At 42.6% G+C, this 144,179-nt stretch overlaps 2 protein-coding genes and 2 long non-coding RNA genes across 5 annotated transcripts in view; 2 read left to right on the top strand and 2 right to left on the bottom strand.

Annotated features, from left to right (window-relative positions):
- The window catches only part of CCSAP (centriole, cilia and spindle associated protein), a 14,181-nt gene extending 4,945 nt beyond the window's left edge, over positions 1–9,236 (top strand). Inside the window, exons 2-3 of the mRNA XM_068185099.1 lie at positions 2,625–2,908; positions 5,160–9,236. Coding sequence (XP_068041200.1) covers positions 2,625–2,908; positions 5,160–5,333 — 458 coding nt within the window. The 3' untranslated portion in view covers positions 5,334–9,236. The remainder of the gene's footprint in view (positions 1–2,624; positions 2,909–5,159) is intronic.
- A 718-nt stretch (positions 9,237–9,954) lies between these two features.
- On the bottom strand, positions 9,955–28,029 carry RAB4A (RAB4A, member RAS oncogene family). Its single transcript, XM_068185100.1, has 8 exons — positions 27,883–28,029; positions 19,891–19,971; positions 18,655–18,769; positions 17,398–17,460; positions 16,108–16,262; positions 15,167–15,262; positions 13,426–13,586; positions 9,955–12,137 (listed from the first exon to the last, which is right to left on the bottom strand). Exons 1-7 carry the CDS (start codon positions 27,911–27,913, stop codon positions 13,471–13,473), a joined length of 657 nt encoding a protein of 218 aa, XP_068041201.1. The 5' UTR covers positions 27,914–28,029; the 3' UTR covers positions 9,955–12,137; positions 13,426–13,470.
- A 27,661-nt stretch (positions 28,030–55,690) lies between these two features.
- On the bottom strand, positions 55,691–57,649 carry LOC137469941 (uncharacterized). Its single transcript, XR_010996811.1, has 3 exons — positions 57,277–57,649; positions 56,615–57,005; positions 55,691–56,044 (listed from the first exon to the last, which is right to left on the bottom strand). It is a non-coding gene; the product is annotated as an uncharacterized lncRNA (long non-coding RNA).
- Positions 57,650–80,377: 22,728 nt separating this feature from the next.
- On the top strand, positions 80,378–135,536 carry LOC137469940 (uncharacterized). 2 transcript variants are annotated; one of them, XR_010996809.1, is made up of 6 exons: positions 80,378–80,612; positions 95,898–96,185; positions 100,190–100,248; positions 131,129–131,236; positions 131,910–132,028; positions 134,324–135,536. It is a non-coding gene; the product is annotated as an uncharacterized lncRNA (long non-coding RNA). The 2 variants fall into 2 exon arrangements; XR_010996810.1 differs by lacking the exon at positions 80,378–80,612 and adding an exon at positions 91,554–91,693.
- Positions 135,537–144,179: the final 8,643 nt, after the last annotated feature.

Raw genomic sequence — 144,179 nt, 5'->3', positions numbered from 1 at the left:
TGCTATTCTGACTTCATATGAAAAGTGTTGCCTAAGAAAATGGCTTGGGATATAAACCGTGGCCTTTTTAAATAAAAGGCTTAAATAACTGTTAGAGATCTTGTGCCTTCATCAACTGAGTTCTGTGTAAATGACACTGTGGCAGTGGGTTCATGGAAACCCCTGCTCTAATAGCAGGTACTCGTAAGTGCTACAGTACACTCTGGCATACAGCATTTACTGAAAGGCTGTGCACAGGACTCTGAGTGCCATTTACCCATATGCTTTTATTGCTATTTTGGGACAAGCTGGCTCAATCATTTCTGGACCAGCTGGAGCTATATCCTGGTAAGCAGCATCCCCAGGCATGGCTGTTGCCTTGTTTTTTAAAGCTGAACTATCCATGTAATTGCAGAGCCCCCACTTTCCTGTATTTTTAAGTCTCTAAATGCCACTTCTGCTGTTTATGAAGTCAGTGTTGCTCCATCCCCCTTTGAAGAGAAGGAAGATGACATTTTCCCTTGAATGGAGGATGGAACAGCTTTCCAAAAGGAAAAGCATTCTTGTTGCAGAATTGACAGCAGTATGTTCCTTTTCAGAGTTTAATTTTCTCAAAACAGTTCTGATAATGGACCTAGACAGTCCCTCCTTTGGAGTGGCTGTGTAGGGAGATGCTCAGATAATATTTTGTAAGGGGATAACTCTGTGCTGCCGGTTTGCAGCCATGATGAATGAGCTGCCTTGTTTCAGAGTGAAGCTGTGTCCCAGAGCACAGGGAAAACAAGCAAAACAAGTCTAATACCACACTGAGCTCACTGCTGCTGTCTTTTACCAGTCGTGTTTATAATAACTGAAACTACATCCAGCCAATATTTAGGTATGTAAAATTCATCTAGACATTTTTACTCTCAACATGCCACTACTTGACTAATTTTTTTGTTTGTTTTGTGATGTCATTCAACTGAACTCTCAACAAATACAGCTCTAAATACTTTAACATTGCTGGCCACCCTTTACCAAATACTCAGCTGCACTGCAGTATCACCTGTAGATGAATGCTACACCTGCACATCTTGGAAGATGGTTATAGGCAAGCCTGAACAGGGCCCAGCAGCAGGGCCTCTGTGCTGCTTGGCAGCATGTAGAAACCATGCTGGCCAGGCTAACAGCTAGCAAGAGAGCATAAGGCTTGCCTTAGGGGAATTCTGGGGCATGGAACAAGCCTTTGCATCTTTACCCTGCAAACATGAAGTGAGTGCTAGAGTAAATGGATTCATAATTAGTGTGCCAGACAGGTAACTTCTATTTCATCAGAACTAGATGGATATGGAACTGAGATTAAAGCAGTGTTGGATTGGGCATGCACATCATTGAAATCACAGCAATTATCAGGAATGGTTGCTATTATGTCACAGGATTGGCAAGCCTTCTGCTTTTAATGATGAAAACACCTGAGTAAAAACTGCACTACTTGTCCTTGGTCAACCTGTCAATATGTAAGCAAGCTCTAAACCAGAAAAACTCCCTATGACAGTGAAGGAATTCCTTCTGTCCTTTCTAGTGTATGCCAGTGGTGGCTGAATGTGCTGAGACTTGGAACAGAGGTGGCATGAAGCTGGTCCCCACCAGAAGCAGAAATGGATGGTGTGGTAGAAAACTTGCAAGTTTGGTGTGTTTATGTCAGCAGAGTTTGAGTGATCACTGTGTGAGTCTAGCAGAAGACAGAATCTAATGATCAGACTTGAAAGGAAATGGTTACTAGTGGACTCCTATACTCTTAGGTGAATAAAAGGCACACATCTTGTAGGTGATCACACACTGAAGGGCAAGAAGACTGGCTCTTATGGAACAGTTGTTTCTCTGTGTTTTTATTAATTAATATTTTATATAATGCTGGTTCAGTCTTCAGTGATGATCTAAAACTGTAGTGATTCAGCCTTTAAATTCTCTCTCACAAACCCTATTCCCCATACCCAGTGCCTGGAGGACTATTGCTGACTCCTTGCTATGGAAGGCTTAAATGTGTGGGATAAATGAGCCTTGGAGAGTAATGCCTGCAGAGTGTGGTACTGTAAATACAATTCACTGATCAGGTAGCAAAGGTGATGTCTACTACTTTGTGGGTTTTTGCTTCACACTCTCCTCTCCTTCGTAAGCAGAAAACTGTAGAGATATGAGATATATGTATTTACAGGGAGTTTGAAAATGAATCACCTTTTTCAGCGGAAACTGATAATATGAGGGATTTCATATTGCACATAGTCTTACCAAACTTCATCTCTGACTGGCTAGCAGCATCTATGTGGCATTCAGCGCTCCATCTGTTTGCTGTCTGAGACATGCAGGGATGAAACAGTGAAGACAGAAGATCACTGGAAACAGTCTTTAAGTTCTGTCTGGGGCTGTTGGTTATCCGTAACCTCACCAGTGGAAGACGTTTTTAATTATGTGAAAGCTGTATTGTAGTCACTAAAGAAAGAATGAAGACATTTAAGCAAGGTATATGTCTGTTTCTAAGGGAGCAATGACTTCTTGAATTTCTAAAAAAAGCACAGCTTCAATGATGTATTCAGAGGCTGTGCAAATCGGACATTAATATGTTGTCATTCGGCGCTTAAAGCATAACTGTGTTTTTTTTTTCTCAGAGAAAGAAAAAGAAGATCAAGAAAAGCAGGAGAAGGAAGAGCAAGAGAAAACTGTAGAACATACTTCTGTAAAGGAAGCAGACAAAACCAGCCGTACAGGACGACGTCCAAGTCGAAGTGCCTTGTCCAGTCGTAATGATCGAAAATCAGCCAAAAGTCCCCAAAGGACAGATGCACCAAAGGAGAATAAACATCCATTTGCTCTGTATGGGTGGGGAGAAAGACAGACGGATACTGGGAGCCAGAAAACTCACAATGTCTGTGCTTCTGCTTCAGTGAATGAAGTAAGTAAGAGCTTCTGTTTCATTTAAAGGTAGTGACTACTTAGTACCTACAGATGTCTTAATAGCTAGGTAAAACTTCTCAGGGGTCCCTTTATTTGAATGTATGGAGATTTCAGCAGTAGATTCTAGCAATAAACCTGAAGAGTCTTGAGATGTCCAAATAAGAGCTCTTTACTGTTGGGTTGGAAGTTTCCCAGGTTTGACAAATACTTTTAAGTTCTAATTAAAACTGCCTGTTGTGTTTGTGGCTGTTACAGTGTTACCAGCAAAATTGGGTGTTATAAAAGTATTTCTGCATTCTGAACTTTATGAGAATAAGAGAAGAGCAGGCAGTTAGCACCAGGCACCCCTTAGCAGGCAGGCATACAAATACTGGGGAAGTGCTTGTGCTGTGAAAGAGTGACTTTTGCTGGAGCACTTCCTAGACTAGGAGCCTCACTGAGATGGTACAAGTGCTCTTCTACGAAGATGTCTTGTCTAGCAGCCTATTTTGGTGGCTTGCCAGTAGGAGATATGTGGCAGCACATTCTCTCTCTCAGGATTTTTCATAGAGGTGCACAGACAGAAAGAAAGAGAAAACAATTGCTATTTCTGCTCCTTGTTTTTCCTATGTGGAATGTGTTTGGAGAAGTGTTTACCAGGGGTGATTGCTTGATTGGATTCTGGTGAGAACTGTTTGAGCCTGACAGCCAGTCAGATCCACCTGTGACTGGACTCTCAGAACAGGGTCACGAGTTGTGAGTAGTTAGATATGGTAGTTAGAGAAAGTAGGTATGTAGTTTTAGTATCTTCCTTTATATAGTATATTAGTGTATTATAGCATAGTTATAATAAAGAAATCATTCAGCCTTCTGAACTGATGTTGGATATCATAATTTCTTCCCATTGGGTTTGCCTGCATTTTACAATGGAGATGTTGCTTGCAGCAGAATGGTCTATCAGATGGCTGATGGATTACAGGGCTGGTGTAAATGTTACCAAAATAACACAAATTAAATTCATGTGGCCACGGACAGCACCAGGATTCTGCTGTACTGGGGCTCTGTTTCCTAGCTTAGAAACAGCAAGGAAGTGTTTTAACAGATCCATTTCTTTCTTCTCTCTAACTCCTAGGCTGGTAAAACACAATCATTAATGCATCCCTGCCAGTGTCTTGTCCTTATCTTACTGCTAATGTAGAGTCTGAATCTGTGACACAAGATACCTGAGGATTGAGGTGGGAGTGGCTGTGCTGTGCAAGATGGAGCTGGCCTTTGATGGGCTGTTTTGGAAGGGATTTGAAGCCCAGGCTTTTCCTTCCTGGACAGCTCAAACCTTTGACCAAAAAGGAGGAATGTGGGCCTTATAGCTTTGGAAAGAAGCTGCTTTTCCTGATAATGGGCACTTAATGCTAAATTGATAACCTTTGGTCAGTGCACAAAATAGTTGAGTGGTGCTTTATGTTGAAGCCTAGAAGAGGCTGTAGCCTGACATGAGCAGAATTATTTATATTTTATCTTAGACATCTAATATTTCTTACACTAGCAACAGTAATGGAACACCTCAGCTCTGGTCCTGAGCTTGGACTGAACAGGCAGCACATTTCTGAAACACTCCCAATTATGTAGTGTTTTGTCACTGAGGATGTTCCTTTATGTAGGAACTGACTACTTACTGCCTGCTGAGGTTACTTTTTTCTTGCACATTTGAAAGGTGTTACTTACCCCTCATTGAGATGGGAGACAGGGTTTTCAGTCTGGAGACAGATGCAAATAAACATAGAAACTAGCTCTTCACATTAGATTTTGGTGGAAATATGATAACTTATTAATATAAAAATGTATGTAATTGTGTGCTCAGTACATTGTTCACAATTAAGTTCTTTAGTCTCTAAGGGATCTCTAGGGTTTGGTCTTGCCAATATGGCTTAAGTTTTAAGGGACGCTTAGGCATATTAAGGGTGTTTAAGGTTATCAATTATAGAGAATTGAAGTTTTTAGAATACATCTGTGTAAGACTGAAACATTCAAGATTTTTGCAATCATTATAGTTGGAAGTGTGAAATATAACGCAGAACAGAATTTGAAGCACTTTTCATGAAAAAAAGAAATCTGTGTTCAGTTAGTGGTACAAATTAGAGAAGAAAATATAACCTTGCTCACAATCCCTGTTCTTTCAGGATGGGGACTGGGACAAATAAAAAGTGATCCTCATCATTCCTGAGAGGTTCCTAGGCTGTTCTCCTTCCATAATACTAACTCTGGTCTTTTAGATTCACGAATCTGCCCTACGAGCAAAGAACAGGAGACAAGTGGAGAAAAGGAAGCTCTCTCAGAGGCGAGTGAGATCAGCAGAGGCAGAAAACACTTGGCGAACAAAGCCCTCCCCACCAGACAACCCCTGGATGACAGAGTACATGAGATGCTACTCAGCAAGAGCTCTCTGAACCTGGATTCCCTTAGGCATCCTCAGAAGAAGTTACGCATATCAGGACACTGGTGCAAGGAACCAAACCACTTATGCAAGGTTTTTATAGGGAGTTTCCAGCTGTTAAAATATTTGTTACAATGTTTTTATCTTGGCTACCTACCTCACAGTGGGGTGTATCCTTGGAGCCATAACATTTGAAGAGGCTTTTAGATATAACTACCCAAACTTTTAAACAATTCCCCTTTCGGGAATTTTTCTAATGCTTCGGTTAGTTTGTTTTGAGGGTGGGAGGGGGAACCTTACCATACAGGGAGTCAAAGTAAACACTTTTTTGATCATGGTTACAAATAATCTGTTTTCCCTTATTTGAAGTACAAGTCATGGGGAGATGGTATTGGGGAAAGACTTTAAATGAGCGATGGAGGTGCCTTTGTATTTATGAAACTATTTAACACTTTCATGAAAATAAGCATACGAAGACAGGCAACAGGAAGCCAGTATGTCTGGTAACTAGCACTAATAAATGTAGATGCTTTAGGCAGGCAAATACCAAGTATTGTCTGTACACAGAAACTTTAAAAACAACAACAAAAAAAAACACCAAACAAAACCAACCTTATTTGATTAGTGAATCTGCTGATACTCATTTTTATCACTGTTTCTAAGGTCATTAGAATAAACCACTCATTTTCAGGGCAAGAAACTGCTACAGGATCATTTTGCTGTAGCTGTTCCTGTTGTACCAAATAACTAATGTAGACAATCATTATCTGATAGCTGCCGCTCACTAAGGAGTTACTTGTTCTACAAATAGAGAGCTGTACCACTGTACGAACCTCATGGTCACACTTAGTCTGTACTTAATCATGTAAATGCATTTATTGAAGGAGAGGGCTGGCTCCTTTCTGGTGAGGTCTATTTTTAACACTTCAGAGTATCTATTCTCAGTGGGGGTCAGAGTGCAATATGCATTCCGCTTGGAGGTATTGTATAAGTATATTATTAAAGGGTTTAAACTTGAAAATTGTGTTGATAAAACTTGTAGATGACGTCCTGAGAAACTTGCTGCCTCTCGAAATTGGCGCAGAACCCCTCACTTATGGGGGGATGGGGAGGGGGTAGGGGCTAGGGAAAGGAGGGGTGTATCCTTTAGTAAACAAGAACATATAATGAAGTTTGAATATTTTTGTTTTGTAGGTCCTTCTTCTACATAGTAAGATAGTCATTGTGATATCCTTGGTGGTTTTGTTTCCTTCAGGTGGCTGTAAATTATCTTTTTTTTTTCAGTTTGCTAACTATGCTTTAGGCAGATGATTGCTGTAGTTGTGAGCTTCAAAGTTTTGTTCAGATGTGTTGTGTGTTGGTTATCTCAGTTCAGTTGTTTTGAAGCTTGTGTTTTACAGGCTGGACACGTTCCCACAGGAAGCATACTTGCACTTCTAGAGCAGAAATCTGCATTAGCTGTAGCTTCATTCCACAGTCTCAGTGAGTAAGGAGGACTCTAGAATTACTATTGCAACAGAGTACGCATGCTTAGTGAAAAGTCTGATGGCGTTCTTGAAGGAAGTAATTGTGCAAAGGGTCCAAGCACTGCTGCCTCCTAGTGTCTATTACATCACTAAAGGTTTCGTTACTCATAATTTTAATTTTGTTAAAATGTCCTAGAAGCCATGAAATTATAATCTGTTTTTTATTTAACCTGTCTTTTAAGCATAAAGCTATAAAAATACAGACCACTCTTGTTGGAGGCTACCTATTTAAGATCTTACAGCTTTTAAGTCTGGGAAAGCACAGCATGATTAAGAATGTTTTATATGCAGCAAAATCCCTGTAGGGGATTTTGACTGCTAAGTAAACCATAGGCTAGAACTTCCTGAAACTTTAGAACAGTGCCCAAAACTGGGGAAAACTACTCCAGAGAATGCCTTTATTCCATATGAGATTCTTTTGATTTCCTTTTATGCTGTGTTTTCCTCTTTAAATAACTGCTGTAAATATGCTTAGCTTGCTTCTGATGCTGTTGCAGTTCCAGAAGCCGCCCAAGCTTTGCACAACAGTGTCAAAGCACCAACTCAGTAGTGTTTAACAGCCTTATTCAATAAAATCTTGCCTGTTCCTGTTGCCCACACGCTTTGTAGGCTTTATGTAACCACAGCAGATGGATTGTGCCCTCAGTGCATTTTGTCATATTCAACAGTTTCCTTGACTGGGTAGGGCAGGACTCATCTTGCCATGCTTTTGAAGACAGCTTCTACAGTTCTCTCTTCCCACAGGGAATGGAGGAGCCAGGATGACTATGTGCCTGCCTTAAGTACCTGTGTTTGGATAGTATGTATCTCCCATCAGGTGTTTGTGTTTTCAATAATTATAGGAGGCCTAAGTGTCTTCTGCCTTGGATACTGGGAACTAAGCTCAAAAGATCTCCAACAGGCCTGTTCAAATGGTCTTCAAATGAGAATTTTCAACAGCATCAAGACTGCTGTATACTGAGGAAATTGTCTAGTCCTAATCCTTATCTGGTCAAGAGCTGTTCCCACAAAGACCACTTACTAAAAGACAAGAGATACACTAATAAGGTCTTGTGAGTCTTTGTTGTGCTTTTTCAAATGATCTGTAGCCAAAACAACTCTGGGTGCTATGTTGGTACTATCTGGGTTTAAGTAATACAATATCTGATATGAGGGGTAAATTATTGTGCAAATCAGGTAGCCTTCCTGCATTTGGGTATTAATTGACTATAAAGCTACTATTTTGCTTAGACTATATGAAATAGTATAGTTCTGATCACTGTAAGCTCTATGTGTGAAGTATTTGGTCTGGAAAACTGCTGGTGCTTTGACGTTAACAAATGAAAAGCCAATTGCATTGTAAAGCAGAACTTTCCAGATGTGAAAGCTTTAAGTGTATTCCATAGATTCCTAGAGGAGGTGGCCATTTGCTTCTAATTGGACTCACTGAAAAGTAGAAAACCTAGTGAATGTCTCCCTATCAATTAAGGAATTTCTAAACTTTGTCTTGCATGGACTCTTGAATTTAGCAAAGTGGCGAACACTTCTCACTCCTGTTTTAGAAGTAAAACATTTTGGTAAGAACACAGTAAATAGTCAATTGTCCAAAGTCTTAATTAAAATGACTGTTTATTCCTTTGTTTCTGGAAGTACTTAGATAAGTGAAGCAAGAGTTTTACCATGTGTAATGCTGCAGTTTAACTATAGTGTTGTGAAGACTAGTGTTTACAGTGTAAAATGTTACCATGAAAACTACATAAGAATGTCCTGTAAAATACAGTAGCATGCCTGTTCAGTCACTGCTGTCACATCTTTGCAACTATGAAATACAGACTTTTTCACAGGAAGCTGAGATAGTAGTCAAGGTGATAGCTAAACTTAGAGCCAACCTTAACAAAACTGAGGAACAGATTCTGGTAAGAATTTTATCCAGGTAGCACATGCAAATTTAAATTGAATTTTTAACACATAGGGGAGTGTGTCTGTTCTCTTTTTTTATGGCATAATGTAGTGCCACTGAACTATAAAGGCCTCTCTTTTTTTTTTTTTTTTTAACTTGTGATAGGGACCAAATGCTAGCAATCTGAGGGCCTAATGTATGGTAACCTGGATGTTCCAGTTTCTTTTTCAGCTCAGTTAGTGCACTCAGCAGCAAAGCCATAAATGGAGCCTGACTCAACACCTTGACAAGTAGCCCCATGAAATTAGGGGTACAAGTGAATGGGAAGTTGCCTCAGCTATTGTTAGCACTGAATTCACTTTAAAAATAATAGGGAAATACCATCTAAGCTTGAAGCAATATGTGTTTTTTAAAGTTTTTAAACAGTATTTGTTTTTAATGCCTCTGTATTGTCTATTTTAATAGTGTAGTGTCAACCTGTACATGTGAATAAAATGAGTGACACAAAGTGCCTGGACTGCTTGTACTGTGCTTTTTGGGATCTCAGATTTTTTTTTAACCCCCTTACAGGATACTTTAGTCCCTGCATGCAAACTGTAACTTTTGCTTGTCCCAGATAATCTCTCCTGGAATGTAAGTTACAGACTTCTGTAATGACTAAGATTGGGTATGAAGTTAGATTACAGTTACCATTCCAGCCTCTTATGTTCCTCCTGTAACTCTCCCAGAGATTCTTAACATCCTTTCCCAACCTGAGTCACTGTTTTTGCCCCTACTATGATAAGAAAAAACCTCAGCTGTACTATCTATCTTAAATGCTATGCCTTTGGAGGAAAAAGGATAACGGAGAAAACAGGAAGCTGTATCACTATGAACAGGTATACTCATGCAAACAGGAAAAAATAAGCTTTTAAAAGCTGGCCACACTGAAGTTCTCTATGCCATGGGTTCTTCAGTAAATGAATGAGACTATTTTTACTGAGGATTTACAATGTATTTCTTGAGATTTTTATAGTGTTAATTCTTCCAGCATATAAAATATAATGGAAATTAGGTGTACAGTCTAATCGGGGTTTTCTATGGCATTCGCTTTTTACGGGTCTTAAGGGAACACTTGAGCCATACTCATCTTATCTTGAGGATAAGATGAGGCAACTGTGAATTCTATGTGTCAGTCAGTCATGTTATTGACTTCACTTAACAGATAAAGCTTGTACAAGTACACAGGATTTGCTGGAAGAAAATCAAGGAAGATTCTTTATTTGGTGCTAGATACAAGCATTAAATGGAGTAGTGTAGGCCAACAGACTCATTAAAAGGCAAGACACAGGCTTTAATAAGACATTTAAATCTCTTAATGGGCTGAACAGCTAAAGCTCCACATCCAATGAAACCTCGTATATAGGTACCTGGTAGTATTTAATGTAAAACTCCCACCTATCTTGGTTTGGTAAAGTAAGAATTTTACCCTGAAAACATACATAGCCTATTTATGACTTACTGTTCAGGTGAGCTGGGAGTCAACTATAATGCCAAAGCTTGAAATATACTCCAGGGCTGATACTGGCATGATGTTTATTTTTAGAAATAAAACTCTCAGAGGAGCAATAGTAAACAATAGAGTTTGCACTGCTGAGAGCTATTGCTTCCAACAGTATTTTTCTAAGGAGTTACAATTTTAGAAAATTTTTTTTAGAATGTCAGCAAGATATGCAGCATAAAAGGTTGAGATACTACAAAACATGCACATTAACCTGGTTAATGTGCATACAGTGAGGAGTATACATTAAAAAATGGTAAAAACATGTCCAAACTCATTATAGTGACACTAGCCTTTCTTTCCAGGGAGGAAGGGGACAGCTTTAAGACAGTTAGTGAAAGAATAAAACTGCTTACTGCATTTTAAACCAGAGACACTTGACCAAAATGATCATAAGAACCAAGTATAAAAGAGGCCTTGTGTGTAAAAGGGACACAAAGAAGTAGAAGAAAATCCCTGTGAAACCCCTGAAATTTCTATTTATAAGCAACGGTTCTCTGCTCCTTTCAACTGCTACTGTAATAGGGGAAAGAGGTTTTGATCAATAGCCAACACCCCTTCCACCACTCTAACAGTGACAGGAGAGCAATCTTCAGCTCTGCTTGAGCCATGTCAGTGCTCAGCTCTAGTCAGTGTGCCAAGAAACCTGATTGGGTTGTGGAATGGCGTGTGGTGGAATAGACCACCCGGTACCTCATCTTTTCCCAGCATTCCAGAACTGTTTGGGGTTTTGGCACCAACACCCTCCTCAGCTCTGGTGGAAAATGCATCCCAATTAATAACTGGCTATTTGGACTGGTGGAGGAGACAGCTCCATCCAACTTCCTGCTTCAGAGGACTTGCTTTTGGTAAGTGTTTGCAGTTCTGAAAGCCAAACTGAACTGAGTGTGGGTAAGACAGGTAAGTTTCTTTGGAGTTCTCTGGTGTTCTTGAAAATACAGTTATGCTGCTTCAAAAAATACTTCACACTCTTACAAGGAAGAGAATACCATTGGGAATAATTGTTATTGGTTCTGTAACAAATCCAATCCTAAATACAATCAGAGGAGTGACACAACATGAAAGTTTTTGGACCCAACAGCCTTTCTAAACCTAAACCCAGGCTTTTCAAGTACAAAGCATGCTTAATTCCATTTAATTCAGAAACAAACTAAGGTGCATACTTTTCAGATAAGCATCTGTTTGAACCAAAAATGTCAGGACAAAGGGAATAAACAGAACTCTAATTTCATGAAAGATAGTATAGCTCAGTGTAGCATTCTTGCTCTGCTCTTGTGCTTTAACTTGCCTTTTCCAACTTGACGTATCAGGATACAGAAGTATGGGTCATAACCACACATTAAGAACTGATCCTGTCAACAGCTTGTTAGAAGGTGGCAAACCGAGTAGGAAAAAATAAACCAACAACCTCTCACTGACAGTTGCCAGTGGTTTTATAATTCAGGTTGTAAATACAAACTATTGTGCAACAAACAAACGTGACAAAGCCTATCTCAGTTAAATTTGTTTATATGATAAAAAAATAAAATATTAAACTGCTTATAGTGCAACATTCTAATAGCATACGTAAGTATACCATGCTTTGTAAATTTACTGTTACATTATTTACAGTACATTGCAATGCTTTAAACTAGAGGTGAAAGAACAAAAACAGGTAATGGGAAGCATTTACATACAGGTATTAGTCTTAATATTGTCCACCAAACCATCCAGTTCACTTTGCAGACTTGTGTGTTTGCACATACCTGCCCCCTACCACAGGATACCTTTCTGTCAGTGGTCTGCTCTGCTTGTAGATAGTGGAAAGATGTTTTTAAAAACTGCATAGCCTCCAAGCTTTTCTGTTTCTTCAAACACCATTTACAAGGACAGCTATAAAATACATAAGAACTCTATTAATTACCCATATCTGATCAATCTGAAAACTGACTCTTGAAATAAGATCAGTGAATTTTCATTTCTGTAGAGCCATACCAAAGCTGAACGAAATTAAAGCCTTTTTCGAGCAATCTTAGTTGAAGAATGGAATTTTAAAAGAGGAAAGCAGTTCAAGGATTCATTATTTAAAATTCTGGGCTTTAATTGGGAGCTAAGCTCCAAGAACACAAGAAAAAAAAATGAGAATGTAGAATTATGTGCTGCCTTATTTAATGTTCCATAAAGCTTCTGCTGTGTGCACTGCTCAAGCTGAAGAATAAATACAGTAAAAGTGATGCAGGAACTATGCCTGCAGTATTTACTTGATATCACTGTCCTAGTACTAGAGAAATAATGATTAATTATAGCAGAATAATTTACTACACAGGGAGAAAGGACTGTACTAAGAGCCACTGCATACTGCAAGGAGTTATGTAAAATCCAGTGACTACTGAGAAGTGTCCTAAGGACAACTGTCTTCTAAACATAAGAAAGACTAACCACAGAGCTGTTCTTAGGAGTTTATGTGACTTATGTCTCTTCTCCTAAAGGGAAAAATTCTTTCCTTACTTTCTCTGAACAACATCTTTGGAAGAACTTTAGAACACTGCACACCCGTTTCCTAGGCTGCAACAGCCCCAGATGAACTACTTTAGATGACAACACAGCTTAAGCAGCAAATAATTACTATTCTCTTGTTTACATTTCTGCTAATAGTAGACAGGTATCAGAAGAACTTCAGGCTGCTTTTAGGTAGGGGCAAAAGTCAGTGGAAGTTTGAAATTCAGTGTTTTCTTTAATTTTTGAGTCTCAGTGTTTAAACCTCATTTTCAGAAAAGACTTTATAATAGCTTAGGACAAGATACTGTACCATACATTCTGTGAATGCTTACTTCTACTACTGTTTGTTCCCAATGCAACAGAACTGATTCACTTTCTCTGCAGTGCATTAGGCAGCTATTAGGCCTATAATGCATTTCAGGAATAGAGCATTTTAAAATGTTTTCCCCAGCATTACTCAGATTAAGCCAAGATTTAGAAATACTTCAGTAAGAGCTCTAGTCTTCCCAGCAGATGACAGTAAAAAAACCAAAGTATAAAAACACCAATCCATTCCACTGTGCATTGTTTCAACAGATTCTCTGTAACTCACAGGCTAACTGTGAAAAAGCCAAGCACCCAATACAGCACATTTATGAAGTATGCTAGTTTGCCCACCACCCCAAGATTTCTGTAGCCTTACCTTCTGTATCTAAAGTAAGTATTTGGGATTTTGTGTTTCGTTTCTCTAACACCCACATTCTTGAGCACTTTGTGCTTGTGCTCTGCGTGGTGATCTCAGCTGTCTCAAGGCAGCATCTCCATACTGAATACCTGAGCCCATTCTTTCTGGATCCAATTCTCCTGATGAGAAACAAAATGGTCACAAGAACATAGATCATGTGCAAATAATACATTCTAAATTAACCATTAACATTAAAGAAAAAGCATAATTATATTCTAATCTATTTATGGAGAGATTATCTCAATTCTGTCTGCTTTTAGGCAATTTCAAACCTGAATCATTTTCTCCTCTAATTTAACCATATGCCCTTGACCATGATGACAAAGCCATCTGTCTCAGGCTGCAAAGAAATGCATTTGCACTACCTTGAGCAAAAGAAAGGTCTAAAATGTTTTCTGTGACTACAGTAAAAAACTTCTGGCTTTCAGAGGCTCATAGAAAAGAAAATAGTACTGCAGATACCAAGCCAAACAAAAATGGATCAATCTGATAGAAAGATTCCAAAAAGAACTGCTCCCCAGGGAAAATGATCAACCTTCCCAACTTCTGGTATCCACTTCTGCCTACTTCATACCCTGTGTCTTCAGAACTGTTCTTATGGCTGTATGGTGATCTGGCCAAGAGAGACCTCCATAAGATCCTTACAGTGTTCATTTTTGCACGATTCAATGGATGTGTGCTGACAGAAAAATGCCAGGAGCAGTTCACAGAAAATAAGACTTAATTCTGTGGTGGCAGTGCCTCTTTAAAGCAGTCATCAAACTACAGTATCGTGAAAAACTAGCTATACTTTCTTTTTTCATTTGAGTTTTGGGTTTGTTTAGGTTCTTTTTGTTTGTTTGTTTAAAATGAAAGCTGCTGTTTAGCATTGATTTGATGTAGTAATCAGAAAATTCCTCTGAACATATCATATTATTTTAATCTAAAAATATGCGTTTGGCATTGGAAACGTAATTAGAATCCGAGACAGACTTTTCAATATGGCCAGTACTTAAAACTTTAAAGATATCAAGCAGCTAGAAAAAAGAAAAACTGGAATGCAAAAGAGCTGTAATGATATCTAACACACAGGAGCCTGTCTCCAGCAGAAACCTGCCCACTTGTGTTGAGAAGGTTCTGGTATATTTCTAGATCTGCAAAAGTAAAAATTATTTCAACTGAGAGGCAGAGGTCGCTTCAGAGAAACAGTTGCTAGGAAACATCCCTGAAATTTTTAGTATTACCATTCACACTATCTTGACTGTAATTCCTGTTACATATGAGAAGCAGGATTTAAGTTATGGCTGCACTGATATTAGGTTTTTATTCTGTACTATAAAAACTATCTAATGTCAGGCTTGGTATTTGTAGGGATGCAGCAACTCACAGAACACAGAACCTACACTCAGACCTGACTTAAGTTAAAGAGGTCTAACCTACACTCAGACCTGATGTTAAGGTAAGCATCACCCACAATTCACACCACCCATTTTTGGATATGCAGATCTCACTTAGACATCCATTCCTTTTAAAGCATATGAGAAGCAGCTAGAAAACAAAGAGGTTATTTTAAACAAATAGGCTATTTTTTGCCAAAAAGAAACTTTTGGGTTTTTTGCTTTAATTCTATTAGAGGACTTTGAATGGTGATATTTCCATGTGCACTTTTATTCATTTTCAGATAAAATAAAAGATTTTATAAATATAAAGCTTAATTTACCTGATTCGATTTTATTGAGTATTTTCCTTGCACACTGTACAAAGGCCTCTTCAACATTTTCCCCCGTTAGAGCACTTGTTTCCAAGAACATCAGCTCTACATTTGACACCAAAAAAAAAATCCTCAAAACAAGTCTGGAATAGCAGGTATAGTAATTCAAAACATGAAAGCCAGGAGCAATAAACATATTTGTACAGAGATCTACAGTCAAAAAGCATGATCCAGAAAAACTTTTGATGGCAAAACCACAAAAAACTTCCTCTAAAATTTACTCCGGCACCCTAGAAAGCTGGAGTACAAAGATAACCTGGGCTGTGCATGCAAAGCTGTGCTTGAAACCAAACTTCATACAGTTTCCCATTAATGGAGGTTACATGCAAAAGCAAAGCCAGTAACCAGAGCTGGTAGAAAAGACTAATTGATTTATAAAAGCAAAACCAGATTTTGCTGATGGCAGGAGTGCAGCACAGAAGCTCAGAGCAAGACTGGCTTTAGCTGATATAGAATCGTGTCCTCAGACTGGAAATTCTGAATACTACAGACCAGGTAATTGCTGTCTGGATCCACGCCCTGCACTGAACTCAGTTTTCAATGAGTAAAACTCATTGCTTCAAACTGCAGCACACCCCATACAACTTTGTGTGTTATCTACAGCTGTTTGGCGACAAGGCAACACCTGAAGTTGTATTACGTTTCCTACAGAATATATCTCGACACAGAGGTACTCTTAAAGGAGCAGCTGTGAGTGGAAGAACCACTGGTAATGAGACTAAAGTAGTACATGTAGTTTTCACTGCAGGCACTGCCTCTCTGGGCCTCAGGTACTGACAGAACTCTTTTCTGTAGACAGGGTACAAAGTACAGCCTAACTGCACAAAAATGTAAATGATCTGAAGGACTATGCATCTTGGAATGCTACCTGAAGGTTTTGTACTACTTACCATTTTCCTGTGCAAACCGGGATGCTTCTAAAAAAGTGACTTCACGATCTGCATCAAGATCCTTTTTGTTTCCACACAGTATTATCACAATATTTTGACTTGCTAACATTCTTGCATCCGTCAACCAATTAGTAAGTGCATTGTAGGTTTCCCGGCTGTGCAGCAAATGAAATCCTTTATTAGGACACACTCATTTCTCATGAACAGATCACCGAAACAAAACAAATAGCAAATCTGTGTTTGTGGCAAATAAAATGCTGGTAGTCAGGCAAGGCACCTACACATCTCAGTGTGCCAGTGATGAACTGGGAAGAGTATCAAATTCCTTCATGAAACTATTGAAAAGTTTGAGTTTTTTAAAAATCAAAATGAAATTATTCACAATATATAAACACACAATTATAAAATACTGTGTTAATGTGAAAAGCTAAAATTTTAAGCTCTTACCTAATTTTAACCTTTTTTTAATGACACTTTGGTACAACAGAATGAGATATTATTCCACTTGGAGTTCAATGATACTTAAATTACCAGTGGGATTGTAAGAATATACGAGGCTTGCGTAGATGTGCATGCTTGAACTTTCACACAGGTGTCAGGACCTACACAGCAGGCAGTCACCCTGCACACACCACTTGCCATTGTAGCAGTGGTCAGGGAGAAAGCTTTCAAGCAGTAAGACTGACAGATGACTCCAGCTGACCTTAAGCAGAACAGAGATTTCAAAGCTTGCTGAGAGAACCCTTCACTCACAGAACAACAAGTAACAACCTAGTGAACCACCATTAACCAACCCCAAACTCATCTGACAAATATCAGTCAATGGAGGCAGGAAGAATGTGAACACATGTAATGGTAAGGAGTTTTACTGGCTACCTGTAATATTCAAATATTGAAAGATGCAGAGATGAACTACTGATCCATGATCAGCCGTTTCCACAAGAAAGGGTGCACCACCTTGGTTAAGGTGGCTGAAGTCCACGCTTGTTTCTGTGGCAGGGCTTGCTGAGCCAGTGGCTGCATGTAGTCCACCATTATTAGACCAGTGACTGGGGGGCTAATCCCCACAAATATGTGTAACTCTTTAGGATTGCTCACATCTGACATTTGCAATATCTCATGTAAGCAAGTTCCAAAGCTTAAATACACACTGAAACAGAAGTACTTCTTATACTTACTTTCTTTTCTTCCTGTCCAATCTCGATTAGAGCATTAGGTACTTGGGGAGGAATCATTGTGCATTAATTGGATCTGGCAGTCTATGAGCAAAGGAGATGCTGGCTTTCTTACCTGGTTATATCATAGACAAGCAAAGCACCTGCAGCCCCTCTGTAGTAACTCCTTGTTACAGACCTGAAATAGAATTACAAATACACATTTCTGTGGTGCCTTCACTGTTTAAAATCTGGGTTAATATAACACAATCTGTATTATGAAACAGAATTCTTATTTACATATTTAAAACAAAACATGTTTTTTACACAATGTTATCAGCTGTGCAGCAGCAGACTAATTACAACCAGGATTTTGATGAAGCACTTTGATTAAATATAGCTGTACGAGGATTCTCAGAGTCCATTATGACCCACGTGGTGCTGAAGGTACACAAATCACCATAATATATGACCAGATACAGAACTGGAGGCTGATATCTGGCCAACACACTGAAGAGACCTTATTAATGAAGACTATATATCACAGCCCAGCTTTATTTAGTCAGAAGTATATCCAAAGGACTTGTCTGATAGAAGACATTAACTGGATTGCTGCCCAAAACTCAGACTTCTACCATCACACTCACCTTTGTTAACCAACTCCTCTCCCAAAACAAAGAGACCTCAGACACACACTCAATCCCCCTCAAAATATATGAAAAAAAATTCATGTCCTATTTGATGGTGAATGTACCCAGGAATCCATTAGATTTTTACTATGCCTTTTTATTAGATTTTTATCTATGCCTCAGATGTAGAACACTTAAAATAGAGCATTAAAAGTACACTGATTGTTATAAGCTGACAAATTGATTGTTTTTTCTCTAAGAAACTTAAGATATCTTAGTCTTTCCAGAAATGTATTTACCCCAATGAATTTGACTGAATTTTTTATTCTCTAATAAAACTGTATATAATTATACTGTGCAATTGCTTTCATGAAGATTTTGAACAGCTTACAGCTTCCTGACATTTACTTATTCCAACCAACAGAAGGGCTCCTAAACATAGAGTTAAGTGCATAGTCTTAGTTGAAACAGTTAATTATAAATTTGGCTGGTGAGCAAGATTTTAACCACCTACTCCACTCATATACCTTAACAGAATATACCCTATGAAAGAAAGGGCAGAAACTCAGACCCTGCAAGGCAGCACTACTCAACCGAAATCAATGGATCTGTGTCACTGTTTCCAGGTTGGAAGTTTAATATGAAAGGAGACAAACAATCCCACTGACCAAAAAACTTTACCTGCTTACAAGCAGAGATAAATAACATCCACCACTCACAGCAGCAATTGCAATAACACTTAATAACATGGCTGAAAAGCATACCTGAACCGCTCTTGTCCTGCTGTATCCCATATCTGCAATTTTACATATTTACCACCAACATTTATGATCTTTGAACCGAATTCCACTCCTATAGTATGATTTGAGTCATCTTTGACTACAAAAAAAGAAAGAAAACAAAACTTATTTGAAGAATATTTAGAGTGAATAGGTTTTACATAAAACAATTTAGATATTATCAAAAACTCCTCAGTGTTCAAATTACAAACTTCCTGAACCATCACATTCAGTGCAGCTTGTAAGCTCACTGCCACCACACAGAAATGAATGTTCTTACAATTTTTGACAGTTTAGTCAATTCAAACTTACTACTAGAAAGGCCTGCTTTAAATAATTTCCAGTTCACTTCAGTAAGTGGCAAAATACTTCTTGTACACTTTTTTCCAATTGTGTTTTCTAATACTTTGATGCCATTTAAAATTAAAATTAATGAGAATGCACACAGTCTTGACCATGAATATGCAAGAGACAATTCTTCTTTAATGTACAAAGTTAAGATACTTCCTTCTATGTATGCTCTTGATATCACAGAATCTCAGCAATTTACAGATGCTCATACTAGAATCAAGGGCTTGTTTCAAGTTCACTCAGAATCAAGCCAAGTTACTGTTTGGTTGAGAAAGACAACAGTGACCTAAGATTTACAAACGTTTCTAAATGCACATTATTTTTGTTTAATCTTGATGCCAAATGTACAATCCAACAGGAATTTTTCTTTTATGCTGTTTATTTCTGAATAACATCCACAATTGAGTCTCTATCAGTATTTATCATAGATCACAGTCCTTGACTAAGAAAATAGAGTTACTATTTATTTTGAAAGATGCTGCAGGCTTTCTGAATCTACTCAAGCAATTCAACTTTTCTTTCATTATTTTTTTTAACAGATCCAAGTCTCTACTATATATCCAGGGAATCTTGCAGCTGCAAATTATACCTCTCACAGAAAGTAAGTCTGTACTTTCACCAACATCTTGTTATATTTATTTGAGAATAACAGAGAGTAATGCTCCATATTAGGCTTTAGATTGAAGACAAACAGTGAGCAATAAGAATTTACAGAACAGTTCTGAACATAATTCTTTACTATAATCCTCACCTACACAAATAAGAGAATTAGGGGAGCTTCCCTACCAATAATAGGTACTCATTTAGGCAGAACCTTTACCTTTGGTACAAGGCAGTGGAGAACTCTTACTGTCCTTCATATGTACTTACATTTCTTTTCAATAAATTGGTGTAGCAAACAGGATTTTCCAGTTCCAGCATTTCCTATGACCAAGAACTTAAACAGGAAATCTGCAGATTGAAAGAAAAAAAAAACAAAACAAAACTAAATTTTAGTATGGACTCACATTTCTGTGACAAGATCAAGTTCACAAGCCAGCTATTCTCTTGTAGCTGTTATTTCAAAGAGAAGGGAATAGATGACAAAATTAGCAAAATAGCAATAAATCTGAAGAATTATCCAGTGTCTGCAATAGTGATGTTACACAGCAAGAACTAAGAATTCTTCTTTATGGAGAGGCAAGAAAGACAAAACAAAGTAGAAATAGCTGAATCTGAGTTCAGTTAAAATAGGCTCAACCACAGCTAAATGGCTGGCTTGTATTCCAGTAATGTGTTTTAAGAGTGTGTAAGCAATTAACTATAGTCAACACAAATATACAATGATAACATTTCTCAAAATCTACAATTCCAGAGAGGAGTGGTTGTGATTTTTTTTGGTGTTTTTGTTTTTGGGGAGGGGATTAAAATATACATTAATTTGAACTTCTCTATTAACAGTTTAATACTCATAACTTTGTTTTTAATCCTTGTACAGCTGGGACAACCACAGTATTTCTCTGCAAAATTTAGAGGGAATAAATAATTTTTATTCTGGGATGCCTAGTTTCACATTTCTTCCTCATGTTAAATTAATATACATGTATTTCTGTTACCTATTTATGAGCCATTTATATCAATGTTCTTTGGTAATACACATTTTCAAGATTTATGGCCTATTTCTATTGTTTAAACAGTTACATAAAACGCTTTAATGCTACCACCGCAAATCTGCTTTCAGTTTTGCTAAAGACCGAAGAAAGCTTCCATGTCTTACAGCTCTCAAAAATGATAAACTGATTAAAAAGCTTACAACTGCTTCCCCTAATATACTGCCACCAAAGCAACCTTTACAGCTCATGCAAGATTCCCTATTTGTTTTTCTACTAGCAGCAGATTTTTTACTCTTTATTGCACAGTTTCTCTAAGAAACATAGCAGGTCTCCAGAAGACATCTGGTAAGCATGCAAGGAAATGACTTAGTTTGCAATATCAACAAAAATAAAAACATTAGTTTTGTTAAGTGTTCAAAGCTGTCGAGTGGGCTACATGGATATTGGCCCAGGGTATGGCAGAATAAAAAGAAAACTGTATTATGCTCAGTAAGTCAAAGAACTGAAAAAATCCTCTACCAGCACCTCATTTGAGTACTTAGTTTCAAAAATAGAATTTAAGATGCACACAGATCTATGTGCTCATTCCATTTCATGAAGGAGTTACTTGTTATGGTATATCATAAACAGTCCCTAGCAATGGCAAAAGGAACAAGCAAGTTTCTCAAAGGCTAAGATTCCCACTGTTAAAAAGACAAGGCTGTGAGTCCTGGAAATGAATACCGTTCTCCATCTTCACAGGTAATGCTTTACTAAGGATTTTTGGTTTTTTACATTCTGCCCTTCTTGTTTCAAATGCTGTAACATGCTCAGAATAGATTCTGAATTTTACCCTTCTCAGAAGACTGCTGTTTCTTGCTCACAAATATGACCATTTACATGCTCAAGACTTTCTGTTCCAAAATCCTTTCATTTGTCACGCCCCCACCCAGCTGCTCATGCTTTCTGGATTTAAAAAAAAAAAGTTACAAAAAGGATTTTCCTTCAGGTTGTGAAAAATTTTGTTAACTCCTGTAAAGAAAGGCCCTTCATGTCATCTCAACTGCAAAAGACGCTGAAGCTGAGAACCCATCACTCTATCAAGTCTTCACTGTTAGCATGAACTGTAGATATCATAAATAGCCCAAAGTGTGAGGATAACAAAAAAATCATCTCAAAGAAAGCCAAGTCTCAACTTTTATGGATCAAATATCACTGGTTAGCTGCCTTTCACACCATTTTATATATTTAAACTACTCTGTGTTTGTGTGTGCGTGTGTATAATCTCACTGTTTTTACCATTTTCAAAGTACCTCAAAATGAAAGATATTCTGAGACAAAGACACATTTCAAATAATCTGTTTCTGATTCTGTCATTTTTCCAAACATAAATCTGAAATCCAATTAAAACTGGATTAAAACTCTACTTTGTATCTGGTGAATGCTGTTTGTCAGATTTTCTCCTTAAAAACAATTATAAAATTCACGTTTACCTTCCTTTTTCTCCAACGGAAGACATGTGTTATTGACAGTAGTACAACAGCTACTGCAAACCTAAACCAGGGAAAGACTAAAACCAAAACTCTATTCCCCCACTCATTTGCACCGTAACTGCAAGCACTGGCTGTCAAATGTGGCTCAGGAAGGCGTATCTGTGCAACCCACAAGCCCACACTGAGCAGCAAATTTAACAGACTGCTCCCTTCTGCACAGGCTGCAGGCCAGTCAGGCCTTGGGACAGCCATGTCACTGCCAGGCACTGATCTGGAGGAGCATCAGAGCAGCAGTGTATTTTTCCCTGAGGTGTTTTAAGTTGAGGTGCTTTGTATGTTGCTCTGAAAGCAACAGTGCTATTTGGGGATTTTATATTAATGTCTTTAAATTGATAATATATTTTAGCAGCACTTCATAATACTCCTAATTTCTATCCAGATTCTACCGTGCCAGACAAATTGAAAAGAGACTCTCTCCTACAAATGAATCACTTAGATGCCTGTTCAAAGCCTGCTTACTTAGTAGACAAAAAAAAAAAAAAAAAAAAAAAAAAAAAAATTTCACCTGACAAAATAGCAAATGGGCTTTTTAAGATGAAACTTGAAACTAGTCACAATTCACTTTTTCCACAGTATGAAAATAAGAGAAATGTGTTTTATTCCACCAAACTAAGAGAAATGTGTTTTAGTCCACTTCGTAAAATGAAAATGTCAGCCTTCTAACAAAAAATTGAAAACCTTTCTGCACCAAAGGCAGCAATGTTTCCAAACACATGTAGACTTAAAGACACTATTACCTTCATAAATATAACCATACTTCTATCCTTTTAAACTCCAATTTTATGTAAATTATTCAAACTAACAAAAAGCTTTTAGACTTATGTTATCAGTTTATCCATGAGCACTGGATAACATGGTTCAGGAAATATGGAATACTCTGCATACTTAATCAACTGCAAAGAAGGACAAGAAAAAGGCTTTGCCAATACCAAATGTTAAAAATACCAAGGTTTGTTTTAAGTTCACAGCCTAGCCTATTAACGAATAAGGTAATACCAGGTAAGAACAAATAGAACATTTTTCATCTTGTTATTTATTCTGAAACTTCTTTCTTATAGTGTCATTCTGTATGATAACCAGTACCACATCAACTACATTTTTATTACTTATTTTAGCACATGATTTAGGACATGAAATGTTTTCTCTTTAAGCTGTACAGATGTAGGTAAAATTTAGCACAGCTTGGAAGCACTGTGAGATCAAATGAGACTGGGCAGACAGCTTCTTTTAGACCATCATTGTAGACTCAAACTTTATATATTCATTCTTAGCAACTTCAGCAAATACAACTCATATTCTAATGTTTGCACTACTGCTTAATTGCTCCAGTTTTTGTTTTTGGTGTCCTCTTCCCAGAGGAGTTAGTTCACTTCATTTCATAAATTTTTTTATCTCCTTTTTTTTCCAATTGACAAAGCAGCTCAGAGCTCCAGCATTCCAGTCAGCTGCCAATGCTGTCACCCTAGAGAAACTTTTCTTTTGAATTCTGTTGTTCCTCCTTCATAGAAAAGCTGAAAAGCAACATCATTCAGATGTTACAAATGCTTGCTGCCATGCTGGCTACTGAAAAGGTCTAGAGAAGTTAAAGCACTTCGCCTTTAAATAAGATCACCTTTATACAGAAGGGATTTAGGATCAAAACTGAACTCTGTGCTAAAGGAAAAAAAGGTTACAAAATACGCACTACAGAAATCATTAGGAGATGAATTGCAGCATAGCATGGCTGTTTAAGGAAATAAGGTATTAGAAAGAATCAGCTTACTCCCCTCTGAGAGCTACATACATCACCTGATCCCAAACAGGTAGGGGATACAGGAAATAAAACATTTTCTAGCACAGGCAAAAAGGTAAAATTGTGGCTTCATCCTAAAGATGCACCAGCAGAACAAGCTGTTAAACTACATAAATTACATCATGTCTTTTGTGTTTGCTTTTTCTTTTGGGGGCGGTGGTGCAGTGTGAGCTGAGGGGAAAGGAGAAGAGAGACAATTGTGGGCTTTGACTCAAGCACCAGCAAAAACAGATGGCTGATGTGGCAACCACCCCCAGACATCCAACCTCCTCCTTTGACTGAAGTCTGCTCCAGCAGAAGAAATAGTCAAACAGCTTCTGAGATGCTGTAGCTTAGTCCCTAAAATGCAATGAGAATTAAATTTCCTTCACACTGCTAATACAGTAGGGTAGGGAGGAGGCCAAATTATATCCCCAATCTCAGTTTGAAGTCCTCCCAACTCCTTGCTATAGAGTAGAATTTATATTCACTAATGGTGACCTTTCGGAAACTCTCTCATTCATGGCACAGGGCAGGAGGAAAGAGTGCTCTGATGCATTCCCACTGGCACATGCTGCCCCTAAATGAAAGGAGGAGCTATTCCCACTGCTTACTCCTTTCTCTAGCAGAAAGTTAACAAAGATAAACAGGTAGAACAGATCAACCTGGCTCTATTCCAATCTGCAAAAAGAATGCTTCACAGAGGGAAGTTCTGCTTTCTCACAAGCAAAAGAGCTATGTTCTCTAGGGAATAAAATCAGGTTTGAAACAACCTGAAGACCAGGGTGATAAATGCAAACATCATCAGGTAAATGGTGTGGGACAGGATGGCGAGAAAAGGACAAATTAAATTGTCCAGACCAAAAAATTATTTTCAAATAGATGGAAAGACTGGACAGTCTCTGCCAATGACAGAGATTGGTAAATTTATGTGACCAAACTGAGATTTGTAGATGCTGGTGGAAAAAACACAAGGAACTAAGAAGTGAAGAGATTTGACTTGAATCTTACACATTGCATTTATTCAATGCTTGTACAAATTCCATCCTTCTACCATTTAAAATCCAAAGGTTGCTTTGGATTTATTTATTAAGAATAAGTGACTTTCTGTCAGGCTGTCTTTACTACAAAAACATGTATATTTTGCACTGGGAAGCAAGCTAAAACATGCATGTTTTGCTATATGGCTATTATCTACAGAAAGGCCATTACATCTCAGAAAACTTGAGTTAAAAGAGTTTTCCTATGAATAAGAGATCTGTTTCCAATGTTAAATGTCAAACTTCTAAAAGAAAGACCTTTTCTCCCCAAAGCAGCAGGAAAATGTTCTTTCTAACCCCCGTCTCAAAAATCATGGAGTTATCTTGTATTCATGTTTGGTTTGGTTTTGGCCCTTTGTACGGGAAATAAATTGAACACATAAGAATTGAATAGATATTGAATTGAACACATAAATAATTGAACAGATAAGAAAGCTAAGAACAGAAGATGCACAACTGATGTAATAGATTTGCAGGAGTGAAAATATGAATTGCAAGTAAGTTTTACTGTCAAGACTGAGAAGCTGCAGAACTTTGTTTGAAAAGAGGGAAGAGACAAGAATCTCAACAATGGACAGAACGAGTTGTGAAAAGTGAGTGAACAGAAAACCTTCAAAGAAGACAGAATTTGACATGGAGGAAGAAACTAAGGAAGAAAAAAACCCAGGAGACATGAAATTAACAGCAGTGGCGAATAGAAAGGCTCTTTATTCCCTATGGATTGAGAAAAATATTGGGAAAAATAACTCCCCTTTCAACAGAAAGAGAAGTTGAAGCCTCACAGCAAAGTTAAAATCATATGAAAGACAGACAGCAAAATGACATTATGAAGAAAAACACCAACCCAACCACCAACCAGCTTCCTGAGCCTATCTGTATGGGACAAAAAGCTTGAGGTTACATAATTAGAATGGGTCATAATTCAGGTGACAAGAAAAATCTAATTCATTATTTAAGGATTTACAAGCTACAGGGATTCCAGGAGGGGGATACAGTGATCCTTAGTCTCAGTCACCAGGAGGAAACTGACCTAATACTTCTCCCATCGTCCATGGCCATTGTAACAGCTGGTCAGCAACAAACCACTCTTTGTTAGGACAGTGAGCACATTAAATCCAGAGTTTATCAAGCACAGAAGATCCATATTTAATCACATGGTACTGCTAACTTTGATCTGTCAATGGGGCTGCTACATATGTGGACAGGACACTGCAAAATTAGTTACTGACTACTGTTATGGTCAGAGATTGAAGAGCCATTAGATAAACCTTATGCTATAACTTAGCTTTTATTCTTCTGTGTTCTCTAGAACGTGACACTCTCCAGCCTTCTAGCTCAGAATTTTTTGTAGCCTACGTGTGCATAGGACAAACACGGAATTTCCAAAAGGTAATATATCAAACAAGAATTAAACAAATAACAGGACCAGCCCACAACTACAAAGCTTCCATTTCAAGGGCTTGTTTTCTCAGATACCAAAATAATATGAAAGTATCAACAGCTCCAGTGGGCTTACTATCCCTATTCTGCATCACTGGAACAATGCAAAAAATGCTTCAATGTTCTGGTTCAAGTTACCAATCATCTATTTGGCTTACCTAGTATTACAGTATGCAAGGAGGAGCACCACTGAAATGCTGTCATCTCTGGTTTTCTACCAACTCTTTTGCTCAGAAACCACCATAAAAATAGCCAAAGTGGTCCCAGTTCTAGATCACAGGAGTACAGAGCGTGAAGAACTTGTTTAAACTCAAATCTAGGTGGACAAAGCACACCCTTCTGGTTTCTACATGTAACTTTTACATGTTTCTAGAACAGATGGACAAAAGAAGCAGGGTTTGGGTATCCTAATGTTGGCACTTCAAGGGCTGCCCCACACTCTTGCCTCTTTTTGCCCCTTAGTTCTGTGCATTTTCTGTACACCAAAGCACTGACCAGTAGGACAGAACATCAAACACTGATGACTACAGCATTGAAAATGAAATTACTTACACAGTAGAAACAATCAGGTCACTTGGTCTACTCCTAATGGACATCCCAGCCTCCAAAACAGTTTCCAGAATTGTTGTGTCCAATTTTGCTTTGATTATTCAATTATTCCCCATTCAATTCTGATCCCACTCTCATGGACTATGAATGTGAACCTACCACATGGCTTTAGAATATGTTCATATGTACAACAGCATCTTTATACTGGAAAATATTACAGAACAGTATGGTGTGGAAAGGGTAGAAAAGAAATCTATTCAAAGCAGAGATTCAAGTAAAATTATAAAGAAAAGAAATTAATACTCTTCAGTTGCTTCTCATCTCCTCCACCTAGCCAGCAATACCAGCTCTGCTTGCCTCTTTGACTCCTCACTTCTTTGATGCTTCCCGGCGACGCACTGGACACACCCTGTCAGTGCTTGCACTCCGACTTACTCCACCGGATGTTTTGCTAACAGCAGCGGTCAGACACCCATGCCAACACAGGGACACACGAACATACCCACTGATCTTTTTACCCCCAACTCACTCTCACAGTCAACTCTTTCTGACGCCTGCACGTCTAAGACAACAGGACCGAAACCTTAACTTGACCGCAGAAGCACCCACCGTCTCCAAGTAAAGGAAGGGGCAGCTTCTCCCAGCGGACACGCACTGCGAGTTTCCCGCTGGACTCCCCGGACCCCAGCAAGCGGCGCCCAAGCCGCTCCCTGCTCACCCTGAGGGATATCTCGGAGCGCTCCTGCCGGGAGCCACGGGCGGGGCAGGCGCTGGGGGCTCCCGGCAGCGGCGGGCAGGGGGACCCGCCCGAGCCCGGGGAGCCCACACGTCACACCGGCTCCTTCCCCGCTCCTCAGCGGGCACTGCCCGGCCCCGGGCCCGCTCCCCCGGAGGGGAGGAGGGAGAGTGGGTCCCCTCACCCCGCCCCCGGATCCTACCGTAAGTCTCGGACATGGCACTCTGCGACATCCCGGGAGGGGTGACCCCCGCCGCCGCTGACTCGCTGCCCGCCCCGCCCGGGGTCGGCGCTGCCGGCGGAGGGAACCGAACAGGCCCCGCCGCCCGGGCCCGGCTCAGCCCAGCCCCGCCCCGCCCCGCCCCCCCTCCCGCGCCGCTGCCGCGCAGGCGCGCCCGGGCCCGCGCGCGCCCCGCCTCCCCGCGCGCGCGCGCGCGGCAGCTCGCGGCCGCGGCCCCGCCCCCAAAACAAGGCGCACGTGCCCGCGGTGCTCCCGCCCCGCTGCTCGCGCGCGGGGCCGGCGGCCTCTGGAATGCGCTCCCCGAGCCGGCGCGGGCTGGCCGCCCGTGCGCAGCGCCCAGGCGCGCACCGAGGCGCCGCTCCCGCGCTTCTCCGCGTTTCACTCCAGTTCGTGCCAAGCAGGGAGCCGGGCGGTGGCCCACGGAAGGCTGGCTCCCCTGTCACCGAAAAGTTACGGCAGTTAAGCGTTTTAACAAACAAAGGCGCCAGCCTTCCTTGGTTACAAGTTACATAACTTTTCTTTTAATTAGTTTTCAAACCCCGATTTGCTCGTCTTTCCTCTCCTTTCTCGTGGTATTTATTCCGCAGGCGCAGTTCTGCTCTCCTGCCGAGTCTGGGGTGGGTTTTGAGGAGGTGGTCAATGAGTCGGTGGCCGTGGTCTCCCACTGCCGGAATTACCTTTCCCCCAGGTACTGCTGAGTCCTCCTGACTGCACTCCTGGCGGCTGTCGTCCAGACAGCCCATTCATCCTGGCATTGGCTTGCCTTTTCCTCATTACAAAAGATAAGCCGAGCACACAATGTTCACAGTGCAATTGCTTAATCATAACTGTGCAGCTATAGCTACGGATAACAACAAAAAAAGTTGCAAAGTTTAGTCCAAATCTTCAGGGGCTCGATACCAGCAGTGCCTGGCCGGTATTGCTCTTTACCGGATGTCTTAACTCCCCTGGTTAGTCTGGCAGCAAAGAGCACCTCAGCTCCCACCGCAGCAGCCTTTCCATCTATGCCATTCCTAAATAATACTTCCTGTGTATCCTCCACGTTTTCCTTTCTTCCAGTCCTTAAAAAAATTCCTCTACTCTTATTTCCTCTTCTGTTATTTCTGGTTTGTTTTTTTTTTTTTTTTTTTTTTTTTTTTTTAATCTTCTTGCTCACAGCTTCCCATCCTTCCAATTCTCCTTCATCTCCTAAGCTGTAGGAAAAACTGCCTCTGCCTGTCCCAGCTACCTCTTTGCCAAGTCCTTAGCTGGTCAGAGGTCAGCTTTGAAGTTCCCATCTCTAATCAGTGCAACAACAAGTGCTGAGCCAGCACCAAGAGCCCCTCAGAGAATCTGCTGATTATTTTTGTTGTTGTGGGTCCAAACAGACAAAGAAACTCGCCACAGTTTTCAAAGAACCAACTCCTTAATGAGTTCATACTATTAACAGTAATTGGAGGTTGTATAAACAGGTCCCCAAAGTCAGCACAGCCCTGATGCACAGATGATATTGAGGCCGAAGATGTCACACGTGAACGTTTCTCTGGGGCATCTGCTCTCCAAAATACTGTGGAAAACTGAAGAGCCTTCACATGAGCTGCACAGACCCCAGTATGTCACAGATGTGAGCTTTGTGTCTGAAAGCTGTCCCCCAAAATGGTACTTTCTGAAGTTCAGATTGGGCTTTAAAGAAGTTTGGTCTAACATCAGCAAATCCCTGATAGATGTTGGTTATTTTTGCTCAACCTCCCCTGTCCCCACCCCCAGAAAACAAACCAAACAAATCAAAAAAAAACCCCACCAAACCCAAAAAACAAACTGAATGTCTTCACCAAAAAAAAAAAAACCCAAAGATACTGAAGTAAGCAGATTTTACTAGATTACCAAAAATGTAATGTTATATCCATGTTATATGCGAGAACCTCGCATATAACCTCGCATATAAAAGGAGATTTAGACCTCATGCACTGTATAAACTTTAGGTTAAGGGATAAATTAGTCTTGTTTTTTTATTCTGTGTATCTTGCAAGGTGACTTTTTTTATGGAGTTTATTTGATAAATGTGTCATTGTGTTAATACCTCAATCCTTTGCTTCCAGTCACTCCTGAGAAGTTTATATGCACCTATCAATACAATACATCAAAATTGTAAAGGTTTCCAAAAATCTATTAGTTTAATATTGAAGAGGAAAGTGGAGGTTGGGAGAATGCTAAAGCAAAGACAGGAGAACATGAGAGATGAATAGAATTTGGTGTTTTAGAAATTTTGCCTTGAAGAATAAATTAGAACAAATAGTAAAATTCAGAAATAATAAAGACTGCATTAGGCTAGAAAATATATAGCTGACACCTCAGAAATTTGAGAATGTCAGGCCTGTATGTAAATAAAATAATTCTTTCTGAGTAATAAACAATAAGTAGCTAAAATTGGCCTTGTCAGTGGCTATCTTAAGTATAAAGGTGAAAAAAACCCCAATGCCAAATGTTTAATTCACATTATTTCTGTTGATTACATCTGCTAGAAAATGTTGGCTTATGTAAAAAGAGATATGTCAAATTGGATCTGTATTCCATGCACTTCCTCAAACTACTTTCACCACAGCTACTGTGCCTTTAACTGTTATGGTTGTAAAATTGCAGCTCAGGGGGTCATATTAAGGTTTCCCTAAAAGTCCTAATCTCATTTTTTACCAGGTTTTACTGACCAATGTACCATAATAGGAATGGAAGAGGACCCACAAGATCTCACGGGAGCCAGACTCAGGGTGGGGTACTCAGTGAAGTCTCTGCCAAAATAAAATAATATGACTCAGGGATTTGCAGATTTCGACACGGCTTTTAATGAGCTAGCACTGCAAGGGGCCAGATCATTTTGTTTTCTTTTGCTTTTCCTTTCCTTCTTTTTATGCAAGGGAACAAAGTTCAGCTTGCAGCTGCAGCTGGGCTGTGTTTTTGACTCACGGTCACGGTAGGCGGCAGTCCAGGACTGGAGAGCGGCTGCAGATGGGCTGGGCTTTTCCCCGAGGGAGTGGCAGGGATGCCCCGCTCTGGTCTGAAGGTGGCACCACAAGGCTGTGCGCAAGGCGCTGCGGTAGCCGGACGCTGCTGTTGTCTCTGTTAGTTGAGCCTGTGGGGCTCGCAGTCCAGCCTGGCATGCTCAGGTAAAATGGGGATGATGTATTCTGCTGCTCTTCACTGTTCCTTGCATGCTGAATATGGAAGGCAACCCAGCATATGTAGAAGCCGCTTGATCTGAAGCAGCAATGAATGGGACTCCAGCAACCCAAATGAAATCTAAAGAGGAATGATTGACGCTCTGTGGAGCCTCTGAGATTGCTGCGACCTTGCACTTAGTGCCCTTGGCCAGCTGACTTCATCTGAAAACAACTGGGGTCATCTGAACATTGTCATCAACAGCTTCCACTGGAGCTGCCCTCAATCTGTGAACACTTTTGTAAATGTGAGCAGCTCACACATAAGAACTATTAGCACTGAAATCAGCACTAAGCAGACATTGCATCACTCTCTTTCAAGCACAAAAGTGACATCTATGTATTTCAATTAACAAGAAATGTAGCAGTCTTTCTCATTAGATTAGAACCTTGCTTTTAGAAGGACCTCAACCCACTTCACATGGTGTGAAGGTAGTCTGACATCCTGATTCTCAGGGATCCAAGGAGAATCTGAAGATCCTCAAGGGACCAAGCACCTAGGAGGTGTAAACTGGTTCAGTCCCGCTTGCTAGTGCTGTCCCACCCACAGCAGTGCTGAGGGTGTTTATGCTGGCACCCCACCAGGGAGAGGGTGACCTCCCATTGTACCCAGGCTGTCACCCACTCATGGCCATGCTGAGGCACAACAAGGGAACAATCAAACCAGTCTAATACCAGGGAATCACCCTCCTGGGGTTACCAGGGCAGTCTATAAAGACTTATGTGTACTCTGTGTTACACCACTAGAAATATTACAGCCAGAGAAATACGATATCTAATTGTAGTTATGTATGGAAAGTTATCGGTTGGATGTTTCTAAAATCATGGGCTCATCCCTTCACTGCTAGCCCAGAGTGATGAGAGCCGATGAAGGAGATTGCAAAGATACATTGGTGCTGTAATTGAACTCCTTTATCTTGCCCCATGGTGAACTTTTCCAACAATAAATATGAAGACCACAAGCTATGCTACTGAAAGCTAGTGACAGCTGTAGAATTCCATGATGTGTGCTAAACATCTGCTTAATTCTTTCACCATGCTCTCTCCGCCAGTACGTGCAGGTAGTAGGAGGCACACTGCACAACCTGATATTGTGAAAAATTACCACAAGATGGGATAAGCTCATTTTAGGATAGCTTTATGCTATAGCTCAGAGATATAAATTTGCCCTGATGTTGGAATGAACACTATGTCTTTTCTTTTCATGCAGAACCCTGCTTTATGTGTTGTGTCCAGGGAGGCACTTTTACTAACATAAAGCTGTATAGATATGGTATATTTAGAAAAGAAATGCACAGAATGGAAAAAAAAATTAAAGAAAATCGGACTATAGGCCACAGCTTTTAAAAACAGTTGGTGATTTAATTTTTCAGGAATCACGTAAATGGAGTGAAGGGGCCTAAATACCTATTTCAGCATGTCAAGGGATGCACAGGAAAATGAAGGCAACAGAAATTTGGGACATGTTATTAGCTTACATAAATTGTTGCCAGTGTCTAAGATACAGGCAGATTAATTTGACACCCATGTTTTATGAAGTTAGCCTCATGGTGTCACCAATTAACTTCTCTGTTGGTGAAGTGATGATAATGGTATGTAATTGGCTGCATATGTTCACTTTTAGGAACAATAGGAAATGGCTGAGTGGTTTGATATTTTTAATACCATACACTTTAACTAGACAATTTGTTAACAGATTTCTCAGGGACACATGAGGTCATGTTCATGTTCTCCCTTTCATGCTCAAATCAGTTCTCCCTGTTCAGAAGAACTCATATATAAGGAAAAGGTCTCTCATTTGGGTCCTGTTTCTCAAGTGAATATCCTTGAAGACACAGTATAGCAGTCTGGATTCAATTCTGACTCTTTAGTTTCATGGGATGTAGCACCAGGAAGCGGTCAAGGCTTTCTGGGCACTGTCTATATCAGTGCAGAATAGGAGGCACCTCTGGAGAGGTCTTCAGCCCATGGATCACCATTGTCTGTCTGAGGACAGAGTGCATCACCTTCTCTCCACTGGCTTTTTCAAGTGGGAGCCCAATGCAAACTTTGGAAAACTAACACAGACACCTAAAAGTAGGAACGATCAAACCCTACCCCAGGGGGTTTGATTTCCTCTTCCTTTCTCCAGGCCTTGCTTGTGCTGATAGAGAAAGCCCAGTAATGGGGCACCAGACTGGTGGGGAAAACCCATGGAACTCCCTGAGCCTGAGCCCCCAGTGGCCCATTGCTGCCAGCATGCTCTCAGCATCTTCTGCTTGCACCTGGTTTTGGAAGCAGTCAGGAAGTGTATTCTTTTGGCTGATGTTACATCATTTTGCAGCTTTTAGGCTTGCTACTGGCAGTTCATCGTTCCATTGGAATTAAAATGGACAACCTTTTGTTCAGGTTTGGTGAGTAAAGCCAAATTTCAGTATGCTTATCTTCCTCTCTTATTTGTTACATTCCATGATACATGCAGCCTGTAGTGGCATCCTTGCCTGTGAAAGCTGTTTTCATTAAACCATCTAAACAGACTGTGAAACTCTTGGAATATGTTTGTTTTGTTTCATGCACAGATGTGATTAGAGGGAGACCTGGTGGGACACACACTGGCAGTGCTGAGCTGTGCTCAGTGGAGAGAGCTCTCTGACCAGCAAAAGACTTTTCTGGTCACAAGTTTCTGTGCTTTTCAGCCTCAGTGTTGTTAAAATAAGTTGCAACTGCATGTAATACTTTCCTGATCCTGCTCTCCTTCTGGATATGCAGCCATGAAAGCAGCCATGCAGCCTGGCAAAGGCCAGCTCCCATGTAAAGAGGCCAAAGAATGTCACACTGCACATCTGTCATGGATGTAAGGAGAGCTCAGCTGCCGGAAAAGGTCTGGGAGAAGAGAAGGCAGTAATGTGTGAGGGGATCTCCCTATGGTGAAAATGTTGCTGTGGTTTTTCCTGAGCCTGGTGATGTGATCTATGCCAAGATGGTTTGAGAAGACTAGTCTGCAGTGCAGTGTTAAGGCTTCCATTGCTAAATATGTGATAAATTTCTCCAAAGCCACGGAATGTTTCTGTTCTAAAAGCTGCAAGATCAGAATTTTCCAAGTTGCTATTACATACTTATAAAACATTCCACAGAAGAAAATCTCTTAGTAACAGATACATTTTATTGGATCAGACTTTGGGTTATTTCTTTTTTAGGCACACATGAAATTCAGAATACCTGAGGTCTAAAGTGGATTTTTAAATGCAACAATTTTTGCATAAAATAAATGCATTCACCTTGCATTTGCTAGGACAGAGGTAATTGAGCTGCTCCATGTGCATGAGGTGTACAAACTCCCTTGTGCTGCAAAAAAGGACCACCAGACATGTTCACAAGTGTCTTAAGGAAGAATTTTTGCCTAAATATAATGATATCTGTGTAGGAAGTGAGTTTCAATTCCCAAAATGCAATTCTGTCTCTGGTAATGCATGCCATTTTTCATAACTGTGTTTCTGCCTGGTTCCCTTTCACTTGTAGATAACTTTGTAGCTAGTTTTGCCTTGTAGCTATTCTTTTCCATAGTGTTTTTTTGAAAAGAAACATTTGAAAATACTTATGGCTTATGAAGAAACTTCCTCGATTTCCTCTTTTTTAAAAAAAGAAATTCTGACATGTTGATTGAAATGAATGGGCCTGAATTTCCACCAGCCTGTGGTGCTAGTGGCTGAATATTACTATTGAGGGCTTATATAAAATGTGTTTCATGATCTTATCTAGCTTCCAGGTTGTCACTGTCACACAAAACCCACACAGATCTGTTATCACCAGTTAGAGAGTTTGAAGACAAATGAGGCAGATATGTTTTTCAGCAGATGTTACAGAATTTGTAAGTCTGTCTTGAGACTTGACCCTCACTGTGTTTCTCTTTCAAAGTCAGCTCAATGTTTTTGTTCCCTGTTGTCTTTCAAGTGTGTTTTATCTACAGCAATGCCTACAAATGGGTACATCAGAGGCACAAGCTCTTCACAAATGACTCTTGCTGTTACAAGTGCCCCAGAAGGGCTGTACTAGGTTTTGCTGGGGTAGAGTTAATTTTCTTCACAGTGTCTGGTGTGGTGCTGTGTTTTGGATTTGTGCTGAACAAAAGGTTGATAATATTGAGATGTTTTTGTTATTGCTGAGCAGGACTTACACAGAGCCAAGTTTTCTGTTTTTTGTACTGCAACGCTGGTGAGGGAGTTGGGGGTGCCTGAGAGGCTGGGAGGAGACATGTCCAGGGCAGGTGACCCCAAATAACCAAAGGAATATTCCAGACCATATGATATATCCTGCTCAGTATATAAAGTGGGGGGAAGAAGAGGTAGGTGGGGGGATGTTTGAATTGATGGCATTTGCCTTCCCATGTAGCCATTATGTGTGCTGGGGCCCTGCTCTCCCGGGAATGGCTGAACACCTGGCTGCCCATGAGAAACAGGGACTTAATTCGTTGTTTTCTTTTGCTTGTGTGCTTTTGTGCTTTTTGCTTTCCCTATTAAACTGTCTTTATCTCAACCCATGAGTTTTCCAGCTTTTCCCCTTCCTGTTCTCTCCCCAGTCTCACTGGCTGGGGAATGAATGAGTGGCTATGTGATGCCTGGTGGTTGGCTGGGACTAAACCACAACAAGACCAAATACCTTTCTCAGCCACGAGGGCAGGTATATTCTGCTGTCCCTCCTTCTGCTTAAAATCATGTGTTTAAGCCTGATTCTTTTGTATTAAGGTCCCTTTGGATCACTCTGGAAATCTGATTATCCTAGAAGCAGGTGTAAGTGGAAGACTCAGAGTCCAGACTTGAGCTTGTAGCTTTTCTGCAGCTGTAGACCATGTGGGATCAGGGATAGTGCTTTTGTTCAGTCAGGGGCAAAGAAATTCAGAGCAGACTCCCATTAAGGCATCCCAAAACAGATACCTGCCTACATCTACTTGGATACTTGCAGATGTGCCCATCTCTCAGGATGGCAGTGAGCCCAGAACAGCTGGATCCTCTTCGTGAGCGCTCCTGCTGTGCCAGACTTGGTGTTTGGTACCTGACCCCAGTAAGAAGGCAAGTGACTCCTCAAAGAGCTACCACACACCTATCTGAACAATGTCTTTTCACTCCTGACCACACTTTCCCCTGATACATGGATTGCCTTGCAGTAAGCAGCTCGAAAACTCTCACAGGCCTTCTCCTTTTAAGGGACAGGTAATAATTTGCCAGTAAAGTTCTTTCCAAGGAAGGTCATGCCACTGTCAGTCCATAGCAATAGGAAAACAATGACTTTAAAACACAAAAGGAGAAAATCATATGGAGTTCAAAGCACAAATGGAATTTTTTGATTGCTGTGTGGATGAATTTTTGCCTGAGAATATACATGTTCTTGTCTATAAACAAAAGAACAGAAGAGGTTTTCTGTGCTGGAAAGTAAAGCAAAGAAGAAATGGAATGGAACAAAATTTTAGTCACACCTGAAATACCAATTGCAATTGATTGTCTACAGGAACACCATCATCCTTTAAAGCTATACAAATATGTATTTGCAGGCTTCTGTCTATTAGGCCATGAAAGCTCTGTGCATTGATTTCAACAGTGTCTAGATGGACAAAGTCAATTAAAACAATTCAGTGTAACAGAAGCAAGGTAGGTCAGCTTCTTCTGGGAGACCAAAGAGGATAATTTTCTGACATTGCTTTGCTGATGGGGGGATGCCCATGCTCTACCTGTCACTGACTTTGCATAATGTTTTGTCTCAGGACTAATTTTTACTGCTGCTGAGACTTACAATCACTCTCTTAGTTTCAGGAATCAGATTTAGGTCTGCATAAGGTCCTTAAATATAAAGCTAATATAAACAGTGTAGGACTTAATGGAAATCCTGTAAATGTACCAGTGGATTTATTTCCTGAAGCAGTAACAAGGGTTAGTTATGCAAAAGCTACAATTGATCCAGCATACCTGACTCTGTATTTTGTAATGTGTGTTTTACAGCAGTGTTTAAGAATCTTGTCACCAAGGAGATTCACACTGATTAAGATAGAAGAGTGATTTCAATCCCTCTTTTAGAGACCAATGCAAAGTTGTTTTGGATGATCTCCTAGGTGGTTTCTGCTGCATACATATAAGAAGATAGTCTGAATGATGGGATAAGGGTACATAGTACAAGCCTGCTCTTGTTTCTCATGGGGGAAAACTCCACAGCTGGGATGCTTTATACTGTGTTCTTTCATTTTCTGCATCTTGTGCATGTTTGAGTACCTTTCCTCTGCAGAAGGGCTCAGAATATTTTCATTAGTAGTAGTTAAAATGTCAGTCCATCTGATATTGTAAAAGGAGATTTTGGGAGATTTGCCTATAGCCTGTCAATGCTAAAATTATATTGAAAGGCTTCTAACAAGATTTAAGCTCTTAGTCTGGACTTCCAGTTGTGATCTAATAGGATAACTCAAAAGATGCTTATGTTTCATAGTGATAGGAAAAGGTCCTGCATCTGAATAAACAATTTGTAGATACTTTAAAAATGCCAGACACAAATCAGGCAGAAGTCCAGAGCCAGGATACTGAAGCGTTCTCTGTTGGAGACATTAGCAAAAATGGAACTGCATCATCCTCAGATTAGAAACCCAACCAATTAACACCTCTTGCTTTTGCCGGTTTCATTTCTGATTCATCATTGAAAAATTATTAGAGAAACCTCGAGGTTTCATTAAAATGTAAATATAGACTTCTTTATATTCTTTATTGCTATCAGCAAAGTGGTTGTTTGCCTGGGCTATTCCAACACAGCCAGGCAGTGCTGAGCAGCTCAGAAGTGTCATCATTTAGGAGGGTTTACTGCTTCTAAATATGCTGTTTAGGCCCTGCTTTTTATATTTTACACTGCCCCTTTCAAATTAACATCAGTCAAGGTGATTAATGTCTTGTCGCCCTACAAATGGTTTCCACAAAATATAAATCATGACCATATTTTCATATTATCCTGTCTTTGTGACTAACCAAAAGGAATTCTAGTAAACTTAAAAGACCAGCACATATTTATTTTCCTTCTTAGCCAGGAAAATATTTTTTTTTTACTTTTCTGAGTAACATACTTGCACACTTTGCGTTAAAATTCACTGAAATTAGGTGAATGTCTCAACTCTAAATATTACCTATCTGTATTTCTGAAAAATTAGAATATTCCTTCAGGGTTGGGAGAGTCCTGGCTGGGCTAATACTAAGATTACACACTGATAGGCAGCCTTTCTTTGGAATTAAATTTCAGTACATCTTCAGTGTTTGATACTGTTGGTAACAACTTCGGTCCTGTAATAGTAATAAGATTTTCTAGTGGCATGTCACTATTAATTTCTGTTATTAAAGTATTTCTATTCAACCTGTTGTTAATATTCCAGTTTAAATCATAAATTCTGCAGCCACAATACACTTAGGAGTTACTAAAAATTTTGATAAAAACTTATAGTACTTGCTGAACCTTTCTTTCGGGCTTTGTTGTATTTTAAACAAGTATGCCAATGGTACCTTTACTTTGCCAGCTTTTTTTGGGGGGTGTATCACACACCGTTGACCAGAACTTTTCTCATTAAATTTTCTTATTATTGCTTTGCACAGCTTGTCTTTCAGTTTCCCCTCTATACCCAGTACATTTATATAAAATTCAAGCTGGAGAGCAATGCTTGTATCTTCCTGCTATTCACGTAAAAGAGAGGCATTGAATTAGTCTTTGTTCTTAAATATGCTGGTTTCAAAATGACTGTGAATGTATGATTATGCAAAAATATTAGCATCTCATGAACAGGTAGAAACTCCAGAATGTCACAGACAGAATCTTGTCCCAACAGCAAGAATCATGTTTGTATAAAGTAGAAGGGTTGCCAAATTGCAAATAATTCTTAAATTATGAGCTGCAACAACATGGCAGATAATAAAACTTTGTAAGTGTAATTATATATTAAATTATTTAAATAAGTAATAAAATTAAAAAGCGATCTTTCATTCTTAGGTTGTAAAACTTTATTATCTTAGCTATTATCAACTAAGTAAATGATTTATTTCCCTGTCCATTTGTATTTGGCTGAATAATTATTCTAATCCCCTTTCATTATTCAGATGGTGTTTTATAAACTGAATCCATTACAAGTTTGTCTTTTGTGACTGATTATTTTACACATAAAACTTTGTGGAATAATTTTCAGGAAAGATTCTTAAACAGAAATTTATACAACAGGTTCTCCTAGCTAAAAATATTTTAAAATAAGTGGATCAAGACCAATCTAAAATGAGAGTTTTGTTCAAAGAGCACCTACTAGATATCTTGGTGGTTTTGCCTCAAACCTTTTGTAAGGTTGAAAGAAAACCTGTCCCTCGGGTTTTCCAATAATGAGGATCTTTTTCCTGTTTCAGGCTCTTTCAAGTATTTCACAATGTGTAGGCTCTTAATACATATTCTTTGTATTTGGCAAAATGTAGGAAGCCCCTCCCTTGCCCCAGCTCATGCTGAACATGTACATTCCAAAGTCTAGATTCTTTTTTTTCCCCCTGGTGACTTTGATCTTCCCAGCAACCATTGAACAAGGCAGTTGGACTAGATGATATTCAAAAATCCCTTCCAACCCAAGCTATTCTACGATTCAATGAAATTAAATAAACTTAGGCTACCCACTGATTGCTTCAAGTAATCATCACAGAAATCCTTTGGGCTTCAACTTGCAACTCCTTACAACATTCTAAACCAACATCATTATTAAAAGAAAATTATTTCTTTATTTTATTCCTAACAAAATGTATGGAATTATAGTCTAATTTCACTGCTAAAAAATAGGTTTGCAGCAGTAATTCACTCTTCAAAATTTCCACACCTTCAGGCCAAGTGGCTATAAATCATAGTGTGTAGGGGCTGGGCTGGCTGAGGCAGCTCCTGAGAGGGGCATTCTCCAAATGATACTATTTCAATTAATTTACACTGGGAACTGCATCCATAATGCTTGCTTTTAATAGCCCTAATTGGATACATGTTCATCTCATGTATTAACAACTCAGTGAAATTCAATCATTTGTGGACATTTCATACTTCAAACTACATAAACTGGTAATGTTACAAACATTAGCTTTCCAAACATTCTCCCACTAAAATGTGTAAAAATAAATATTGCCTTGGCTTCCTGGGTTTAGCAGGTGTGCTCAAGTCAGCTTATAGCAACTGCAATTAATTATCTCACTCTCCCTGGACCAATACCCTGTGCTTGCAGTCATTGGTTTCCTTGCTGCTGTTTGAATTATATGATTAATTTGATCCATCCTTATGAAAAATAGGGTTCATAGAAAACAAGTAATTTACACTGGTCTTCCAGCAGTTTGAGACATCTAGCCCCTACAGTTGGAATCAGGAATCATTGTTGTTATTGTTATTATCCCTAAAGAAAAGTTCCTCATATACCTCTAAAAATGCTCCTAAACTTTTGTTCCAACAATGCCTCAGCTATGGCCAGAAGCTGCTTTTAAAGGACAGGCTTGCCTTGTCTGTGTACAAACCATACAGAACTCCCTGTGTGGATGCATATAATTATATATCTCTTCTAATTCCACTTCATTTTCAAGTAGAAAAATTGTAAGTATATTATCAACCTAGTAATCCCTCGTTAGCATCCTAATGAACTGAAAAAAATCATTTATTAATGACAAAAAGGCTGCTACCTCAATCTCTTGTTAAATATAAGTGTCCTAAACAGAACATCCTTCACAAATCTGCTGGGTCTTGCTTTCTGAACGGTTTATGGGAACTTAGGAAATGTAAAGGTACTTTTTGATTGTACCTAATAAATAACTTCTTCATGTGCAAATGGAGAAAAACCTTGAACTACAATCTACCTCTTCTTTCATGCAATTTTACTAATTAAGAGAAAGTTGTGAAATTCCTAGTAGTAAATTTTTCTAGCCTTTGTGAAAGCATATACAGCATATGTACCTGTGAAATCCACATAGTGTTTTTATTTAGTCAATGTTAGTAATTCCTCAGAAGTGAGGCTGTGGGAAAGCACATGAAACCTGCTCCTCTATGGTCTCCCCACTCCTTGGCTGGCCAGCTGATGAATGGTGACCATGAATCAGACTCGGAAAAAGAAAAGAAGCATCAGCTGCCACAGTGCAGAACATAAAAAAGACCTTCAACAAATAACTCAGCAATTGTCTCGAATCAGCTGTAGTGGGAAGTGTTAATTGGTAAAACAAAAGGCTGTGATTTTTTAGTGGGTTATTTTCTACTCTGCTGTATGAGAGGTGTGTTCTTGGCAGCCCAGGAGCACAGCCTTCCTCTTTGGGAACTGAGTGATGACTTGCTGGAAAATGAGCCTGCAAGAGATATTGCAGGGGGCCAGCTTTGGTGTAGTGGGCACTCTTGGGCACTGTGAGGGATCTGAATAATCCAAGCAGATACTTGGGGCAAAGGATGGGTCATTTACAGCAAAGCAGAGGAAGAAGCATTGTAACTTTTGACAGATAACTGTTCCAAAGTCAGATAGGCAGAAAAGGCAACCTTCTCACTTTACAAGGTTGTTTTCTGGTGGAAGTTGTATTTTCTTGACCACGGCACATGCCGAGCATCCCACCTGCTGGAAGAACACAGCACCTTAGTGCATCCACCACACAGACATCACCTGACACCTGCAGATCCTGCTGGCTTGAGGCCACCAGCACACCTCTGGAATGTGGGTGTTTCTGTTGCAGGACCTTTTACAGAAGAAAGTAGCAAGTGATTTCTCATCTTCTTTCATAGGAGTGAAGAACGTTGGTTGTTGGAAGGTGTTATTGTAACAGTTCTGGTGGGTCTTGCAGATTTTGGTTCTTAGAACAGCTAAGTTCAAGCTGGCGCCATGTAACTGCTTTACCATTTTTCACCCTAGCTGAAGCTCTTGGTCTGCAATATCTTCTTGCTGTGAGAATTTTTAATGAAGTCTATTTTTTTTCCTATTCACTCCTATCTGACATTTCTGTTGTTGTCTGCATTTTTATTTCTCATGCAAAGAAACAGAAAACATCATAGTATCTTGCAAGGAAAAATAAGTTGTCTGAGTAAAGTCCACAACAAATGTAAATGACAGGTATGTGCTGGGGGAGGATGTGGACACGTTAAGAATGCCATAAATTATCCATTTCTTCTATTTCGACCCAGAATCTCATGTGAGGTTTCAGTTATATCAGAGCATAAATGCTTGAGGATTTGAGCCACAGTGTTCAGCTTTCTCTTATTCATTGTAATGACAGTCAGTGTCGCCCTGATTTCTTAGGATTTTCTAAAGCCTTCTGAGTTTACATTCTTGTAGAGAACTTTCTCACGCAACTTTCTGTAAACAATCTATTGTTTTTCATTCTTTCATAGAGGCGGAGAAATTTGATAGACTGGTAGTTTGTTCAGTGTCATTGGAGAGGTGGCACATTCACCTTCCAATCCACTGGCACCTTTTGAGAACTATAAATGATTAGAGTCAGAAAAAATAAATTAGTCTCTTCATGGTGACCAAAGCTGTGGTGCGTCGTTTTTCCTTGTGTCCTCTGGTGACAAGTTAGGATTCTTTCCTGCACTGATTTTAATTCACTGCACCAGCCTTGTGCCTGAATTATACACCTGAGCATCTGGCTTTCCAAGGCTTGGAGCTGCTAAACATGAGTGGAGGACTTTTGGAAAACATGTTCCAAATGTCTTTGCACCATATGAGATAGATAGACTGTCCTTGTATTATCCCACCTTCTAGTGACATAATACATAGAATAGACCCAGCTGCAGGAGGAAATTCACTGTGTAAAGTCAGAGAGGCAAGAAGCAGCTACTTTTTTTGATAAGGGCCTGGGAAGCCAGAGATGCTGAACAGAGAAGAGGCAAAGCCAGAGTATGGTGTCACAAACACATGTCCTGGGGCTCAGCTTGCGCTGGAGTCCTGAGCCTTCCTGAGGACTCTCATCTTGAGCAGGGGGAGCATAAGAGTCTGGGAAGGACTCTTCCTCAGAGGTAGAGAGTGACACCAAAAGCCAGAATGGGTATTTTGCTCCACGTGGTGTGATGCTTTGCATGGCAGAGCTCCAGTTGCAAGTCAGGCCTCAGGGCACAATGGAACTTGTCAGACAAAAACTAAGAATAATTTTTCTGTGTCCTGTTCAATGTCAAGATTTCCACAGAAAACTTCCCTGTGATGTGAGGAAGAAACAGAACAATGCACTGTGTAGCCCAGGAGGACTCTCTCAAAGAGGTGTGAGTGATACATTGGCATTTGTGTCCAGCCAAATTTGTTCTAGCCAATGCAGAGCCAGTGGACCACATCTACATACATATTCACAAGTGTGCACCCTGCATTTGGATTCATGTCCAAGGACACAGGGTTTGACCTCTAACTGCTCCAAAGGGATTTCTTCATATTCTCCCATGCCTCTTACTCATGATTTTTGTATTTAGTATGGCCACACACTGGGAAAAAAAAAGCTCTTTCAGTCACATAAATCTCCTCCCTCCCAGTTCTCTCCCTCCTCCTGGAGTATGCTGGGCCACATATTTGGGTGAACTCTGTGAAGGGGTTTTCTGTGTTTGTTTTCTGACATTCTCTGAATATAAAGCCATGGATTTGTAAAATACACTTTTTGAATATGCACACATGCTCTGACACCATTGTTTTGGCCAGCAACCCTTTTCCCTTGACAACATTAGGGAGCTCTCCCTCTGTGCAGCTTCACTTGAACTTTGCTCACTACCCTACGTGTCAAAAGCAGGAATGTTCACTTCTGGGATGAAAGGAATGAGCTAAGACACAAGCCAGGGTAAGTATGTTGATCTGCAAGAGGACACACTCTTGTGTAATTTAGGGAGAGGACAAATACTTCATTGACCTTTACTCTGATATCTGCCTATTTATCTGGATTAGATAAACAGCCAATGGCTATATCTCAGCCTTGGCAAACAACAAGTTCTGTCAGCACTGCAGATACCATTTGTTGCTTTATTTTATGGGAAGGAAGAAAGGAAGGAAGGAAGGAAGGAAGATTACCTTTTTATTATTGCTTTCAAGGATTGCCTCACCGCAAAGCCTGCTTTCCTCTGCCCTGGATGTTTGGAGCTCTTATACTCAGATTTTACCCTATGGCAACATTCTGTCCTGGACAAGTTCTTGAGCATGTTGCACATTTAATGAGACTGACAGCAGACAGCTCTAGGCTTAAAGACAGAAATAGGAGATCCTTATCTGAACTCCTATGAACTGGGTGGGGGAAAAGCATTTTGGTCCGGGTCGTAGATGGAGCTTCCAACAAGTTCCAGCTTGGTTTCTATAAGGCTAACTTGGTCCTAGCACAAAAACAGAAAGACATGCTTCAACTATAGCTTTGGGAATTTAATTTCTGTTGTTATCTCAAATGCTGCTATACCTAGGCATTTATTCTATTAGTTGCAGAGAGTACAAAGCAAACCTGTCCTATGCAACCAGTTTCTCATATCATCAGTACCAGCCTGGCATGAGAAGGGTATCTTCTTTTGAATATCTTGGCTCAGTTAAGGTAGTTTATTGCACACTTGGAAGACCTGAATGCTAAAACTTAGCATGGGAGAAATTTAATTTCAAGCTTGAACACAAAATGTGGTATCTGGTTCAAATTTGCAGTTTGCTTTAACTTGTGCTCAGCACCACTGACTAGACTACTGAAAGGACTTTCTCTTGGTACTCCCCTTACTTCTGCTTAGGATGAATGTGAGACAGAATCCTAAACGCAAATGTCTCACAAATGTTGAGGTAAGTTGGACCCAGCCCCAAAGTTTTCATAGTCTTTTTCTCAAAGAATAAAAAACTTCTGTTCAACCTACATTTTGGAGAACTTTGCACACAATTTAGCTTGATTGACCTATTATCCTGCCCTGGTAGGGTTTCATTTCTCTACTGAGTTCTGCAGTCTTTTTTTCAATCAGTACTTCGTATGGGTTTTGTGTCCAAGCCAAAGACCACAAATACCTTATGAGGATGTCTTCATGGACTTCAGGGACAGCTTACATTAAGCTATGACTTGTGTTTCCATGTGCCTTCAGTCAGGGGTTTTGGCAAAATTGTGAAGAAATTTGGTTCTCTCTTACTAAACCAAGAAATCCTGGGTTGGATTTGAGTCACTCTTTGCTTCCTTCTTCCTGTGCTGAAATGTTTAATAACTTATGGATGTCCTCCCAAGCAGCAATAACATTTCATTCAGAAACCTTTTGTAACCTGCTGATTGATATACAGACACTGGCTAAAAAAAGGCTGCACTTTTCCTGGACTCACTTCAATAGCTTTGATCTAGAAACATAAGAAATTTGCAAATGTTTTGTAATAGGAAAGAGAAAGATATTTTACAGAATGTTTAGGAAATGTTGCCCAAAATGAACTCTTACATGCTAAGGTGGAGGGGATATATGCAATAGTAGATACACAGCAAAGGTGAGCAGAATTGCAATTGAAGAGGTAAATATACAGTACTTCTGCTTGGTATGCAGTGGCAAGGGCTGGTGGCTACCAAGTGACTGGTGGGTATAGATTTTCAATACCAGTGTGGGCTGCATGGGTTTATTTCCACAGCTGAGTCTTAATCCCTTGGTTCCTTGAGGTGCTGGATGCAATTCTGAGCATTTTCCCATCACAGGGTGTGCCTGTGTATGCTTGTTATGTCCTTGCGTGTGCATGGTGCACATGCATGTGTATGCATAACCTACAGAGCACCAGGGCTCGCCTTGAAGCTGGGATTATCACTTTTCTCCTGTCTTTGAAAATAGGATGGCACCACAATGAGTTAATAGAGAAGTTATAGTCTGATGTGAGCTTTTTTCATCTCAAAGCTGGTACACGGACTTCTTGAACACATCTGTATGTATTGTCTTTCCCCCTCTGCCATGGCTTCTATTTTCTCTTCTTTGTGACAATCCAAACAAACAGTTTCATCCCCTCTCCTCCCACTTCAGCTTGCACAGTAACAGCTCTCTGGGCTTAATTGCTGGCTTTACTTCCTTCCTATCCTTGTCTCCTTCCTTTCCTCCCAGCTCAGTTTCTGGCTTAATTAATATACCTACTACCAGATGTTTCCCCTGTGCGAAAGGAACTTCTACACACCTGCACAGGAGGCCTGTCTTCTTGCAGCAGGGAAACCTGTTTGTCCAGGCAAGGTATTAACTACACTTAAATATATATGTAGCCATAGGATTTCAAACATGAGTATCTGCAAGCCGCCATTGTGGAAGTTAGGTTTTTGTTCTTGTTCTGCTTTTTCTGACAATCTACTGTCAAAAAGACAGCGGAGAATCACCTTCAACCACACTTACTATTTCATGCAGAGGTCTCCATCAGTCTGAGACTGAGGGAGTTCCATCCATGGGGACCCTCTGAAAAGTGTGTGGTGACTGGAAATTGCAGCCTTCCAGGAGATGAGGCTGTCCAACACCTGATCTGAGAATTATGTAACCATCTCACTAATTTAAGGCAGATTTTAAACACCTCTCTATTCAGCATTAAGATGCTGCTTTCTCCTTAATGCCCACCTTCAGGCTGTTGACAAAACTTCTGAGGCTGTTTATGTACACTTTTATTCTGGATTTGTTGCCTACCTGGGGATGTTAGGTCTGGGACAGAGCCTGAGGTTGTTTTTTTTTGATTACATCCTAATCTGCTGACTTTTCTGTGTGCTGTTCAGTTCCCCAGAGCCATCTCATGGCTTCTGCAGGTTTTATTTACGTACACTTAGCCCATTTCTCTTTGGATGGATTTCTCTGTTCCTGTATCCCAGAAGCCACTTACTGATTACGTACAACCGGCTGGCACTCGGGCATGGCTGCAGTCCCCAGGGCAGGGAATGAGCCAGCCAGCCAAAGAAATTGTCCCCACTGACTACTCACAGGAGCCACAGGAGCACTTCAAGGCTCACTGCCCTCCTTGCACGTCACATTTGTAGGATCGCAGGTGCCAGGCTGTCTCAGAGAGCCTGAAGAGCGGACCAAGCAGGTGACTACACAAGGTGAGGAGAGAATTATACCTCCTAAACTGAGCATAAATTGACGTTGCCCCAAGTGTTAAGAACATAAAGTTAATTTTCAATTAAAAAATAACAGCAATAATGTTGACAATAGTGCCCCTGGGAGGGAGGCTGCTCTGCTGTATGCTGCCAGGCAAACAGCAGGGGGAAAAGCACTGGGAAGCTGGCCTAGGCTTTACCTTGCTAAACTGACGTGAGGTGGCAGTATTTCAAAATTCAACTGCAGCTCCAGCACTGCTCAAGCTCTCCACTTGTATCATTCTACCCGGTAGAGATCATCAGTAACCATCTTCTGTAAAGGGTCATCTGCCTTCTGGTTTTCCTTAGGGTTTATTTAATAAGCCTCTTTGTGGGAATAGTCTCTAAAAATATCTGATTTTGGTTTCTTTAATATAAATATATTTTCTATAATTTCAGATGTAAGTTTATGGCAATCTAGTAATGTAAGCTATTTTAGTATGAGAAGGCCCATGCAGTTTTTTCTCTTGTCAAATTTAGAGGAATTTAAGCTCAGACAAATAAAGCCACTCCGACAGTACTACGATTGCTCAGTTGGAAGGCTCTGGTACAATAAAACATTGATATAATTGGCAACTTGTCTTATGAGGACAATTTTCTCATATCTGCACACTTGCACATTCTCAGAGAGATGCTGTAACACATTTGTCTTGAGCATCACCTGTGGCAGCAGCTCTCTGGCCAGGCTGTCACAATCACCCTCGGAGCTCTGTGAGATAGCAGTGCATGGGGCATCACAGTGGGAGATACATCAGACAGCTCCGGTTCAAAAATAATAAATTATCGTAGGATTATTCATGGGGCAGTCCTTGTAACTGCAAGGCAGCATCTCTGTCGGTCCCTCCCTTTGTGACTGTACAGGAGGGACACCAGGGGCTGGCAGACCACGACAGCACAGCCTGACAGCAGAGCCCTGCAGCAGGAGACAGGCTGTCACGGGGACGCTGAATGTACAAGCTGTGTTCCCAGCCCCAGGGAGGTGTGAGGCTGGAGTCCACAGCACAGACTTCAACTGCTGCAACTCAAGCCTGTGTGTGCTCAGGGTTCAAAATTTGTCACCACGTGTTACAGGGTCAGGCTAGAGTCCTAGTTATGACATAGTTTGCAAGGAGAAGGAGCCTTATGTGCTGAAGGATAGGTCCCCACCTTGTGATCCTTAATTTTAAAGACCTCAGCATCAGGGAAATTTTCTTGAGTAACTTATTTTATAGAGTAGAAATTATTGGTTTCTCGAGGTCGGGATTGAAGGCACTTGAGATGGTATTTCATGTTCGGACTCAGGTGTTTATTATTTCTTATCCATGCTACAGTCTCACTACCGCTTTTTCATTAGCAAAGCACAAAATGGCTAACTAATTCTTGTTACAAGGTCTTTTAAGACTAAACTATCCAATTAAGAAAGGACATCTAGATTATTTTCCCTTTTAACCCAATAACTGATCCCTCGAAGCCCGCAATGCAGACTTTTCTGTCCAATCAGAAAACATCACCCAAACCCATGAAGAAGGAAGAAAACGGTAAAAAAGAACAATCTGTCTCCACCCTAAAACCTCCATCTTTCTTCATATTTATTTCTATATTCTAAAACCCCAAACTCTAAGTTCTTCACCCTGTGATATTACCCACTTCTAACCAACTACATACCAGTAATCCCAGTACTATCAATCAATTTTTAAAGTCTCCACAGCCTCAGGTCAAATGCAGTGTTCTCTTGTGGGTCTTTGCCTTTCAGCACAGAATGTCTAAAATTCTCAGCATCCAGGATTCCAACAGAAATCTCCTGGTGAGGAGGACATACATGCTGACTCTGCAGAAGTTCTTTGCTGGGTAACTTAAGTAAAGGAGGGGCAAAAAGTCAGGGTACTATAAGATCTCTTCTAAAATGGTCTAGGGTTGCAAATTTGAATCAAGTCTTGCTGGCTAAGGAGGCTGTTTGACTTGTAAATCAGTTTCTGTTTACAACTGCTGGTGACAGATCCCACGCTATTAAAGATGATGTAATTTCATAGTGAAGTGTCTGTTTTTCCCATGGTAAAGATGGATCTGTCAACCCAGATCAGACTTTTGGCTCATCACATCTTGTTTTCTGCCTCCAGGGATGGACAGTGGATAGTGCTGTAAAAAACAGCAGTTCACTTGCTCTTTTAAAATTCATGTATCCTGTGAAACAGGGATATTTGTCTCACCACCTGCACATGCTCAATTAATGCCCTAATGCATTAAGCTTCACTGCACTTCTAGTGTCTTGCATCAAGTCAGATCTTGCTGACAGTACAAAACATACTGAATTTGTATTAATTTCCTTGGAGCTGCACCACCAAAGATTTAAATGCCTGGTTCCCTACTGGTCTCCAGTGCATATGCAGGGCTCCCCAGGAAACAGCAGCTAGGAGATTTTTATTAGAAGCCTTTGTAAGAATCACTTCTTGCAAGGTCGTGAGAGTTTTCTCATAAGCATGCTGAAAAACGGGTGAAAAACAAGAATAGCCACACATGGTTTAGTCAATGGTTAATGAAACATATTTTGTTGATTCAAAGAAAGCATGCTATTAATGCCCCAACACACCCCCCAGAGATTCAGAGGGAAAAGACTTTTTTTTTTACTTCTTGTCCTTCAGACTTCAGAGACACTACTGTTACATCCACATCCAACCACTGCACTGAGAATTTGGGCCCTGGGAGTTCTGCTATTGTTAAAGTATTTAAATCTAACCCATGTTTCAATATACATTTAGGCTCACTGTTGCTCCTCTCTGTATTGAAACTAATGTTCCAGCAGGTTCTAACCCTGATTAGTTACTATCCCAGTCACAAAATGCTGGGATACACCTAGTGCTGTGCATAAAAGACACACAGAACACCTTAGGTAACTTTGAAACAAAGTCCTTAGCCCCAGCAAAAGAGTAGAGAAAACCCAGACCAAAACAAATTGTAAAACAGTATGCAAATAAGAGAATAAACAAATTGAAAAAAGGGAAATGGAAGTGGCACTTCAAGGCAAAATCCTTTCAACAAAACAGCTGATATCAACACTCCATGTCTTGTGGATGTAGCAAGCTGATAAGATTATGCACTGCTGAGAAATATCATTACTCTGGAAAAGAAATAAAGATTAATGCTCAGAAATGAGGAAAAGGCTGGAAGTCTCTGGTGACTGAAAAATGAAGAACAGCATCATTTAGGCTTTGCTCGTTGTTGTTGTTAACTCTCCAGGGAGACCCGGGCTGTGCTTTGTAAGCTTTATTGCAACTGCATTGGCATTAATCATATGCCTGAAGGCAACATGGCATGTTGTTCGGCAAATGTTGTGTGATATGATGGGAAGGAAGAATTTTTTTTAATTCTTCCCCCTTTAATAATGTTCACCACGCACAGACTCGATTCTGATCTCACACTGGTTTTATATAGTGATTTCGCTGATTTATGCTGTCGTGTAACAGAAAGCAAGGGCAAGATGTTAGGGTGGATACATATCCAACCAGTCATCACTCATTTGAAAGCATTCTGGGCATTGCATTTTAATAATGCTAATGATTTTTGCTAATTGCAAAACTGAAAAAAGAGAAGAAATCAAAATGCAATAAAAATCTTTTTCCTGAAGAAGACAAACTTGCTTGTGTCACAGGAGAACAAGGCTTTATTCATTGTTTCCTGTGTTCATGCTCTATGGTATCAGTTTACACCATTATGAAAGGAGATTTAGATCCAAGAGGTTTGTTAGAAAAAAGGAGGCCTAATTAAATGCTGTGTGTCCCAGGTCATTCCCAACAGGAAATTTGGGGCAGCTCTTCTGCTGTCCTAGAAAGGGGAGTTTGGCCAGGCAAACGTGGGCTGCATTGGGCCCTTGTCCTCAGTGCCAGAGAGCAGTCCTTGATCTCTTTGTTTACCAATCTGGATATGGACCTGATGATCATATGGAATTTAGGAACACAGCACTGTCTAAACAGGAGTCACAGAGATTTCTTTCCTGCCCCACTGTTGATGTCTTTACAAAATAAGCTGGGAAGCCCATGGATAACACAGGACAAGACTGTATTTCAGTTCTACAGAGGCAGGATGCTGTGGTACAAGCCCAGAGATGGAGACAGCCTAATTAACTTGAAAATTTTGATTACTCAAGGCTCATTAACACCAGCTGAGTAATACACTGCTATGTTTGTTTTTTTTCTGGATGGCAATCATTAGCATCAGCCAGCAGTCCAACAGGTAGGGGCTAAATGGGGTTACTACAATTCCTGCTCCCAAACTTTTGAGTCCAACAGCTGGAGTGGGACTGCACTGCTTTTTGCCATTGCTGTCTGTCTACCAGCAGCAGATGATGTGTTTTGGCAAACCTCATTACCCTGAGGAGACTAAGGCCTCTGGAACCTGAATCACGTGCAGACTCCAGAATTGTTCAGGTATTCATGTATTGTCTTTAAGACAATTCCTTAGTCCTTGAATGCAGACACAGTTCTAACTCACACAAAATTCTGCTGGTGCTGCAAAGTGACAGAGCACAGTTCTCTGCTCTCAGATGTGTAACTGCCTTAAATAATAGTTTTCCAAGCAGTGGGATATGATGCTGCCAGGGAAGAATAATCAAATGTTCTTCATGATTACCCAGGGAAGCTGTCATGAGCCCTGCCCAAAGGACTAGGAGACAGAGCTGGGCCCAATCTCATGGTCCTTGAGGAAAACACAGCCTCCTTTGACATGAAACACCGAGGCAGAGAATAAGTTTTTTGATGAGACTGTGCAGACCAGTGTCAAAATCCCCATTTTTTAGTATATCCAGATTTCCAGAGCACCAGGAGTCATGATCACAGAGCACCAGAGAATTTTGCTGTACTAAGCCCACTCCCAGCATACAAAACCATCTTTCCAGAATATGTAGTAGTGCTTTTGTACTTTTTTACAACATATTCATTCTACACAAATTTAACAGTGCAAGAAAATAAGATAATAAATTTGTGAAGTCTGGAGTCCCTTCGGTCCTACAGTATGATCAAAAAAAACTTTGCTGCTGCACTTAGAGGGATGTTTCTATCATGTTTTAGGGAACCTTGAAGAAGTTAAAAGGCAAATGGTGGTGACATCCTTCATGTCCCTCCATCAGATGCTTTGGTTACCAGGAGTTCAATAGTGGAGGACATTTTTAAAGACACCAATCAGAGCTCTAGGTGCTCTACACCTGAGAGGAGTGAATCTGGGCCCCTTGGCCTTTTGTCCTGGTTTGTTGCTCTGCCAGGCTTGGCACTCCTCTTTCAGCTTTCCCTCTCTTGGAGAGGACCATCCCTGGGCATGGCTGCCAGTAGTACATCCAGCTGGGAGACAGCAGCGGGAGCAGTACCAGAACAGCAAGGGGGAGAACCAGGCTGCCACAGGTCAGCACCAGGGAAACAGCAGGCTGGAGAGGAGGTGAAGGAGACAAAACATCGAATTGCACCTAGATGTTCAATGGCAAAATGGGCTGAAGCAAGACAAAGGTTTGGAGTCATCTTTTCAACAAATTCAGATAGTTTTTATTATTCTGAACCAGAGTGATTGTGATGTGCAGATTAGAGCTCCATCAGTTGCTTCATACAGGTAAAAAGGTGTGTGTATGCAGCTTCAGTCTTGTGAGAAAAAGGTGATTATTGGATTTTACTTGGTTTGTTTTGTGCACTTGTTTGGGTTTTGTTTGGTTGGGTTTTTTTTGCTTATGTGTTGTCTTTTAAAGATATCCCCCATAAAACATGAGAACTGCAAACTTCCTCCTCTCAAGAAAGGAAAGCCCTGACTGATACATTCACAGGACTTCAAGTGAATGGGGTTTAAATGAAGGGGAAAAAAAGAATATTGTAAGATTCAGAACTAAATTATGAGTACTGAAAACTTTGGAATGAATATTTTTCTTTAGCTCAGTAAACAATAAACCTCTGCTTGTCTCATCCAAGTGTTATCAGTAAGTACCTGGGAGTCATAAAGAATACAGCCTGCTCCTGTGAGTCACGACGTCTGCTAGGCACTTCTCAAGAACATTTACCTTGCAAGCTCTTTCCAAGGAAGCTATTAACATTGATTTCAAAGTGCACAGTGGCATTGCTTTTGCTCTAACAGAACTTTATTGTTTGACACTTGGCTCACACAGCTTTTCTGCTTTCATGCATTTGTCCTAAGAGCAAGCTGCAGACAAAACAGGGGGGAACAGCCTTCCCCTTTTTCAGCTCTCTCTGTGTATATACTGAATGAAACATCATATTCTTAATAAATAAATCATGCAGTGCAAGATATGTGGGGGGCAGGAACAAAGGAAGAAAAAGGCCTGACTGAGTTTGGCTGGCAAACTTCAGAGCATGTTGGCCTAATGTCTTTTATCATTGAAGATTCATACAGCTGCTTCTCAACCCTTCATACATATGCAGGCTTATATTTGTGGAGGTTGCAAATAAAATCCTTTCAAGTGTAAACAGCATAAACTTCTTGCTGTCTAAGAATGTCTCTCAGAGGTACAAGCTGCCTCTGTTCTCACTTCCAGAATAATAGCTCTGAATATTAGCACTTACACATGGCCAGAAGTATGGCTATCTCTAACAAGTGCATGCTAGCTGTACCTCTCAGTTCTGGTCCTGTCACAAAGTGTCACATCTACTGGACCTGAAACATCCATAGGCCCTGTCTGAGGGGAAAAACCACTTGAAAAACAATGTAGGTACTTTCCTGGTTGTGCATTTGTTTTTCAGATGTGCTGAGCATCCACAGTGCAGAGAGTCTTCCCTTCTGGGTACAGCAAACTGAGGGTGCACAGAAGGTTTTTGCTTCCATACAGACAGCAGCCAAATGCAGAATGTGCTGCAGGCCAGGGGACGGGGAGCAGCTGTGCCATGGCATGCTGCCCTGTCAGTGCCACTGTCACTGCCCCAGAGCCCCTTCAAGTGAGCTCCAGCTGGAGCAGCAGGTTCTCAGCACCCCCAGGTGTCCTGGCAGCTCGGTGGGCGTGAGTGGCACTTGCTGCTAAAGTGGTGCCCGGGCATCATTTCAGAACAGGTCTTTTGCAGAGGCTCTTCTGACATTTCCATGCCGTAGCTTTCACCATGTGCAGCAGTCAAGCCTGAGAGTATGATTTTGGGAAAAGGATCAATATGATCTCAAAAGCAAGAAAACAAAACCTTTAGGACAGCTGATTGTTGTTCTGCTGATATGCAATGTCATCAACTAGTGACAGCAAAATACCATTCCACATTAAATGTGGATGGCTTGGAGAAAGTTATGCTCTCATTGCCCCACAGAAACCAATAATAAAATTCCTGATCCTTTTTGTCTGAAGAGATTCTTTTGGGCTAGACCCAAAATTGCATTCTGCCTTTTTGCATGTCTCAAACTCTCCTGCTGCTGGTTGTTGAAAATTAAGGTGAGACAGGTGTTTCTAGTGTTTTCTTGTGGGCTCTGCACTGATATCCAAAGTGTTTCTGTGTCCAGACTTCCCATGCTGTTGTTTCACAAATGTCCACCTGCTCTTGGTGGCTTAAACAATGTTCTTCCTATCATTCCTCCAAGTGTTTGGGATTTCTGATGAAAGAGGGAGCAGCAATGTCCATTACTGTTACGAGAGTGACATTTTTACATTTGCTGGCATTTCCTTCTCTTTGCCAGTATCCCAGAGCCAAGTCAAACAGCCCCACCTCCTCTTGCCATTCTTGTTGCTGACAGCTCTTCCCAGTTCACCTTGTGGTCATGCATTTCCAGGCAGTGCTGTGCCCCAGCTTTGTGGGACAGTGTCACTCTCAGTCCCTGTTACAGGAGCTATCTCCTCCGCCTCAAGCCCAGGTTGTGTGGTCCCTACTCTCCCCTTTCTCATGGTGGCTGCGTCTGCCAGCAGTGAGACTTCAACCCTGCAGGGGAAGGAGCAGCCAGATGTTTGTACTGTCACAGCCACCTTCTTCAAAACATGCTGGAGAGAACAGGGTCCCTGGGTAGGATAGTGCAGCAAAGCTGATCTGAGAGACCCTTCAGTGACATTTTCTTCTCCTTCCCTGAAACACCTGAGTCACCAACCCTTTCTTCCATCACAGTGATGGGAGCAGGCTTCATCGGCCACATGTCAAAGTCTCTGCAGCATAACCTGGGAACTGCTTCCAGCAGCCCAGATGGGTAAATCTGGAACATGCACTTCTGTTGGTGTCCTGTAATGGAATGGTTTCACAGCCTCTCCAAAATGGGTGTGTTGCACAGAAGGAAAACTCCCAAATACCCCAAGTCTCCATGCTTCCTTCACCATCATCTGCTGTCATATTTTTTCTTTTTTTTTTTTTTTTTGCAAGAAATGAGAATGTTTGTTATAAATGAGAATGTAGCCTTTGAAGCTGAATGTAAAAGAGTCATTTCCTATTGGATGCTGTAAGGATTTTGCATAGGAAGAACAAAAAGGCACTGTATAAGATGTGTAAATAGTTATATGACTGATTTATGTTGAAAACACATTTACTTATAGCTACAGGAACTATAAAAGACAGTCTGAAATACTCTCTGGGCTGCCTATCTTTCATGAGAGGAGGTGTTTCACAACAAAAAGAAAATATATGTACTTGCTTGTATTTCATTATTCATTTTCTAGAGATGGAGGAAGGTGACATAAGACATTGTGCAAAAGAATCAAATGTATGTAGATCTGGTTGTTGCCCAGAATTGTATTTTGTGCCACATGAAGGGTTATTTTCTTCAGGGCAGTATTTTTCTTTTTAAATTTAAAAATATTTTACTGTAAGAAACCTCTATAGAAAGGCATATCTGCATAGGGCATTTAACCTTCATTGAAGCTCACAGAAATGTCTGAGGAGTGACAGTAGACTGTTGATCATGACCTGTTTTTCCTCCAGGTCTTTTTCTCCCGGCTTTCACCAAGTCCTCACTGTCAGGCCTAAATTTGACTCAGGTGAACTATGGACAAGTTTTCTGCAAAAGGAAACTAGCCCTTCAGTAATGTTATTATACACCCATCACATGATCAGGATAGATGGAGAGGGCTGAAGGAGCTGAGGTAATAAGGGCAAAGTACAGAAATGGATGATGGATAAAGAGAACATGAGGCAGCAAGGTAAAACGCAAGAGGGAAATGAGTCCAGGAGAACCGTGCTCCTTGGGCACCTGAGTGCATGCTGGGAATGCGTTGTAGTGATTTTCTTTCAGAGCCAGTGACGGTGCCATGAGAGAAATGGTGCTGAGAAGAGTCAGAAATGATTGAGAGTCTCTGTGATTACTGTGCCAGGTCCAGAGGTGGGCAAAGCAGCCAGAGTAGTTAAGGGAAAAGGGGCTGTGCTGCTATAGAGCTGCCCCAGCAACACAAGGTCGAGAGTGTGCATTCCACAGAGTGTGATGAATGTGGGGTGGGAAAGAAAATGCAGTCCCTGCAAAACCACACTGGGATGTGCTGCAAAGAGAGGTCATACAGATGCTTGTATGTGTAAAGATGAAGGAGTGGGACAACACTGAGCTTTGCATTGAGAGCACTGGAACACTTCTCACCTTGTGCCTTCCCATATCTGGCAGGTAGGACCTCCAGTACAGGGAGCACTGCAGAAGGGCAAGGCCACCTTGTTATGGACACTCCTCTGTTTTAATTTCTCCTTCTCCGAAAAAGAGGCCAGAAAAGAAATACAATTATGAATGTGAAGAAAACTACTTAGAAGAAAACTTGGCCATTTGTGCAACGAGGATGGAGGTCAGTCATACCAGAGCATCAACTCACAGCCATGTCATTACCAGCCTTTGGTGACACGGTGGTGTGACATCCAAAGCAGGGTAAGGCAGGACAAGAAACTTCTATGAGAACTTGCAGCAGGAAAGGCTACAGCTGCTGGGAAACAGGGATGCAGAGGTAACCCAGACTCCAAATGATGAACTCCTGGAGAAAAATCTGGGAATGAGAGAAGAAAGGAAAGGTTAAATCCTTGAAGTGGTCTGGAAAACAAGTGTGTGTGCTATCACAATGGCTGAGCCCCACAGCTGGCCCTGAGCTGTGGGTCTGGCAGGCAGTGCAGCTTCTGCTGTTTGCAGGAGGGATAGGAGAGAAGGTGGTGAGGAGGAGGTTCAGGGGTCCAGTGGTGGCCAGGCTGTCACTTGGTATCAGCAAGAAGATGTCAGAAGTTAGTGTGAAACTAGGCTACTGGAGGGCTGGGTATATTTACCTCTGGTTAAAATTTCAGGTGGCAGTATGGCAGCTTCAGGCCAAATCCTGTTCCCTGCTGAGGCCACAGGCACAGCTTCCTCTGACTTCATCGGCACCCAAGAGTTCACTGCAAGGGGAGGAAGCAGAGTCCTTGGCTGATGAAAGATAAAAGTGCTGAATAGTGCTGGAGGAGTGTCTCTCACGCTGCCTGCTGTTTTCCCCTCTGCCCTGGAGTTCCAGTTGGAGCTGCTCCTGGCTGAGTCAGTGCAAGGTACTCTCTGGCGTCAGGCACTGGGAGCCACTGCTTGCTGTGCGACCTCAGCCTCCAGGGAAGAAAAGGGCAGTGGGGGAGAAGGAGCAAACACAGCTTGAATATTAAGTCAAAGTGACAAATGTGCATTTCCTCTCAGGCAAAAGCCACAAACCCCAGAGCCATCTCTAAGGCTTTCACTTGAGCAAACCACAAAAATGGCTCAGAAAACTTTGTATGGCTGTGCTCTTACCTTAGGATTTGACATTGTTAGCTCATGTTCAGTCACTTAGTCCATATGCTGCAAATGGTCAGCAGTGCCATGACTGTGGCATTTTGACAGGGCAGAACAGCATCTCCTCTCACCCTCTTACAGGATCTAGTCATTAAAAGTCTGGCTTTTCTGCCCAAGTGTCAGAAAAGGCTTTGAATGTCGATTAATCCTGTCTAAAAAGACAGTATTGCTTTTCTATCTTTAATCTCAGGAAGAAAGGGAACAATTACATGGTCCAAAGTCTTAAATAATAGCCTGTAACTCAGACTGCCTTCTCAGTGATTGCAGCTGGTGTCATGACCCTTGAGAAATAATCTCAAACATGTCTTTGACACCACTGGTCCACTTCGATGAGAAACAGGCTACTCATTGAATTTTCTACATCTCTTTCTATAATATTATTAATTTCTTGCCTTTTTTTTAAATTAAAAAGCACATACTCTCTTCTGGATTCTTGAAAATGTACCAACGCAATGTAAAGGCCAGAAGAAACCCTTGCCAAAATACTCTAGCATCAGGAAAAGTTCACATCTACCATGGCAACTCCTTCCAGGGAGAGAGGAAGAAGGGCACCCTTTGCTGTTGCAATGCTGGGCAGGGGTTAAAATCAGGCAGCCAATGCACCAAGTCATAACCAGACTTAGTAGAGGGGCTGGTTGAGATCATGCAGGTGAGGCAGTCATGGTAAAGTCACTGCTGCAAAAAGGGACTGTCTACAGAGCAGAAGCTTCATCAGAAGTAACTCAGCAAGCTGTGACTGCAGACAACTGATGCTTTGCACACCTTCCCTGCACATGAGTCTACTTCCTGAGCATTGATCTGCTCTTTCACATGCAGACACTGTTCATGGGAGAATGGAAGACATTTTTATTATTTAGAGCATCGCCTGTTCAGTCCCTTGCACCCCAAATACTTTCTACGGAGACTGTACTGCAGCCCTTTATAGTATTTTGAGCGCTATAATTGTTTAGAGACGTGATTACATCTGGTACCTTGGCCAGGAAATGCTGGATTTTTTCCTAATTTCCCTTGGATAAATCTGTGACTCTTGATTTCATTGTTTATATGAATGAGATATTCAGTAAATTGGTACATGCATAAGGAATTTGTGTGCCTATGCAACTCTGTGTCTAAACAACCAAAACTTGTGTAACAACCATAAACAATCACTTAATCTAATGTTGCAAGTTTTCTTTCTGTTTCTCTGTTTCTGTATCAGTGTACTTTATGGATGCTGCATCTTTCCTGTCAGACCTTCAAAGCCTGGGAATTGTGCCTCCTCCTATCTACAGAAAAGCACCTACAGTGTTTTAGAACCTAGTGCCAATAAATAAATAAAATAACAGCTTGCACCAGAGATCTGGGACTCCCCACAATTGTTTTTATCTTTGAGTGAATGATGTGTGGTGGAGAAAGCTGCTGAGCTTGCAGCTGCAAAGACTGAATCCCTTTATTTACCCACTGAACAGCTAAAACAAGGGTGATGGGAGAGCAAACTTCTCCCATTGCCCCATGCAGGCTGGGACAAACCTCTTCCAGCAACAATTCAGTCTCCCTGTTCTGTCTTTGGTGTTGTGCCAGCTGTGACAGTGGCTTTTTGTGATAGCTGCTTCTTATCATTGAAAACTGGGCACGAAAGGGTCTCGCTCCCAGAGGTCAACAAACAGATGTGCATAAAAAGGAAACCTTACAAACATTTGAGTAGTTCCTGATGTTTAATTGCACCCAAGGGCTGCACTGTTGGTGTCAAGCACGTGTTCTCTTTCCTATAGCAGCACAAGAAGATTAACTATGAGAGGGCCACATGTAGCACCCTGACTGAAACAGGGCAACATGATTAATGTTCAGGCTGTGCTTATTAAGCAGAGAATTGTGGAATCATTTAGGCTGGAATAGATATTCAAGATTATCTAGCACAGCCATTATGCATGTTTGCCATTAAACTACATCCACATGCTTTTGGAACAGTTTCAGGGATGGTGATTCCACTGCTTCCCTGGGCAGTTTGTTCCAATTCTTGACCATGCTTTCAGTGAAGGAATTTTTCCTACCCAGACTAAACCTCCCTGATGCAACTTGAGGCTATTTCCTCTTGTCCCACCATTTGTGACCTTGGAGAAGAGAACAACCCCCTCCAGCTACACCCTCCTTTCAGGAGCTATAGACAGTATTAAGGTCCACTATGATCCTCCTTTTCCCAGGCTAAACACCTACAGCTCCCTCAGCCACTCCTCTTTGGCTAGCCCTTCCTAGTTTGGCTTCTGATGCCAAATCTGATCTTGCAACTCTCTATATCTTTAAAACTGACTGATTCTCTGTTAAACTAACTCAACTTTCTACTGTGATTGAATATTTTTTTCATGGAATTCAGTCACAAGGCTTTTTTGAACACAGGAGCCTGACATGGACTTTCTCTGCTTTGAATCCTGCAAGATAAAAACCAGGCCTGGCTCCAATACTGAGCCCTGGGGACACCACTGGTGACCAGCCACCAGGTGGATTTAAATTCACCACCACTCTCTGGGCCCAGCCATTCAGCCAGTTTTCTACCCAGTAACGTGTGAACCCTTTCAAGCCACGAGCATCCAGTTTCTCCGGGAGAATGTTGGCCTGGATGCAACAGCTGGCCCAGATGCACAATGACTTGGATGTAACCACCAGCTCAATATAACCCACAGTCACCGCAGCTGTAGCCTGGAGATGTTGCCTGCATGGATTGAGTGCATCCTTCACGTGTCCCTAGGGTGCCTGCACCCAGACAGCTCATGGCCAGGATATGGGGCTGGCTGTGCCTCTCCCTTGGCCCAGGACTTCTCTGCTCTGCAGGGCGTGAGCTGGCGTGTAAAGCCATTTCTATAATCTTCAGAGCTTATTTACTCTCCTAGCTTAGCTCAGCTAGGAGATGCCTCCTTTGCCTGTAATGCTTTTGGCGAAGTAACCTTGCTAAATCCAACAGATACCTGATCCAGCCTTTCAGCTCCGCACGGGACGTCCTTGTCAAGCTCAAGCAGCCACAATATGCCACAATACCTCCAAGTGTATGTTTGAGTGTTTCACTGCACAGCGAGAGACTGCACAGGGAGTTCAGACCTTGCTGCCAGCCAGCACAGCAATAAAATCAAGGCCAAGCAAACAGAAAAGGGGCTGAAAGAGGACTAAAGTTTATTGAATAAAAGCATTTCACAAAGAAAACCAGAATGATTTCAGTAAATTAGATGAAAGAACATGCACCTATAAATAAAAAAGAAAATTGCAGGAGAGCAGTTCTTTCCAGAGGGATGAAATTTTCCTTTTTGCCCTCTGGTGATTAATGGTAAAGCCACAGCATATTTCACTAGGAGTAGCAAAGCATGGCTGAAGACTTCCCGAGAGACAACAATAATCTTTAACAATTTGCATTGGAGCAGCAGAGAAGGTCACTTGCTCTCTATGCATGCTGAGGGTAATGTGAGGCTAGGTCAAGAACAGGTCACAGATTTCTGTTTAAACAGACACAGGAGTCCCTGTACCCTGCAAAACTTGTGGTGAAAAAGAGCCCAAATATTTTAGCTGTTATGCCAGTTCATAGGTTCCAGTGAGTAAGTGCAAGTATTGTCTTGCTTTTTTCAGCTCTACAGTCTTCACCCCAGAGCCTGATTTTGTGGGTGCTGGAAATTTCCTCCATTTGAGCTGTACTCCAAACTCACCGACATCAATAGGATTTTGGGGTTAAATTAAATTTTGAATGAATGAGCTTTCTGTCACACACTGCTTCTGGTTGTCCCCTTCCATTTAAAATGCCAGAGAAATCAGTAACCAAAGCTAAGTTAACAAAAGACTGAAGTTTACCATTCTTACTGGATTTGCAACCTTTCTGAGAAGACTGGATGTAGTTGTGCTGTATCTTTACTCCATATTAACACATCTCACAGGTGCATATCATGCTATCTGACTATGGGACCATATGGGACTCCACCTCTTCAGGCTCAACAAATTTATTCACAGTAAAAGATATTTTATGTGCAGTATTGCCCTTTTCTGAAATAAAAGTCCATAGAAAGAGGATTATGCATTTCTCTAAAGCTTCTCTTTTGAATGATGCTTAATATTCTGTTTTGCTAGTGGCAAAGGTAAATTTCACCAGTTTGGCTTCTAATAATAAATCTGACCTTTCAACTCTCTACATCTTTAAAAGTGACAGCTTCTGTTAAACTAACCCAACTTTCTGCTGTGATTGAATCTTTTTTAAATGTAATTCAGTCACACAGCCTTTTTAAACATAGGAGCCTGACATGGACTTTCTCTGTTTTGAATCTTGTAAGATAAATTTTGCTGCCACTACAGCCTCATACTTTTTTGGTCTCATATTCTTATCCAATAGAGGCTGGATTTGTGTTTTTCCTTCCAAGCATTTTAAATGCACACCTTTTATTATGAAGTGGGGTTTTTTTTGGTGAAAATTAGATGTCTTTCTTTAAGCAAGAATGGATAAAGAGGGTGGGGGACATTCATATGAGTGCTCTGGTTCACTTTGGCCCCACACTGAGGCTAGGGCCTGACAGAATGAGGGTCCCTGCCCATGGGGCTCCGACTCCCTGCCTGGGGCTGATCTAGCTGGGCCATTGCAGTCAGCCTGTTGCTCCTCCCTTCTAGGTCCTGAGCACGCACTCTCCTTATGGGACAGCCCCAGACCTTCATACATTGAGGGTTTTTGGGGAATCATCTCCATTTACCTCTTAACAAACACAAAGGAGATGAAATTAGAACCAAATCTTTAAGACATACAGAACCCTCAATCTTTAACTTAAGGAAGTTCATTCTCAAGCCATTATTTGATTAAAATTGTATGGATCACTTTCTCAAAGCCATGGAAATTTAGATTTTTAATGGCCCAGACCAAACAATTTTCTGGTGAACCTCTCCCTACCTCCCAGCTAAAGATAGTTTTTCTTCTAGTGAAATAATTAAAGGATTTTTATTTTGTTGATTTTGATGCCAAAAGCATGTTACCAAAGGACTGTACTGGACAGTTGAAGGCCACTTCTGAGAGGATATACAAGATCCCTCATAAAATGTTTGGCTCTCAGTGTGAAGGAACAAGGTGTACTTGTAAGTGCAGCAGCTGGTACTTGGCAGTTTTGCAGCTCTTTTTACAAGGAGTTGGTCAGCATTGAAGAGAATCATCTGGGAGACACAGAGTAGCAGAATTACTGGGCTGGCTCCATGTTCCTGGATGGGGACAGAACAGGAACTCAACAAGCTCAACAAAGAGTTCCTGTCAAGTTTATTTTCCAGTTTAATGGTGAATAAAGGTCTCTCACCACAAACCTTAAGAACTTGTGAATAAGGGAACAGAAGCACGGAAAAATATAATACTTTTTGTACTTCAGGGACTAGCTGAAACCCAAGAAATTTAAAGACTCATAAAGTCAATGTGCATGTGTCTAGTACACTTTTTGTTTCTCTGCCAATCTACGTGAAGGGACACTTCAGGCCCCCAATTCTCTTTGGGTCCAATTAGGCAGCAGTAATTTACTTGCTGCCACCGCTGTCACTTTCATTTTGATGCTCATTTAAATAAATTCCTTAAAAATAGGGCAGTGATTAATTATCCAAGCCTAAAGTTTTAGTGCTTTTGCTTTATGACAAAATATTCAAATATCAAGCTCGCTTGGCACTCCACACAGTGATACACTGAAGTACATGTGCTCATCTGTAGAACTGAAAACATTTATTAAAAAAGGGGTCCAGGCAACATACTGTACTCTAGCAAGGTCAGGGAACTGTGACAGAAGGGAGTATCTTCCCCTGGCGCTGACACAGCACTGTCCTTGCTCAGTACTGCAGGAGGACACTGGCCAGAAGGTGCAATATGTACTGGAAGAAATAGTCTTTACTGCTCCTATATTCTCTGAACATGTTTGTTATGGCCAAGTCCTGCAGGTACTGATGGTAGTAGCAGCCTGTGGCTTTAATATTTGCTTTTCAGGTCAGTAATTTAAAACTAATACTATTTCCTTTAGTTTATTGGTGCTGCTTTTCAGAGCTGAGCACCCTGATGAGTTAGTTGGGACCATGTTTTGAGGACAGCCTGGGCTGACCATTTGTCATCTCAGATTGCTGTTATTAACTGGTATGTTCCCTCATTGAAGTGGATCCAGGCACTTCACAGCTGTGTCGGTGTGTATTTTCAGAAAGCACCCGGCAAAATGGAATCTTGTTCCTCTCCAAGGGAGGCACTGGGCTGAAGTGGTACAGGGTACGCAACAGATGACAACTACAGGATGCCCACAGCCCACTTCCCTGTGACCATGCCACTCTCCATGCTCTTTGATGTGAGATGCTCCAGCTGGCATCCCTGGGCTATGACTGCACTCAGCTGTATGCTCCTGCTGTGCTCACATACCTTTGTGGTTACCTGTGCTGGAGGAGGAGCAGAAGCCTGACATGCCAACTCCTAAGCAAGATGCCTAACTATGGTGTCATCTTTCCACTCCTGAGCCTTGCCTCTGGACACGGATAGTTTCTGAAACCCAGCTCTTTAAGTCCTATGTACAAAATGATGCTATCCGTGCACTATGAACAGAACGGACAGGATGATTAATCAGTGGATTAACTGCACTCATGGTAACACATCATACGTAAAGGGCAAAAAGAGAAACCTGTCAGACATAAAAGAAAATACTTCCCAAGTGACTTTTATTAACTGAAAGTGCCAACAAGCTTTTAAACAGAGTCACCTCGCTCTAATGCCTCTTCTGCAGCCTTTCATGCCAGCTGACATTGTCCTGTACACATCCCTTAGGTGTCTTGTCATACCATAAGGACTTTGAAATTAGGTTGTTCAGGATGTTCCCAATTATCTCTGTTACTCTATACCATTAGAGCAGCTCTGAGAGCTCTACAAAAATAGAACCAGGAGGAAAAAAAAAAAATTGGGAGCAAATTAACAATGGAAGATGCAGCTTTGTCCTTCAAGGCAACCAACTAAAGGTTTCAGTTTTATCTTTGCATTTTGATTTGCTTGCATTTATCTTGTCCAGCTATCTAAACAGCAGATGCAGACAACAAACAGGAAAGCTTTTTTTCTTTGAGGTACACAATGCCTTCAAGTCTGCTTTGGCTACTTTTCTCATTTAATACACGTCTCATGTTATTGGAGATGACCTTCTATTCTCTGTGCTACGGGGGGTTTAAAATCTAGGCCTGAATGTGGGATCCTTCTCTGTTATATCCGCTCCTGGATATGCCATCATATAAATTTTATTAAGTTTGTGAATTTATGTGAGGTTTGTCTTTGCCTGTCTGGTTTGGGCAGTGCATATGGTTTATGTCAGTTTTTGTAAGGTTATCGCAAAGGTTATCTTAGCTAAATTATGGCCCTTTGTTTATTCATGTGGTTAGTTATGGTGCAAACAGCTGCACTGTCAGTAAAATCTTTCTGCTGCCCTCAACCCTGACCTGGCGGTACCAGATTCTGAGAGGTTACATGGCTTCATATGGAAGTTGCTTTGAAGGGGCTGTGAATTAAAGCTGACACTTTACCTTAAATACCTGCCCCCAAATTAGCTGTGAAAATCAGGTAACCAGCAGAAGATGCCAGTATGTCTTTGTCTAGCAGCTCACTGTGGTCAGTGAAGCTTCTCCTTGCCCTGGGAACTCAGGTGTAACATGGCCTAAAAATAAGAAAAACCGCAGTTGCAAGGGAATATCTGGAAGTACTTCAGGAAGGTGGGGGAAAAAGCCATTCTGCAGCATATGAACATGGTCTGGGCCTCTTGATGGTTGGGGACTGCCTGCTGTTCCATCGGTCCTGAAATCATGGTGCAGGGGTCTTTTTTCCTGTTGCCATGAAATACCTGCCATCTCTTCCTTCTGATCTCCCTCTCTGCCCACACTTCACTGTGAAATAGGAAAGTTTATGCTTGCCAATCAACGCTTTCAACAGTCTCTTTCTTTACATGCATTCTGTCAAAAATGGGAGACTTGTGATCCACTTGAGGCAAATTTTTTTTGTTCTTGCTTCTGAAATTATCCCAAAATCATCTGCTAGATGAATCATCAGCTCCTTTTTTCCCTGACCCATTGCATATCATCCTGCATTTTGCAGGGAGAATTCAGTTTCGCATTCAGAATTTCTGACTTGGACTCACTGTTTCAGTCTGTTTATGAGGCTTTGTTCTGATCTGGACACTGCCACTGGGCCTCAAGCAATAAAATCAGTGAAGTAAAGTGGTGCTAATCTGCTGTGCTTCCCAAATCTGGCTCTCTTGAGTCTTTGTGTGTATGTCTGCCTAAACAAGTGCATATATGTGTGTAATCTAGCTGAAAAGAGGATCTAATTAGAGCTAACCAAATACTGGAAGTAATTTTTCTTTGAATAAATTATTCAATGCATTTTGTCTTTGTTCATCTCATAAATTATTCAACTAATAGTATTTGAATGGTGCTAGAGCTCGTAGGCTACTGCAGAAATGATCAGTCAGATAGCATATTCAGTAAGGAAGATCAACATTTGCTAAATAATGTATTTGGCAAATAATATTCATCCAGCCCTGGTTTTAATCAATTTAATGAGAAAGGCTGACAGCACATGGCACTTGTGGATGGCTTGGCGAGTGCTTGGGGAGCTGATCCTTTCAGGTCTGCCTCCTTCTCCCCCAGTACAAATAGGTGTAGAGAGTTTCCTGTTGGTGCCCATGTGAGTGCCCCAGCTGGGCACCCCACACTTGCATACACGTTCCCACAGCCAGAGGCAGATGTCCATGTCTCAGCACGCTGTACTGGGCTACCCAAGTGAGCCTGTTGGCTCACAAACTTCTTGCCAACTCCTCACTTACTTTCTTGTGTGTAGATAGTTTTGGGTGTCAGGCAGAAGCTCTACTGGGGCAGAATGCCAGCACTTTTCCCGCTACTTTGCACTTGAATTATGTGGCAGCAAGGTCCATTGTCTTGAACTAGCATAAATGGAAGGAAAAACTTAAAAAACCCAACAACCCTCTTACTAGACAGGAAGGTTGCAGGCTTATAAACAATTTATTGGAAAAGGAGGAGTATCTTATTTGCTGGAGGAGCAGATTTCAGGAACATGAATGAATACATTTTTGGGGTAATTTTATGCCAGACATTATGAAGGCACGTTATGTATTTCCTAATTTTTAAGTTTGATTTTTTTGTTTCCTTCCACCATCCTCACTTTTTCCTTTTTATGAAAATAAACCCCAAATAAGTCCAAACTCTTCCTTCCCACATGACATTTCTTTTTGTGCAGCCTTTCATCTGAAAGAACTGTTTTTCTTGGAAATGTCGAGCTAAGCCTTTGAAAAAATTAGATGAAAATTAGATGTGAAACATCTTTCTTCTTTTCAAAGACAAACCTCAAGGATATCTTGTTTAGAAACTTCACATCTGCTTTGTTTAACAGTACCCAGGGCCACACTACCCAAATTAGATTTTTATTGTATTTTGATGGTACTATTATTAATATAAAAATATAAATAATCTAAAAGATCAATGCAGAGTGCCAGACACTTTACATAGTTGCTTATTTCTGAAATAGGTTCATTGGCAGGGACCTTTTGTAAAATCAGGTACTACTTATTGTGGTAGGATCTGTCACACTCTTTCCAACCATTGCACACATATATAAATGCATTCTGCATACGTCTACATTCCCATGACAGCTCAGCAGCCTGCCAATGTTTGAAATTATTTTGACTTTATTTATAAGGAAAGTTAAGAGTGGGAATTTTCTAGGCTAGGCCTTTTCTATGTTTAGTGCTGTAGCAGAAGGAACATGAGCAGTGAACAGATGCTTAAGTAGAGAAGTCAACTGAATAAAACAGGTTGTCCAGAGAAGCTGTGGATCCTTCATATGTGGAAGTGTTCAAGGCCAGGTTGGATGGAGCTCTGAGCAACCTGGTCTAGTGGGAGGTGTCCATGTCCCCATGGCAGCAGGGGTGGGAACCAGATGACCTTTAGGGTCCATATCAACCCTAGCCATTCTATGATTCCATGATAAAAACTACACACTGATTTCTCAGTCGCTAAAGAGGTTTTGCTGGATTTTTCTGTTTCCCTCTGCAGGGAAGATGCTGTTCCCTCACAGTGATGCCAGTTTGGCTCAAGGCTTTTTAGCAGTGTGAGCCAGGGTGGATTCTGTCATTCCTGGTGGTGAGGCCTGTGGGCCACCAGTGCCACTGCTGCTGTTCAACCTCAGCCAAACTGGTTTTAGTCCAAAGTCATCGTAGTTACTCATGATGAGAGTTTGCAGAAATGTGGTTTTGCAGCTAAAATTAGTTTGTAATCAATTTTATGCAGCATTAATCACTCATGTTAATAAGCCCCTCCAGTCATGTTTAAATCAAGCTGTAAGACCTGAACCAGCACAACAAAAGGCTCCATAAAATCAGAATTATCCCCCCATAGTGACTAATTATGTTAATTAATTCAAAGCCTGATTAAACAAAATTATGCTGAAACAGAATCATTTCCATGAGTCTTCAGAAATGCTTCTTTTATAAATAAGGAATGAGTCATTTACTGATGTGGAAACTTGGGGTTTGTACATGTGTTTTGTTTAGGTTTTTAATTTAATCTAAAATGTGCTGAATTCATAACAAAGCCCTGTGGCCTCAGGGCTTGCCTGTCATGTGTTGTGGTAATGGCTGGTTTGTTCCTGAAAAAGCACTTGGCTGCCCCAGCCTTTCCTCACAGGAGTGACTGAGCAGAAATTTCTGAAAACAGGGAGCACCAGAGATGACTCTAAGAGAACCCTCAAGCCTGAAATTCCCTGCTATTTCAGAAACATTGGCTAAGGCATCTTGACCATTGAGGCTTGGTCATTCAAGCTTAAAAATAAACACTCTTGTCTACCAGGAATCTGCCAAACCATTTTTAACTCACTCCAGTGAAAATTAAGCAACTTGATGTTTGGATGTTGCCAAGGAGGCTCTGCGAAGCTCTCCCAGCCCAGGCTGGTGCAGCTTGCCATGGCACCACTGGCATCATTGCTGTTGCAGTGATATTTGCCACTCAGTGATCCAGCCTGTGGGAAAGCAATGCTCTGTTAATTGCTGTAATCAACTGTCGTTATAAAATAATAAAATTGTCTGCCAGGAAGGCTATATGCCCCACCTTGCCCACATCCCAGGAACCCATGTCAGCCCCAGGAGTGCTGCCAGCAATGCTGGGCTCCAGTTGCCCACAGCCCTCCTCTCCCTGGCCACGGGCCCTGGGAGATGTCCCATGCCCATGGCTGGGGCTGCCCCGGTGTGTCGGGCTGGCCTGCTCCTGTCCCTGCCCGGTGTGCCAAGCTCTCTCCTAATGGACACCCATGGGGAGCTCCCCTGGCTTCACAGCATCCTCAGAGCCCTAAGAGGAAAATACCCCCTCATTTGAGCATGGCCTCTCTGCACAGGTGTGCCATTGACAGCCTTATTTCACTGACTGAGGAGGTTTTATTCCCTTCAACAAGGGTGACAGGTTTATTCTAGCCCATGGGTACTTGGGCATTAGCAGGGGATGTGACCAAAATTGACAGACTGGTGCTTGGAGCTAGAATTAACTACTTCAGAAAGTCGAGGTTCAGCTGAGAAAAATTAAAGTACTGAGGAGAAAAATGAAAATACTGGGCTGCAGTATAAAATTATTCAACATCAAATGATTAAAAACTAGTGAGCAATATTGTAACTAAATAAGAGAAATAATTGAATGTTAGTAATCAGTCTGATTATGATTTATATCCTCTGTACTCCTCTGAACAGAATATCATTCTTTTTACTCATGATTCTCCGTGTCTGAACATTTTAAACTCCAGAAGATGTGAAAAGACCTCAAATGCTGGATCACAGGTGTGGTGAAAGCCATGTGTAGAAGTATTCTCTTCTCTCTGGTTTACAGCAAGTGGAAAAACAATGAGAGAGACTTCAAGAAACAGTAACTGAGAGGCATGAAATTCAAGGAAATTGCTTATGATAGTGAAAGACATCAGGAAAAAAAAGATCTCTAAAACCAAGGGAAAGAAAACAGCCTCTTGTGATGGGATATGTTATTAGGTGGGATGAGGAAATCATCAGTGATGGGAAAAGATGGATGTGTTGAATAAACATTTCTGTTTTGCAGTTGGAAAAAAGTAATTTATATCTTTCTTTTAAGTGAGAAAATAGTTTCCATTAGTGAGCAGAGTGACTGTTGAAAAACTTGTAAGAGAGAAAAAAAAAAATATATTCATACCTTCAGGGAAGGTACAAGTCAGGACTGTAAAGGACCGAGCTGCAGGGGTCACAGGGCCCATCAGTATCAATGGTGACCAATTTCCAGTACCTGGAAGTTCCCTGTGAAACAGGGCAGAGGCTACCTTTATGCCAGTAGCCCCAAAAAGAGGAATGGATGAGTTGTGTTTCTCGGTTGCTCTTAGCGTGACATTTGGCTGGAGTGAAAGACTGGAAAAGCTGATATGTGATTCAGGTGATGAGAACAGAGGAAGCAGGGGACTATAATTCATACTGCTTAACATGTAGGAAACCCAAACAGAAAAGTGTATACTTTTACTGTCCATGTTTTTAAATTAATGTTTTAAAAATTGGAGTGTGGAGAAAGAAGCTAGAAACTGTTTGGTTGGAGGAAATGCCTTGCAGGAAGAAACTCAGAGGTTAGCTTGTCAGGAAAGAGATGGAATAGTGCCTGAATTTAAATTTATAAGTAAATTCACAGGGCTAAAGTGGCAGACCCTAAAGGCTTACTTATCCTGGCAGTTCAAAACAAAATAAGAAGAAATGGCTGGGAATCAAAGCCAGAGCAATGCATCTGACAGAAGGATCATGTTTTTAACAGAGAGGGTTACTGATGGATGTGATAGATTCTACACGTATTGATGGCTCCAGATCAAGGCTGAACTGTCTTTTAAATACACAAGCTCTTGGGTTCCGTGCAGGGAAAAGTAGTTCAAATGAAATGACCTGTGATATAAACACAAGGTGCCAGACCGAATGGTCTGCATGATAGTCCCTTCTGGCCTTAATTTGTAGCCCATCAAACCTGAGAGACAAATCTGGTCTTGTATAGGTTTTATAGATAAACATATTTATATTTTTCTTTTTTATTTCCTGTGCAAACAAAGGCAGCAGGGGTGCGCAGTGCTCCCGGCCGGCTGGGTGAACCCTAGAGGCAGGAAGGCGTGTGCCGAGGCACCCTGCTCGGTGTGACCCATCACACACGGCCCACGGGCAGGGGGTCGAGCTCTTGCAGGCACAGGGGGCCTGACTCTGCATAAAAGCTGCCCTAAACTGTCTTCAGGGAGTAATTCATGGATAAAACATTGAATCCACCCCATAATCCCTGTGGGTCTCCTGGGAAGGAAAGACAGCTAGGGACAGGTTTCAGTTTGATTAAGCTGTCATAGCAGACCCTTTCGCCCCCAAGTATCTCCTTGTTAATGCAACCTCTTGTCTGGATAAGAAATGTTTTAAATGCCCTACAAGTTGTACTGCAGCATAAGAATCTGCCCCAATACCAAACCCAAAGCATCCCTAACACCCGTGGACATCCATTAGACATTTCTTTTGACAGAAAAAGGAGAAGAAGAAGGAACAATGACTCCCACACATGCATCCAGCACCAGGCAGGGGGAGAGCAGATGATGGTGAAAGACAGTGCCGACCCAGTGGGCCACATTCTGACTCAGGCATTCTGTGGTCTGGAGGAGGCTGCAGAAGGAACAACATGCAAATGCAGCCCCCTGGATATCACAGTCACTTAGACGTGCAGGTGGAATGATGCTCAGTGTCCTGTTGTTACAACACAGAGTGTGTTGTCAAGGTTTGTCTGCTCCCACTTGAGAGACTAAATTAAAGAAATGCTTTACTAGCCTTTTGAGACATTCTGCGCTGTCAAAAAAGAAAAAAAGTTTCACTGCAAACTTGTATGTTGTCAGTTGCACAGCTCTGTGAAGTATTTTGCATAGTAAAAAGTGCCTGAGAGCGAAGATTATGCAAAATGAATACATGAGCAGAGGTGACAAATTCCTCCAATCGACAATTGGTAAAAGAGGTTAATTGCAAAAAGATTTTATGTATGTTAAGCAAAGTACTCCATCCTTTGCAGTTTGCTGTTGCTACTGCAGTCAAAGTACTGCAATTTTTTTCCATTGTAATCGCATGCTGTGTTTTTTGCTCCCATGTGAAACATTTTCCTCAGCCTGAATTCTTTGCCTTTTTGAATCTCTTTAGTATCAACTTTACAAACCACATTCAGAGGTTCTTCTGGGTACAGTGTTACAAATATTGTTTATTACCATTCTACTGTGCTAGATACTGTACAAAAACATATTGAACTACTAGAGATAGTCTTACAGAATTCTAGGGATATTCACTTTCTCAACCATATTCCAACTCCAATGCTAGAGGCAAGATGCAGATTTAATCTTCTCACAGCCTTTTTTTCTTAACCATCCCCCAGCTCTACTCTGTTTTGCACCTCTTGCAGCCATTTACACCTGACTGAAGAGAAAGTGAAGTAAGTGTAAAATGCCACCCAATTTGCATGGGTGGAAATTACTGCATATAATGGGGAAGGCAGTGAAGGAATCAGGCAACAGCGAGGGAGGTATCACCCATGTATAGTTAACCTAAAGACCTTCACACCGAGATGTGCAGATGTGAAAGTGCTGGCAAAGGCTTCTGGAGAAACAGTTGTTGAGACTGCAGGACTCAATCTGTGCTCATGCAATTATGACCTGTCCCATTTCACCTCTGTGGTACTAATTCTTTACTGGTTTAATGAATTCTCACCCTGCAACGGGCAACTATGATTTTATTATAATTTAGCAGTCATATTTTTTCCCCAGCAGTTTTGATTCTGAGCATGAAAATTATGTTTGAGGTACACGTTCAAGTTCTGCATCCTGGAAAGTTCCTCAGCCTTGATTCAAAGATGCAAACTGACCTACTTGCTTGCTGGTAACATAATCAGTGATTCTTGCTCTTTAGCACAAATTCTTATTTTACTTCACATCGTGATGTTCACAGTTTTCCGGATTCTGGCAATCAGATTTTGTTAGGCTTTTGTTGGCTTCACATAAGAATTATCCCCACTTCAGTCTGAGGTGTTATTGTAGCCTAAACCTACTGTAATTCTGTAGTAAATCATGCCCGTGGAGCAAGAAAGGATGTGTCTATCACACTAATACTGTTTTCTTCTGTCAGTCATATGCTATGTTAATGGTCCCTTCACATGTTGTTTAGATATGGCCATTTTTTTACAACATACCACTGCTAATGCTAGAGGGAAGAATAAGACAGTGCACCCATTTTATAACTTGTTTAATTCCTCATTGAAGAGCTTGACATAATTGGGAATGACTGCAGGTCTGTTGTTATAATTAGAATTTGTTCTCTAGCCCTAGGCTTTTCCCCTTTAGGGGGGTTGATTGGAGTCCTGGGAGGCCTCACTTCTCAGCGTGCTGTTTCCTGAAGCCTCTTTCATCCCTGCTGCTAAGTGTACACCGAGTCACTTGGAGGGTAAAGCACGAAGCTTTGCAGGGTCTGCAGAAGCAGAGCAAATAAGTGATTTGTGCCAAGGCAGAGATTGACCAAACCAAGCTTTCTATAGGCAGTGGAGCTGCCAGCATTTTCTGCCACAAAGTTGCATATTATTTTCTGATGTACATTGTGGCAAACCTCTGGGCAAATGTGATGGGAACAAGAGAGGGAGGCGAGGAAAACAGAAGATATCCAAGGAAGACAAAGCTTTCAGATGTTTGCAGGGAGAGCTTTCTGTGTATGCAGAGAATTTCTCGGACTCATTTTTTTAGGGTCGGCCAGAGCAAATCCGTTGGGTCGAAATGCTGCCAGAATTACCATCAGCATGTCATGGTCAGGTGCACCTGGACTGTGGGAGAAGAGAGGGGGCAGAAGGTTGGAGTGTAGGTCTGATACCATCTCTTGGACACGTTAGCAGGAGTATTGCTGCTGCAAGTTGCCCAGTTAGTCACCTCTTATAGGAACAGGGCTTTTTGCACTACACTTGAACTTGAGAAACCATCTTTTAATAGAGTTTTGTTTTTGGGCTGGGAGACACTGAGGCAAATTCTCAGCTGCTGCAAATTAGCACCGCTGCATGGTCTTCTGTTACACCAGCTGTGGGCTAGGCCCTTGTCAGAGTTTATTTACAGACATGGGCATGATCTTTGAGAGCAGTCACATTGCTGGGATAGGCAGCAGAGTGACAAAGGATGTGCCAGTCAGTTTACTATGGCCTCTCTTCCCTGCTGAAATACACACAGGTGGTGCAGGTGTCCATCACTCATCTCTGAATCGCCAGGTACTGCATGCTGTGGTCAGAATCACACAGCTGCAAACCCCCTTTGTCCCAGGGACATCAATGAGTCCAAATGTTGTTACAAGTGCATGCAGCAAGCCCCCCACAGTGTGTCATGCATGCCTAGGTGCTTGCAACACAGGTTTATTCACATGCACATGCAGATTCCTATATCCACTCAACCTGGATCTAGAAAGCCTTTTGGCTCCACAGAAGTATAGTTTCTCTGATATTGGAGAGGAGAAGCAATTACAGTGGGCCCTCTAGGATGTCTCAATCCAACCCAAAACTTCTTCAGGCTTTTCAAAATATTTTGTGGCTTAATACATCACCCTTTCTCTGCTTCTCTCCTTTCCCTCTTTCACAAATACAGGCAGAACTTTTTGGCAACTATAAAAATCCCTCCACCCAGCCCCAGGAAGTCTAGACTCTGTGGAGTTGGAATGTGCCTTATTGATCTGTCAAGGCATTATATCTGACCATTAGATTCACATGTACTCTTCTGAGATTAGCTAAATCTCTCCGTTAATAGGCAATTTCACAGACCCAGGTGTCCAAAGATAACAGGAAAAGTTCAGAAAACAGAGTTTAGCTAACGGATCTGTGACTGTTGAGAGCTTGTAAAGCTTTTAAAATGGGCTGTGAGTGAAAGAAATTGGGGAGGAGCTGAGGCAGTCCAGGTCTCTCAGGATATAGTCCCTACATCTCTTTACAGTTGATTATGTGTCACTCACTGCAGTAACCTGGTATTATTTGCTTGGCCTTTGTTCTTTGACCAAAGGCAGGGGGTAAATCCATCGCCAACTGTCCTGTACTTCCATATGAAATTGGTGGATAAAGATGCATGAGGAGCTGCAGGGCTGAGCAAAATAACTTCACTTCCTGTGGTGAAGCCTGCAGGCTGAATTTCAGGGAATGACTGACATTTCCAGCAGCTCTCTGAGATCTCTGGGGATCCTTGGAAGCAAAAGTGTGCTGAGCCATATGCCTCTCCAGGAAGTGGCCCAGGTCATGGTCTGTTAAAGAGAGAACCATTGTCCATTGTGATTACCTATGCTCTCAGCTGCACTTTGGAAACTGGCAGGGGTGAAAATGTCAACCATGAGTGCTGATGGGGAAACAGATGCCCCTAGCCATTTAAATATAAGTTCATGGTCCCTATGGGAGAACAATACATTAATCTCTCAGCAACACTTGCATCCAGAGATGGACATTGAACTAGGATCTGAGCAGAACCTCCTGAGGATGGAGAGGAGCAGCAGAAAGCCCAGCCAGTCTCAGGGATAGGCACTCTGTGAACTCCCCCAGGCCAGGATGACTGACTGTATGGTGCTGGCAAGCTGTGCCCGTGCAACAGTGGAAAGGTGTGTCCACAGCTGTGTATGAACTACCTGGGAGTCAAAGCAAGGTAGAGTTCAGTGATAGCCAAGCACCAATGAGCTTCTGCATGGGTTTTGCAGCTGGCTTGGAGCCTTGTTGCCAGGTATGGGAGTGCCTGAGCTACCTAATTTCACTCTGATGACATTTGAGTTTTGCCTTTTTTTTTCTTTTATATGTTCTCTGTATTCTTCACATATATATTTGTAACTCTGTCACCTATTGTATGAGTAGCTAGCTTTCCCAGTACTTTTCCACAGCCTTTCCATAGGCAGAAAAACAAAACAAATTCCAGAACTCCAAGCCCCGGGAAGTACAAGGCCTCCCCGTTACTATCTTGGTTCTTCCTGGGAACCAAGGCTGAGAACAGCTCTTGGAGATACATTCTCATGGACAAAATACATCTTGTGCTGAAGTGGGGGATCCAGAGAAGGGGCTTGACCTGATGGGGAATAGCATCACCACTTGTCTTCCTAATCAGTGCCTTTTATCAATTATGCTAATTTCCTAAACCCTATAAAAATGAACTCACCCCTGGGGGCGGTGGGCTTTTGTGGACATCTTTCCATAACTGCCTCTGAAGGCCTTCAAATAAAGATCCCCTTTTATATTACCTCCTTACAAAAATTATCTTGAGTTTCATTTCCAGGCTGGGAACAAGGCAACAACTCCATCTGAGGATGCATGTACAAAATACGGTGATGCCTTTTGGACAGGCCCCACTACATGGCTGGGTGCTGCAGTGCCCATGCTGCTAATTTCTCCTCTGGGGTCAAAGGGGAGGCAAATACCCTTGATTAAATCACAGATTCATAGATCCAAAGAATCTGTCAAGCCTAAACTGAAGTCCAGGGTTGTATAGCTCCATCTGCCCTTTTATTCTCCAGGGAATCTGTTTGCTTCTAACACACTGACTCTGAAAAGCTTCCAAAACATATTTCTTGGCACTGCTTGGATCTTCCCGCTACAGGGTCATTATCTTTTCATAAGAAGTAAGGGAGGCACAAAACTCCCTAATTCCTTGGCAAATAAACAGGCCCCTGTCAGACATGTACTCTTTCTAAGGCTAGAAAGAAAGGCAAAGGAAAAGATTTTTCCCCCTAACTTACAGGACAATTTGTCCCCCAGGTCTCCGTTCCTCAGCAGCAGAAGCTCAGAATAATGGCTAAAGCAAAGGAGAAATGGCAGGATGGTCTTTACATTGTCCTGTCTTGTGCATCATGTTCATGCTCCTGGGGTCAAGCTGACCTCTGCAATTGCCCCTTTAGGTCAAATGGGCAGGGCACCACTGTACACTGGGTTTTTCCCTTTACTCTTTGTAATGTGAGGCCTGGCCAATTTCCAAAGCTCATCTGGGAGTTTTACAGCACGCACTGAGGACACTGGGCCTGCCTCTGATTGCTACTGCTCTCTTCCTGTGGCACACAAAAGCTGTGGGTTTTGTTCTCTGCTGTTGGTCTCAAGCTTGTTACAGAGTCCTGGGGAGTCTTTTGTGGCCACAGGCTGCAGGGTGGGTGCTCTGGAGACCAGTCAGAACTCACCATCTTCTTGTGGTTGTGGTAGACTGAGCTTGTCTTGGGACCTTTCTAATTCCAACTTTGCTGTCTGGCATGGCTCCTGCTATAATGCAGACCACAGCATTTCAGCCAGTAATTCCCAGCAAAAGGAATTACTCTTTGCTCTAGCAACAATCCTGGAGAGCCCTGGCATAAGCACTTCAGTTGAGTGCTCTCTTGCACCACGTATTTTTGCTTATTCCTTTATTCATTAAGAAGATGAGAAGTGCACGGTGATGGAGATCTTTCTCCCACTGCCTAGAGGAAAGCAAGGTAGAAGCAAAGCCCTCTTGGGCAAGGGGAAAGGGCTGCCCTGTGCCAAGGGATTGGTGGGGCTGTTCATTACAGCTGGTCCCAAATGTTGTAGGTGGGATCCTAGACAGGATATTTATGCCATCATTGCATGCATGTCTTCTAGGAATTTGGGCCAGGTGCTGACACCCAGTTTTCCTTCCTGCTGGGAGCTCTGTAGAATCCCTCATCTGCATGAGGCACAGGATCCTGTGGTAGGTGTGGCATATTTTGCACCCACCAGTTCATCTGTGCTTCCTCCCTCTTCCTCATTTCTAGCCTTCCCCAGGAACAGAAGACTTAGAAAGAGGGACATGTGAATCCCTGCCAAGCAGAGATCCAGCAAGTGCTATTTAATGCCTCACTATATCCCCCTAGCCTTCCTTCCTCCTCTGCTCTTCAGTTCCTGCTCACTGTGAAGACGTGGAGGTTATGCAGCTGCCATCCCACACAGTTCATCCCTGCAACCCTCTCTCATGTACTGACAGGATCGGACATCCTCCTGCTGAGGGCTTTCCCCTGTGGGCAGCAGAAGTGTGAAGGAGCAGCACATCATGGTGTTCAGACAGGAAATGGCAACAACAAAATGCAGGGGAATTCAGAATTAGGCATCTGCAGCTCTCCCTTGAAGGTGCTGCTACATGATCTAGAACCTGCTGACTGAATGAGAGGATAGGAAGATTTGCCCACTGTTGTGTGAACAGAAGATAGGTAAGAATTGAGAGAAAAAATAGATAAGGAAGAGAAAAGCTACATACTTTTTTTTAACACCTCTTTGTGTGACTCCAATTGTGTTGTGTGATTGTTAGGTGTGTTTTTATGAGAAAAACTTGCATCGTTGAACATTGTCTGAAATAGCCTAAATAAAGGCTGGTAAAAGCTTGCCATTGTCCAGTTAAACAATAAAAAAGCCCAGATGGTTGAAAAGAGATCTGTACTTACATAGACTTAAAGATGAGGCTTTATTCTGCAGAATCAAGTTCTGTTCCCAATAAACCCAGTTTTGGGAGTCAGTGTTTTACTCCACATATGTGATTTTTTGTGAACAGATAATTTCACTGTTGGTCCTTTCAGGAAAGGTGCTGGAGGTAGGTGACCTGTTCTCCTCTTTCTCATAGTGGTTTCTGTCATCCCCATCAGTGCTACTGACACAGGCTGAGAACCAAGACCTCTCTGGCTTATCTACACAGCTTTGCTCAGGCAAGATTTGTGGAGACCAATGGCTCTTGGAACTTGCTAGACCAGGTACTGAAAAAGTGTTAGAAAAGACACTTTGGAGATGGCTCCTTGCCAGCTCTGTATTGCTTTTACAGGCATGTGGGTGCTCCACGGACCTTACACCCTCACACCTGCATCAGCAGAAAGGACAGCTAGCCATGTGGCCAATGTACCTGCTGCCTCTGGTTCCACCTGGGCTCCATCTCCATGTATGTGGCCTCTGGTAATCAGGAAATCTTGTTCCTTTTGTAGGCATGTGCATTGCCTCTCATAGGACCACAGCCTGGCAAAAGCCCTCCAGAAAATGGTGATACACGGAGGCATGTAACCCCTTGTGCTGCCAAAATGACATCCTACTGTCACACCATACTTTTGCTGATTTTTTTTCATGTGTGGTTGCAGATGCTGAGAAACAAAGAGATACTCTCTTTGGGGAACTGCCTACAGGATTCCCACAAAGCAACTACTGGGAAGTGAAGTGGAAGGCAGAATGTCAGGCAGTAAACCTGTGCACAGTTCACCTAGACATAAATACTGGATGTGTCCTCTGGTTAATTCAATAGAATCATTCCTGTATGGGCTCACATGTGATCCACACCAAATCCAGGAGAGCTGGGAATGCACAGGTCTGGAACCAGTACTTGTGGATGCCCCACTTTGGGACACTGCGTAATAGAGGTAGCCTGGGGACCCTGACAGCTCTGAGCAATTGCTGTGAGCTGGCTGTGCTCCCAGTAAAAGGATTAGCAACAACAAAATGACACTAGACTTCTTAATTAAATTAAGATCCTTTCATAGTTTTGGGGCAAGATTTTCAAAAGTGCTCAGCCTTGCCCTAACTGTGCTCTCACCAAGGGTAGTCAGGAGTTGCACTGGCACTTTCAAGCAGAGCAAAAGCCTTCAGAGAACTTATCTTCATCCTGAAGCCCTTTAGCAGATATTATAGGAAAATGTAATGGATCTTGGATTCCAATGCAACTCATGGAATATCTACAGCTGCACAGGCTCTATCTGCTTCCCTACATGAAGCAAAGTCAGGTTTGGGGACACATAGACAGGAGAAACCTAGGAAACAGCAGAGGACTTGGGGTGCTCCCGAGATAGCTGCTGCTTCAGGAAGGGGACATAAGAGGGATGCTCCAGTTTTATGATATGCTGCATACAAAATGTTCTAAGGGTGTGTTTGACATTGAAGATCACTTCATACCCGCATCCTGTCCCTTTTCCAGTTTGCTTAATCCTGTCCTGCCTTTTTGAAATGTCACCTGCCATCTCAGTCAATGCACAGGCCCTCCCCACTTCCTATCCCAAATTGTTCCAGAGCCTTGCTATCCCCTGGTAAAGTGACACTGCAGTTTGTACTAAAGATGCGGAGTACCTTCCTTGCCTGTCATTTCTTCCATGAGCAAAAGGTCAAAGCTATCACTTCTGTGACTGGGTAGGAGGGATAGTTGTGAGTTGAGTCATCCCACAGGCACAGGGTGTCCTATAGATCCACTATTGTCTCGGAAGAGCAGTGAAACCCAGGCCAGTAACCTCACCCGATGCAGCTTTTCCAGTACTGTTGATATTTAAGACAAATGATTATTTCAGAAAAGAGGAGGTGATACCTACCCCCTCTGTTTATCAGGAAAGCTTGCATTAAAAAGCCAGAGGCAACTGGGAATTTTTCCTGAACTGGGAGCAGTTTTTTCAAAATTACAGCTGAATTCTTCTCTGCCCTGCGTGCCATGTCATGGCACTCCATTGAATTAATTGGTTTCCAGGGTCGAATCTGGCCTGGCAGCCTTCACACAAAGGCTATGGAGAAAACTGAGCTGCCCCCTTTTTTAAGACTCTCACAATAGAGGATCTTGATGAAGTTAACAGCTGGCAAATGCAGAACGTGGAAAAGGAAATACTGCTTCAGGCAGCAGTGTCATTGTAACCCTTGGAATTCAGGGCTGCGGGAGGCTCTTGCAAAGAGATGTTTTTTCAAGGACAGCAGCGCAACAAATGCGACAGTCAGTAACAAAAGCTCAGAGAGGAAAGCAAGACCCAGCAGGGAACAGGGAGGAATTGCCTTTCAAGCATGGCACTGAGTGACCAGACAGGTAATTTGGGAGGTTGTCTTTCCCTAAGTATTCAGCAAATCTCTGGGAATGGGAGGCACTGCAAAATTGTCATTTTATAGCTTTGTACAGTGCATCTGGTCAAAATCTGGAGGGCTTTAGTTTCCAGAGCCAAAAAGGGAACAGGCCAATTTCTGATCCTTTTTCTGTTCTGATAGAGATTTCCATGACACGTGCAACTAATCCTACTGGCTCAAACCCCCTGACAATGAATGTCCTCATATTTTAGGTGATATCAGCTAAATATGCAACTAAATATCTAAATAGCAAAACAAGGCTTATGTGGTTGCATTTCTTTCCATGCATTTGTCTCGCAGACTTGTTCCATTCCCACAAGAAACTTTGAGTCCACTGACTAAAGTGTCCAAAGTTTACACAGGGTAGAGATCAATTACATTTCCAAAATTTTAATGGAAAATGATGTTTGCTCAGAAGGCAGTGAGTGTCCTATGGCATACTTACAATCAGTGCCTCCAGCGAAGAAAAATCTGCAGTGTGATTTCAGTGGTCTCTGCGCAGTTCTGCCTGCTGGCTGGGTGTGGTCAGGGTCCACCTGGCCCACGTGCAGTGTGGGATTGAGCAGGGACCCGTTGCCCCAGGGCCTCTCAGTAGTTAGTGTACTAAGATACTGCACAGGGGCTTGAGCTCAGGTGCATGAGTGTGGAGGGGGAATTGAAGCATTTTGGATGTGGGAGAGATGAAAGAGAGGTGGAGGAGGGGTTGCTGCAGTGAAAAAGTATGGCCACAAGGCATTAACCTGTGGGAAACTGGATTATGTCACTGCTCAGAGTGACTTGCTTTGTTTTCTGGATAACACAACTCTCAAAAATGTTTCCTGTACAGCGTGGTTTGTTTCCTACCATGTATATAACTCTTGATACCAAAGGGGAATTTGTGTGAGCGCCATAATCTTTGCTCTTTGCAGAGTTATATTTAATCACAAAGACCTGATATAGATGGCAGATGTGTGGAATGAATGGGACACCATTTCAGCTCACTGGTAATTCCAGCTGCTGTTACTTCACCTGTTCAAGTGCCCTTTTGTTATACAGTTTAATTCTGGTTTTAAAGATGTTTCCCATCTATAACACATTGATTTCAGTAAAATTATCCCTGTGTTACACCATGGACTCGGGCTCAATATTTAGACCATTCACTTTAAACTCATCTCAGTAGAAACCATGTATAAATTCCACTGAGTGTGTGGACTCCTGCCTTGGGTCAGTGGTTGTTGCCTACACACAAAGTAGGGAGGAGACCTTAACTTTCTGAATAGGGAGCATTTTCACCATAGGTAGATGCAAATAACAGGTCATGGCAGGCAGAAGTCAGAAATTGGATACCTTTACTAAGTGCATGATTGCCGTTTTACAGGAGGCATCACACAGCACTATACCAAGAACAAGAAACGTGCATTGAGTGTCCAGAACCTTTGATCAGCTATTTGTTGTAACTCAGCCACCAAATTATATGCTGCTGTCTTGGGTAAGGGCACAGTGGGTATTCCCAGAAGTGCTTCAGGATCATTAGTCTCACTGGGATATGTGCATAACTGAGTTAAGCACACAACCAGCTTGGAGGCCTTGGTAGGCAGGTACTTGAGAAGTCATGGCTCACTAGGACTCTGCTGCTTCTTGGAAATTGCAAAGAGGTTGAACATGCAAGCTTAAAGACAGGATATTTTAGTTGCTTTCACTGCAAAATCTACGTATGAATACTTATTTCTTGCCTGAAAAGGGAGAACTGAGCTGGATTTAGGATGTGCCACTGTCACGTAACACAGTGGGACTTAGAGAAAGGCTAGTTAGTCCATGTGCACAGCACAGTGCAGTACAGCAGTCAGGGTCCTGTGAGCAGTGTGCCCCAGGGGTCTCCCAGTTTGTTATACCTTGCTTTGCTACAGGAGTGCTTTGGTCCAGGTGCAGGTCTGCACTGGTGTAGCCATACCTCCTGCTGGGGGACTGGTGTCACCTTCCTGAGAGTGTTTGAGGGAGGGAGGGGAGGATAAAGGCAGCCCTTGGAGCCCTTCAGCTACTGCTGTATGCTGTGGATCACGCCACTTGTCTGAGAGACAGCAAAAGTAATGCACACAGCACTTAACTGCCTTAAACATGGCTGATGTTGAGTGCTCTGCTGTGCATCCCAGCAGCATGAGATTTGCCAGGTAGCCTGCAATTGTATAAAATTTAGTTTTTTGTAGAAACCAGATAGAAATGGGTGATTACTCGCAGAAGGTGGTCATAATTGCCTTCACTAACAAGTAAGGGCAGAAACAGTTGCCTTTAGCCCTTCTTTAAAAGGACAAAGCAAAGAGCACTTGGCAGGAGGAATTTCCCATAAAGAAGAGGTGTTTGGTATTTGACAGGGTAATTGAATGTTTAGAGGAACAGGCTGACATGAAAATACACTTCATTTTGTGTGGCTCAGGAAGACCAATCTTTGTCAACAGCCTGAGACACAGGATGGAGGACTGTCAGGAGCCGGACAAATAATGTGGTGTAGACAAAGTTCTCATTTGGATTTTGGGTTCCACAACTTCCCAAGAGGCTGTGAAGTCCACCTAGAGTTGCCTGGCAAAATGTCCAGGGGACAGGACACGTGGCTTTTTAATTCACTTTAATTACTGAAGTCCCTCACAGCCTGCCTCCATTATGTCCCATGCAGTAGTCTGCTTTGAGTGGTTTAGTGCTGCTGAGCAATGAGATGTTCTGTGTCCTTTCCTTCACATGATCTCTAAAGGGCCTTGAATTGAATTGACGATACAGCATTTAGATAAAATACCCCAAATTTGTCTCTTTGCAGCAGGTCTTTCAGATGTTCCCTCTCCTCACAGCTCAGCCAGTTCAGGGTACTTACATAAAGGGTCTGCTAGCTGTGGAGTGAGGTTATTTCTTCCCATCCTTCTTTTGTTTTGAATTTTGCATGGACAGGGACTGTGTTGACAACCAATTAATTGTCACAAAGTTAATGGCTTGGATCTTCAGGCCACAGGCTTAAATTTCTGGGAATGAGATTTACTGTAGACTATCACATGAGGATACTGTGACAATCTAGTAGAGGTTTAAGAAGAGCAATCCTATTAGCTTGAATTGCCGATAGGGATCAAAGCTCTCTTTCCTCTTACACAAATGCCTTGGAAGCAAACTGATCACTGTCCAGGTCTATCAGACCATGAAACTAGATTAGCAAACTGGGGCCTCTGCGACCAAATGACAGAGCAGCTGAGGCTGCTGTACATAGAGGAAGAGAGAGAATTGGGGAGATTATGCAAATACGCGACAAATAACGCAATTTATAGGATATAATTGAATAAAAGTGAAGGTACAACAGCACTACCAGCTGAGTACAAACTCTCTTTCACTGTAGCAAAGGACACGTTCAATGTCATGGCCAAGAGAACCACCTCAGGGATGAACAGCAACCAAAAATTTATCTTCTTGACTACAAGCTTGTTTAAAGTGCTGGGACACTTTTTTGTGTTGCACACAGAGAAGAATGTAGACCCTTTTTTGCCAGGTATGTGCCATACACACTTTGAAACAGCTGGCCTCTTATTAGAGTTTAGGAAATAAACTGAGCTGGAGAGAGGAGAAAGAATGGTGATTGATGGTTGGTACTAGCCATGTCACTAATACGACTCTAGTGGTCTGAATCATTGTTAGGACTGTGGCAACAGGGCTTTCTGGTGCTGTGCAAGCAAAAAAACCCCATGGGTTCTGTGCCAACAAATATTCTTGTTTAGTCCCACGCACCTTGAAGGGTGTTCAGGCTGATAGCTGGCTGTGACTTATGTAGAAAAAATGATGACTTGCATCCCCTTGGAGTGGGACGGGTATCTGGCATTCAGCCTCTCCTGCCCCTGACTTAAAACTGATTTACAAAAAAAAAAAAATCCTAATACAGAATTTAATCCTATGGCAAATTAAGTGTATCATAAGGAGCCAAAGCCCTGTGTCTCCTCTCAGGGGAAAAGTCTGAGGCAAATTGTCCTGCTGCCCCCCCCCAGCTGGGATTGCAGTGGGTCATAGGTTTGGCAAAGACCTAATAGGCTTCAGTAGTCAGCTAGCATCACTTTGTTCCTCTGTGGATCAGACTAGGTCTGGAAGTGGGGATTAGCTAATAAAGTAATGCCATTTTTTGGCTCACTATCCAGGTTGACAGGTAGTGCTTGGGTATCTATGTATAATTAGCCAAGTGATATGCATTTAATTTGTTGGGTAGATGTTCTGAGGTTAAAACCAACCCTGAACAGCTTGTATTGATAAGTAGGATAGTCCTGGTAAATACCAGCAGAGTATTCTCAAGATGTCTATACTTCACTCTGCACGGCAGAAGTTTGCCCTGTGCTCCTTATTATTCCTCCTTGCAAGCTTACCATAGACTACTGATTTTGATAAAAACTTTAGCCCTTTTTCTTTCAAATACACTGTCTTTGCATTGAAACATACAGAATGTGCTTTAAAATGGGTGAAAAGTCTTCAACAGTTTTGGTTCCTTGAATCAGCCTAGCAGTATGACTGACAGATCACAGGCATTTCTCCTTGGCAAGACAGTTTGCTTACTTGATAATTCACCAGAGCTGGAATTTCCTTCCCTCCTGGGTCTTGCCCACAGCCCAACCTTGCAGCCATGGCATGTGCTGTTAGCAAAGGGAACTTTGCTCCTCATTTTGCTTCTGCCTTTTGATGTTTCTTACTCTGAGCCAAGAATATGAACTCTTTGGTACACACACAGAAATGGGGGAGGTAGTCCGAGGAAACTGTACGTAAAAGTTGGCAGCCAAGACAACCATATGTAGAATTCATAGTCAATACTTTATTGATTACATCTTATATGACAAGTCCCCAAATAGTGTTACTAAGATTTTCCAGTACAGTAGTTGTTAGACTGTTTTTCTTTCCCCTTTTTTGTTTTGATTTGTTTCTGATCTAATCGTGACTGGAAGTAAGCCTTATTCACAGCTCTGGCAGCAATTCCTGCCCACAAGTTTTTGGGAAGTTCACTCTGTAATCTCAATATGGAATTACCATTGATGGTCTTGCCTTGAAATGAATCTGAACTGGAACCCAAAATTGGAATGCCATATTAGTGCATTAAGAGCAGGTTTTGATTTTAATGGTAATCCAAATCTGAATTTCCAGACTTGACAAGAAAAAAACCAGTAGTAGTAAATAGTATCTGAAAAAAAGCAGGAACAAAAACAACATCAATAAAAGTAATAAAACAAATAATATCCACACATTAGCGCTCCTATGCTCATAAAGAATGCATTTATGAGTGCTTTTATGAGTGCTTCATCTAAAATTGTTGCACATGCACTTTTGATGTTCAACACAGCAACAGCAGGATTCCAGTGGAATCCTTAGGGGGAAAGGAAAAAATAACATCAAGTATTGTCACAATTGAAACAGAGGGGAACATTGAAGCAATGCATAATTAGCCCAGCTGGAATTTGGTCAGGATATCCAGGTTAACACCTCATTCAGTTAGTGGGCTGTGTAGTAAATTGTTGAATATTGTTGTTTAAAAGTCAAATAATTTACTGAGCTCTTTTCATGTGTGGAATATACAAGAAGGTCAACTGCCTTTTTAACATCTGGTAGCAGAACCCTGGTGATTTACCTGCACTCTGGTGATTGTAGATAGCCAAATGATGGATGGCTTTGCTAGAAAGCTCACTCTGTTAACTCATGCAAGCCCACAAGGAGCCTGATAACTCTGCTTTGTGGAAACATTAAAGGCTTTGTCTGTAGCTTGTGTAGATTGACAAAGTACCATAGATGTCAGTGGGACTCTGCTGATTTATATGTGCTTTGGACATATCTCTAAACCAGAAGGCCATTCATTACTTTTTCTTGTTTGAAAGAAATAAGAAAAAAAAAAAAAGAAAAATAGAAAGTACCTTCATTAATTACTTACTTATTAGAAAACATTTTACTTGGATTTTCAAGTTACTGTTCAAACCAAATCTAGGATTTGAACATAACCTGGATGAGGAGAAGACTGGATGAGATGATGCCATGCTTACTTTAATTGCTTTGCTGCCCGACACTGGTGTCTGTAGGAAAGCAAACAGGAAAATTACAGAAACAGCAAGCAAGCAGTAGATGGTCTTGAGGATCAGAAAACTGATTAGGGGCTAAATTTTCCCTCAGACCAGGGAAAGACTGCCTGCATCTCCCTATTCCTTTTTGGTTTCCTTCATCTTATGTCAGTTGAAGGACAGCATAGCCACACCACCTGTGCTGATCCTGTAGAGCTGACCTTCCTCTCTTATAGAGGTCTCTCTTTGATCAGCATATCTGTACTCTGAGAGACTCTGAGTGCATTGCATTGACTGACAAAAACTAGTTTCTCGGTCTTGCTGGCAAGAGGAAGCTAATATGGTTAGGGAAAAGGAAGGTGAGTTCACTCTGTTTTCTGCCTTATCAGCAAAACTGTCAGTGTGCAGCCACAGCATGGCAGCTGATGGAAACTGAAGACAGGAAGGGCATGGCATTGCCTAATTTCTTCCCTATCCATAGGCTGAAACTGTAGGAGTGGCAGTTATAAAATTAATCTTGTGGCTTAAAACATTTGCTTCAGTTTCATGCCAGGCTTTAGTAAGCACCGTGCTCAACTGTAGTTCTCTACTGCGGCTGACTTGGAGGCAGTGCGGAGGGGATGATGGTCCAGCAGACCAAGGGCAATAGTTTTACTGTACAATCCCCCTGGATTACTCTTGTTTTCTACATATCTCAGGATGACCAGAGGATGCTCAGCCTCCACTGCTTTACTGTCTTGGCAAATATCATGTTGAACACAAACTATGCTGTATGTTGCAAGGAAGCTAACAGTGGATGAATGAGGGCAATGTTTGCAGTCAGCACTTTCCTTTACAAACACTGAATCATGCTGTTGTGAAACCAGGACCTAGTGATGAATGACTCACTGTTGGCAGCACACACTGCCCTATCAGTAGGCTCTGTTCAGGGGATGTGGGGGCTGCTGTTTGATATCATCTCTGAGCTCCCAGCATGCTAATGAGTAATACACACTGTGGCCCGTATTGATCTGTGATTTGGTTATTCACAAGGCTCTGCACAAAAACACTCGCGTTGCTGGAAGTCCTGTTATTCTCCAACACAAAGATGTTGCTTTGGGGATGTTTAAAAACACCTCTCTTGTTTGACTGTGATGTTTTCAGCTTGGATCTCTTTATTTTGAGGATTTTTTTTCAGTATGAATGCGTTGTAGTAATAAAATGCAAAACTTCATTAGTAAGGGACAGAAGAAACATGCTTAGATGATTCAAAGAAATGAGAGTGAGATAGAAATACTTGGGCCAGTGGTTCAAAGTCAGTGCCTGCTGGCTATGAGCTAAGGGATACATTCCCTTTTTGGGTGCAGGTGATTATATCATATGACCCAACAGAGAGGATGGAGTGGGCCTGCCTGTTGGTAGTGCTGGAAATGGGTTCATTGCCAGACTCAAAAAACAGAGAGGGAAAAATGTTCTTTTCAGTTAAAGGGCATCAAGCTGCTTTCTGTTTCTAAGCTATGGCACTAACTTCCCAAAGACTCCCTTCAGGATGTGAGGAAAGGTTCTGCATCTTGAGATGGACAGGGCTGAGAATGGTATTACAGGAAGTCTCCATACCTAACTTGAGATGATAAACCAGCACTGCATCCATGTTTTACTGAGACTCAGCACAGGGCTGAAGTCCCAGAGAGTTTGAAGAGTGATGTGTTCTCTCAAGGTGAAAAGAGGTGTTCACAGATGAACAATGAAGCATAGGGAAGGTTGGCCTGCCTCTGCCAACTGTCTGGGATCAAACAGGAGACTTCAATCACAAGTTGCTGTTGTTGGGTGTGTGAGTACGAGATCCAAGCTCACTGCAAGGCTCCTACTAACTTAGGCAGACTACAAATCAGGCTGTGAATAAGCACCGTGTTCTCTCAAATGGACTGAATGGAATTTGAAAGGTGGGAGATAAGAGCTCTTCCCAGGACAGGGCAGGAACAGACGGCCTGGTTTCCTTCACAGCAAAGTCCTGCACTAAAATCAGGTTCAGTATTTGCACCAAGAATGGGCAAAACAAACACACAGGAGTACCTTTATGCAATGACAGAAGTTAGAGTATTGTTGCAGACCAAGTTGTAGGGATGTGACAATCCTGTCTTTCCATTAAATAGCTGCAAGTTTGTTTAAGAGGGACAAGCTTCACTTTTCAACAAATAATGTAGCTTAGAGAAGACATAGACAGAGAAGAGAAGACATAGACATCCAAGCTCTGAAGCAGTTTTTCTCTGACAACAGTCCCCTCCCTGTGAGTCTGTGTCATGTGGTAGTATAAGTATGGGCTAAACTACACTTAAGACTGAGTAAACAGTATGATTTCAAAAGCAGTTGGGAAAAGGAGCATGGAAATTGAATGAAGCCCAGAAATATTTTCTGAATCCCCACCCCAGTCACACTGTGGGAGGAACTTGACATTGCCATAAATAAAAATGCATGTTAAAAACCTTTCCATAGTTTCTGCAGAGCATTCTCACGGGGCCCAAGATGCCTGTTGATAGCCAAAAATGTATTACACTGAAGGATCACAGGTTCTGGAAAATCCTATCAAATTTTATAGAAAATGATAACATTCTTGCCAGCTTAATGAACCATCACTTCAAGGCTCTTAGGAGTGATACATCCACTACTGAAATATATGGATGGTGCATGCAACCTTGCAGGAGAGATAAAACCCTGCAGCAGTCCTGTGATGTTAGCCAAGCTAAACTATGTTCCATCTCTGACAACCACACACCAATACTCACTCCTGACATGTTCCTATAAATATTCTGAGCCTCTACAGAAACCTACTGGCTTCAGCCCCAGCCTGCTCTGTAGGGTTTTCCTGAAAGGCTTTGTGGGTTTACTAATAAGGTAAACCCCAGATTAACCCCCATTCTCAGATTTTTCCTTTAAAAAGCCCCTGCAATCAGTTTGGGAAAGCAAGCAGCAAAAGAATGGCTATCTCAAAACCTCCACACTGCACAGAGGTCTATGCCCAAGCCATGGGCTCATTTGTTTTCCTCAGGAACATGAAGGCTCTGAGAAGGGGAACTTTGGCACAGAGCTGTTTTGGGAAGAAGTGAATGTGGTTGTGAAGCCAGGCAGCTCAGGAGGAGAAGCGTGGCGCGGGCGCAGGACCAGACAAAGGCAGATGCCTGAGAAAGCACAGTGTGTGGCCCTGGGAAGAACCCAGAGAGAGGGGACGTTTGGGTGAGGGGCTTGGCCAAAACATCAGGGGAAGCTGGGAGCAGAGAAACCCTCTCCTGTGACTTGACTCCTGCTGTGTAACACAGGACTTTGTTTCTCCTTTGTAAATAAACAAATCTGCTTGCAAGAAACTACCTAAGCCCTGCATTGACTTTTCTTCGTGACTGGAACTACCTACAAGACTGGAGATTTTAGACAGCCGCATGAGTGGAGAAGGAACAGCAGGGTTTTGTGTAGACAGACAACCCCGCAATACATTAAGGACATGTATTTAAGGGCTATGCGGCAGAAGTGAACAGAAGACACCAATGGCGGGGGAGGGTGGGAATAATATTTAGCAGAATTCATGAGATCCTCTTCCTTCTTGAAGAAATGGTATCTGATATAAATAAATTGAAGTAGGATTTTCCCCAGTTTCAGTTCCTGACTGTAAGTACAGGCAAATTCTTCTGCTGCCTCTTTTTTTTTTTTTTTTTTTTTTTTTTTTTTTTTTTTTTTTTTGTGTGTGTGTGTGTGTGTATGCACCAAATTAATGGGGGAGTGTTTGTGTTTCTTTAAGTAGCTAGGAGGTGGGTTACCACTAGCTTCCTTAATCCAGGTACCTTGTTATCTTAATTAAAAGCCAAAATCAGCTTTGATCTCCCTACAACTTCATTGCATAACCAGCTTCATTTACTATTGTTTAAGCTCAGTTTGCTTTCCATGATGAAAAGAATTTGTATTTCACACTGAGCAGGAAGTCCTACTTAAATGTTTCCTGGTTTTGATCTCCTTAAAGGGAATTAAATTATGTTCCTGGTTAAAAAAAAATGCATGACAAACAGATTACCGTGTGACCAGATTTGCCAAACCATGAGCCAACAGGGCAGCAGGCGGGACACATGGAAGGTGAAGCTGCTCCATTTTCTTGCTTTAAATGTTAAAAAAGACTGTTGAGATGGTTCCAATCTGGTTTTTGACCCCCTTTCGTTGCAATTTTGTGCTGCCTTTCCAGACTGGATTCTCCCATCAGCTGAACTGGACCTTTTCACCTCCTCACCCCGTTCCATTGCGCGGGGAGCACAAGCAGGGTTAGCGACAACTGCTCTGGCCACTAGATGGGGTGTGGGAAACCGCAAGCACCCCTTCCTTCTCCTGGACAAAACGATTCTCAGGGGACTCTTTTCACTCCTTTGGTTGCTGTAGCACTGAAGCTGTTGGGAACTACCAGGCTGGAGAAGCCCAAGAGCTATTGTCGGTTTCTGCATGCCCAGCTTTTCTCTGGTGTGTACCCTGCCTGCCCTGAGCCTCCTCAGGGCTGCCGTGCCTGCGAGCTGTGCTGCAGAGCTCTGATCTGGCCACAAAGGATGTCCCATCCCTTGCTGTCCTCCTGCATGTGCAGGGCACCAGGCTCTGTTGGCTGCCATGCCTTGGTGGCACAGCCAGGTTCCTGACAAAATCTGTGTTAAGACAATCTGCTGCTTTCTGCGGGCGTCTGAAGCGAAGCAAGTGAGTTTGCCCCTGATGACGCCGGGAAAACCATCTTAGGTTGCGGAGTGGCATTTTAGATTTAAGAACATTGATCTTTGCCCTGCTCTCCAAACATGCTCCAGGCTGTATCCCAGAGCTTATGTTTCATTTTGCAAGGGATCTGGGGAGATTTACTTGTTGCCAGGTAGCCACACTCACAGCATGGCAAAGCCCAGTAAAGCAAATGGGACTGGCATATTTTCTCACCATGCATACTATATAAATCCAAGCACTCATCCGCCTGTTTTGGACAGCAGAGGGAATCAAATTGCTTTAATTCTCTTCCCTCTTTGCCCTGAGGCAGGTAAGAATCAGCTTTTGTGACTCTGGGAGATGCCTCTGGTTTCCTGCTGCTCCCTGGCAAGAGCTTTTGGCATTTGTGGGGGTGACCCAGGAAACGCTGGTGCAGGGGGAAGGGAAACTGAACTCTCAGGGTCTGAAGTGCTCTTGCTTCTCATCTTACCACTCAAAGGAAGCAGGAAAGAAAATGTTGACACATTTTCCCCACCAGTTGCCCCACATAAAAACAGTTATCTGCTTAAATGGTTACAGAGAGGCTGAAATTTGCAATGGGTTGTCTCCAAGTTAATCCTCTGTGTCTCCATCAATCGGCGTCACAGGAGTTAACAAGAAGCAAGAAAGAGACAGCAGGTAAAAATTAGCCACTTAAAATGGAAGTCAAACAAATGTCTCTTTTGAGTGTGTTATAATTTTACAGGGTTTCCTTCCTTTATATCCTCTCCTGCTTAGTATGTGATAATCTTTGCCTGGTGCTCTTTTATCCCATCAGCAGCTTGGCCCTCACAGTTTTCCTGAAAGGACTTTGTTTATGCCTGTACATTTTATTATCTCTTTCTTCCCTGCAAACCCTCGCATTTCCATGCTGGTTAACATGCAGTTCGAACAGCAGCACTCCTGAAGTAGCTCTGGCAGGTGGGTGCCCTTGGAGATGCTCCAGATCACACAGGGAGCCTCCTGAGATGTATTGGTGCCCGACTGAGCTTTAGGGGGCAACAAAGCCCCAGACCCATTTTCAGAGCAAGTTCTTCCCTCAATACTGCCTGATACTGCAGGCTGTTTGACCCTGGGCAATTAATAGGGAGGTCAACAAGGTGAAAACAGTGTCTTGGGTGACCCTGGACAGTGTCCAGGCCATTGGCTAGTCCTGTTTTAGCCCTCATTTTGACTGGTGTGGCTGCTCCCTGCCTTATTCTAGTGAGACCCTGCAAGTCCTAAGGCCCCATGCCATTGCCCTGAGAGCTTATCCCTGAAACCAGCTCTAAGCACAATTTGGAATCGGACTGGGCCCTTAGGGGCAAACACTTGGCTACTGTCACCCTCCTGTGATGAATTTAGATGATGTGACTGCATGCTTTAATCTCGTGAGAGGAAAAGAGTCCAGCATGCCTGAAAGAGTGAATTTTTTGGCTAAATGGGGCAGGAAAGGCAAGAGCACATACAGCAATTATGTCTGCCTGTACAGCCTACACAAATGCTATGGGCCAGCTGGACAGGACTGCACAAATAAGAAATGTACACAGATATCTACCTGGCTCACAGACCCAGACAAGTATCTGCACGTACGAGTCCATGTGTATACAGCAGACCGATTCCAAGCCAAACACAAATTATTCCACCAACTCCAGTGGGACAAAATTTGTTTGTGCAGTTTGAGAGGCCAGGCTGAAAACTTGGAAAGAATATTTTCCAGGCATTTGACCAGTTTTTGGGTAATCTGAAAAATTGTATCTCTTACAGAGATTTATATAGCTACAGACACACCCTCACATATGCACATGTATGTATTTGATAGCTTTTAGCTGGCTTTTTTATTTGTTTTACCCCCATCTTACTCTAATTGTAAACTCACTCTGGAATGTGAGGATTAAGGGAAGTTAACCTGAGTTTCTCAGAGTAGTTTTTGGCCTGCAAAATGAATAGGAGCTGTTTTTAGGGAAGGGAGGATGCATTTTTCTTCCTACATACACTTAGCATCAGCAGTCTTTAGTTCTACTTAAATGTAAAGGAAACATTAGCAATGAGGGAAGTGCCTTGCATTTTTTGAAGTCTATTACTAAAATATGACAAAAATCAGACAAAAGTTTGCATTGCGACCCACTGAAAGATCTAGAACAGTCTTTTGGACTGTTCTTGACAGGAAAAAATAATTTCTTCCATATGGTTGGGGTAACTCCATTGTGCAAGGACTGCTGAAGTGGTGGCTCACGTTCATTATGTTTGTTTTCTTGTGGGATGGCAAATTGCTCTGCACCTGAAGGCAATTCACCACAGCACTGTCACTTGGGGGCTGGAGCATGTGGCTGGTGCCAGTAACCCTCCTGTTGCCACCTAAACTGTAGATTGAAAGGGCATCCACGTGGCTGCTTGCAGGGTGCAGGGCAGGCATCCTCACTTCCCACAAGGTTCCCGTGCCTCGGGTTGGCAACGTGTGTGTGCCTGGGTGGGATGCTCTTGGTGTTGTGGATGTCAGGTTTTTCTCCTCACCCTGATCTGGCTGGCCTGTGCTCTTGGGTAATGGAAAACAGCAAAGGTCCTTTGAAGCAGGGCAGATTTTCATCAGCAAGGAGGCAGCCCTCCCAAGGTAATGTGGCAATATCCCAGGCATCAAAGGGTCCATATGGGCACGTGGTTTACCTTTCTTACCTCACCTCCAGTTTTCAAAGCAAGCAGGACATGACTGTACTATGCACTCCTGTTGGAAATACCAGAATAAAATCAAGGCTTCTGGAGACAGCTCCTCAAAAGTTGAAAGAACTTGTGTGCTCCCCTCCAGATGATTTTATCTCTGACTCACCACATGAAAACGCAAGATACCGTCGGAAAGAATCCTTCCTTCTTTCCATGTGCTGTTTGCTTGTTTGTTTCTATGTGAATGGGGTTAGGTTAGGGTTAGGGTTGGCCTGGTAACAGAGGCCACTGTGCTCCACAGTGTCCCCTCCCTTGCCCAAGTGCACAAAAAAGGTAAATTTAGCTCTTTGCTCATCCTTCTATTTGTGTGTTAATGCTAGCACAGTCATCTTGACTCAAAAGCTGAGATATTAAAAAAATTGATTGTAGGAAGAAAGCATGGCTTAATGGATTGACCAGTGACTTAGAGGGTAGGCATTGAACTTCCAGCTGTGGCTGCTCATGGCTGACAGTTACCACCCTCTGACACGACTTTTGGGAGCTGAAAAAGCCCTGCTGAGCATGGCAGCAGCTGGGCATGGTGTTGAACACAGGGCAGCCTGCTGGGCTCAGTGCTGCTGCCCCTGACCGATGAGCCACAGGCAGAGCCCAGCAAAGATCTCTGCCAGGGCAGTCAGCTGTTTGAGCTAAAGCAGTGAAAATAGGAAGGGAGTAGCATGTGAGAAACAGTTTTAAAAATGAAACAGCTTTAAATACATCATACCAGAGGTTTGATTAAGAAAAATAATTAAATATATTGGGTGAGTTCAAATCAATAAAAATACTGGATGGGGTGTTTTCCTTTCCCCTTCACTTTTGTGTTTATTTCCCTCTTTTTTATTTCCCCACCTCTGTCTGGCAAAGTGAAAAAATAGGTAAGTGACAAAAGGAGAAAGAAGAGGCACGACGTATTCAAAATAAGAATTTTTTAGTGGGAGAAAGCACCTAAAAACTGGGGAGAGAAGATTTACACAGAATTTGTTTTTTTAAAATAAGACACGTTTTTAATGGGAAAAAAAAAAAAAAAACACTCATATCAAATAGTTGTAGCCGCAAAATGAGATAGCAGAGCTGTGGTTTGGCTTCGCTTAATACCTTTTATACCCGAAAGCACATTCCTGGGGGTGACAAGGAGGAATTATTGGCCCAGAGGCATTTGAAGGTACCTGAGGAAGTCAGAGTTGGTGGTGGGATAGTTGCTGGATTCACATGAAGTTGTGAACACTGAGTCTTTCATAGCTGCACCAAGGGCTTCAGGCATGCACTCAGCAAGACTGCAGGAACTCGTGGGATGCCGTTCTTAATGCAGTGTCATAACATAACACTCATTTTCAGGCAGCATTTGCACGTGAATGGTGGGGTAGGTCTGTGACCCCTCTCCTGGGAGGTAACCAAGCAGTGCTAAATGCCTGCATCCACTTGGAGGATGGAGAGGATTTGGTGACCTCCTCCGGGCAGAATGACAGATAACCTCCTTCCGCCCAAGGAGAGCCACTGCTGTCTCACTGTCACAGCACGCCACCGAGCCATTGGCAGACCATCCTGCTGATAGCCGAGCTACACAATGGCCAGTTCATTACTGCAGCACAAACGTCTTGCAAAAGCTAGAGCCAAATAAATTAAAGCATTAGGATCTCATTTTCTACAGCATTAACAGTATGATGAATGTGAAATCTAATCCCTGCTGGTATCATCAATACCAAAGAGGACAGTAGTGCTGTGTGTCAAGAGGTGTTGTCAGAATCCCTCAGGAATTGTATGCAGTGATCAGAAAACCTTGTGTCTCTTTCCCCCTCCTCACCAGCTGTCTCTGCTTACAGGAGGCCACCTCGTTTCCCACCAGTGAAGGACCAACAGTACAATGGCAGGCACATGCTGAAGATGGAAGCAAATATTTTTCTTCAAAATTTTTTTGGGAGTGAGCTGTTACTTGGAAGCAGAGAGAGAAGCTCGTGTTAGAATAGCTGCTCCAAGAACAGTAACTCTGCCTGGATGAATTTATAATAGTCACTTTAACTGGTGCCAGGAAGACACTGAACTTCCAATGAGTCATTTTTCCATAGCCTTGAATAGGTTAGGATGAACTTCAGGTATGTACTTTGTTTTTTGTGATAAAACAACCACAGCAAAGCTTTGAATCCCTCCAGTTTTACCCACAGGGAGTGGCTATGCCCATCTTCACTGGGTGGTTTTACTTAAAACTTCGTATTCTGCACAGGAAAAGCTAAGAGATGTTATCTGGAAGAGCACTGGGTTTGGGTTTTCAGTCTCTCAACCCCTTCACACCCAAATTTCACCCTGGTCTGAGAAAAAGCGTTTTCTTTAACAAGAGGCAGGGACACTGGACAGCTTCAAGGAGTTGGAACCTGCAGAACTGTAGATGCTACAGAACTTAGTGGCCAGGTCTGCTGCATGTATCAAAGCCTTCTCGCAATCCTTTTTTCTACCTGGAAATTCCCCCATACAGGTGCACTCTGTGGGTCCAGGTCTTCTCCTGTCTTTATGCCTTTTTCCATGTGCTTCCTTCAGCTCAGAGTTACCCTTTTCTCCATTTCAAGGAGAAACTTGTCTCAAGATGCACCCCAATTTATTTTTCTTCCCTTTGCCTTTTGAACCTTACTTTTTATTCCTGTTCTACCCTTCCTCTTTTCTTTCTCTTTCAGAGACACAAAGTTTCAGGCAACACTTGATTTGTTGGTTATTGTCTTGGAGGTGTGGCCTGCTACCACCTGATAGCTTTGGAGGTAGCTGTCCCCGTTTGCTCTTAAGTTTCTGTTACATCCTGTGGACTTTGCTAAATGTCACCAAAACTCATCTGCAGGGAGTGGGGAGTAGAACAGCCCCTGAAACTTTGGAAGCAGTGTGTAAAAATGAGTCAAAGTGTGCTTTAATACCCAAACAGTACTGCCTAACTGGGCATAATAGTTTGCAAACTCTGACAAGTAGACCTTTATGGTAGTAAAAATCTCACTGCTTTTGCTGAAACGAGGAGGTCTCATCTCATGTCAGGTCTTCTTGTCATGTGCTCTTAGAAATGAGTACTGGCTTAGATAAAACAAGAACTGCTTTTAAACTGAAGCATTGTTGTGGCCCAAAGAGTTTTTCCTAATTAGCTTTGGAAAAGCCGCTGTTAACTTTCATTGCTTTTTCTGGTTTCATATACCTGTGGCTTTGCTGTGCATCCTGAAGGACAAGGATCAAGCTATCAGCAGCAGGGTGCTTCTTGTTACTATTCAGGCTTGCCCCAACAAAGGTGAGAAGGAAACTTTTTGATAGAAACACATTTTTGGTGTAGTTCTTGTGCCTGTGGTTTAGCCTTTGGGCTTGGGCGTGACCTTCTGGGTGGAGCTCCTCGACTTTTGGGGTTGCTAAGGTGATGCACACCAGCAACTGGAGACCATCAGCACCAGTGAGGATGAAGAGAGAATCTCCAACTCCCTGTTTCTGCTCTGGTTTGCCCATATTTCATGGCCTATCTGATCTGTACATTCCTGGTTGCATACCTCCCTGAAAAGGTATACATACCTTCATTTGTTTTGTGTTATACTTCTGAGGATGATCCTCCTTCTTTACAGGGAGCAGTGTCTGCAGCCTGGCAGAGGGGAGACACATGCTGTGCTTTCCCCTCCACCCCACTTGGGCCATTCCTGGGCTTCTGCCATGGCCCAGGAGGAAAGGGCACAATGTGCTCTGCCAGCACAGGGGCCAGGCTGCTGGCAGCCAGGACCGGCAGCCGAAGGCGAGGCGTCACATTGTCGCAGGGACTGTAAATACACCACACATCTTTTTACTGTTGTGTCATAATCACAATGTCCCTATAATGTAGTTTGTTTAACTGGATGACTTCAGTGCTAAAAATAAGTGGATCTTGCTGTTTCCAGGACAACCACTATCCCAACGGCTTATCTCGGCGCCTCTCCTCTGTCAAAAGGATGTTCTAAACAGAGCTGGCCATGAATATTAAAAATGAAGCATGCACACAGTAAAGCATTCCCTAGGAAGAGCCCCATGTTTTAATGCTATATGTTATGCTAATAGGACAGTTGCCTCTCAGAGAAGTGCTTAATTCAAAAGTAACACAGTATGGGGTGAGATTGAAGTAAACAGGAATGTAATGTGTATTTCTTTCTTCCTTTTTTTTTTTTTTTTTCTTTTCTTTTTAATTCAATCTCTCTCTGGTGCTTAGAGTGGCTCACTAGGCAGCACCTTCTGTCTCTAGCCCAGAGACCCAGGGATCCATAAATTGAAACCTTGCATGTGTGTTCTGAGCTCACACAGTGAGATGGCTGCAGGGGGACAAAGAGCTGTTGCCTGGCAGGTGGCACCTGGTGCCAGGGACAGCCTCTGTGGGCACAAGGGTGCTGGTGCCTCTTCTACTGAGCTAGGGAAGAAACAGCTTGCACAAACCATGACTGGTTTTTGTGAATTCAAAATTCAGCTGTTCTTCCCAACAGGAGTAGAGATGAATTGTTCATTTGGAGGAGTCAGAGAGATTTTAAAAGGCCTTCTAGCAAGGAAATGGTTGCATTATTACATGTCTGCATTCCTCCAGCTTTTTATTCTCTATTCCCTTTTTCTTCCTCCTTCCCTCTCAAACAAAGAAAAAAGCCTTGAAGAAAAAATCAGAAGAAGCCTTAGGAAATCAAAGGGGTCATTTTAAACCTCTGTATCTGGACAAAAAGGAGGAGATAATTTAGCCAGTAGGATTGGCTTTCAAGTACAGGCTGAATGGAGTAGTAGAATGACTACCTACTGAGCAGTAGAACTCTTGCAAGAACCTGTGAGACCCATGTCCAGATTATAGGTTTTGACTGAAGCAATTGGTTCATCATTAATCAAACTGTTTGATTCCATGATTACAAAGAAATGTTCAGTGTTACTGATGCAATACAGCAAAGTCTTTTACAAGGACAGTCACCCCAGCAAATGCAGCCTCATTTCCTCCAATAGTATTTACTGAAAGAAAATAGTAAATTAGTTTTAAAATATTGCCCATTTATTTCTATTTTATCAGTTATATTTTTAACAAAACATTCTACTTAGTTGAAGGCACATTTATGCAGTAACTGGCATGAGGGCAGTGAGACAGACCCTCAGATGTTATACACTGACTAGGTTTCACTGCCCAGAATTTAATTTTAATCAGTTGAGGATCAGGCCTGTTGTTAGGAGACCTTCTGAAAACCATCAGTTGTTTATGAGAGCTGACAGCAAATACAACAGTTCAATCCTTATGCACTGAACCTAGAAATTTTCAAGGTGACTGACTTGGCTGCAGGACAGCTGCCATTTTATGAAGTTTGTACAGAAGGCTTCAGAAAATAAGTGGATCCTGAGCTCCCACTGAGACTTATTGTCTACTTTTTAATATTTTGCTTTTTTATTTTTGCTCTCAAAAGTGATTCTGACTCCCTATGGATATTTAATTTTCTTCGGGAAAACAGTGTAGCAAAAATACATGCCCTCCTTTGGTCTGAAAATATGGACTGTGAATATTATATAAACAAAGTGACTGAATTTTTCTGATGCATTTCAGATTTATAGTTCTAGCCCCAACCAGTGCTCAAAAAGTGAAGGTATGCAAAAAATAATGTTACCTGGATGCTTTAAAATGTCAGAAAAGGTAAATTCCAGGGAGGTGCAAAGTCCTCTGGAGGTAATGCATATCTCAGCTCACTGAAACTATCTTACCTTGGCAGGTTGTGTCATGTCAGAGTAAATAATGCTGAAATTAAAGAATATGAAGACTGGATCTGTCTTCAGTAAGGAAGATCTGTATCACACCACTGTTCCCTTTTATCTGCGTTGCTGCATTAGAGGGCAATTCTTCTGAAGACCTCAGAAATGTAAGCCTGGGCACCCTAAAAAACCACCGTTGTGGGGAGAGGTTCTTGAAGGAAGATACTTGGTATAGCCTAGGCTGAGAGGGAGATGAACTTCATGCTCTGAAGCATCATTCCATGGGATTTGTTGCAGGGTTGGGGGGAATAAGGGGATTTTCATAGGTGATGATGGTAGGAGGGTACAACTTTGGGCACAATATTTTTTTAGCATGCAGACAAAAATTTCTGGTGCAATGTCCATTGTTTTCAGTAAACTTTGCTCACCTCAGAATAAGGGGGAGTTTGACACTCTGGTTCTACTGCAGCAGCAAGACCATGGCAAGAAGAGGTATGTGCATATGCACACACTCACATACATGTGTATGCAAATATATGTATAAATATTTATATATGAATACAGAGGGGGTCTCAGCAACCCTGTGAGAGCCAGTCAACTTTGGGAGGGACCAAGCAAATGAGAAAAAGGTAAGAAGAAGAAGACAAAGGAGGAGGCAACATTGCATCTCATTCTGCCTCTTGCTGAGATTCAGAGAGACTTGAGACAGCCCATGTTCCCCCATCACTGAGCAAACGCCCTATTCCCTCAGCTGAGATATTAGTAAAGTCAACTTGATTTTTTGGAATTAAGGAAAGAAATGCAGATGTTGAGTTGAACTGACAGCCCTTCAGGAAGTCTTAAAATCCCCCAGCTTTCTTTAAAAGGGAAATAAGGTTTGCAATTAGTGAACTACAGCAGATTTAGGCATCCAATTGCTATTAGTGCAATTATAGTTAAGGTTGTGATAGCTCTAGTGTCTTCTTGGAAACTCAGACCTCCATTTCATTAGGCCATTCAGTGCTTTTTAAATATTGCTTAGTAAAAGGAAACATGAACTGTATATTGAAAATCCTGCAGATATGGCTCATATTCTCTGAAATGTGACTGTACATGTGTCTGGGGTAGGACTGGAAAGTCTTTGAGAAACCTTCTGGTATGTCCTGGAGAGGGCATAGCTTGGTGCAGCAGAGCAGCAGCTTCAGCAAAGACGCTGTAGTGACTCTGCTGTGCAAATCAATGCTTACACATAAATACTGGGTTAATGCATCTGACAGGAGCAGTGTATAATAATGAGACTAGCTTGTTACTGCTGCCTCCAGTGCTCGTGCTGCAAGAGCACACGTTGACTCTCTGCACCTTCCATATGGCAGACATTTTAAAAGTACAGTGGTTTAGCAGGTTCTACTGTTTCCATCTAAATTCTTCTTCTCAAGGGTAAGGAGTGACATTTTGAATCTTTCAGCTGCAGATAGCAAAGAGCAAATCAGTGTCCACCTCAGGCTGCAGCCTTTACTCTCTAGCGAGGCAGCACTTTGAGTCCTTTCCATACAGTCACTTAATTCCACAAAAACCATAGGAAATTAAAAACTCTGTGACCCTGGGACTAGCTGGGCTCAAGTGTGCCCGCGGGTTTGGTGATTCAGGCAGAAAGACAGACAAAAAGTAGTCAGCTTTGACATCAGTTGCATGAAATAATGTGTGCAACAGCCTTATTTCTCTTATTTCTTTGTCAGTAAAAAAAGATGGAGTGTTTTGAGTCTTCTGATGCTTAGGCCATGCCCACCATCCACTACTTTTTCTCACCCATGGTTCTTTAAAGCAAAATAAGGCCACAGAAGTACTCTCAATGGGTGATTAATATTTGGGCCTAGGGCTTCAGTGCATTTGGGGGTTTGGATCCTGGCTGTGTTGCTCACATGATTTATTGTATTTACTGTTCAGATTGAAATGCCAGAAACATCCATCAAGCTGTACAAAAAGGCCATTCCATCCCTTCTCTCTCCAGATCATGTCTGGAGAGGTCTTTTTGGCCAAGTATGCCAAGCAACGCACTGCTTAACTGCAAAAAATGGTACGCCATACACAGAAAAAAGGTTCATTGAGATCACAGCACATATATCATAAATAATAAGTTACTTTTCCTACAAAATGCAAAAGAAATCCCAGATAAGCTTATTTTGTTCCATTAATCTCAGATGAATTCTGCATTTTCCTGTAGTAAGTTCAATCATTTTTAATGTCTTTACTTGTGCAACAGTTTATCTTAGTGCAGTCAGTCAGATAGGTAGAAAGAATGAGTGATTTTTTCTCTTTCTATATTGAATACTTAGTAGAGGCAGAAATGGACAAAATCATCAGTGAAATAGAGACACAAACAATATTTTCCATGCCAAGTGCAAAGAGAAGCCAGTATATCTGTATTTCAAACGAGGCAAGGAAATTACTGTGGAAGACCTTCTCTAATTGTTGTTCCTGGGAAAGGGCAAAATGGAAATTCCTGGTTTTATTCACATGCATCACCCAGCACAGTGGGATCTTGTTCCTCTCAGAAATTCTCAAAGGCTACCAATCAAATAAGTATTCTTTGCCATTTCTATCAATTTTCCTAAAACATCTTCCATCCAAAGGCATTTGAGGGCTGCGTCCTGGCAGTGTAGCAGAAATACCCTATAGGGTGCTCCAAGTGTCCAGTGCCCCAAACATCTGGACTGGCAGGTGGGCAAGGTGTAGAGCAGCTGTGTAACCGATGAGTTTCAGCTAGGTACCTGTGGTGAGAGGTGGCCTAACCAACCTGGCTGCTTCTAGTGTGGCTGCGTAGCCAGGAGCAGGAGATGTAAGGAGAGTGCTTTCTTTCTGTGTACTGCTGCAGATCTGCTCACCCAGAAACGATTATTCATCCTATACTTCCCTGCTGCACACGCTGTCTTTCTGTTAAGAGGGAGCTGTGAAGGGGAATACAAGTGGTGTGCTTTGCCATTCCAAGGGATGTGTGAGATTTCACTTACAAATAAGCGGTGCAGATGAAAATGGAGGGTATGCACATGCCTGTGGTGTGTTGAGGCCTATTGGCAATCGATTTGGGAAAACACAGGTTTCCAGATGTCTGCAAGTTCTGGTATGTGTGCAGTAAACCAAAGGTACAATAGTGGATGAGGTGTATGCTCTCAGTGCAAACATTTTTCCTACTTGCATTGTGCCAGGATGTTTTACTGCCTTTAATCACCACAAGGTAGAAAGCGGTGAGTAAAGTCTTGTCACTATATGGGTTTGCCTGAAATTGAAAGAAAAGAAAATGTAGCAGACCAAAACAATTTAATCTGGAGCAAAGTTAAGAGAATGAGTTAATGAAAGAAAGGCGGTTGTTTAAAGGTGTGAGACTTCTGAAGAGAGCCAAGGTACAAGGGGTTATCCATAGATGTGGCCAAGTTAAACAAGACAAGCTGGTAACTCAGGGAGGCTCCACCTCCAGTGTCATTCATAAACCCAGCCTGTCCTTGGGCAGCCACTCAGCTTTGATTGCATCCTGTTTAACTTGGCTTTTGGATGACTAACTCTTCCAAAAGCTGGCTTTTTGGGTAGGTATCACACCTTAAAACATCTGATCCTCTTTTATAAGTGCAAAATACTCTTTTATTTGATTTCTTTGTTCTGCCTGCCTGCATCATTTGGCTTGGGTTGGTCCTACCAGGGACAGCCATGTTTCTCACTGGCACAAAATGGTAGATCCAGAAGTGACTAAGCTGACAGACTTGGACAAAAGCTCCAGAAAGGTTCATCTCCTTCTTTGCAGCATGCAGGCTTTAGCTGGCATCTGGAAGACAGAGGCAGAAGTTTCCCAAAAAAACACAGAAGGGAGTCCAATTTCAGAACTGAGATCCAGATGCCAAGGCCTTGAAGGCTTGTGCCAGGTGTTGTGCTTGGGAAAGGTTGTTTTGCAGTGTTTTGGTAGCTGTATAGAACAAGTGGTGTCGAATGTCATTAGCAAGTAAGAAGTTGTTTTCCCTCCCAGGATTATGTGATAAAAATGAAGCTATTTCATTTTCAGTGATATTTTTCATGAATTTAATGAGGAGAGGTTCTATTAAAAGCAAGCCAAAAAGCACTTTCTGGAGCTCAGCACCAACACTGTGCTACTCCCAGAATTTGCAAACAGTTTTGAGCTTTTCCAATTTTTAAACTAAGATGAGAAAAATAAGGATGAACTTAAGAGTAGCAAGTTTGAGACCTACATGGGATGTTGCCATTTTGTGAGCAGTTTATCACCCCCTCAGGTGGCTGCTCGGGCTCCTAGATATCCATATCTGAGCAAAATCCAGTGGTGCCTCAGACTGCAGGTGTTGAGCCACAGCTCTTGGGGTGGACCATTGCCACCCACCTGCCACTGAGAGCTTGTGGCACAGCTGACTGTGACCTCGTTGCTGCAGCTCAATGGTATCTGTCAGGTAGGTACCAGCTTAGCTTTAAAGTTGTCTTAGCCCTCTGCTACATGACTTAATTTATATTGCCATGGCAGTGGGAGGAATAATCTTTGATTCACACTGATCTTGGCTCTAGAAACACCCATTGGTTTGATTTATATCAACGTGGTGGCAGCGCACAGGGGTGCTAGAGGTGGCCCTCAAGGCATCCTTGCCTGCTGAAGGCAAGTCCTGTGCAGGCTCCTGCTCCTTGCTCTGCCCTCATGAGGATGGCCAGAGGCTGAAAGATGGCTTAGGAGCAATATTCCTTCTTTAGGGGTCTGACCAAGCTTTCCTGGCTGAAGCCAGGTGCAAAAAATCCCCTTTGCTGTGAGATGAGAGGAGCTGAAAGCCACCACTGCAGAAATGCTCCCTGGTCTGTGAATCACCACTAGTCACTTCTCAGTGCACTTGTGGAGTGAGAAGCAATGACAGCCCCTGTGCCCCATTCTCAAGGGAGCTGGGAGGTTGCTTGCACATGATGCTGTCGTTCTGGGAGGGTCAGCCTCTATTGTGCTAGCAGCGGGCAGGGTCCATGCTGGCTCAGTTAAACCTGTGAAGGGTGACATCATGCAGGAGGCACTTTGAGATGCAGCCTGCCAGCAGGCGTTATTAAGCTAATCGTGGTAGGGGAGGAGCCCCTGAGGCTCAGCCGATAAGGTGAAGAGCACATTCCATTGTGGTAGATGAAAAGCCCTCAGCCACCTTTGGCTTGGTGTCACGGAGCTGCATGCTGGAAATGGCACAACAGTGAGATCAAGTACAGCCATCCCCAGGGTCTGGACTCTGCTCTGCTGACTCTCCCTGCCCTGGGGCAACCTGGTGTTTATGTTAGGAGCAGACAGCTGTAGAAAGCTTGGGGGAAAAAAAACCCAGGACCATGCTGGGACTGCTGAGGAAACCGTTGCCACAGGCTGAGGCACCCTTGCTCTGGGGAAGGGTGGGAATGCCTCCCAGTCCTGCCCTGAAGCCCAGCTTGCTGGTCCTGGTTCCTGGTTTGGGCCATGGTCTGCAAGTAACTCCCCTCTTCCACCCTTCTTCCATGAAGATTACCAGATGCCTCTTTCACTGCTTATCAGAGTAGGTGTTGCTCTCTCCAGGAGGTCTCATCTACTACAGGGCATTCTTGTAGGTGGAAAGCTAGAGGGGAGCAGTCATTCCCCTGTGTCACCTTCAGATGTCACAGGCCATGAGATTTTCAGTCATGGTGCTCAAGAGCTGAGGACCAAGAAGGATTGATAGCTCAGCTGCTCTGAAAAACAGGTCCGCACATCACCAATGCTGGCATCTGCCCTTCAGGAGAGGAGGGACCCCTGCAGAGGATCCTGCCGTGGGCAGGAGAATGAAAGGGCAGCAATGTTGAGATCTCAAAAATCAAACTAAAAGTAAACAAGCAAATAAGAAAACGTTGCTTTGGCTTCAGCCAGGAACCCAGGACAGTAAACAGAGGAGGCTGGAAAGCCAATATATTCTACCCTGGGGGAACTGACTTTGTTTGAGCCGAAGAGGAAAGAAATGAATATAAAATAAAAAGCAAAGATGAAAGCCATACATCGCAAGCACAAACTGCCACAGCCATGATTGGCAGTTTACATATTACATTTATTACATTTTATAGCATTCCTCTTCTCCTCCCTCCATATTTTCTTTCTCCCCATTTCTCTGCTGACAGCTCACACACACGCCGTGCGCTGCACAAATAAGTGCTCTGCTCCTCCCTCGCATCCTGCTCAGACTTCACGCCAGTCCTTCCCAAGTTCACAGACCACCCCACCATCCTGGCTGCATGCAGAAGAGACAGCAGGTCAAGGTCTGAGTTGCCACAAGTCCACTGAAAAGGTTTCCTGTCATGTGTAAATAAATCCAGTTCCTCTCCTCTGGCTTATTTGGTTTTTACTGAATCTGGTCAAATCATGATTTCCCCCTTCTCTTACAATAAACAATCAGCCCGTGTCAACTTGATTACGAGCTGCTGATGCAGCATTGTTGAATCCAAGCCCTGAGTGTATGTTTTGGCAAAAACAGCGCTATTTTCAGCTAGGCGTGCAAGGTGGCTTGCCAAGAGGCTCAGCTTTCCCAGCAGACCCAAGGTGGGTTGGAGGCTGGGCTCCCACTGGCTGCCTGGGCAGCAGGACCAGGGGCCAGGTCTGCACAGCTCAGCACTGGCACTCCTGGCAGGGTCTGCACCACCTTGCTGCTCCTCCTGAATGGATCCAGAGCAGGATCCCGGCAGCATCAGGTACACTGGGCCGGGAGAGCACAAAGAAATCCTGTGCCAGTTCTGACCACTCTGAGGGCAACCACTTGGCATGTCAGCTCCCAAGGAGGTTTATTTTGCCTACATGAAATTCATAGAGCCCTTTTGTCTCTGTGTCCAGTGTATATTTCTGATGTAGGAGCTTTGAGAGCCCTCAGCTGTGCAGAAGTTGAGGGGTAGGATTTATACTTTGTCCACACCAGGGCAGGTACCCTCCAAGTCTGCTTGTTTACACTCAGACAACACAGCCTTCACGACATTCCTCTCTTTAAAGGGTATTTCTTTCCAGGGCAATGGCATATCCCTATCCTCAATTTTCCTCTGGGGTCACTCATACTTTTGGCATCTATTTTTCCTGTTTCTGCTTTCTTTTGGATGCTCTGCTTCCCATGGATTCAGTGACTATAGAGGCCAGGTGTGTGAAACAAAAGAGTGAAGGCACAGACACAAAAATGAAGTGTAACACAATTTGGTCAAAGTGACTTCTGACTTCTCTCATGACACCCTTCTAGCAGAAGTCTCTTTTCCCCACATGAAATGACAATTGCTCCCTACTAATGTTGACAGATTCACAAACTGGCAGCCTATACCATTCTTTTTTTTCTAACCAAATCCCCTTTTTTCTGCCAGCAGCGATGCTGTAGCAGCACAGCTCCTCAGGTGGTTTACACTGGCAGCTGGCAGGTGTGGGCAGTGGCAGACCCCGCTGGTGGAGAGGTGCCACCCTCGGCAGAGCTGTGCAGGGGTGGCCATGCACGTGTGTACCTGCACACGAGTGCCCGGCTGTGCCGGAGTCTGCCTGCGCATGCGCCTCGTCTCCCCTCGCTGAATTCCAGAGGCGTTACGTGTCCTGCGGAGAGAAGGAGCTATTTATGCCACAGGCATAAATAAATCCACTGAGCATTTGCAGAAACACAGGTTGCTCAGGGCCTGAGCTCAACCCCACTGCGGACAGGGACAAAATCTGCCTTTGGTGGGAGGTGGGTAGGGGCCATGGTGCAGGGATGCTGCTGGGAAGGACACAAGGGCAAACATACAGGCAACGTGTCTGTTGTCTCCTGGTAAGTTGTGTTATTTGCTGGTGACTGCTGGCACAAGCCAGGGGGATATATTTCTGCCTCCTCATTACACAAGAAGCTTGAATCAGCGAATGTTTGTATATAGTTGAGACAAACCCACCAGCACCTCTTCTTGTGTGCATGCTCGACTCAATAGAAAGCAGTGGTTTATTGGGTCATGAGACATGTGGTACGTTCATCAAAATGAATTTTTAAAAAAATGTAGCTGCTATACATTCAAATACATACACATTGTTATCCCATGTTTCAAAGGAAGGGGATGGTACCACTGCCTTAATCAAGGGCAACAGGATGCCACCAAGTAACACCTGCACAGAGCTTATGTGACTTGGTAGCTGGTGTTCTTCTTCAGAAAAACCTGGTGCAATTTATTCACTGGCCTTTAGATACATATAAAGTAGGTATTCAACAAATGAGCTAGAGTCAAGGGAGAGAAACAGGCATTTCTGTGTATGGGTTACCCCTAACTGGAGCACACCTCTAACATTAGGGAAGTGAATTGCACTTAACTGGTGTCCTCTTCTTACTCTTGACTCTGAAGGGACCCCCATGCTCAGACATAACATTGCCAATTTGAAAACATGCATGAAGCAATTTTATTCCTGGTCTTTCCTGGAAAACTTTGATGACCATAAACTGGTGATGTACAAAACCTCCTTCATTTTTCAAACCTGCTCTTTTTTCACATCTCTTTGTTGCCTGAGTGACACTCTTGTGTTCTGGCTGATTCACCACTCCCCTGGCTATTTCCCAGCATGAAATTGCTCTCAGTGAGTGATGAATGAGTGCGCTGCCTTAACTCTGCCAGAGCAAAGGGCACAGCTACCATACACTCCAAAACTTTCAGAGTATGATGGATTTGAGCTTTTACAGAAATCTTTATTACCTCACCTTCCTTACCCTTGGAACTGAACTTCTCATGGACAGTTTTCAATTCAAGTTACTTTCTTGAGAAGAAAAAAAAGGTGGCAAGTCAAGAGTGATTCTGTTACAGTGATTTTAAGTTGGTGTAAAACCCAGCAGTGAGGTGAAATGGGCTGCTCAGCCAGGAAGAGAATTGGCACATTGCTGGACAAGCAGGGAAGGCAGTTGCATTCAGACTGCTTTCAGTGCAGCTGTGGGACTGCACCCATGGCAAAAGATGTTTTGGAAACAAGCTGTCTTTACAACTCCTGTAAGTGTTTGCTCATCACTGGATCTTGGTATACAAAATCTGGCATGCTTTTTAAAAAACAAACAGATTTTTAAAAAGAAAAAAAAAAGACACTGCTCTTGTTTTCTGTTGTTGTAATAACAACAGAACCTAGTAAAACAAAGGAAACAAAGTCCTCTGGTATTTAGTGACAACACCTCCTTAACAAAAATCTGGATGAGATTATTGCTCTTCAAAGTTTGGAGGTAGGGCTGGGGTAGGTGGAAAGCAAGTGAAGAAGGCAGCTGTAGAAGAAAAGAATGACCAGACTAAAGCTTTTGAAGATGTCAGATTGGTTCTTGGCACAGCTGCTGATCTTGTATGGGACTGTGGCCCTCATCTGTGAAGGTGAAACAAATTTTGAAGCTCTTTAGGGTCTGAGGTCAGAAACAGTCCTACGTGTGTTTGCCTGGGGGAAACCTGGCCCTGGAGAAAGCTACAGTGGTTGAGGATGGGTGCACAGGGCTATGCTGTGACACTGTAACCAGCAGAAAGCTGCTCACGTTCTCCAAAATACATTTACAAAGGCTTTGCATGGCACATGTCTAAAAATATGGGTGCAATTTTGCCTTTCACCCTCCAAAAATGAAGTGCAAAGGTCATTCATGTATGGGACTGCAAGCACCCAGGATTTGGGTTTACTGCAGTAGAAGTGAGAAAGAAGAGGAGCTTGAAGCACAAAGGGGCAAGGAATGAGTAACTAGGAATCCAAAGGCAGAAAACACACTAACATTATACCATGAAGATGTTAACAAAGCCCTGAAACCCAGTCTCGCCTGGTAACTGGGGCCAGATGCCGAGGACAGGCTGATCCTCCCGGCCATGCTGTGGAGTGATGGTGCACTTGCTGCAGGACTTGGCACAGAGGTGTGGGGCTGAGGGAGGATGCTAACACCATGGGGGCAGCTGTGCTGGAGCACTGCTGGGGTGAGCACACGGTGGCACTGGAGCCAACACTTTCTCACTGCACTGAAGTATCTCTGCTGCAACAACATGTCTGTGGAGCCTCAGCGGAAATTTTGTGTCCAGCACTGGCAAGACAAAATGCCACAAATGGATTAAGTTGTCATGCTGCTCATTTATTTTCATACACACAATGGCTATCTTGAGCAAACCCCATCCTGTTTAAGCTCAGGGGTTGTGCTGCTCATTCTCTGCGTTAAAACTAGATAAACCGAGGAATTGTCTAGCCTTCCATTTAGCTAAGAGCTGAGCTTCTGGACCATGCATTGGGTGCTAGCACATTCTCAGCTGCACTAGTGGATTTGTCACAGCATACCTTCAGCAAAGGGTTCAAGAGTTTGCATCAGGGATAGGTGACTTCCAGGAGGCTGTGCAAAGAGTTTGGGGGTGAAATTTCTCCTTACTCCAAGGCTAAGGCAGTGGGGCTAAGGTATAATCTGGGGTCATTATTCAAAGCTATTCAAAACTCTTGGTCAAGAAATCATAGAATCATAGAATGGTATGGTTTGGTTTGGAAAGGACCTCACAGACCGTCTAGAACCACCCCCTGCTCCCATGAGCAGGGACAATTTCCACCAGACCAGGTTGCTCAGGACCCCATCCAACCTGTTCTTGAATGCTTCCAGGGGTAGGTCAAGCATCACTTCTGTGGGCAACCAGTTCCAGTACCTCGCCATCTTCTGAATAAAGAATTTTTTCCTAGTATCTAATATAAATCTTTCCTCTTTTAGCTTAAAACCATTTCCCCTTGTCCTAACTCTACATGCCCTTATAAAAAAGTTCCTCTCCTCCTCAAGTAGTTTTCTTGTAGACTTGTCATCACATGACAGGACTTTATGCTTGGCTGTCCAGTGTTTACAACTTTCCAGAGTCTTGATATTCTGGAAATCAAGTTTCTGTATGAGAATGACACCTTTTGGCTCACAGCTGTGGCTGTCCTCAAGTGCTGCTCAATGATGGGTGTGGAAAAAGACCAGAGTGGTGAATAACCTAAGTAAAGTTGGCACCTTAGATGAGTTTAGGCGAGTTAATGGACTATTAATGCACTGTCAGGCCCAGACATATTAATATTGAGGTTCCTTGAAATACCTTACATGCTTGGCTCTCTCCCCAGCCAGTGGTGTGAATACCAACCACTAGGGACAGAGTTATGGACTGATTTTGTCACCCCTGACCTTCAGTTTCCTAAACAACTGCTGCGTCTCCAGGAACTGGCCTCCAGGGTTTGCTGGGGAAGGGAGCAGAAAAGAGCATTTAATCGTACCCAGCCTACTGTGCTAACTCAGATCTTTTAGTTAATTGTCGCTGTTCACTGTTTGTAATCAATACCCTTGTTTAGGCAAAGTCGGGGAAGGAAAAAATTGTAAAAAGCCCTGTTTAATAAAGAGCACTGATGGACCAGCTAAGCATCCTTCGCTTAAAAACTAGTCATGAAATGAGCAAACAAGGCGAGAACAACAATCTGATTCTCACACAAATTTTTGCCCTAAGAGAGGAGTGCATGAGCACAAAACTCACTGTCGGGTAATGGTCATTTGCATACCCTGGGCTATCTCAAAGCACCTCTGAAACATCAGCGCAAAGCATGTTGCTAATCAGGGCTGGTCCTTTCCACCCTTTCCCGTGCAGGAAAGTGGTTTTTGCCCAAAGAAAGGGAAGCTGCACCTTACAGCCTCTATCGAATGAAGAATCACAGCCTCTAGAGGGGAACACAAAATGCTCTCACAGCCACACAGTGCTTGAGAGGAGCAAGGAGAGTAGCAAATGACTTGGTAAAGATCATCCAGGGAAGCAGCAGAAAGGTTTGAAATAGTTAACCAATGTCGTGTCACCCTCTCAAATGTCTCTCAAAGCTGGTCTAAGGGCATCTCCTGAGGAATTCACTGGGATTATTTGCTTAGTCTGAGATATCCGGGTGGTACAGCTTCATGGCTTCAGAACTTCAGCATTTGGAAGCCAGGTTTGGTATCTGAGTTGTGTCAAGTCCACCCATCTCCCCTGTGTCTGACTCCAGGTGTACCTTAACTCTCTCTCCTCCATAGCCTGCTAGTTATTGGATTCCCCCCAAAAGCAGCCAAGTCAAGGTGCAATACTGGTTACATTGATGAAAATTTGTAACAAACTCCTGCTTTAGTTGCTTGAGGAATATGTTACTTTTCTGGACTCTCAAACTGGTTTCTGTACATCTTACTGGGAAATGTGAAGGGTAATTCAGACAGCAAAAAGCTGAATGAAATTGCTGGTCTTTACCAAAGATGCTAAATGATAATAAGCAGAAAGCCACTCCAAAGAAGTGTTCCCAAGGATCCAGTTCACCTGCTTGTTTCCAAATATATATTTTCCCACTGGTAGAATTTTCATTATATGCATAATAGAGGTGTAATTTAACAGTCACAGGAACAGAAAGACTAGTGATGATGAACTACGTCCGTCCTGGACCTAACAGCCCCTCCATGCCTTGTGCCAGCAGAGTGGTAAGGAACAAACTTCTCCCCAGAATGGCCCATCACACTGTGGGCTCACTGGGCAGTGTGGGGATAGCATGAAGAAATTTTTCATGGGGTACCATGATGGCTTCTCTCCTGAGGATCAGTGTTAGGGCTGTGGCATGGGGATTTGTGGCAGTGGCACTGATCCACTTGTCCTGGGTTTCAACTCGTGCAACCAGAGATTGGGAATACCCCATTATATTGAAACATGCAAGCAGAGGCAAGGCAGAAGGGGCATTTGTTTTTGACCTTTACTTGTTCTGCTCTCAAGGACCTCATCCTGAAAAGTGTGGGCAGCAATTCCTCTCCTTCTCTTCATCCCTGTCTGCAGCTCAGGGGTGAAAAGAAGTGGGACTAGCATGCTAAAATCACAGGCTTTGCTTTGGGCAGTTTTTTTCATTGGTCTGTTCCTGACGTAGAGCCCTGTGCTTGAATGTTCCCTTCTTCTCCCACAGATGACATCCTCTGGTGTCATGAAGGGGCTTTTCTGTCTTTGTGGTGTCAGTGATGGGTGCTGGCTGGATCTGACTCTGAGGGAAGCAGGTGCTGGCTCAGAGCTGCCCATCTCCGAGCCAGGGTGCCCTTGGCCAGCATCACCCTGCTGCGCTTCCCTCTGAATCTCAATGAGCACCTTGGGATGTCAGGGGCAGATGGGATACACTGATTACTTGGATCCTTCCTATTTTGGGACATGACAAGCAGTTCATTTTCCCCCTCTCCTTTCATGTTCACACAATGCTTTACACTGATCTCCCCTGCACACATTTATCTGCCAGGCAGGGTAATAGAGCGGCACCCAGGGAGTCTCCAAGGCTTTTGTAGGGGTTTGGTGTTGCTGAGCTGTGAATGCAGGGAGAGGCAGCTTGTGTAGCTAATCCTACAATACAAAAACCAGTCCTTCGTGGTGGATGTCAAATTTACTAAATGCATGATTGTTTATTGTTTTCCTGTGTAATGATGTGTGTGGGACTTGGGCCAATTTGGAAATATTAATAAACATGACAGCATTTCAGTAATGCACCAGACAGAATCCTCCCATTGCTCCCAGGAACACTCAGATGACATGTTCATAGATGGAATGAAAGGGAGTTCTCTTCTGAAATTAAAAAAAGGGCTTTCTATTATCTAAGCTAAATAGCAAAATATTTCACTAGGTTATTCACACTGGCATACTCTAGCTGCAGGTGGGTTCATTAGCTTCTCTCTGATGTAGCAAAATTAGATCAGTGTAAGGGAGAAGGAAGCTGATATTAGCCTGTGCTGTCACTGAAAGGACTGCTTGTCTATGAGGAGGAATGGGCTAGTGATTTACAGGGCATTTAGCTCAGGCAAAACTGAACAGTCCATTTTATCTCAGCCTTTTCTCCCTTATGGACCAGGAGCCTTTTGGCTGTGGCTCTGTTATCCCTCTAGGCCCCCCTCTGTGGTGGTACACCTGTGTTGCCAACACTTCAGAGGAGGATATTTAAAAGTAACCACGCGTGAATGTTTATTTCCCAAAATCAGTCTATTTGACCTGCACCAGGCAAGCTCCCTCCTGCCCTTCTAGCTTGAGTCTGTGACATCACAACTTTTTGGTAATGGCCTATTAATCACCTACTGCCTGATGCTGTGAATTCTGTCTGGTTTCCTCCAGGATACTTCATCATCTGCAAGCAGGACTTGGACCAGGCAGGGATGCCTCCATCCAAGCTCCTCCAGATGCCGGTGCTCTGAGCTTTGCCAGATCTGCATGATTTCTGTGCGTGCCATTAGACTGGGATGATGAACAGCTTGGCTGTGAGCACATGGAGTGCAAACCCTGGTGAAACCTGGCTCGGGGCCCTGGCAAGTGAGTGTCCTTACTGCCGTGCAGACCTGCCATCTGGCAGGTTAGACCTGGTGTCCTCACCACTCCAGCTTCCCAAGCCAGTGGTATTTTTGTTTCCTTTTAAATGAAAACAAATGTTAACTTCAGCCCATGGATGATGCAGACCATGGCTACCAGCGACATCTCTTTGTGCAGGGGTTACTGGGATGAAGGAACTTAACTGCACAGCACAGTACCCAAAAGTACCCAAAAAGTCTTTGCAAGGGAATGCAAGGAAGAAAATGATCCCACCTCAAGGAGCAACCAGACAACCAGGCTGCAGTTTGTGGTGCAAAGCACACTACAAAGTGCTCTATGTCAGTGGGTGCAAGGTAGTCACAGTCTGTTTGTCCCTATGGCACTGCCTGCTGCATCGCAGGAACCATGTGGGATCCCACTGGTGCATCCTGCAGGAAAGGGGCTGCTGTGCTCTCTACTGCCCCACCTACAAGACTTGCACTTTGAGGACCTTTGTGTAGTATAAATGTGATGGACCTATTTCTTATTTCTTGTTTTGTCTAACTTCATGGGGAAAAAAATACAAGGAGAATCCAGGTAGGTACAACTGGACAAAATTTGGATGGGGTTTGTTTAATTGTAGTGACCAATTTTCCCCATTGCCAGTGGTGTGTCTTCATATGTTCCTTCTCCACCCCTTTCTTACAAGTTGGTCAAAACTTGTGCCCAGGAGCAGCCTCCAGCTCTGCCATAGGATGGTTACAACAGAAAATAAGAATATTTGAGCCTGAACCCAAATTTCTGGTAAGAAGAGCAACTGCCCCTTCTGGCTCCCCTTGTTCATTTCCCTTCAAGACACAAGAACAGTCCTGGATATTATAAATTAAGACAGACCACAGCGGCTGCTTTTGCAGCCGAGGGTAGAGAATCCAGGCAAAGTTCACACATGGGATTTTGGAGGGATGACATCGAAGTGAGGCAGTGCCAGGGGCAGTGGCTGTGGTACACACCTTATGGGCTGCAGTGGCATTGAGTGACTTTACCACTTGGAACTCCTTGAAAAATGCTGCCAGAAGAAGAAAAGCTCTTTCATTTTCACTTCAGCACTGATGAAGCTTTCAGGGAGTCACTTTCCAGTGTGGAGAGTGCTATTTTTCTCCAGCAGTTTGCTGCAGGGATTTATCAGCTTTTTGGTTGTCCTGACACAACCACATCTGCCCTTTCAGCACTCTCACCAAGGGTCCATTAGCCCTTTTCTGGTATCATCACCTCACAGGTTCACACTGTTCTGCTTTTCCATGAGGAAGGCAAAATTCAGACTATGAGAATTCAGACTACAGGTCTATACACAGTAGGCACAGCTGTCTTCCTTTTTTCTTCCACAACATGTTTTTTAAATTTTATTGAAAAGCATTTTGTCTGAATGACTTTAACTTCGTAATTGTCTTCACTGTCTGCTATCATCAAACCCTTCTCAGTTCCCTGCCTGTCCCACAGTCATCTGCAAATTCTGTCAGTAGCAATAGTTGTTCTTTCCAGATCACTGGAGGAAGATGCTGCAAAGTGTCAGGTCTAGAAGAGGTGCTCAGGGAGCCCCACCAGAAGTGCTCCTGTGTGTGACACCTCCACTGGTGCCTGTCAGCCATCCAGCCCCTCAACTGTTTTATAGCTTGTCTGGAGATGTTGCCATAGGTTCATTCTCCCTCAAAAGTGCTGTGTGGGGCCTAGTGGTGCCTCACCCAGGGATTGCCTCCAGGCAGCTACAAGTATCAGTCACTTTTTATAAAACCAAAAGAAAATGAAATGAGACCTGTTTTCCATGAAACACTGTTAACTGGCACTGATACGCTCTCTTATTTTTGTTGTACTTGAATCCTGTGTCATCTTCTCTGTTGTTTGGTATGGGGTTCATGTCAGATATTTCCTCCTTGTCTTTTTCAAAATATTGGCATGCACTTAGACCTTTTCCAGTCCACCAGAAATTTGCTGGCACCCCTGGGGTTATTAAAAATGATGCCAACAAGTTAAACCTCTCCCAGACAGTTCTTTAAGGACTTCAGGGTATAAGCTATCTGCACTTTGAAATTTAAAATTGTTTGTCCCAAACAGCTCTTGTCTGTCATTATTCTCAGTGATGCACTGGAGAGCACTTTATCATCTTTATGTCATTTCAACATATCATCTATTTCTTTTGAAGTGCAGAACAAAAATATTAATCAAACTATTCTGCATTGCCATTAGTTATTTCACCAGCTCCATCTTAGAAATGAGCTAATATTGTTGTAACTACTCATTTTTCATTTCTTAGTGGATATCTTTATGGCAATTGTTGAATTTATGTATCTGCATGACAATTGGCTGAATGCTTCCTGACTTTTGAATATGTGTAATCAGCATTGTCTTTTAGATACATCATTCAGATATATAATTGGCAAAGCATAAATTATTCAGGATGTTGCTCAGCCACACAAATGAGTTTTTTTGTCTGGGTCATTCATCTCACCTAGATGAGGGCTAAGGCACAAGGGATGCTGCTCTTTTCACTTTTACTAAGACCAAGTGAATTGAAATATAAAATATCCATCCCCACACAGCAATGCTGCCTACAGAAAAGGAATGCAGCCTGATCAGAGTGAGAAGGGATTATCCTTAGGTTCAGGAGACACAGATTTTGTTGCTGGCACTGTTACTGAGTCTCCTCATGCAAGCCATTCACCAGCCCATGCCCAACTCTCCTGGCCAGTAACTGGGACTCAGTGGTGCTCCACCTCCTCTAGGAAGTGCTCAGAGTCTGTGGAGAAGCATATTTTCCCTGAAAGAAGCCTTCTGCCATGAGAGGGCTTTAGAAAAGTATCGAATGGACAGGATTAGCACTTGTTTTGTTCTTCTTTGGTTGCCATTTATCTGGCCATTCACATTTGGAATGTCTCATTTAATAGTTATTTACTTTTAGCTTGAAATTTCTGGAAAAGCTGTCCAATGCAAAGCTAGGACTTCAGGGCAAGAAAACAGAATCAATACTTGTTGATCTTTTAATAAACTCTGCCCCCAGAGAGTGGGGTTTAGACCTTCACAATTTCCAATCTCTTCTCCCTGCAAGTGAATGGAGTAGGCGGAGAGGAAAGCTGAAACCAGGAGGGATATGTATCCAATATGTGATTTGTTCTTTGTGGAAAGACCAGCTTTGGTTCAGGCTGCTCCAGCTGGTAAAACTTTCACTCTGTAAATTCAGTGTGAAACCAAATGTGTTTCTTGAAACAGATCCTTGGAGGACTTTCAAAGATACCAGTAGGTCAGATGTATCCAATTAGTAAGGGCCTGTGACAGCCGGCGAGAGCCCTGAGGGGCAGGGGTGGGGAATCTTCCCAGAACATCTTGCCTGCACCAGGCTAAACTTCACTGAGGTCACCCCGTGGGTTAGAGCTCAGGGAGTTCATGGTGGGGTTTTGGTGGCAGAGCCTTCTTTGAGCAGGGCTCACAGGCAGTCATGTCATAGGCTGTCAGCCCCACTGCTGCATCTACCTGCATGCCTTCACGTATAGTTAGGAAATGGGAATGGAGGGACATTTCTACTCCTAACATTTTAATGTTTCTGTCTCTGCTGGCTGCTGTTTTGTAAACATGGCCTTTACAAGATTTTTCAGCTTGGCTTGTCTTTAACCATGCTCTCTATCACCTGGGAAGGTTTTATCCCTTGTGGTATATCTCACCTCTTTCAGGAAAGCTCAAAACCAAGTTTAGAGTCCTTGCAGGCTATGAGCTCAGGACCCTTTCTTGGAGCCCAGTACTCCTGGGGGAATAGCCCTGATACTTGGCTATAAGTACAATTTTTCTCTAAATCTTGGATCTTTGGATCAGCTGTCATTACAGTGCAAGGACAGTCCAAAATTACTCTGAGTGTTGCTCATGTGCAAGGGCTTGAAACGTGACTTCTATTCATTGCTTACAGCCTCCATGCTGGATTACTCACTGGGTAAACTAACCAGGGGAAAGTTTCCCATAGAGACAGCACCCAGGGCCTTTCACCTGAGAGGGTCTTGGGGCATTTCACAACTCATATGTGTATGCCTCTGCTGTGGAGAGGCAAAAGGGAGCCCAGGGCACGGCACAGGAAAAGGATGTGCAGTTGCAGTGGGCAGCTGGGCACAACTCCTCCTGCTGTCACAGAGCTTGGGAACAGCCACACAGAAGCAGAGATAGGCTTAGTTGGTAATGTCCCAAATGAGAACTAATGAAGGTGACCCTGGTTTAGGGGGTGAGACAGAGCTCTCAAGCAGCGCTGCTTTCCATTATTACTATGGGCAATCCCCAGTCATTTTCCAGGCTGAAAAGGGGGAAAATAACAGATCCCTAGTGACACTTGAAGGATGCTGGGGTGTTAGGTGTAGTATGAAAATAGCTATCCCTCTAAAGTGGGAATCAGATTGAAAACTACATCAGAAACAAGATTATCCACATTTACCATCTATCTTTAATTATCTGAATTTCATTTTTACCAGGCGCCAAGTGTTGAATTACAAAAAATCACCGGCCTGGCAATTTCTCAGTCCTGTTCATAAGCAGCACTCAGGTGCTGAGGAACAGGGATGTACCTGAGATGCCAGTAGGACTACTTTAACAGCAGTATTAGTTTTGCAACAGCTGCCAGTGACATAGGAACTGCTCCAGATGTGGGGTGTTTATGATCTGATTTATGAACCAGAGTAGGATCACAGCAGCTATCTATGCTATGGGTAAGGATACAGAGGATGATGGCTGCCTCCAGCTTTGGCCTCTGCAGATGCAACTCACTTCATAGCTTTCTGTCAGCAGAGGACAGGAGAGGAAATCAAAGTGCAGGAGCCCTTGAGGAAAGGATGAACAAGGCTTTGCATTTTAGATGGGCTTTAGGTTAGAAAAATAATAAAATCTGAGCATTTTAATAGAAAGATCAGCTCTAACATTGGTAATCTAGACAGACAGTGAGATGAAGAGGGACATAGGGAATGTTTGATGTAAAATTAAGGTCGTGCCCTGAAAATCAGACACAGACGTGGAGAGAGGTATGTGAACCATTTAAATGAAAGGAAACCTGAGATAGTTGTTCCACCAGCTGCCAAAGACACCACTCTCTGTTTGTGCACGCTGGAGCCTCCGCTCCTCCACATTTGGCAGCATGGCAGATGCTGCATTATGGTATCATCAGAGGTGAGGAAACCCAAAGGATAAACCATAAGTGACCTAGGAACATACCTTAAAAATTCCTTTCCACTCATTAATCTGACTGAGGAGAGAGGAAGGGAAAGTCCTGGCCCAGGAGCCAGGGGGCTGAAGCCCTCTGCTCACTTGCTGAGCTGACACAGAGAGCTCCTTTCCTGCTCAGAGGCACCAGTGAGCAAGAAGGAGCTGCTCTGTCCTTATGCGTGACCAGGCAGCAGTGTCTTGGCAGATGCCGCAGAAGTCCATTGTGGTTCTTTTTGGGAGTGCCAGTGCGGTGTAGAGAGACCAGCAGACTCTTTACATGCAAGTTTATACATTTCTGGAGGAGCATGAAAGTTCTGCTCCTTCTTATTTGATTATGCCTAGGCTGAATCTGAGAGAACCTAGAGCTGATAGCATTTTTACTGCTGGTTTTCACCGTGTGCTGTGACCTTCATTATCCTTGAAACATGTGTTGTTGCACCACCAGCCTTCACTGAGCTTTCTGCTCTTGACTCCCAAGATGGGGAACTGACTCCTCAGTGCCTTGGTCCAGCCTCCCCACCACCCCTTGGCCAGCTCCTGCCTCTGCTCTGATGGGTGAGGGTGACAGGCTCTTGACAAAGACAAAGCAGATGCTCAGGAGGGCACCTTGTACCCACCAGGTACTTGCAACTACGTGTGGCCTGGACCCCCGGCTGCAAGGACAGCAGTAGATGCTCTGGGAGAGAGGCACAGGCTACCCACTAAGAGGAAGCCAGGCCTGTTTGTGTTTACATTACTGCAGGGATCAGCCGGTGCTGCTTCTAGATCGAAAGCTGTGCAATCGGCAGCAGAGTGGCTGAGCCTGGGCACAGCTGGGGCTGTGGCCTTGTGCCACTGCCTCCTGCAGCTCTGTGCTCCCTGACAGGACGATGGACTGTCATCACATCCTAACAGCACGTGTGCTTACCCAATCCCAAGCAGCTGGAGTGGAGTGAGGTTTCCACGCCCAGCTTCCAGATCGGGAAATCCAAATCCATGTGCAAAAGGACAGAGCATGGGACTGATGGCATTCAGTCACCACAGTACCATCAGACACAGAGGAGGTACTCTTAAAACACTGAGCAAGTTTCAGAGTGTCATAAGGGCTGGACAACCACTCCACACCACCTGAGAACATGCAGACACAGTCTTTGGCATGCCTTGGATAGAGCAGATTCTTTGGTACTGGGGCTGGGAGGCAGGAAAAGGTCAGGTGTGGAAGGTACCACCCTTGCACCTTTTTAAGTTCCTAAGTTCCTCATCTGTCACTGTGTATCCCCACGTGTCACTGAAGTTTGCTGCCTGCCTACAGCCTGAGGAAGTCTCCTCCATGGAAAGGCAGCCAGCAGCACTGCCTGCAGCAGAAGGACAGGCTTTTCCAAGGAGCACCAGTATGAGCTTTCTTCCTCTTTGTACTTGGTCATCTAAACAACGGCTCTGATTAAAACCAGAAGCTTTTGTACACCCAGCCATGTGTGGACATCAGCCCAGCTATTTGGTCAACAAAATAAAAGTTAAGATACTTAACTCTGAGTGTCTGTTTTCTTGCTTTGTTCTTTTTTTTAGATTTTGGCTGAGTCCCTGTGAGATTGGACCATTTTCCTGACAGGTCAGCACAATAAGATGCCTTAAAGCTTTCTAAGGATTGGTTCTTTTACTTGATGATGGCCCAGAAAGCCACTGGGGATATACAGTCAGCATCCACCCTTTTTGGGAAAAGCAGAGGGTGGAAGGGGAGAGGCCATGGTTCTGATTTGCTTGGCTTGGTGCTCAGGCTCGCCGAGCTGTGCCTTATGCCGCAGCCACATGATTTGTGTAGCTGTGACACAAAATCATAAATCAATCCAGTTGGGCTAGAAAAGTTCACGAACCCTTACTGAACTTTTGGACGAACGTGGGTCGAGTTTCAGGCTCATAACGAAATCTGAAACCAGGCAGGCTTCAGAAGGATTTGCGTTTCATCGCAACCCTTTTGTAGAGCTTCACTAGAAAGGTCGTGGTCAGGAAAATGCTGGGTTTGGTTAAGAAAAAAGGTGTTAGCATGGAAACCTTTAAATAGAGCAAGATTGACTTTATGAAATAGTTCTACTAACAGTTAGTGAAAAATTATTATTTTTGAAAACTTCCTCTTGTACAGCCAGGACTTATCTTTATTTCTCTTATCTTTATTTCACATGTCCAGCATGGCTAAAACACCTGCTGGGAAGATCCATTCCAGCATATTTTGCAGATTTTCAGAGAGTTTTCAAATCTCTTACTCTTAAATCTATTAAATTGTGGTGATCTCTTTGAAAACTTTTTTGCTTTAAAAACAAACAAAAATATTTTATAGGCATGTAAGTTTCTCAAAAACATCTTAATGCAATGCTAGCAAAAGGTTTTAAGGAGCATCATCATTTTCAGACAGCTCAAAAATAATCTATATTCCTCCCTTAAATCTGAATGCAGAAATGAAGCCAGAAAGGGCTTCCTTGTCAGGTTCACTGTTGCTTTTCTGGCTGAGGGAAGTCAGGTTCTCCTGCTGCATCTCCCAAGATGGCAGATATCCTCACTGGATTAGTTTGAGTTCAGATTTTGAATAAGCCTTTGCAGTGTTGCTTATTGCAAGTGGGCTGGGGGCGACAATCTGGAGATTTTAAGATTATAAGATTTCAGGTCCAGTTTATTTGCCCTCTTCTATTTGAACCTTCAGGTTTCATATTTGCAACCTTTTCCTTCCCAGTGTGCAGGAGTAAGAAAGCTGAGATCCTTAAGCACTCATGGGGTTATACAGCCAATTTCTCAGGAGAACAGTAGAAACATCACGGCTCTTTCAGAAAAAAACTCAAGAATTGGCATCTGTTCCTCCAGATGACTGAGTGAGGCTCTGACTCCACTGACCTTTGTTTTCCACCCCTTCACAGTACAAATTAGTAGAAGCCTTGTTATACTTTACAATTTGTATTTCAAATAAACATATTGCATACTAAGAAACTGCTATGGCTATTCGGTCCAGTGTTTTCACTGTTTAGGATGACTCTTGCTTTTGGATTAAATTGACCCTGGAGCAGATCCCAAATTAACAAAAACAAAATAAAAGCATGGGATTTCAGTTTAAACTCCAGAGGATACACAAGAAATACTGAAGTTTAACCAGCATTTTGTGGAGATCTGTGTCTCTCATGAAGCAAATTGTGCTGGTGCAAACAACAGACCTATGTGAAAAAAGACCAAAGAGATCCAGTATTCTCCTTATTGACAACATGATTGTGGTGATTCAGGGGAAAGGGTTAAAAAAGGGAGGATAGTGAAGTGCCTTTCTCAGGAAGGAATATTGTGACTCTCAAATTCTGAGCAGTGATTTTTATTTAGCCTGGGCAAAATTAAGTTTGGAAGTTAAAGGGAATAATGAACTGAAAATCTCTGAGCTATGTACAGTTGTCCCAGAAAAAACAGTGCTCTGGGCTAACTTCTGCTTCCATGGAGATGGATACACCTTGTGTAGGCTGCTGGACGACTGGACCCCCAGGATCAAGAGCAACATCTTGGGGTGCTCTGGACCTTGCTGGATCCTATCTGCATTCTTGGAAATCTTCCTTTCCATGAGAGAATCCTATGGGCTCACTCTCTGACCTCTGCCTAGTGCATGTAAGTTCTGGGGGTCTAAGGTAAATCACACTGGGCTTATAGACTTACAGCTGAGTTTGGAAACTAACTTGTGGCTTTAAAATATGAGGTCTCAAATGTGAGAACTATTTTCCTCTGTTTGTCAGAGCAGTGGATTCAAATCCTTCCATGCCAGAGGGACCCCAGGAGTAAGAATGGGAGAGAAGACAGAGAAACGGGACTAGGCTTGATAGATAATATATGGCAGAAAGACAGTGTAGTTCCTCAAAGGGGACATGAATTCTTGATGTAAGGAGATGAGAGACCAAGAAAAGCTGGAGAAAAGTCATCAGATGGAGAATATTTCAGCTAGATATAAGGAAAACTTCTCTTATCAAGCCAAGAAATTACAAGTTGCTGAGAGTGCCGTAGAGTTGAAGTGGGCTCAGGATTGCAGCTAACAGAGAGCTCTGCTGGCACAATATCACTGCTAGTGGCTCCTGACCCAGTTATGGTGTGGCTCACTGTGTGCCACACTGTAACTGCATTCAGCACTCCCCTAGGACCTACAGCTGCAATGCCAACTCAAGGGGACTATACATGGTATCAAAAAATCTGCAAGCCATTTAAGCATTGGAGATCTGCTGGAGTACAGATGAAGCCATTCTGATGCCACGGACATTTTGCAAGAGCTGCCACAATGCTAGTGGTGTCACAGAATTGATCACAGAAGGGTTAAAGTTGGAAGAGACCTTAGCAAGTCATATTGTCCAGTGCCTCTGTTCATGCAGGGCTCTGTTCTACAGCAGGTTGCCCAGGATCATGTCCAAAAGGCTTTTGAATATTTCCAAGTAAGGAGACTTCGCTATCTCCCTGGGCAACCTGTACATCAGTGATATCACACAGGCTTCCTGCCTTTCATGCACTCTGTGCTCACCTTATTCTTGGACAAGTTCTGCATTTAAGAGATCAGCATGTACTTCAAGCAAGGCCAAAGCAGATGACTCACTGGATGCAACTTTCATCCCAAAGCATCCATGTTTCAGCACAGCAGCATGGCTAGGAGCTGCTACCCTAAATCACCGTTTTCCAGACTTGAAGTTTTCTAGGTAGAAAAAATTATTTAATTTCCTTCTATGCATGAAGGAGCCAGAGTTGTGTCTTTGACATTCAGGTGTGCTCCACTTCATCAGAAGGATAGAAAGCACCATTTCAAACATGCTTCCACTGGGAAAAGTTCAATATGGAGAAAATTGCTCCCAGGGAGGTATAAGACTGAGCACTGTGCCATGAGAAGCTGTAAGAGTTGTTCTTTTGCCTGGGTAAAATCTTGATGGAGAGTAAATACCCACTTGTGCTATAACTGATAGCAACAGGAACAAGGACAAGATGAAGGTAAATCCTGCATTTCGTAATGGAAGAGTTTCTGCTCCTCAAAATTCAGAGTCCTGTGTGCGTGGGACTTTCTGAATGTGTGTATGTGTGGTCCACAGCTCTTTGTTATATACTGTGATTTTGTCCTCTCCTCTACAGTGATAAGTAGGTAGGAGGCAGCTGTTTGGATAAGTCAGCAGCAGGCGATAAGATTATAACAAAGCTGTGGGACAGCAGTGGAAACTTTCTATGCCACACGCAGGGTTTTTATCAGGGGTCTACAAATTGTCTTTGTTTCATTTAAAGGGCTTAACTTAGCTCATGCTCAAAGCAAAATGGCCTCATCCTTCCTGTCATCTTCCAAGATAGAGGAAGTGGTGAGATGTGTGTGTGTGTTCCCTGTCAGTTGATATCACCTTACACCAGAGCCTGGAAACAGGCTTTTAAATCAGCATTTTGGGTTTCCTTTCCTTGTTTTCCTCTGCTTTGGCGACTTTGGCAAAAAGAGCCTCTGTTTCCTCCTTTGCTCTAATTAAACAAACTGGAGGATTCAGAGATGGTGTGAAATGAGCCAACCCTGATGGGACCTAGGAACAGCCTTTCCCATCCCTGTAAAACCCCAGTGCAGGCAGTGCTCACATCCCCTGCCTTGGTGCCAGGGAAATTGCACATGTATACTCCACATGTAACCTAAAAAGCCTGGAAATCACTGGGCAGCTACTGAGGTGATAACTGAGCCCATGCTTGTGGACTGGCTTGCACCTTAGCTCTCAGCCACTGCAAAAGCAGAGAGGCTTTGAGCACAGCTGTGCTGACTCATCAGAGAAGGTGAATCAAGAGAACTAGTGTCAGAAAACTGATTGATGGAAGAAATCTTTTAGCTGGGCCTTTCAGAATCTGGAGATGTGCATGAAGGGATTGGCTTGGTAAAATCAGACTGTGACCTGCACAGGAGTTGAGTACAGTCTGGAAGTCCCATGCACTGCTGTACATGTGATGAGCACTTCTGCCCTGTCACTGAGATCATAGAGCAGCTAGCAATATATAACATGTAGCATTTCCTTAAAAACATTAAGTATCAAAACAAAGCAGTAGCTTGAAGCCGCACACTGTCCCTCTGGCTCTAGGGACCAACATGTCTCTAGAGTTCCAAGCTGCCTTGCAAGGCCAGGCTCTGCCCCAGAAGAATTTGCAGAGTATATGGACAAGACAAAAAAAGAATGGGAGTAAAAGGGCTAAGGGCTCATATTTATTGGCCAAAGGGACGGAAGAGGCAGAGGAACTTAGATGTGTTCCTGATTTACTTCACGTGTCCTTGTTTTTCAGCAACCAGAGATCTTCCAGCCTTGTCCGTAGCCTGTGCCAGACACAGGCTCTTTCTCTGCCACCAGGATAGTCACTGTGAGGTTCTTCAGGAATGTTACTGCATGTTAAATCCTCATCCTGTATCCGTACACGTGACATTGCAAGCATAGACAGGCTGTTTCAACCTGACTTAACCAGGTCAAAGAGGAAATGTGCAGCAGAACAACTTACTCCCTGCCCACTGATAGTCCAGTGTTTAACAGCTTGCAGTTTGCTGAAAACCGTATGTGAAAAGAGCTATGCCAAATGAAACGTACCCGACACTAAATGCAAATTTTGTGAGCAAGAAGTAAATTAAACAACTGAAAAAGCTGGAGAAATGTCTAGATCACTTGGATGGGTTTATGTATTTAGGAAAGGGTTGGCTTATGTGTTCGTTAGCAACACACCAGTCTCAGAAACAAATACTTTAAATCTTCTGATATGACTTTCATCTGGGAATGAAGACATGAAACAAAGAGTGCATGTCACTGAAAACCCCAATCCCAAGCCCTGAATAACCCTTCAGACTACTTTAAAGTTCTAAGAACTTTTCTGCCTGATATTTCCTCATGCTTATTAGACATGTAGTGAAAAAGATGATTTATAAGACAATCCTTATATATACAACCTTTCTTCTAGAAAACAATCATTGTTTGTGTAGTGCTGGTAGAAGCATCTCAGTTGTGAAGTAGTTTTAACTGCAGGGAAGTGAGAGGTTGACTCAGTTAAAAACCTTTCAGCATCTTTATTTTAATTCCCTAGCAAAAGGTCACTAAACACACACTGAACAAAGGCAGGAGAAGACACTCCTTTTCCTCCTGTTGACAGCTCTTGAACTGCCAGTGGAAAGATGCTCCGACTTGCTCAAGTGGAGGAAGATGCCCTCACCAACACCAGGGTGAGGGGCCTGCAGTCCCATGGAAGCTCTGCACTTCATTCACCGACATGCAAGATTTTGTCTTTACATTTTGTGGAGAAAGTGCTTATAATTTATCCTAACAAGCCAGAAGGAGACTCCTTCTATGTAAGACAACCCTCAGGGTCTACTGAGGAGATCTGGGAGTTCCAGAAGGATGCAGCATTAGGAAAATAGGCAATGAGGGAGCATCAGGACACTAGACATCTTTGTGGTCTTCCTGCTCTCTGGGATGTCTAGTCCAGGCCAGCCTGGGGCCTCCCTGGACATACCTGCAGAGTCCAGATGACTCATTTTAACTAGCAAAATTGCACTGCCCAAATCTTCTTAGAGAAAGGAGCACTGACGAGGACAGATTTCTCACTACTGTAAAAATGACCCTACATGAGAACTTCTGCAAAAATGCATACATGTACACATTTACATGTGTATAAACTAAAATGATTTAAACTGCTTACAGATCTGTCTAAGTGCCAAGAAGTGATTTTTGAATTCAAAAGCAGTGTGCTGAGAGGATGGGGAGAGTGCACACTAGTCTTAAAAAGAGGGAAGTTCCTATCTTGCTTTTAGCTCAACTATTTCAACTACTTTTTTTTTTGCATTTATGACTATCATTTGGTAGTTTCTGAATGGGCTTTGGCCAAGCAATTCTGGGTGTAGAAATAAGTATTTTTAGTTATGAAGCACAGACATCATAATATTCACATTCTTTGGATCCTCTCTCCTGAGGTATAACTATTGAATCTCTATTAATTGCAGTTGAAATAAGCACAACACTACCATTACTTTCAGTGAGGTCAAGGCTGGGTCCATTACAGACAGAGATCCATTAAGCCCTTTATGTGCTGGCCAGGCCTTAGAAAATTGGCCTGGCGTTCTTGTTGTTCATTCCTTCTGGCTGCTGTTAATCAATTAATATTGAAATTGCAGAGTCAAATGCAGACTGGATATTAATATAGAGTGTGCTCTGTTTCCCTGCAGGAATTCATTTAAAAGCTGTCATTAGCATCATGCATATACATGAGTCCAACAGAAAGCTATTAACTTATGTATTCATCCAAGCGGGCTCAGTAAGTGCTTTACCATCAACAGTCTTGCTGCGCTTGAAATTAAATATGTGTGTCAAGGTTAGCACTTCCTGGGCTGAAAAACTGAACCAGAAGGATATTAACAGATGTTAGTAATTTGTGTGTGTGTGTGTGAGAAGAAGATCACACCTGAGTCTAGTCAGTATTGAACAGTATTTGGAGGCTGGAGCTAATAATCTAGAAAAAAAACCTGCTTTTAAGGAGCACAGACAGAATTTGTGTTCTCTGCTGATGCCTTTCCCCTCTCAGTATGCCTAAATGGACTTTCTGACACAATATTTAAACACTGACTGTGTATAGTCTGACCTGGGCACCCAGGAACCTGCAAGGACTCTTGCATCAAGACAAAGCCATCTAAAGAAATGTCTCTGGCTGATGCACAATTGCCTGTTGTCTCCACCTTCCTGCTGCAGCCCATTACCCAGGGGTAGAAGAACAATTTCTACTCCCTGTCCCTGAAACAGTCCTCTGGTTAGAAGCAGAAGTATCGAAACTATGTTCAAGGCAGCTGGTTTAAGTTGGCTTTAGTTTCCAAAGACATATTCTCTTTTTAAAACACAGTCATTAGCTGTTGCTCAAAATTATTAACCGACCAGGTAATGGATGTTCCTATTCAGGAAAATGCAAACTTTAAACTCTGTTGGAGGAAACAGCTTACTCTAGTCTGAGATCAGATTTCCAACTGTAAAAGAGAAAGCTCTGTCCAGAAGTGTATGCAGGACTTACCAAGTGGCAGAAATCCACTATGATCCCACATCGCAGACCCCTTGCTGTCTGAGGGAGTGTGCACAGCAATCAGGGAAACAAGCAGTCACATTTGTAAAAGGTCCAAGGAGGGGAAATGCTATGTGAGAGCTGGGAACTGGCAAACACAACTCTTGTTTAAGAAAATAAAATAAAATAGACTAATAAGACAATCTGGGAAGCAATATGGCCAGTGAGTTGGACATTTGTTCTGAGGAAAATGCTTGGAAGCCATTTCAGTGGATATAGTAAGAGAAGGGTGACCAAACCCCAGCTAGATTAGAGGAAGCCAGCACAGACTGAGGCACAGGAGGATCGTGTCATGCTTAACTACTCTTCAGGAATCCTTTGAAGATACCACCGCCATGACAGATAAGGGCAATTTAGTGGGTAGCAGAATATTTTGATTTTCCAGAAGCATTTGACAGTTTTCCATACAGTAGATTAATGGCTTTTGTACAAAGACATTAAAGGGAAGATAAAACAGTGACTGGAATGGAAAAAGAGCTTAAAAATAGGATACAAAGGTTGGCAGAGGATGGAAGGAAGCATTTCTGACTGTTTCTAAAACTGACATCACTTCTATTTATAGTGGACCCAATGATATTTATGTTGAAGCCAGTGGTAGTTTGCCACTGAGATCAGATTTGCAGGAAGACAATGAAAACGGGTGGTGTCCTGCTTTGATCTATGTACCTGTTCAGAACAGTCTAAAACTGGAATGGTAAATCACCTTACTGTATAAGCTGCAGACAGAAAACCTTGGGAAGTGCTGCTGCCTTCACTTGGAGGGTCTGGCACAGGGGTGAGTTTCCCAGTCAAAACTGTGCAGAGGGGTCTGAGCAAGCAGCATTGCCTGCAGCCAGGCAGACTGAATATTCCAATCCAAACCATTGCCTTACTCTATGGGCCAAAAGTATTTCCCTGAAAAGTGCTATAGGAAGACCTGGAAGCAGGGCTGAAGCATCCTGTTTGAGGAAGCAAAGGGGCTTTTCATAATCACAGAATTACAGAATAGAATCACAGGTAAGCTGAGTTGGAAGGGACCCTCGAGGGTCATTGAGTCCATCTCCCAACCCTGCACAGGGCATCACTAAGAGTCACACCACGTGCCTGAGAGCATTGTCCACACAGTTCTTGAACTCTCAGGCTGGTGCTGTGACCACTTCCCTGGGGAGCCTGTCAGTGCCTGACCACCCTCTTGGTGAAGAACTTTTTCCTAATATCCAACCTAAACCTTCCCTGAAACAACTTCAGGCCATTCCCTCATGTCCTGTCACTGGTCACTAGATAGAAGAGATCACTGCCTGGCTCTCCTCTTCTTCTCACAAGGAAGTTGTAACTGCAGTGTGGTCTCCCCTCAGCCTCCTCTTCTCCAGGCTGAACAGACCAAGTGACCTCAGCTGCTCCTCATACAGCTTCCTATATATTCTTAATGCTGCAGGCTTGTACAGCAGTATCCTTAGCTTGTACCTGCAGCAGGATTAGGCCTCCTCCCTGTTGCGAGCATTGAGCCCTAAGAGTGAGCAAAGTGACAGTGGCATCTGCTCGAGGTCCACCAGGTCAGAAGAAGTCTAGGAGACAGCCTGTGAGCTGCAGATCCCCAAAACACTTCAGATATTGTTCAGCAATGGTAAATGTCTCAAGTCATTCTAGTCCTAGACTTAGAATGATAGAACAGCCTCCAGCCACCTGTCATTAAACCATAGCCTCCTCTATACAGGTAGAACAGGGATTAGCCCTCAGTGAAATCCTTTGGTAGCCAGTGCTCTGTAATGCCTAGAGGTGATGAAGGGTGAAGGGCAGAAGAAAGCTGAGGTCCTGGCTCCATTGGCTCCAAAACTCAGGGTTATCTCAAAGGAAGCAGGATTTGAAGTGTCTAAACTCTTCCCTAGGCGCTGCACACTTTGTATGTGTCACTGTCCCCATGTCAAGCTCCAGGAGTTGCCCCTGTTGGTGCGCATTGGCAGTGCGAGTTAAAAGAGGCTTCATGAACAAGCATCTGAAGGCACAGAAAGCCACAACCAGAGGAAGCTTGTGCCAAAATTACCACCTCATGAAAATTTTCTGCTAGCCCTGCTCTCACTAAAACTAGGGTAGGTCAGGCTTGATGCCTCTGAAGTTGTCGAATGGGTCAATAAAATCAAACCCTATGAATTCAAAATTGGTACTTGTCTTCAAGATCAGTAGAGTCATGTTGTTTGTTCAGCAGAAGGATATACAGATTTTCCCACTTTTCCAGTTGGATATGGACTCTGGAGTTGCGTGCTACCTCCCTCTTAGGTAGAAGCATCTTTCATGTGACTAGATATCTTCTTTGAGGATATTTTCTTGGTCAGACCCATAGATCTAGGCCTCTATAAGAGATCTTAATGGTGTTCAACTCATCTCCACTCAGTATCTCTAAATTTGCATTTGCACTCGATATATTTGCATTTGCACACAAGTTATGGTAATTTTTGGACACAGGGCACATAAGACAGTATATCACTAAACAATTTTTTTCCCCACAAGCCTTCATTATCTCTCAGTCCTAAAAGAAGCAGTCTGCAAAATAGAAAAGCTTTTAGATAACTTTGCCTGAATACTTTCTATCTCTTTTCAGTTTTGCCTGTAGCACTTTATCCTGGCTTTCAGAGTGGGGATAAAAATACAGGAAAAAATATATCATGTTTGAATGCCTGTGGGGAAAACAAACAGCATTTGAAACATGTTGTTTTAAAATATAACTTCCTACCTGTAGTCTTTGTTTTTTCTGGAAGTGTCTAGAATCTTCGATAGCACTTGTGTTCTTAAAAACTCTTTAAAAACTTACTCAATGAAAATAAATCAAGATAAGGAATACATATGGTAACAATACCGTCTCCTGCTTGGTTTCAATTTGTTCCAGCTGTTTGCACGATGGGGAATTGCAAGGCCAGGAACACTGTGTTCATGACCATGTTACTGGAAGTTGCAGACAGACCACTTGGGCAGCTCACTACCTCTGTGCGAACAGGTAAGGTAACAGAGAAGTCAGCATTCACCTTGTGGCAATCAAGAGTTACTTTGGTATAACAGGGGAAAATCCAGCTCCTCCAACTCCTTGAGGGCGCCATAAGAAAAGGTCATGATCAGCAAACAAAAAGAAAATAATATCTGGGTGTTCAAAGTCTGCCTGAAGTTTGATTTTGCTGCCAGAAAACCCAAGACTAAAGTTTAAGATAACATTTAGAGGGAAACAGATGTACTTGGGTTGTTTATCTGAAATAACTCCTCATACCTCATAGCCCAGCTTTGTAAAATCTTTTTCTAACTTGAACATTTAATGTGGTCACTCCTTACAGCAGTAATCATTAGTGATGCACAGACAACCATCCCAAGGGAGAGGTACTTTACAGTCCTGTTTGTAACCGACAGTAAAAAAAGCTGTATAAGTGTATGAGCTTAAATACACTATGTTGAATTCGTTATTAAATAATGATATTAAATTCTTACACAGTGCTTTCTCTTGTTGCCAAATCTCTACAAAATGTCCTATTCCTTCCCTCAGTGATACTGTCCAAAACAGAAACATCATCTGCTGTGTAATGCATAGAAATATAAGGGCACTATTGTCAATAACTACAGCTTAAATAAATGGCTGAGGATATGACTGTGCTCATTCCTTCCCTTATTTCTCTGTAGCCCAGTTGTCATGGGAGGAGAGGAGTGTGTGTGGCGCTCAAATGTACCGGGAGCTTTCATCAGTGGAGCAGAATGTTTGGCACCCAAGGTTATCACCTGCTGATGTCTTTCTGGGTTTGCCCAGGTATGAAAAATTGTATTTAAACATACCTTTAACAACCCCACCCACTGCCCTATGTTTCCTATCTCAGAAATTCTTCAGGCTGCAATAAAGTTAAAACCAGGGTTAACTCTGCTGAAATTAATTGTGAGATTAGCAGAAGCAAGGCCTAAGGTGGAGCAATTTCTGTTTTACAAAACCAGGAGTCAGCACACAACTAACATCACAGCCTGGGGGAATGGCAGGAGAAGCCAGGGTTCAATGGAATCAGCTCCAAGACAGCCAATGGGCTAGCACCTGAATTTCATATTGTCTCCCTTGCTCCAGCAAAGTGAGGGAATTCTGTTTCCAAAGCCCCTCTACCCAATATCCCCATATTGCTGCATCACCCGTCTGGGCAGGGAGGCGGGTGTATGTGGGTGTGGGGGTGTGTGTGTGTGTGTGTGTGTGTGTGCAGCTGTTGCTACTGAATCCTCCTTGGAGAGGGCCAAGGGAGATCTTTTTGCTCTAATTGCAACTTGTTTCCCCAGGGAGCCTGGGCAGAATAGTGGGGAGCTTTGATGGGGAAGCAGATATCATGACAAATCTGGGGTGCTGAGCTCTCCTGGGCAGTGATACTACAAGGACAGCAGGACATGTAGGCCTATCCCTGGTGTTGCCAGTGAGCACATGAGGACAGTGTGTTACTTTCCCTGCTTGCTGCCCATTTCTACCTGCGGTACTGTAGCTATCCAACCTAATCCATGTGATCTTCCAGGCTGATGTTGTCCTTCCCAAGGTCTTTGCATTGTACATGCAACAAGAGGCGTTTTTGCAACCTGGCACTGCTGTGGTATGGATGCTCCATTGCATCCTCGGGATTTTCAGTCCCTCTCTTGGCCTAAGCGCTACATTCACACTTGTAAAATAAATTTGAAAAAAGTGTTGCAAACACTTAAGGCTGGCTTTGTAAACTTCCTGCAAATTTCTCATGGTAGAACAAATAAATTATATAAATATTTGAATAGGATCAAAGTGTAGAAAGGTTGTGATTTTTTTCCGGCTACTGGGCATTAGGGATTGTGGAACCTTGTGGCTGAGGGCTGGGGTGCAAGAGTGGGTCTGAAGTGTTGGTGGCACAAGAGGAATCCTTACACAGGCTTCAGATGGAAAAACTGAGATCAGGTGTATTGTGCAGGGAAATCTGTGCTCCCTACATGTTTTTAGGTTTTTGAACAAAAATTAAGGATAATGAACAAAGGTTTTAGGGGGGCTATAACCATAAGTCCCATCCCTGGTCTCCTGTTTCGTGTATGTAAAATACAGTGAGCTAAAGAGATGGCCTAAAGAGACCTGGCCAATCCTCTAAACTAAATCTCTAGTTCCAGGTAAAAATAACATTTGTCACATCTAAGTAACAGAAGAATTTACGGGGACTGGAAATAATGCTTCTTATTCCTGTGTTGTAAGGAACACTTGATGGGTGAATACAAGAGAAGGACACTCTGCATCCATCTGGGCTCCTTGCCTGTGGCAGCACATTTCTCTGTCTCTCAGGATTTTTCATAGAGGTGCACAGACAGAAAGAAAGAGAAAACAATTTATATTTCTGCTCCTTGTTTTTCCTATGTGGAATGTGTTTGGAGAAGTGTTTACCTGGGGTGATTGCTTGATTGGATTCTGGTGAGAACTGTTTGAGCCTGACAGCCAGTCAGATCCACCTGTGACTGGACTCTCAGAACAGGGTCACGAGTTGTGAGTAGTTAGATATGGTAGAGAAAGTAGATATGTAGTTTTAGTATCTTCCTTTATATAGTATATTAGTGTATTATAGCATAGTTATAATAAAGAAATCATTCAGCCTTCTGAACTGATGTTGGACATCATAATTTCTTCCCATTGGGTTTGCCCGCATTTTACAGTACCCTGCCCACAGTGTGAGTGCTCCCTAATACCGTCTCAGGGCTCACCAAGACAATCTCAGGACTCACTAAAACAGTGTCAGTTCCCACTAACACCATCTCAGTGATCACCAAGAGTCTCTGAGAGAAGCTGTGATGGCATCCTCTGAGCAGCCCAATTAGAGGCATCACCAAACAGAGGCCTGCATAAACTCTGCTGCAGCTGCAGGACAAGTCCCTCCTCCCCATGCCCTCTGTGCTCAGGGCATAGATCAGTGTAAATCAAGACAGTCCTCAGCCAGGGTAGCAAGGATCTCCCAAACAAACACTTGCCCTTTTATTTGTTCGTGTGACCATATTTGTTGGATCTCTTCCTTACAAACTGCTATCTGAAGCTGAAGAGGCACTATTTGATTTTTATCTTTGTTTTTCTCTTCAGCTGTGAACTATGATAAACACGATAAAGTGATGACCTAACATCTAGGGCTAGGTCTTATGGAAAACCAGCATTTTTCCTCATTCCTGTAGGAGACAGCAAAAGTGCATGGTCCTTCTTGATATGAGCTACTGCAGCTTGAGAGTATCACCTTGAGCAGTCTTTCTCCTCACAGGGCAATTGCCTTTCCTGGGATGCTGCTGCTTACATCCCACAGCACAAGCATACACATGCTCTAAAGCAACAAGGTATAAAAATACTTTAAAAGCTGGCCAAGGAAGATGGCCAAGAGCTGTGAGGAAGAGAAAGCTTTGAACAGTGCTGTAACTGAATCAAGGTCTCCACCTTCTCAGAGGAAGGGGGTCTTGGAGCTGCCTGATGAAGGGAACAGGCACTCGGTGCACAGCAGCACTCGGCAAGCAGCCCTGCCCTGTTCCTCACACCCAGCGGGGTGTGAGGCAGCTTTCCAGAGCTGCCTCATTATCTCATTTCAAGAGTAAAATCTGATTAGATTTAAAAAACAATCAGTAAAATTGAAAACATTCAGATTTTCCATGTGCGGGTGAGCAAACCCTTGGGTTCGAGTGTTACTGTATGGAGAATACAACTGCAGCTGGCTGGGATTTCCCCTCCCACCAGGATAGGAGCAGGCTGTGGACCTTCCCTGGAGCTTGCCTGGGCACTGCTGCAGGAAGCCTGCATTCTTGGACACATTTTGTTCACAGTGACCATGAGGTTGTCAATAACCCATCACAACTCCTCAGCTGAAGGCTTTTGGCCATGCTCTTGTCTTACTGAAGTCAGCAAGAACAATGCAACCAATTCAAGCAGGAGCAGAATTTGGCCTGACAGAAGCAAACAGAAAGGCTGAGACAATGAGCCCTCTCAATTGCTCAGAAATAATCTTCCAGCTGATGGGCATAAAACTGTATTTACAGAAAAGGCCAAGTTGAATTTCCATAACTCTCCTGCAAGGCAGCCCTCTTTCCTCTGCCTGTCTTATAAAAGCAGAGAAGCCAGCATTCACAGCACTGCTAATATAAAATAAATCAACAGATTGGAGGCATCTTTCCAAATATACAACTGTGTTTATTAGTACAAGATACTAGAAAAAGCACTCTGTAATGAAGATTTCCTCATTTCTTTGTTTTATGTTTATTATAGCTGCTCCTCTGTTGCAACAAATAAAATTGACATGAGGATTATTAGAGTCAAAGGCAGGCTTGGATTTTTTTTTTAATGTGCTTGGGGTAACTAACACAACAGACAGCAATGTAGCAGGAACTGCAAAGGGAGTAGTTGTTTCATGTTACAAGGCAGACCAACACAAATTTATGTGGGTAGTTTCCTGGGAACTGATCCAAAAAGAACCTTAGATGTCACCATCCCCAGCTCCACAATGCTGAAGTTTCCCTGTCTATTCCCAGGGCATAATCTCCAGCCTCAAATTAGGTTGTTAGAACAGACAGAAACAGGATGCAAAGTGGGATGCCACAACTGAGCACTGCAAATGATCAGCCTTAATGGAAATGAGCCCCCAAAAGTCTCTATTTAGGCACTGAAAATAGAAAACACAGATTAGCAAACACTTAAAATATATATGAATAAATGTTTATAAATTGTTTTCTCATCAAGAGATGCTGATCAACCTTGTACTTCTGGAATAGTGATCAGGGGGAGTATGAGAAATATATTCTGTAGAACCTTCTGACATCAATAAAGGGCTGAAGTATATAAGCCTTTTCCAGGGTTTTAGTAATCAGCTCAGGTTAACATCTTGAAGCAAAATAACCCATCTGGTTGTTATTCTGTGGTAAATACCCTGGGGCAGCATGTATTGGTTTGTTAGTAAGCAGTGGAAGTGCAGAATCAGAAGGCTGATTTTAAAAATTCCACATTCTGATTAATTGGAGTATTTTGTTAATTACACGCTACATGAAAATATGAGTTTGAATACAGGAAAACTAAAGACCCCTCACAACATGCATTTGTCTTCTGCAAGAAATAAAGTATGAAGAATTGCCTATACTGAACCTCAGCCATGTTTGCATACTGCAGTGCTGCCAAAGGCAACAGTGTGAAAATCTGCAAGACCCACATTCGCCCCTGGTGTTATTCAGCTCATTCTGGTGGAGATACAGCTGGGACAAGTTAGCCTCAATAGGGATAGACAGAGCTGCCTGTCAAGAGCAAAATCAGTGTACTGCTCCTGGGAGAAGAGCAGATACCAGCCCGCAGCACAGGAGTTAGTAATGCTCTGTTTCTTCCATATGAAAGTGCAAACCATTCCCAACAACTGGCTGACCCACAGAGCTTCATATCCAGCTGCAGGGTGCTTTCCAGCCTTAACAATATCTGGCTACATTTCCCCACCTGCACAGCAAGAATAGGGACTTAAGTGGCCAACCAGGAATATGAGAATGGGGCAAGAGTGGTGATATTCCCCTGAATACACTTTTCCCTCCTCTTTGTGCATTTATGGTTTTATTTCTCCAAATAATACTTGTCTTTGCATTTCATAGTCTTTGGCAGGTTTTAAAGGAAAGCAAGTCCTTTGTGAAAGCACATCTCTTCTGGTGCTTTCTCCTTACACTGACTGCCATGGTTCCTGCCTTATGGTCCCAGCTCCCTAGCAACACATGCAAGATGCCAGTTTTATCCCTCCTCCATGTTTCATGGAGATTTAAGTTCTTGATCCCACACATCTACATGCATTTGACTGCCTGATCTTTCTGCACAGTCCGATCAACCTGTGTCTGTTGCTTCCATGGAAAAGATGATGAACCACTGGGGACAAAGCCTCAGATCTGCTTTGAATTGGTACATCCTCACAATTTCTTCAATGCTTGGATAATTTACTCAGAGAACCAGTGAAGCTTATGCTTTGCAGACCTATACTGGCAGATGTTTCCAGCCTTGAAGTCATCCACCCCAAATTCCTGCTGTAGCCCAGATAAATTGGTCTATGAATTTCTAATGCACCTGTCATGCAGCATGGAGATACCATGACATTTGTGTCAGTGGGAGACATCAAACCTTTCCAATGTGTCTCTGTTGTGCTCTGCATTGGGATGAGCTAGCAAATATCAGAGCTAGGAGTAGGGCCAGGGTGTAGTTTCAAGTATGTATTGCTTGTAGTGGGGCATTCTGCAGGGTACTCAGTTAATTTGACTTGGTGCCGTAGCAGTCCCTGGCAGAGAGGCAGCAGGAGCAGTAAGGCGTATCCGAAGGGAAGTCAGATATTACACAGCCCAATAGGCTGGGTTTCTCAGAAAATGTGTTGGTGTTTAGCTGATTGTCATCTTGGAGAGAGAGAGAGAGAGTGCAAAAAAAGGACAGAAGTGTGTGGGAAAGAAAACAGGGTTGATATCAGACATTTGGTATGAGAGCTAGCTCTGTACTTGACTAACTTCATCTGTGTGCTGCTGGGAGTTTGAGTAAAGCTGACATGGATTTGAATGAAGAAATTTGGACAAGGGGATGAAATGAAGTGCAAAAGAAATATAGGCTGAATTTCAAGATCTAATGTTCAAGTGTGAGGGAACTTTTTTTAAATAAAGATGTCAACAAAGAACAAAATGTCCTATTTTTTTCCAGCGTCTGTGTGCAGTCAGATAATATACTAAGGAAGGTGCTGCCTCTCTCCCTGCCCTGTTTATGCCCATAAGCACTCCAGAGTCAAATCTCAGGGAGAAGTGAGTCCATGCATGTGCACTACAGACGCTTATGGTCACATGGCAGGGCTAGGCAGGTGGGCAAGGAGGCTGGGACTTCACTGGGTGAAACCTGGGTCAGCTCACCTAGAAGTGAACAGATCCATGCCACCTTGCACTGGGCCACAGCCTCTTTGCAGTGTTTGCAGCGTAAAACAGACCCAGCCCAAGGAATTCAGATCACTCTCACCTAGAGCAAGATCCTGTACAGAGAGCACATCCTCCTCTATCAGGACCTCAGCTCTTACATGCAGCATCGGGTCTGAAATCAAAGATAGATCTTAACACAAGGAGGCAGGTGCCAGCTTTAGATGTCTGTGCCACTCAGGCAATTAACTGACAAATATAAACCAGATCTCCACGTTTCAAAGCTCATTTGCATTGCTCCTGAGACAGCCTGTCGGAAAAAGATGCAATTAGGTTGAAGCCGACAAGATTTATGCATGGGGGGAAAAAGAGAACAAAAAGCGAATCTGTTGAACACCCTAGGAGAGTGGCAGCACTGGCATGAGCATCCTTTGCAGGAGAGCAGTAGCAGGGCTATAGCAGCCAGGAGAGAGGCACAGAGCTGCTTCCCCCCACCTCCAAAGTCAGCAGGGAGGGGATGCTCACAGCGATAAGCACTGAAATGTTGCCGGCAGCCTTGGTGGGAGGCTGCTGCTGGCAGTTCAGCTGCTAAATCGCCAGCCTGAGCTGCCATCGACCCTCAGCCACATGAGCCAGGCTGTGTGCACAGCTCAGCTGATCCTCTGCCCCTTGCAGAGTTCAGCTTCTGCTCATCATGGATGATGCACGTGGGCATGAGGATCCTGAAGATGTAGCCCACCAGATAACATTCCTGCTCTAAATAGGAAGGTTGTCATTCCAGGACCATGTGCAAGCTCAGCAGCCATCACAATAAATGAACCTGCAGATCAGACATCTGAGATATACCTCCCTCATGTTTGTTTATTTAGCTTAAACAGGAAGGTGCCAAAATCTTTAAGGCTCTCTTCCTGCAAAAATGGGAAAACTCAAAGTATATGGCATACTTCTTCTTTAAGAGTAAAATCATGACAGTAAAGTCAGCTGCTTAGCATTCTGCACTAAGAAGACTTGGAGTTATTGTGAGATTCATACTTGAGAAAAGAAAAAATAAAGCTTTGCTTTCAAAACCACATTTAAATCTACTCTGTGGTAAAAAATTTGAAATAATTACATTATTAAAATGTTTTAATGGTAGTTGGAGATTGCTCAATTGGCAGGGAAAACACATTCCCTCTTCCCAGTTTTTTTCTTTTGGCACCCCTCTGACAGGAGCAGCTCACTTTTTAGTCTGGTCCTTTATTTGCCACTGGGCAGACATTTTAGCAGGCTGTTAATAAAAAGTACTCCTGTTTTCACTCTCTGGGTAGCGTGGAACTGGGGCAGCCCTGGAACTATGCCCTGCTGCCACAGGCAAGCCCAAAGCTAGACCATACAGTTATATTTTAACCCAGATAGGCAACACTGTCAAGAGTCCTCTTGAACAACTGAGTCTCGACAGACAATATATTTGCATGTGAGTTAGCAGTAGACAAAGAGAAGTGATCACTCTTGCCTTTGTCCTGCTGGCTCCACTCAACAGTGGTTGCATGGCCTAGGGCTTGCAGCCTAGACTGTGGGCAGTTGATTCCTATCCATCTCCCATGACACTCACAACTTTCTAAATCTTTCTTACATCCTCTTTCATGCTAGCTTTTTGAGGTTTAACAGTTGTAACCAATCCATCATTCCTTGTAAGTATACCTTTGGTTGTGCTCTTTGCACACAGGGAGCCAGAGCTGCACAGAGGTGAGCTGAGACCCCCATCTCTGGCAGCAGCACCGGGGCTCTTGTTTCATGCTCTCTTAATTTCCCAATAAGTCTCATTATTTAACTGGCCTTTGATTGACTCTGTGGTTGGAGGTGCTCTTTCCAAGGACCCGTCTGCTCAGAGCCAATCACCACACACACATATTGGGGGTTGTCCTCCCCTCCATATGCACCACCTCACACAGTGACATAAGCAGTTTGACTCACAATCTAGACAATTTATCTACAAGAATTTGATTTGTTTTTTTTATTGCAAGCCACCTTCATTAGATCCTCTTGCAATTTCTAACGGTCTGCCTTCATTTTAAAACCCTGAACAACTTGGTACTGCCAACAAGTACTGCTAACTCAAGGCTCCCTTGTGGCAACATTTACAACACTCCCTTCCCTCTCCAGATTATTTATGAACACATCAAAGAACCCAGACTTGGCACAGGTTATTAGCACAGGTAAAAGACTTGCACAGCTCCTTTGATGACTTCCCTCCATTGAGAAAAATGACCATTTACTTTCATTTGTCATTTTCTATCATTTAGGCAAATATTTGGGTTGATGAGGATCCTACGTCTTGTTCCCTGGTTACTTAGTTTTCAAAAAATCATTATAAGAAGACTGTAGGAAAACCAAAGAGATGATGTCACTGGCATCACACATTAACTGATCTCACCAAAATGCCCTGAGATGCTTGTTAGGCAAAACTTTCCTCTCAGAAGCTAGGTTGAACCTTTATCACTTGCCTGTTTTTGTTCAGATGTCCCCTAACATTATCCTGTACCACAGTCTGGGCTAATCTGCCTGGCACAAATGTAAAAGCTGTCATTCTCTAGATTCCTCCACACTCTTCAGTCCTTTTACATATGATCACAGCTACATTTGCTTCCCTCCAGTCTTTAAATGCCAGACAAGGAGTGCTAATTGATATCTAATTTTTGAATAAAAATCTATGTTAGATTTAATTTAATATTGATTAACTTTAGAATTTCAGACCTCTGATTCTACGATGAAGATTTTTCAGAATGGAGAGGAGACTTATACAGGTGTGGGATTTCAGGAAGGACTCAGTTTGACCAGGAGCATGAATTAATTGTCAATTCCATGGTAAGCATACATATGGCTTATTTGCCTAGCCACACAAGTTGTTAGGCATTAGTTTTGCATACAGCAGGACTTTGCTTGCACAGATGCTGTCAAGCATGAGCTAACACATTCATTTACTGAAAAATCCATCTTGCTATATTTCATTGTTAAGTACAGAGTGCTTTATGCATAGTTTATCTTATACTTTCTCTTTATAGGTCTTATCCTCACTACTCTATTTTTTCCCCCAAAAAAATCTGTGTTTGGAATGGTTATGTTGATGACATGTTGAAGTCTTGAAAGTAAAATTGACTCATCTCCACTGAAACCAGTGAAATATTTGACAGAGATTTCAATGATGCCAGAATTTCATCCAGATCTGCTCATTATTCCTGCTAGTAGTAAGAGTAGTAAAATACCTTTCTTTCCAACCATGCTCCAAGGATAAGTGCTGCCAGCTCTGTAGAGATCCTGGGGATCAGTGAAGGAGCTCTGAGCTAGAATGCTGAAGCAATGGCAAAAACTCACTCAAAGGTGACAGAACTGGTGTACAAAATCCAGAGACAAAAGAAAGAAGCTTTAAAACACTATGAGGTCTTTGGGCAAAAGCATAGCAAACCCAGAAAGTATTTCATGGGTGCTAGTGAACTCAATAGACTGACTAGAAAGCCAAAATCAGCACTACTGAAATGCTGGTGCTTATAGATTGGACCTTGACATAACTTTAGGGGAAGGTCCTGTTCTAAAAAGGACAAGATTATGATGTGACAGATGTATATAGAGGCCATAGCTGTGTTCTCAGTAATGTCTATGGGGAAAGTGTTCTCCAGACATAAGATTCCAACAAGTACTAGAAAATATATGAGCAACTTGTAAAACCTCTTGGTAGTATTGGAGAGTAGAAACAAACATCAACAAAAAAATTATCCTCTGCCTTTATGTACTTTCTACCAACTATTCCTATCAATAACTTTGTTTTTTTGTGCATGACCAGTACAGCAAGACTTTGCTGGATATTGTGTACTGCAAATCAGACAGGATGTGAGATGTCTGACAGAGATCTCAGAGATTGCTAGACATCTCTGGCAACCCAAACTACCATTCACTCAGATTTGGTCAACAGTGAAGTGGTGCTGAAGAAATCCAGCCCTGATGATTTTCTTTCCTCCCTCCTTTAGGGTATAGATTTTTTTATTTTTTTTAAGCACAGAAAATGTATTTTTCCCAGTTCAGTCTAGATACTTGGTCTCTTATGATTGCCTTTAGATAGAACTGATTTTCATGCTAGATTTGACTAGAAAGGGTAAGCATTTCAAAGCAGGAAGAACAGAGTCCATAACTGTGGCTTTCTGTAAGTCAAAGTATAGATCGGTTGCCAAAAATTAACATGGAGGAATCAGAGCTAAATGCCCAGGTGCCAGTTTATGAGTTCTATGAGAAGTCAGGTGTCTACTTAAGTTCCCCCATTAAAAATAAAGACCCAAGCTTCCCCAAACAAATTTCCTTTGTATGTGTCCCAGACAAGCAAATAAAGGGAAGCATGTGGCATATTGTGAAATAACTCTCATGCTCTGCATAAGAATGAGTTTATTTTTATTAGCTATTCTTCATGTAAGCTGTTGCCTTTCAGGCACCTCACCTCAGACATTCCTGGCAGGCATGGCTCACAGTGCTGGCCTCTGATTTATTAATGAAATCCACTTCACGACAGCAGAATTATTTTCCACGGGGAATTGTCATGCTTTTGGAGATGGGACAGAGGGCTCTGAAATTTAACCTGAGGCGTCCTGTCACTGTCCAGCAGTGGGCTGCTGTCCAATCATGTCATACCAAAAAGAATTGTGTGCCCATTGTAACATCCAAAGCAAATTTATCTTGGATACTACTCCATAGCTATCAATCAAATTGATTTGAATAAAAGTCTGCTCCCATATTTCCATTAATATGGTCAATTAAAATAATTTTTTACAGTTTGATTAATTCTAAGCTTTCTTTCCATGTGAATTCACAGTTAATTAAGTGGTAATGTGTCCTGCTGCAGTGTCCTTTGGGAAGAACTGAGTGCTGTGGGCTGGTGGAGAAGAGGCAGCTGTGACACTAAAATCCTACCTTGTATATAATCAGTGTGAAAGCAGGCCCAACACACTGAACAATATTAAAAGTTGGACCAGACTCACTCAGGGAAAAGAGGGACATTTCTGTGAGATGCATTTACCTGGGCTGGATTTGACCCAAACAGGCAGCTGAAGGAAGGACATGAACAGAGAGCATCTCCTGCTAGTGGCTCTGCCTCTCCTAAGAACTCTTCCAGCTGCCATAGGGTAACCATTTCTGATCAAATCTTCCCAGGCATAAACACTTAATTCGTTTATTTGCAGAGACAGTTTGAAGTTTCAGAAGACTCAGGATCCATTTATTTCCTTCCTCCTTACATTTCACTCACACATGTCTTTCTATCCAAGCTGCAGCCAGGATCTGGAGCAGAGTGCCAGCCCAGCATGGGCGTGCGCCCAGGGTGGAGAGAAACTTTAGAAACTTTTGATTAGCCAGGCAGCCATTTCATTTACAGACAGCAGTTGAGCATCATCCAGGAAAATGAGTTAACTGAAACATAATTAACTGCATGTCAGCAGAGCAAGTTGAATTAGTCTGTTGAGGAAATTAACAGGCACACAGATTCAATAGGGCTTCCGAAGAGCCCGAAGAAGTCAAATAAAGGGACACAACAACCAACTCACATTTCTAATTAGAGAAGAAAGTACGAATGAAGTACAAAGTTCTCCCGAATCTCACTCACCTTTCACATGCCCTTTCACAAAGGGATTTCTATGTGTGGGAACATTTCAGGCACATCTAGAACTTGTTTAATCCAAAAGTCAAACTGTGTTGGCAAGTTAGCTCAAGTCACTTTTTGGGCAGAGGGGGGCCAGTTTCTGAGGCAGTCAGTCATGCACTTGAAGTAATGCCGTGGGAGTTAGGAGATCAGCCATGCAGAAAAGCCAGCGAGGTCCGCAGGGCAGCTCATCAAAGGATACTCAGAACACTCAGCAGTCAATCCTGATGCTGAAATCCGGGCTCAAGTTTCAGTTTCAAGTAAATTCAAAGTTCACAAGTGGGGATATTTTCTCACAGGTAGCAGTAAGCCTCTTTACTCTGCCTTCATGCTCCCAGGTCAGTTTTTTGCCTTGGATAATTAAACCCAGTGTGAAGCTGAGAGACTGTACAATAGGGCACAC

Source organism: Anomalospiza imberbis, chromosome 3 (assembly GCF_031753505.1).
Source record: "Anomalospiza imberbis isolate Cuckoo-Finch-1a 21T00152 chromosome 3, ASM3175350v1, whole genome shotgun sequence".
Taxonomy (NCBI): Eukaryota; Metazoa; Chordata; class Aves; order Passeriformes; family Viduidae; genus Anomalospiza; species Anomalospiza imberbis.
This window is presented reverse-complemented; position numbering and strand designations above follow the sequence as displayed.

What these genes read in the sequence shown, in the direction of transcription:
- RAB4A (XM_068185100.1), bottom strand. Translation starts at nt 27,913, where the DNA reads ATGTCGCAGAGTGCCATGTCCGAGACTTACG. An exon ending in CCAATTTATTGAAAAGAAAT is followed by an intron (nt 18,770 to 19,890) that starts GTAAGTACATAT and finishes CTTTTTTTGTAG; the next exon opens with TCAAAGATGACTCAAATCAT. An exon ending in ACTCAATAAAATCGAATCAG is followed by an intron (nt 13,587 to 15,166) that starts GTAAATTAAGCT and finishes GTTTCTCATCAG; the next exon opens with GAGAATTGGATCCAGAAAGA.